Source organism: Pseudonaja textilis, chromosome 1 (genome assembly GCF_049901715.1).
Source record: "Pseudonaja textilis isolate UNSWEBS1 chromosome 1, rPseTex1.2, whole genome shotgun sequence".
Lineage (NCBI taxonomy): Eukaryota > Metazoa > Chordata > Lepidosauria > Squamata > Elapidae > Pseudonaja > Pseudonaja textilis.
Genome location: NC_141990.1, coordinates 55,197,054 through 55,341,232, shown reverse-complemented (window position 1 = coordinate 55,341,232; position 144,179 = coordinate 55,197,054). Strand labels below are relative to the sequence as shown.

The window sequence follows — 144,179 nt, the reverse complement described above, 5'->3', positions numbered from 1 at the left end:
AATACAGTGTATAATTATTAACCACACCAACTGACCCAAGCATTGCACAATAAACTCAGGCCTCCTTTCAGGAGTGCGTTTTTCTTGTACACTTTGAAACGCAAGGACAAAATAAAACCTGTTTTAAAATATACATCAAACACGTCTCATTGAAGTAGGTGTCCTTATGACCTTTATTAGACATTGTAATACTCACATACCCACCATATGATAGACAATATGGACGTTTATTCTACATCCATTGGTTTTATTACCATTATTCTTGCAGTCACTGTTATCATCCAGAGACTCTCGTCCTCCCCCTGCTTCAAAGAAGCTGCCATACCGTTCAGAATCTTTGCTTTGGATAGGGATGAAGAACTGCTAGAGTGCCTAATAGAAGGTTCAAGTCAGAATTTAAAAGCAGTTTTTTACTGCATGTACTTGCATTATTGTATATAGGCAGCTGGAAAAATTAACAATAACAAATAGTAGTGTAGAACCACAGTGCTTGTCTTTGTTCATAAATCAGAAGAAGGTTGGTTGGATGGTGGGTGGGTGGTTGGATAGATAGACAGATGGAAAGGTGGGTGGGTGGGCAGATTATCCCTAAATAATTTCAGGTGTGGGTGTTCGCAATTGGAGGTTGTTGAAAAAAAGGATGAAACATGCCTCATGCTGTCCAATCTCTTTAAGAAGAGATTTAAGACGTAACACTTTAAGAAGAGATTGGACAGAATTAAGATGTTTCATCTTTAAGAAGAGATTGGACATTGATATTCTGCTTGACAAAGTCCCTTCCAACTCTGTTGTTTTGATGTTGCAAAGTAAGCTTTGCCTTTTATGTACTTGTTTGCACTTGTATGTATTTGTATGAAACACAACTTGCAGTAGATTCAGATTTTTCATCATGATCCATGTTTAACCATTTCCCCCCTAGATGGGCCAGTAACCTAGGACAAATCACTGAGAATTGGGCACTATACCAAAAAAAAAAAATCTTCACACTACCAAGCACAATAGGAGATATCATTGCACTTATTATTTTTTTAGCCTTTAGAAATCTTCTCCAACTTTCTTACTGGTGGTATATAAAATATCTACTAGGAGCTTTAATACATTCTCTGTATTCTGTCTTTCAAAGTGCCTGACACTTTTATAATCTACAGTCTTTCTGGTACCAGCTTTTCTATTTGCCCTGGCACTGGAAGAGATATGTCAACACAACCTGCTGGATAATTTTAGTCTTTTACTGTCTTTTAATCTGCAGTTCTTATAAAGGATATTATTATTCATCTCTCTGGATTCCACCAAATGAACGGTTATTTAGAAACATTGTATACAGAATGTAGGTTTTCATGAACACAGTTTATAGATGGCATTACTTCCATGTTATTCAGCATGAGATAATCAAAGGGTGCTAATTTTATTAACCATAATGTTGGATCAAAGTAGAGATTGGTATGGTTCCTCACTCTATCTCTTTATCACAGTTGTATCTTCTACAATCTGTGATTTTTTTCCCAAATATGCAAGAAGTATTAAGCAAACTGTTCAAAAAGAAATGCAGAATTGAGTCCCAAATATGTTTTTTAAAAATCGACTGGACTTTCTTGTTTTTCCTTGAAGATGTTTCACTTCTCATCCAAGAAGCTTCTTTAGTCTGAACTGAAGTTTCTTGGATGAGAAGCGAAATGTCTTTAAGGGGAAAAAAAAAAGTATAGCTGCCTTTTGAAAAAGCACGTTTGAGAAAACCATGATCTGGATGACAGAATCTCCACAGACATACAGACCTGAGGTACTCAATACATCATCAGCCTTAAAAGTTTGAAGATACAGAAGTACATCAAAGCCATATCCAGATCAGCTTCCAGTAGTGTTGAATAGTATTCATGAGATCCTATATTTTTTAGAAATTAAGTAACTTGTTGCCCTGACGATTGAACACTTTATTGCAGGATTACTTATAGCAGTTACACAAGGTTCAAAGTTGCAAATGGGTTGCTTTTTAATAATCAAAATGGGAGTGAAGACAGAATGTTCATTAGTTTCTCAAACCTGATAAATTAAATAATTATAACCTAAGGTTAGAGTAATATATCACTGCAATGTTTTCTCCAAGCAGCATGAGAAATGAAGTTCACACATATATTTTGTATCATCTTGTATCACAATTTCATAGACATTTCTTACTCTGCTGCATGCACTTGGGGTCAGTCTCTTACTAGCAAAAAGAATGCTGTTCCTTGGCACTCTACTGATGGCTAGAGGGAATCCCAGCACTAAAATAGGGACTTGGCTCACCATTGTGATGAGGGGATCCATCCATAATGTGGCTGGTGCATTTTATCAACAGCCTCTCATTTCTGAAGCAGGCATTTCTTCTATTTGCCCGGAACTCTGATGCCATGACTAATGTTGAATGACCCATCTGCCCATTAATCCACTTTTGCATAGGGAATGGGAGGGAACACTCTCATCTTTTGCTCATAAAGCATCGAGTGGATCTTATAGAAGGCATAGTATGTATGTGCAGAGTAATTCAGTCATCTCACGGGGATGATTTAGTAGTGACTTCTACATTATGGCTAAACTGGCTGTCTTGCTGCCCCTGAGGAGTGTTGAGGTTCTTAAGTAATGGTGGCTAGTGTGGAGATTAACAGATTAACAGAGTTGGAAGGGACTTTGTAGGTCATCCAGTCCAGCCCCCCTCCCAAGCAGGAGACCTTACATCATTTCTGACAAATGGCAGTCCAGTCTCTTCTTGAACGCCTCCAGAGATGCTTTGGGAGTAATCAATATCTTGAAGTAAAGTAGTAATTTTTTCTGCATTGTTTGCTCAACATTTCTAGGTACACCTAAGATAGCTATCAGTATCATACTGGCTGCCTTGGCTATTAGTTAATAGTCTTCCTGAGAACTCCTTTGTCAAAACCTAAAGAACCCTCTTTTTACATCTCAAGTGGTAGTGACTGTTGGCAGGGGAAAATATTAATCTATAGGCATGGTCTCATTACCTTTGGGGTAATGAGAAGAATGGTGGTATATTGTTCTTCCTCCCCTGTTCAACTTTTAAGCAGCAGTGTCTGTCTCTTCCATGAACCCTGATTTGAGTGCAAGTGAACTTATTCACCCTCCTTAGAGCAGACTGCCAGTGACGTAAACAGAAGGCATTAGTCACTCCTTTGCATCACTTAGCTTTCCAGAAGTATGAGCAAGAAGGGTATCAGAACTCCACCAAGAAAGGGAAGTATCCAGAGGCATGGTTAGAGGTGTCTTTATTAAGGCTGTTTCTGTTGCAGCTATTGCAATCTGGTACTGTCTGCACATTCATACACAGGGAAGTTGTTTAATTCTCCTTAAACAATTGATTTGTGCCCAGGGGCAAGGAGTTGCTCCTGAGTTCTCAAGAAGGGAAGAAGAAGACTGGTGTACAAAAGGTTCACAGCTAAGGGTCAGTGTCCCATTTTGCAGGATATGAATATTTTAGATGAGCCTGTGATAAGTAAGAGGCAAGTCTCAACTCTCTCTTCCCTCCCCCCACACGTTGCATAGACACAAAACATCACTGTGTGTAGGCTTATTACTAACCTCTCTCTCACTCAGACCAAAGAACCAAATAAGATGTGGTATGAAAAATCTATGGGAAAATATGAAGCAGTTTTGGTGGGGAGGGAATAGAGGAATTTCTGATCCACAAACTGCAACTTCCTGTAGTCACCTTCAGTAAAAAAAAACCCAAGAAAATACTCTTGGAAAAACACACACTACAGCATCAAATCTTATCTGACCTTGGAAACAGGTCTTAGATAGTGTCTGCTTAGTGTGCATTGCTAAAGGTTGGCCTTGCCAAGCACTGATTATTTCTTTCACCAGCTGTGACAGATTGTACCAAGGCATTGATCTCAATCCTAATGAGATACCAGAGCGATACTAGGGATATGTGTATGAAGGGGAATGGGATAACTTCACAGTTGCTCTTCAGCAAATCTCACTGATCCCTATCAGTGGTAGAAATTCAATCATGTCCTTTTTGAAACTCAAAATATTCCCTGTTGCTCAGATAATTGTTGCTTAAGGTTGAGTAGAAATCTTCACGGAATCATAAGAATTGGAAAGGAACATTTAACTATTAATATCCTGCTCTGTGAAATAACCTAGACATACCTGATAGAGCACTATCTGACTTTTACTCAGACACAAATTATGATCTCTTACTTGGATAATTGATTCCACTTTCCAGTAGGAATCTATTGAAATTATTTTTCTAACATTCCATTAGAATTCATACTTTTATTCATTATTTTGAATCCCCACATTCTGAAATAGTTAAAAACACAACACCCTATCTTTATATCTTTAAATTTGTAACTTCCTTTCAGATATTTGAAGATTTCCAACCCCACCACACCATACCTGACCCTGGTCCTTTCTTTGATGATAAAATAATGTCAATTTCTTCAACTTTTCTTCAAAGGAGTACAGGTGAAACTCGAAAAATTAGAATATCATGCAAAAGTTCATTTATTTCAGTAATGCAACTTAAAAGGTGAAAGTAATATATGAGATAGATGCATTACATACAAAGTAAGATAGTTCAAGCTGTGATTCGTCATAATTGTGATGATTATGGCTTACAGCTCATGAAAACCCCAAATCCACAATCTTAGAAAATTAGAATATTACATGCAATCAATAAAACAAGGATTGTACATAAAACAATATCGGACCTCTGAAAAATATAAACATGCATATGTACTCAGTACTTGGTTTGGGCCCCTTTTGCAGCAATTACTGCCTCAATGCGGCGTGGCATGGAAGCTATCAGCCTGTGGCACTGCTGAGGTGTTATGGAAGACCAGGATGCTTCAATAGTGGCCTTCAGCTCTTCTGCATTGTTCAGTCTCATGTCTCTCATCTTTCTCTTGGCAATGCCCCATAGATTCTCTATGGGGTTCAGGTCAGGCGAGTTTGCTGGCCAATCAAGCACAGTAATCCCACGGTCAATGAACCAGGTTTTGGTGCTTTTGGCAGTATGGGCAGGTGCCAAGTCCTGCTGGAAAATGAAGTCAGCATCCCCATAAAGCTCGTCTGTGGAAGGAAGCATGAAGTTCTCCAAAATCTCCTGGTAGACGTCTGCGTTGACCCTGGACTTAATGAACACAGTGGACCAACCCTAGAGATGACATGGCTCCCCAAATCAACACAGACTATGGAAACTTCACACTGGACTTCAAGCATCTTGCAGTGTGTGCCTCTCCATCCTTCCTCCAGACTCTGGTCCTTGAGTTCCAAATGAGATGCAAAAGTTGCTCTCATCAGAAAAGAGGACTTTGGACCACTGAGCAACAGACCAGTTCTGTTTTTCTTTAGCCCAGGTAAGAAGCTTCTGACATTATTTGTTGTTCAGGAGAGGCTTGACAAGAGGAATATGACATTTGAAGCCCATGTCCAGGATCTGTCTGTGTGTGGTGGCTCTTGATGCACTGAATCCAGCCTCAGTCCACTCCTTGTGAAAGTCCCCAACACTTTTGAATGGCCTTTTCCTGACAATCCTCTCCAGACTGCGGTCATCCCTGTTGCTTGTACACCTTTTTCTTCCACACTTTTCCTTTCCACATAACTTTCTATTAATGTGCTTTGATACAGCACTTTGGGAACATGCAACTTTGTTTGCAATTACCTTTTGAGGCTTTCCCTCCTAATAGAGAGTGTCAATCTTTCTCATGATTGTGATTTCTACTGAACCAGACTGAGAGACCATTTAAAGGCTCAGGAACCCTTTGCAGATGTTATGGCTTAATTAGCTGATTAGAGTGGGACACTTTGAGCCTAGAGTATTGAACCTTTTCACAATATTCTAATTTTCTGAGATTGTGGATTTGGGGTTTTCATGAGCTGTAAACCATAATCATCTCAATTATGACAAATCACGGTTTGAACTATCTTGCTTTGCATGTAATGAGTCTATCTCATATATTAGTTTCACCTTTTAAGTTGCATTACTGAAATAAATGAACTTTTGCACGATATTCTAATTTTTCAAGTTTCACCTGTATTTGAAGTACTTTTTCACAAGTACTACTAGCAAATATCTTTGATTATGTGTCTGCCATTCTATACTTGTTTGTTTTGTTCTGTCTCCTAAATGAAGAACTTTACATTTGTCCATATAAAGTTTAAACTGATTGTTAAGTTTCATTATCTTATTTTCAACTTTGTTTTGTTTCTTTACAGTGTCAAGGTAGATGAAAATTAGATTCTGTCCTTTAGGAAATTAGCTATAAAGATCATTTTGAATTTTATTTTGAATACATTAATATGCTATCCCATCCAGTTTTGTGTCATCTGCAAATCCGATAACCATTGTCCCCAGTTCTTCACTCTGAGAATCAATAAATGTATTGAAATATTCAAATCTCACAATTGTGCTTTGTAGCACACTACCGTATTTGATTCTGATAACAGATCTCTAGTTTTTGGTATGGCATAAAAGTGCCCACAAAGCTTCTCATAAATTGTTTTAATGGTAAGAAGCCTGACTAAATAGAAGTCTGTTTTGTTTTCCAGGAAGAAAACGTTCTGCCATTCAATTCTATTTATTCAGTGAGACAACTGATGTGCTATGAGAGTGAACCTCTATCATTTCACTATGGATCCTTAGGAAAAGAGGTGTAAAGAATAATGCAACAGGGAGCCTGCCCAAAAATATGATTTTCAATTATCTTCTATATTCTATGAAATTGAGCTTAATGTTGTAAAAATGAAGAGAAATGAGTAAAGACATGTATGTTAAGAGGCCTCCAACTTCACTCTCTGCATAGAAATTGTATTCAGGGAGGCAATAGATCATTAACCAAAGAGATCAAAGGCAGTGATTTTATTGGAATTGTATATGTACTTGCTATCTTACCTCCTTTTTCTATATTTTGTTTTTTTTCAATTAACTCCTTAGTTCTAGAGATTTGGTTTAATAAGGAGATTCCTGATTAAACCTCCCCTACTGCAAACCATTCTCTCTCAGTCAAGCTACTTCACAGGGTGGGTGTGGAGAGAAATAGCTCTTGTACTGTCCTTGTATGTAAGTGCCAAACAAAACCAAATACCCTCTCCAGCCCTAAATACTAGATTCGTATCAGATTAGGACAACTAATCCTCCTGCTCCTTCCTCTAGTTTCTGAAGGAAAAAAAGCAGCAAAACAAGGCAGGAAGGACAGAATTTGTTTCTAAAAATGGGATAATTGGATTACCCCAATACAACTACTTCCTTCCTCTCTGAAAGATCTGCAGTTTGTTTTTGGAAATCACCATCCATATCTCCTTGATATGGATCAAGGAGAGGCAATAATAGGCAATAATACACATCATATAATAGGATTAATGTATCTACGTTCACCTTGAAATTTGCATTCCTATTACAGGAATGACTGTATTGCTATTGCAAGTATACTGTAGATACACAGTAATTATGAGTAAATATAATTTTTTGTTAGACCAAATGTGTGAGTATCTAAGCATTTCCCCCTGACTGTTGGAATAAATGCATATGTACTGCATATGAGTCCCTGTTTATGTCCAATTGATTTTAGTGGGTTTAATGCTGAAACACGTGCTGGAGGGCTTCACTGTGATGTGTACATATGCCTAATTGCTTTGCTGGATGGCAACCCTAGACAAATGTCAGACAAATTAAAATCTTCTCTTCTCCAGGGCATGGTGACTCTCCAGTTTTTAACATAGATGAAGTAAGAAACAAGAAAATATGCCACCCATCCCGTGCTTGAACATGACCTGCAGTTTTAATGTGAATAGACACACTTCTCACCCATCCAGTGATCTTTTGATTTCATGTGAAACCTAAACCATTCTCTGGAATGTAGTTCAAAAGGTATCTTCTGTGTCTACATTCCAACTTGTGTACCATGTGTGAGGTTACATCTGCTTGACCATCCATGATCTGACAGTTTAGTGTCAGGCTGTCATTTTGTGTCATATCATATTAGTAACAGGCTCTCAACAATTATGCAGCCATGTGGAGGATTCCTCTCCCGCCCCCACTACAGAGATGTGAAAGCTAGATTGAGACCAAAAGATGCTTTTAGCATCCCACACTAAGTGGAACTGGCACAGCACCTTGGGATATCATGAAAGAGAACGGCCAAAGTGCAAGAGAAGGGCATTCTACTTTACTGGACTCTCTTTGCTAATTTTTCCATATTGTTTCCATTTACTCTCCATGACTTAGCTTCACATAAAGTTGGAAAGATTATTTAAAAAGCAACATGTTGACGTTCCTTTTTCAGAGGGGAAGGCACGTTAGCCTTTCGCCATAAAGCAGTCCTCTAGCACTTTAGAAAACAAGTCATCCAACCAAAATTAATGCAGACTGTGTTTGTGCTTTTTTAGGTACCCCCCCACCCAAAAAGATCTTTGGAAATTCCCTTCAATTTTAATTCAAATATTCCTATATCTGCACAAAAGTAGCTCAGATGTAAAAGAAAGTGGGTACGAACAGACTTGAGATAATGTTTGTGGGCCATACCCACCAAGAAAACTTAAAGAAACTAGTAGGGACAAAGCTATCTGACCTCAACTTGATCTTCTAAGTTTTCCAACAGTACCCTCATTACCATTTTAACTGTGTCCATCCACCTTGCTGGTGGTTGTCCTCTTCCTCACTTTCTTTCTATCTTTCCCAGCATTACAACTTTCTCCAGAGAATTAAGGTCTTTGCATTATGTGTCCAAAGTAGGATAATTTGAGCCTGGTCATTTGAGTGAGAACTTGAGTGAGAACTCTGGCTTGTATGTAAAAATATAGTGATCATCTACAAGAGCAAAATGAGGAAATTGAATTAAAATAAGGAAACTCTTCTCAAAGCAGCTCAAGAAAGAAAAAAAATGTGATCAGTAACTACAGAATATGGATCAAGAAAACTAGGTTTAGCTGAATGCTCCATGGTGAGATACTTTGCTATGGGAATCAATGTATTTCACAGTTCCTTCCTTTGTAAAGAAGAAAAACAACAATTTGATCCACAAGGATCATTCAGAGACTAGGCCATGATTGGGGATAGCCATATCTAAATCATTAAATGCTTTTAGGTAAAGTAGTATTTACTGATTTTATAATTGGCTTTGGAGAATATTCATCAAATGTCATAGCTGGTTATTACTAAGGTATACCTTTCTATCTTGCTTGTATGCTGCCTTTTGAGGAGGAAATGATGAAGATGATGATGATATAGAAATAATTGCCTCAAGTTTTTGTTTCATGCAAATCAATGGTTTTGAGCATGGAGAAAGCTCCAGGGAGGTACCAGAAAACCACAAGGCCTAGTTTTGTCAAACTCATTCTGTATATTTGCAAAAATTATTACTGTATAACTTGATTCCCTTCAATGTCTAAACAGCCTGTTGTGGCGCACAAATCCAGGTTGTAGTCTCAGGTCATTTTATCAAAATCCTGGATTTTCTGGTAAATGAAGCATGCAGAGAAAAGAGAACAGCCTTCAAAGAAACAATATAATTATAGATTAGATTTTAGTAGGGAGCAGCAAGACTTCCCAATGGTTTACAGACTTGACAGAAAATGAACCAACCTGATTATTATTTTCCTTTCCTTTATTTCTGTGATGAAGAGATGTTAACCTTTTCCTTTCTGCCTGTCAACAATCGTGACATTTAAGTGTGCTTTCTAAAGATTCATCCACATGTAATTGGGCTCAGGGTGTTCCAGAGATGTACCGGAAGAGTGAACACAAAGGGAAAGACAAGAGTGACCTGCTGAACAGGTATCTTTGAGTGACTCAATAAACAGAGGGCAAATTAGAAGTAATTGTAGAAAAAAATGAATGGGAATTCATTCATAAAGTACAATCGCTTTTGTGAAGCGCATCCAATTTAACTTCAGAAAAAAATAATTACCAATGCCATTGGGTATGTCCAAGCAGCAAAGATTCTGCACTACCTTTGAAGAACCAGTCCAACTCTTTCAGTGTAGGCATGAGAGCCGGTTAGGTGTAGTTGGTAAGGTGCTAGCCTAGAAACCAGGATATTGTGAGTTCTAGTCCTCCCTTAGGTATGAAAGATGGCTGATTGACTTTCTCTCAACCCAACCCACCTCAAGGGACCATTGTGGGAAAAATAGGAGAAGGAATGAGTATTATGTATGTTCACCTCCTTCAGTTATTTATAAAGTAATAAAGGAGAGATAAAGAAAAATCTAAATAAATAACACATGAAAGACATTGAGTCCATGATCATGGTAAGAATCAAACCATGTCCCAAAGTCCAAATATATGAAGAGCTTTCCCATGCTTCACATTTTTGGTCCAAGAGGCACATTTGGAATCTGACAACATACTATGAACCACAAAATCACCCCTGAAATAAGCAAGCTGCTTACGGCCATCCCAAGGTTGCCTGTATCATTTTCCACATATGGTGAAGCCACGTCCAGGCAAAATCCAGGGCTGCAGCTGCCTAGCATTTTAATTTTTAAAGAATGCTTAGATACATTATTAGAAATAAAGGTGATTCTAGCCAGTGGAATTCTGTTCCTCAGCTCATTATGGTGGCTTCTCAGAATGGCTCAAATGCAGCTAAGTAGACTTTTGGCTCAAATTGCATTGGCTTTTGCTTCCACGTGTCACAGAAAAGGAAGCTTGCCAACTTTTCAGAAGGAGGGAAATACGTAACTTTAAAATTTATTGAACTTTAATGTGGGTATTTAATTTGCCAGTCTTGGCTCAGGATCTAGATAGAATACATTGTACTTCCCAGCCATGTTTAGAGATAACCAAGTGTTCTATTAATGATTTATGCATTTGCAATAGCAGAATTTTCTGCAGCTAACAGTAGATTATTTTGATAACTCTGGAGGCACAATTCCTCCTTGTTTTTTCATCTGAACCAGTTTTGATATAGCAGAATGGCAAGTTTTCTGACTGCAGGGCACCGCTGCAAGAGTACCTCAGAAAGAACTCTACTTGATTTAGCCTGTTCTGTCTGACAGGCTGTGTCAGATTCCTGGTACTTATTTTACAAGATTCAGTCATTTGTGTGATTAATTCTGGAAAGGGCATAACAGCACACCCTCAATCAATCTAATAAACTGATGAGAGCCTGAATAAATGGATTTAGACAGTGCCCCTTTCTCAGAAGCTCTCCTATGTAATCCCATTTATACAAGGCCTATTGATAAAAAAGTAAATTAGGTTTTTATCATTCTGTCAAGGTTTGTTAAGAAGATAGAATTAGGTACTTAATAATTTGTGATTTTCTGGCTAGACACGAGACATAGAAAAGATAGCAGGTTACTCAACTGGGAAAATTAACAGTTTACTAAAGAGGTTGACTTTCAATTATCTGTTGAACACAGTGCTTAAAAGAAAAAGAAAAAAAGATTCCTCATTATTTGGATAGGAAGATATAAAACATCTTCCTTTCTATTTTTCCATAAAATTGAGCTGAAAGGGATAAGGTTCCCCAAATGGACAAATGTGGGAGATTCAACTCAGTTGGGACAATCTGTAAGTCATTTTTACAAACCTTTGGAAGAAGGAATCTGCCAGTGAAGTTTTTAAATAAAGTCTCCCTCCCTCCCAGTTTATCATATGTAAGCATGAAGCAAATAACAGAAATCACTTACAGATTCATTTGTGTTTCCATAATGCATTTTCTACGAAGTCTCTAGAATTTTCCAAAGTTTAGCTACTGCAGTCAAGTAAGTTAACAAGAATAAGCTGCAGCTTAACCAGGATGAGGTCATAACATCAGAATGTCCATGGCTTGGTGAAAATTAATCACTTTTCTGTGCTTGTGGGTGGAATTTAAGAGCCCCTCCCTTCATCAAGAACTTGGGCTTACATCACAAAGTGGACTAGGACGTTCCCCACTTTTAGCTCCTTTCCAGCTTGTCACTGATCTGTTCTCCTGTAACTTCTACATCTCATTACAGTACTGGGATGTAGTTTTCATGGGGCTGCCTCAGAAATTGCCTAAGAACTTGAACTAAGTTGCATTAGCAGAGGGATACAATCAAGATCAAATGGGGTACTAATAACACTTACTGAAACCACACCTAGAATACTGCATCTAGTTTTGGTTACCACACTATAAAAAGAAGTTGAGACTGTAGAAAAAGTCAGAGAAGAGCAACCAGGATGATTAGGGGACTGGAGACTAAAACATATGAAGACCGGTTACAGGAACTGGGCTTGGGTAGTCTACTGAAGAGAAGGACCAGGGGAGACATGATAGCAGTCTTCCAATATTTGAGGGGCTGCCACAGAGAGGAGGAAGTCAAATTATTTTCCAAGGCACCCGAAGGCCAGACAAGGAATAATGGATGGAAACTGAACAAGGAAAGATTCAACCTGGAAATAAGGAAAAATTTTCTAATAGTGAGAACAATCAACCAATGGAGCAGCTTGCCTTCAGAAGTTATGGGAGCTTCATCACTGGAGGCTTTCAAGAAGAGATTGGACTACCATTTGTCAGAAATGGTGTCTCCTGTTTGGGCAGGAGGGTTGGATTAGATGATGATCTACAAGGTCCCTTCCAACTCTGTTAATCTGTTAAATCTGTTAATGCAGAGTGCTCCTGATACCCATCAGAAAATTAGATAAATATTTGCATCCTGCTCAGATTAAGGCCAGTTTTAAATACATGCACAATTTGAGAGATTTAATTTCTCTATGTCTCTCTTCCCCTTTCTACTAATCCACTTAGATAGTGACAGTCCCCAAAATGATTTACTCTGTTTGCCCTCCAACTGTGCTCTCCAACTTGAAGAGCTATGGAAATCTTTGCTAGAATTTAGGGGCAAGGAAAAAAATATTGCACGATGCTGAATTTCTGTTGTAAAACATGGTTAAAATGAGCTTTGGTTTTAATTTGCCTCCTAATATATACAGTTTTTATGTTTTAACTGTATGCCACTCGGGGTTATTCTGTGAGAGAGATAGGAGATGGTTTTTAAAATAAATAAATAAATAAATAAGTCAGCTTTCAATTCACAGAAATGTTTGTATCCAGACAAACAGCCTATTGGTAGAAGAGGGAAAGGAGGAAATTTCCTTTTTTCCCCCCCCGTTCCAGAAATTTTCTCACATTCATATCAATGCAGACCTACTTATAAATTACATCAGGAAAATTGTCCATTCTTCTGACAATTTTTAAAAAACTGGAATCAGAACCATCCAGCTCTAGTAAAGCCTCTAACTCATGAAGACACATGGAAGGAGAGCCCCTGTCCACTTTTCCAAAATTGTTCCCCTTCCCTGAAACCCTTTCTAAAAAGATATCTCATTCAGGAGGACTTTAGAACCTTACGGATAGATCTGCCTTCAATCCACTTTCAGATATGATATTGTCACACCATTTTGTGGTTCCCATCAGACTTCTAGAGTTTGCAAACACCGGTATAACAAACATATCTCAGATTGGAACCTTGATTTTAACCTTACAGCAATGTGCCCGCTCCCGTATACTACATACGGAACTCAAAAATCATCTAGACAATGGAGAGAAGGACCTGTACATTGATTACTGTGCAGACTGTATCAAAAGAAAGTCACACAACCCACAACTCAGCATCCGAACCTTCTTCAACCAATCCACCATCACCCAAAACTAGGCACGCACGCCCCCAACTACCACAATTCAAACTACAACTGGCCTTAAATGCAAGCTACTCAATGCAAGAAGCCTTGTAAATAAAATACCTGAATTTCTCCTCTTACTAAATATGGCTAAATTCGACATCATATTTGTCTGTGAAATATGGCTCAACACATCTCTCCCTGACTCCATTACCTCAGTGAAATCTGTAGAGGAGGTGGTGTTGCCATCTTCTATAAAAAGTCCTTACATCTAAAAAACATCCAAGTTACCCAAGAGCTTGCTCTTCCTAAGACCATTATCTGTGAACTGACCTTAAACATCACATTTCGGTTCTTACTATGTTACAGAGCCCCTGATTATGGCATTGAACATGTAAACAAGCTAAATACACTACTAACATGGGCAGCATCCTGCCCACACACTTTTATCTTTCTTGGTGACTTCAATCTACCTCATATTAACTAGACCCTAAATGAATGTACAACTGAATCCATACATGCAACCTTCTACAATGCTGTAACAAATCTGGGACTGGAACAACTAGTAACCAACAATACTAAACAACTGCCTTGATCTCATCTTCTGCAATAGTTTGAATTCAATTTACAGAATACAAATTAAGGAACCCTTTTCCACAACATGATTGAGACATGATTTTGTCTCAACATATGTCCACACAAAAATCATCACAACAACAAAATCCCCAATTATAACTTCAAAAAAAGGCAACTATGATCTTATAATCAACAATCTGGAATCAATTATTAACCAATCCATTATCCTCCACTTAGAGACAAACAACCTACTCTCTAATAAACAATTTGGTTTCAGAAAAAAAAAACTATTCTGTAATCTGCAACTCTTACACTGAAAAAAACATGGACTACACAACTCGATCAGGGCAAAGCAATAAACGCAATCTACATAAACTTCTGTAAAGCCTTTGATTCAGTGGTACAGAATAAACTACTACTAAAACTAAAATCTTATGGTATCTCTGGACACCTACATAACTGGATAGAAGCATTCCTGTCAAACAGACAACAAATGGTCAAAATTGGGAGCGTCCTATCAAATTCTGTACCTGTCAACAGTGGTGTTCCCCAAGGCAATGTTTTAAGACCAACTCTCTTCATACTCTACATAAATGATCTCTGTGATCATATTAAGAGCAACTGTGTTCTGATCTAAGTGCTAGAGCCCACTGTAACTACATAGCCAAAAAGGCATTAAGAGTTGTTAATCTAATCCTATGTAGCTTCTTCTCTGGTAATAACACACCACTAACTAGAGCATACAAAACCTTTGCTAGACCTATACTTGAATACAGCTCATCAGTCTGGAACCCATATCATGTATCTGATATTAACACAATTGAAAAAGTCCAGAAATATTTCACAACAAGAGTTCTCCGCTCCTCTACTCATTGCAGAATACCTTATGCCATCAGACTTGAAACTCTAGACCTAGAAAACCTAGAACTACGCCGCCTCCGGTCCGATCTAAATATAGTATATAAAATCATAACAATACAAGAGCACACAATAGATACAAACTCAAGCTTAACCACACCAAACTTGACTGCAGAAAATACGACTTCAGCAACAGAGTGGTCAATGTTTGGAATACTCTACCTGACTCTGTGGTTTCTTCCCCAAGCCCCAAAAACTTTAACCTTAGACTGTCTACTATTGACCTCACCCGCTTCCTAAGAGGCCTGTAGGGGGCGTGCATAAATGCACCAATGTGCCTACCATCCCTGTCCTATTGGTTTTTTTTATTTTTCTTATAAGCATCTATCTCATGTATTCAAAAATATGCTTATTCTTATACCTGTATCTTGTAAGCGATTGACAAATCAAATAAATACTAAAAAAAAATTACTAAATACTAAATACTAAACCAGAAGTTTGCATCCTGCTGCATGGAATGGTGGCCTGGCATTGACCATTTCTGTGCAACTGGGCAGTTGGACATAGAGCATGTAAATCTTGATGATAATGAGACAGTGAATAAATTACATTCCTTGTTAAAAAGGACATCCATTTTGTGGAATTGCGGCAGCTGCTTCAAAGTACATTCTTTTGGAGCAGAGCTTAGCTCTTGGAAACTTCAGGGAAAAATCCATGTTGCTGTCTTAGCCACAGCATGAAAGTGATTAGCCATTTGTATCCCTCTGAAATACTTTTGACTCTTCAGTCTATCCCATTGCCTTGAGTTTTCCTGGTGGTTTCCCATTCAAGTTCAAACCAGGTCACAAAAGAAAAGTTTGAAAACAAAATAATGCACCAGTGACCTCTAGTGGATACAAGTGGATTTGAATTTACAATGCAGGTGCTCCTCAGCTTACAATGGCAATTGGGACCAGAAAGGCTACAGCTAAACAATGGGATCATAAAGAATGATGTCACATGATCATATTGTGTAGCGACTACAATTCTGATGGTCCTGGTTGTTGTCATTAAGTAAGGAGTCTGTGAGGTGTTAAAGGGACCCTGACCTTCAATTTCCTGCTGGCTTTCCTGTTGTTTTTGCTTCCGGGAAGGCAGCAGGGAAACATTAAAAATCGTGATCATGAGATCACCGAGATTCTTGATGGCTGGGATTCAAAGTACCCGTAATAAGTACCATTCAGTGCTATCTTGACTTTAAATGAATGGTTGTTGTAACCTAAGGAAACCTTCCTGTACTTTCTGACATTTTAAATAAAATTTCCATTACCTATTAAAGATGTTATGATGATAAGAATAAAAAAAATGAAAATCAAGATATCACACAGGCTACTAGTAACCTCTTATTGAAAATACATTAAAATGCAATTAATCTTCTATTTCCCATGGAATGAGTTGAACTTTTACAATGTAATTATTTACCACTTTTGGGGGAGGGGGAGATGGGAGGGACTTGCTTGCCAAGTATGGTTCTCTTCATCTGGCCAAAGCATCTAAAGAGGTTTTGCTAAAGATCCCACCACCCCAAAAAATAAAGTGGACATTCCACAGTAGCTCCCATTTTCTGCATGCTGCATCTTAATGATACACCTGGTCATTCCTGAAGGCTCAGAAAAAATTGTTTCAAAGGCCCTTTGGCTTATAACAGGATTATGGGCAATCACCTAATTGTTATCATTATGAAGTTTGAACAGCCCCAATCCTGGTGACTTTTTGAAATGCCTTAAAAACCAAGACCTTCCCTCTGGATTTAGGATCAGAAGGTTGTTGCTTTTACTTGTGTTGCTTGTAGAATGTATTTCTATCTAGTTTCTTTTAATTGTTTCATCTATTATTTATATGTGGAGATTTCTATGTTTATGTGTGCTTATCACCCAGAATTATTTGATTAAGAAGGTTGGGCATATAAATTTGAATACAGTAATAAATAAATAACAAAATAGCAATAGTAATAGCACTTAGATTTATATACCTCTTCATAGTGCTTTCCAGCCCTTTCCAGCCCTCTCTAAGTGGTTTACAGAGTCAGCACATTGCCCCCAACAATCTGGGTCCTCATTTTATCAACTCGGAAGGGTGGAACACTGACTCAACCTTCAGCCTGGTGAGATCCAAACTGCCAAACTGCTGGCAGCCAGTGATTAGCAGAAATAGCCTGCAGTACTGCATTCTAACCACTGCGCCACCACAGCTCTAAAAGTTGTTTTCATGTGGATTTGTTTCCTGCATATGGCCTGGAAGCTATGTTATATTGACTGAGACAGTGTATAAGTACCATAATAGATAGATAGACAGACAGACAGACAGACAGACAGACAGACAGACAGACAGACAGATATTAGCAATTTCACAATACATGAACCAAAGTTCAAATATTCTTTGAAAATGAATTTAGCACTGTAATTCACCCGTGTAATTACAATAATATATATACCTTTTGAAACCACCAAGTGCCCCAAATGAGATCATTTGATCACCGGGGAAGGGGTTGGGTGGGAGGGAGCCATTGGAGCTTTGAAAATGGTTCATAAGTAGTCCTGGGGTAGTCTGTTGTAACTTCAACCAGTCACTATATGACTGGTTGCTAAGTGAGAACAACCTGCAATAGAATGAACTGAACATAATGAATGGAAAAAAGAATATAGAGTATAGAATGAACTGAACATAATGAATGGAAAAAAGAATAGAGTAGAGTAGAGTAGAGTAGAGTAGAGTAGAGTAGAGTAGAGTAGAGTAGAGCAGAAGAGAAGAGTAGAGTAGAGTAGAGTAGAGAAGAGAAGAGAAGAGAAGAGAAGAGAAGAGAATAACACAGTTGGAAGGGACCTTGGAACCACCTGCTCTGAAAGGAAATCCTATATCATTTCAGACAAATGATTGTCCAATCTCTTCTTAAACACTTCCAGTGTTGGACCACAACTTCTGGAGAAAAGTTGTTCCGCTAATTGTTCGAGAAGCTGATATTTGTAGGTTTGCCTCTTTCTGCTCTTAAGTAAAAAGATAACATATATTGGTAGACTTCAATTCTGAAGTGTGCTTGTTTTCTCTAGTACCCAGAGTGTCTAGAGTATTGCCTACATCAAAGTTCTATGGAAATGGATAGGGAAAATGTGTTGATTATAAGTCCAATGAAACCACTTATTTTCTGCTTCAGAAGTGGCAATGGGACATGGGGATGGGAATGGCAATGGTGAGAGTGAATCAAGATTATGGCTATGTGTGTTGCAAACAATTCCTATAAGAAGAAATGGGAGAAGTCTAAAGATGTCAGTGTGTATACTGTGAAATGCTGAAAAGAAAAATGATTTGTAGACAAGGAAGAGAATAGAGGACCATTCAATGTAGTCTCCAGATATTGTGAAAACTCTCTGAAAGGCTAAAATCTTAGTATAAGCCATATCTCAAAAGAAATTCCAGAAACATAGAAAATGGATTCTGTGGGTACATTAGAAGCCAAAGGAAGGGCAAAGAAGGTCCAGCGGATGGACAAAAGGATGAGGAAGCAGGACTGTTTTGCATCTGTATTGTCTCAGAGGGGAAGCAGGGCCCTAGCTGATCATCAAAGAGAAAACCACAATTTAGACTAGAGAAGATTAAAAAAAAAAAGATTTTAGCTGATTTAAACAAACTTAGGTCTCCAGGTCAGATGAACTACATGCTGGGTTTTGAAGAAACTAGAAATGATTGCCTAACTGTTCTTCGCAGTCTCAGATTCTTCCTGGAGGGCCAACAAGATTTCAAAGGACTAGAGAGTAAATGTTATCTCCCTTTCCAGAAAAGGGAAGTAAGACGATTATAAACCTGTCAATGTGATATGTATTCTAGGCAAAGCTTCAGATTATTAAATAGCATGTTTGAGAGCATTTAGGCAGGCTACAATTAACAGAAGCCAGCCTCAGTCTATCTATCATAACCAAATCATGCCATATCTCCTCATCCAGTAGAGTTCCTAGTTTAGTAGATTGTAGAAATGCTACAGGCATAGTATAGCTGGACCTCACCAAAGCTATTAGGGGAGTTTCTCATGGTAAAATAAGGGTTAAGTGATACTACTCCGAGATGGACTACACTTGGCTGAATGATCACATCCAAAGAGCGCTCATTAATGGCTCTAGTTCATCATAGAGGAAGCATCCAGTGGAGTGCCATGGGACTACGATTCGGGTCCTGGCCACTTTGAAATTTTACCAGTGACTTGGATGAAGATTATTTAATGAATTTGCAGTTAATACAAAGGAGGAACAGGCGCCGACACTTCAGAGAAAGTATTGCAAAAAATCTATCCAGGCTTGGGCAGTGGGATGAAATGAATACAGCCCTTGAGTCATGATCGTTCGTTCAGTTTCTGTTCAGAGTTTACAGTGGTGCTGAATGGATGGTACTTATGGTTGATCCCTGAAATTATGGCCATTGCAGTACCCCAGCAATTACAGAATCAAAACTTGGGTGCTGGGCAGCCTGCCTATACTTTAAGACTGCAGGGCTCTTCAACTCCCCTCACCTGCCTATTCTCCCCCCTGCATCTCTACCATTTTATCCCCCTGCACTCCAAGATTGCTGCTGCCCTGCCCAAAGACACCCTCCCCATCTTGACCTTTTCCATCTTCTTGCTCCCGATGCTGACCCCTGTCCAGGACAGCCACGCATCATCAGCAGTGGGAGCAAAATATACAGGGCAGCAGCAGGGTCCTTAAAGTGCAGAGCGACAAAAGAGGTTCCATGCTATGCTGCTATGTTGGGGTGGTCATGGACTCCTGTGAGCAGCTGGGTGGCTGGGTGGGAATAGCTTGGATCGGGTGAGTCCTCGGATAACAACCAATGGAATTCAGTTAACGATGGCAACATAGACTGGTGGTATTGCTGTCACTAAGCAATGCAGCCACATGATATCATGGTTTATGCAGGGGTGGCATTCATTTTTTTAAAAAAACCGGTTCTGTGGGCATGGCTTAGTTGGTGGGCATGGCTTGGTGGTCATGTTATTGGCTGGATGTGGCCAACTCAATGTCACTCACATTGAGGCATGCATCTCCTCGCCTGGCCTCTCATGACTGTGGGGATGCTGCAACAGTCATAAGTGTGAAAAATGGTCATAAGTCACTTTTTTCAGTGCCATTGTAACTTTGAATGGTCACTCCACACAAGCTAAGTACCAGTTGAAGGTCACCCTGCTGGCTTTGTGCCTAAACGGGATTAAAACACACAGTCTCAGTAGCCTGATGCCTTAACTACTGAACCACCCTGTCTCTCCTTTTAATAATCCAATTACTTTGCAAATCATTTTATTAATCACAGGCTTTTTTACAAGAGGAATTTAAATGGCAAAGGGCCAAAATATTCAGTTAAAACACCTGGTGTATTGGCAACTTGTTTCAGATGCATTTCCTGAATTATAATTACAATACTACTAGAATGTGTTGTAGTTATATTTAACCTTACATCATGTTTCAATAAAAACAACTAAAGTTTATTCATAAGGTAGAAATTCATTATTTTTAAGAACGATGGGACAAAGAACTAGAATATTCTATGCTAATGATTCAACGGAAAAGGTTTTGTTGTTGTTGTTATTAGTTGCTAAGTCATGTCTGACTCTTTGCGACCCCATGGACCATAGCATGCCAGCCTCCCCCCATCTTCCATTGTCTTCCCAAACTCATGCCCACTGCATCAATGACAATATCTAGACATCTCATTTTCTTCTGTCCCTTTCTCCTCTTGCCTTCAATAACAATGATTCGTAACATCTATTAAATATATCTCCTTTGATGATCGTACGATGAAACTAATTCAACACAAACTTCTTTTCTGTGTCTACCATATTCCACAGAAAATGTTCCAAAAAAGCTGGTTACCGACCCCTTTGTGTTGAAAATGCAATATGGATGAGGAACACATGTAGATATGACATGAGTTTGTTCAATTAATATCATTTTGGTTTGGTGTTTACAACGCTTAGAATATGATACTATAGAGATCATTGTTGCTTAAAGATGCAATTATGTTTTTGAATTATATATTAAAAATATAGAATGGATCACAATATGGAGAATTATGGATACATACTTACAGCTGGAAGGATAGTTAATGCGGAGTTACAAGTATATATTACTTCCTGTCTATGAATGAGTCAATGCAGTAGAAAGACTGATTAATATTTCATGTGTCACTGTTTAATGAGTTACTGGTGTTTTAATTTAGGCTGAATGATATCTTTAATGTACACTATAATATGGTTTGGTCCTTCCTTCCTTCCTCCCTCCCTCCCTCCCTCCCTCCCTCCCTCCCTCCCTCCCTCCCTCCCTCCCTTCCTTCCTTCCCTTCCTTCCTTCCTTCCTTCTTGGAATCCTTAAAGATGGAACAAGCTTTTGGAAACTTGCTTGAATTATAAAACTGTTCAGTGCTATCATATCAGAAATGTAGCCCAAGTCCCAAGCCCAAACCATCAAAGCAAAACCATGCCTGGAGGCAGCATCTTATTTTGACCAGGCCCCATGACATTACTTCCTCCCTACCTTATGAATTCAAATATTAGCTATATATTGGAGTTAAAGTATTATTTTCCCTCTTGTTATGGTTCAGAGCAACTTGCAATGACTGGGCACAGGGGCAACAGAAGCTGGAGAGAGATTGATAAATTGTACCCTGGTGTAGTTTTTTGGTTTGGTTTTGCTGACGCAAGGATGGGTGATGATCACTACGGCTCAGCAATGGGAGAAGACTATTTCTTGGGCAAAATGGCTTCACAAATAATTTGGATGCCTTACATGCATGTAAGCAAAGAGAAGAAGAGTGTGACTATCAGGAAGGTGGACAGGCTCACAGTAGCCAGGAGGCACCACTGATACAGCTGAAGGATCAGATTAGGGTCCGATCACCATGGAGGAAAAAAAATCTATCCATTTGGACTCCAAATGAACATTGACTTGATGGCACATAATATTCAATTAGGTTTGTGCATGCATTTGTGTGTGAAGGAGACATCAGCAGCATTCACTTATATTAGCCAGGATGCCACAGATCTTCCTAGAGCTCTTCAAGCAGAACGGGCCCAATCTAAGCTCTGCACTACGGTATCTCGTTTGGAACAGTGGGGTGGAGCAGTTTCCTGTTGACAAGCAATATCCATCTTCTTAAATATTCATACCCTATTCTTGTGATTTCCCCGTCTTGCCAGCCTCCTTTTGTTAGGTAGGAACAAGAGAAGGCATAAAAGCAAATGCTGCAAGAAAATAGCAAGTGGGGAGCAAACATCTGTGGCTGATTTTTCCATCTCCACGTTGACAACCTTGGTCAACTCTTCGACCTATTAATGCTGCTGTTTTTCTCTCAATCACCTGTTGCAGAGGACGCACAATGAAGCTGGTGGCAATATGGAAGTACTCTTAAAGTCCCCCCCACCCCCTTCAATTGTGGATGCTTTGCACTCTCATAATGAATGCATTTAACTTTTTGAGATTCTTGTAATTTTTATTATGTACTGCAGGGGGCAGCAGAGTACTTTAAATATTTTCTTTTGTTTGCACAAGGGATGATTTTTTTTGGGGGGGGGGAACAGTAGAAGACAAACCAAAACATAAATCTTTTTTAGAAATTCATGATGTGGCAATTTGGATAGATCACTCTAAAATACTCAAATACGATGCACTTGGGGCTCAATAAACCTTACAGTTAACATCCCGTGAGAAAGACTAAGTTGTGCTGTGTGTGTGTCAGGTTTAGACTTTACCTCCTGAGGCACCGTTTCAAGGTCATATGGCTGGCAATGAAAAGCAGCTGCATACCAGCCCACACTTGAACTGACTGTTCCAAAAACATCTTCTTTGAATACGATTGGATGATGGGGGACCAGAAATGGGAAGTACCTAAGAGAGAGGCAGTTTACACTTTGGGAATTTGGCGCATGAATTTCAGTTCTTTACTGTATGTCACCTGACCTTTAGTAAACTATACCTTTCTCAACAAATGGAGTCAAGGATCGTTCTTGGTTAAAGGTTCAAGCTGAGGCAGGTCTGACAGTATGTTTCTGATGGAATGTGGTGGGCTACATTCCCAGGAGGAAGGGGGTACATTCTGGAGGAGAAGAGACAACCCAGTTCAGATAGTTTGTGTGAGAGAAAAAGGGTGAAGACAGTTCCTCCCTTATAGTTAATAGAATAAAAGAGAACGCTTTATATTCATATTTTCAGGACTAGAAGATTGCCCTTTCTGTCCACAACAGTTTGTTTAGTGATCATTCAAAGTTACAATGGTGCTGAAAAAGTGAGTTATGACCCTTTTTCGTACTTACAACCATTGCAGCATCCCCATGTTCATGTGATCAAAATCCAGGCACTTGGCAACTAACTCATATTTATGACGCTTGCAGTGCCCCAGGGTCATGTGATTCGCTTTTGAGACCTTCTGATAAGCAAAGTCAATAGAGAAGCCATATTCATTTAACAACTGTGCTACTAATTGAACAGCTGCAATGATTCACTTAACAACTATATCAAGACAGGTTATAAATGAGGCAAAACTCACTTAACAAATGTCTTGCTTAGCAATAGAAATTTTGCACTTCATTGTGGTGGTAAGTCAAGGACTACCTGTAACACTAACTCCTCTTTAATAAATGGGACTTTCTTTTTTAAAAGGAATTAAGGGAATAAATACTGCAAAGGCTCACTCTCTTTGAGCGTGTTATATTTAAGCCCCTATGAGGTCTGATGCTATGTTCTAATGTTGTCGTTGAATCCTGTTAGACTTTAAGCCCCATGCTTTGAAATATTACCTTACTTGGATCTTTTCTATTTCTTAGGTTCTTTTCTCAGAACTGCTGTTTCTTGAAACCATGAAGTAGGAAATGTCCAAACTATTATTGTGCCATTTTTGTTGTGTTCCTCAGCTCCTGACATTTCCTCTGCCTGTTGTCAAATATACAGTGGTGAATTTCAGGTGAATGTTGAGAAGAAACTGTACTTAAGCATTTAACATTAAGTAGTAAACAAATGAATTTAGTGGGATATGTTGGCTGCTGTTTAAGCAAAGTTGAATGGAAATCCTCAGGAAAAGAAAATACTGAAAAATGATGAATTAAATTTGTTGACCTCTCATAATGTCCCAAAATAGCTGCCAGCAAGGATTTCTGTAAATTAATATGTGGGCGTGGCTTGTTGGGCATGGCAGGGGAAAGATACTGCAAAATACCCTCCCCTCCCTGTTGTATATAGACATTTACATACTCGTAATACTACGTTCCGATTGGACAACCAAGACCACCTAGCGATTGGTGGTTAACAACGCATTATGATTGACCGCCTAAACGGCAGGAGGTTTAAAATGATGCCATTGGTTGCAAGCCACAAGCAGCTGCTATAAAAGAGGCTGCCGCGGCTCGAGTTTAGTTGAAGTTACTGACAGTTAAATAAAGAGCTGAATTCAACTCCGGTCTCGAGTCTGCTTTGTTCTGGCGATAGAACACTCCCCACCCCACTAACCTGCTTTCCAGCTCCCTTCTTCTGTGCAGGGCAACCAAAACAGACTCAGCTGATCAGCTGGTACTCAGGAGGCAGAGAATAGATGGGGGTGGGGCCAGTCAGAGGTAGTATTTGCCGGTTCTCTGAACTACTCAAAATTTCCTCTACTGGTTCTCCAGAACTGGTCGGAACCTGCTGAATACAACCCCTGATGCTAGCCAGATGAATACTGATGGATGTTGGTAGGGAGAGACAGAATTTGTTTTTCCTTATTTTCCTCCCCAAAACCCCAACCACATAGTTTCGTAGCAAAGCACGGGTATCAAGCTAGTAATTCTATAAACAGTGCAAATTTTGCAAGGATTTAGCTGTAAATCTGTAAGTAAATCTATAGAAATCTGTATCTTGGTATCTACAGATATCATACAGGTTTTCATCTTCTTTTAAATTCTTAGGAGACATAGAAATGTAATTCCCAATTTTGTAATTACATGACATTATAAAGTAGAACATGTAATTATTGAAGAAGCAGGTCTGCTTTGATCTGATTTCCCATAATAAACTTATATAAAAATGGGAAATTGCCAAGTACTGGAGGTTGCTTGTTTAAAGAGCAATTGCTCCTTTTTATTCTTCCTTGAAGAAATGATTATGAAATACATAAGACTCTTCTTCTTACATTGAAATGTTAATATTTTAACCCCTCGCTTTTAAAAGTTGCATTTTCAAATGAGAAAAGGGAAATAAATTTTATGACAGCTGAATTATCTGCTCACCAAGTTATAAAAACTGGCAGAAGAGAAAGTGATTTCTTAACCACAGAATCATCATTTGGCAAAGCCAAGCCAACAACTTTCCAGACGCATTCATTCAAAGAGGAGTAAAGCATGAAGAAGCTGAAGCTGTCATTCTTCCTCTGGCTACCCTTTTTCTTAGGTAAGGCACTTTTCCTTTATAAACTTTCCAGACATGCCTCAAGCAGCAACTCATCTCAGAAACTCATCTGAAAGTCAAAGCTGATCAGAATTTAATTTATCTTCATTATTAGCAGAATGAAAAAGCAGACAAGTTTTCATCTGACTAAAATAAAGCACGCCCTTGTTGCTGGTTGAGTTCTAATACTACCAAATGCTACCTCTGCATTAAAACTGATGTGGTTTCTATGTGGTTTTTATGTCTATGTCTTATGTGTGTGTGTTTAATTAAGAATTAAATAATAAAACCTCGGAGGAAGACTAGATGAGAATAATTATAAACAAGCCAGAGGAAAATATAAAGTTGATGACTGGATAGCAGATAAATCAGAAAGGAAATATGATTGAATAATGATTAAAGAGAAACAATGTGGAATTTGGTAAAGGGAATTTACGTGTTTATATGGAAATGGGATAAATTATAAGTACGTGATATAAAGCAATATGTTACCTGCCTTGTAAGGATCTACAATGGAAAGAGGTTTTATGTTTTTAATGTTTAATGATGTTTTGTTTTGTCTGTTTGTTTGTAAAATCAATAAAACTTGTTTAAAAAAAAACTGATGTGGTTTCTCTTCAAAGTATTTTTTTTTTTAATTGACTGGGTAAATACTAAGACTGGAGGACACAAATCCTGGTAAAAGTAGTATATATTATTCCAGAAGTATTTTACCAGAAGAGTACTACATTCTTCTTTTCGCAACAGAATACTCCAGACTTGGCTTAGACAACCTTGAACTACGCTGGCTAAGATTGGACTTAAGCTTAGTATATAAAATCATATGTTACAATGTCTTATCAGAAAAGTTTCACAAATAATTTGGATGCCTTACATGCATGTAAGCAAAGAGAAGAAGAGTGTGACTATCAGGAAGGTGAACAGGCTCACAGTAGCCAGGAGGCACCATGGCTACAGCTGAAGGATCAGATTAGGGTCCGATCACCATGGAGGAAAAAAAAAATCTATCCATTTGGACTCCAAATGAACTTTGACTTGATGGCACATAATATTCAATTAGGTTTGTGCATGCATTTGTGTGTGAAGGAGACATCAGCAGCATTCACTTATATTAGCCAGGATGCCACGGATCTTCCTAGAGCTCTGCAAGCAGAATGGGTTCAATCTAAGCTCTGCACTACGGTATCTCATTTGGAACAGTGGGGTGGGGCAGTTTCCTGTTGACAAGCAATATCCATCTTCTCAAATATTCATACCCTATTCTTGTGATTTCCCCGTCTTGCCAGCCTCCTTTTGTTAGGTAGGAACAAGAGAAGGCATAAAAGCAAATGCTGAAAGAAAATAGCAAGTGGGGAGCAAATATCTGTGGCTGATTTTTCCATCTCAGAAGAGAAAGTAATTTCTTAACCACAGAATCATCATTTGGTAAAGCAAAGCCAACATCTTTCCAGAAGCATTCATTCAAAGAGGAGCAAAGCATGAAGAAGCTGAAGTTGTCATTCTTCCTCTGGCTACCCTTTTTCTTAGGTAAGGCACTTTTCCTTTATAAACTTTCCAGAGATACCTCAAGCAGCAACTCATCTCAGAAACTCATCTGAAAGCTGATAAGAATCTCTCTGATGGTTTACATGCTAAAGCAGAGAAAACATAACTGAAACTAATCTAGGGTAGTGAAAAGAGCGGCTTCAAACTGAAACATTATAATGCCAAGATAGGTGTGTGTTGTGTGTGGTGTTTTGTGCTGATGACAAATGTAGGAACATTGGAACCATATTTATGAACTGCAGCTTCCCGAGAGAGATGCTTTTCCCATCATGATTTTGGATCGTCAACACCGTTGGCATAAAATGCAGAAAATGCCAGGTCACATAGCATTGTTTAATTTATCTTCATTATTAGCAGAATGAAAAAGCAGACAAGTTTTCATCCGACTAAAATAAAGTGAGCCCTTGTCGCTGGTTGAGTTCTAATACTACCAAATGCTACATCTGCATTGAAACTGATGTGGTTTCTCTTCAAAGTATTTTTTTTAATTGACTGGGTAAATACTAAGACTGGCGGACACAAATCCTGGTAAAAATAGTATATAGTTATTCCAGAAGTATTTTACCAGAAGAGTACTACATTCCTCTGTTCGCAACAGAATACTCTACACCACCAGACGTGAGACTCTAGGCTTAGACAACCTTGAACTACGCCGGCTAAGATTGAACTTAAGCTTAGTACATACAATGATATGTTACAACGTCTTATCAGTTAATGAATATTTCATCTTTAACCACAACAACACAAGAGCACACAACAGATATAAACTTAAGGTGAACCACTCCAAACTTGATTGCAGGAAGTACGATTTCAGCAACTGAGTGGTCAATGTCTGGAACTCACTACCTGATTCTGTTGTCACCTGCTCAACCCCCCCACTCCTTCACCCTTAAACTAACCTCTATTGACTTCACCCCATTCCTAAGAGGTCTGTAAGGGGCGTGCATAAGTGCACAATCGTGCCTACCATCCCTGTCCTATTATCCCCAATTAGTTCCTATTTCTTACATTTAAACTAGGTTTATTCTTATTTCTATTGTATTGTAAGCTTTTGACAAAATAAATAAATAAATAAAAATATAGTTCTGTAAGTAAGAGTTTGAGAGAAGTTCATAATAAGTGAATTTCAATTTTTGTTGTTGTAAGCAACCTCTATTTTTACACATTCTATGCAGTTGTGCCCTCCCCTATGAGAAAGAGCAACAAGATCAAATGCCAGTTCCACTGATACTTTTCATGCAAGTGTTTGATATTTTAATTAGATGCTGTTATTGGGAGCATTTTTAAGAATCCATAATTCAATCATTAGCAAGTGTATCTGTTGAAATCTGTCCTGTTATTTGTGTAGAAACCAAACATTTACAACCCCAAAACAACCATATTACTCAATCACTATGAAAGTTGGTGGAACAAAGAAATGAATTAAACAAACACATTTTTTTCTTAAAGGGACAGCAGCTCATATTCTGACAACCAAGAGTAAAATGAAAGAAGAAATTGAACTGGATGTAAGTCATTGTTTCTGCACAATTGCAAGATGGAAAAGGATGTGTGACATCTTTCAAACCTGATCTCTCATTCAGATGTGGCTATTTTTGGCTGGGAGAGCTCATGCATAAACCTAGAAAAGAGTGTACTCAGCTATCTTTTCTAGCTTTAGCTTTCCAGTTATTGAACCTGACTGGCCTGGCAGACGAATTTAATTCCTATTTATTAGCCTCTACTAATTAAGCAGAGCAACCTAGTTTAGGCTTGTCAGGCAGGTATATATATCAAAGTTTCACTCAAAGCAGATGTATCATTATGTAGTGTTAATCAAAAAGTAATGGGAGGCAATGGGGAAGGATGTTGTTCATATTTGGTTCTGAATTTTCTGGTTGCCCTGCTTTGTTTAATTAAGTACACAGTCTGAGGCAACAATTAGTTTGCTACCTGTAGTTCAGTAACGATGGAAGATGGTAGCCAGCTCTCTGTGCTAAGGACAAATACAGTTGCTAGTCCAACTAGCTTAGTATATGAAAGTATCAGGATATATGATTGATGCAAAGAGCCATGATTGATGCAAAGAGCCACAGGGCTTAAAGTGCAATATTGCAGGCTAATTCTGCCCACTGCCAGAAACTCAATCCTGAGATTGACTCAACCTTCCATCCTTCCGAGGTGGGTAAAATGAGGACTCAGATTGTACATTTGTAAACTGGTTAGAGAGTGCTATAAAACACAATGAAGTGGTATAGAAGTCTTAAGTGCTATTGCTATATTTGATAAAGAATGTAGACAGCCATTGTACTGACATGTCCTTGCAGAAAGTCTTTTAATGTTTTAAGTACAAGGTCTATAAAAAATATTTCCTGGAAAAGTGGATGAGCTTTCTTATTTTAGTGTTGTGGGTCTGATTGTCCATTATAGCATACTGACTGCCCATTCGCTCATATTGTTTTTCCTACAGCCTCTAAGGAATTACAAGTTACAAAGTTCTCATCAAACTTCCTCTTCAGGTATTTGTCCCAAGGAGCATATTAAAAGTAAAAGATAAGAATTATCTTATTGAGCACAAGAATGCGGGAGTCAAGTTTACTTATGTCATCCAAGTCCTAGATAAATCGGGGGAATACAATTCAGATCAAATGAAAATGACTGAAATAATGGATTGTTATTATTTAATTACAATATATTTTGTTTTATTAGTTAGGATAAAATATTTCATCCTTATTATTTAGAATTATTTCAATCAACTGTTATCTGCTTTGCACATAGCATTTAAGTGTTTGTGTGTAGCAGTGCAAAAACACAACATATACATATATCCACTTTTGGAATAAAGCAATATGCATGTGTAAAAGTAATTGTAATATTTTGGATTTGCCTTTATTTTAATTTAAATAAATAGTGATAAGGAAAACTATTATCGTACTTGGTTAATTGATAGCCTATGTTTTATTTCTTCAGTTCACACCCTGCGACCATCAGACATTCAAGTAGCCGTTGCTATAGGAAGTTTGGGAAATGTGAGTATAGCAGTGAATTCTCTTGAAAAGGGATTGTGCAAGAAGTACAGTAGCCTTTAACCAGATAGAAAAACTATTAGTCCGTTGAATCAAAGCAAACTTGCCAACTTATGAATTGGCTCCTGCAGCCATGCTCTGACCAACTACTTGATCTGCAACATTCCTAACTTTTCTTTCCTTATCACTCTGATAATTTATCTTGGGTGAATTACTGAAATCTCAAGGGTCCGTACATCGAAATGGATTTATCAAACTTTCTCCCATGCTTTCCTTTCTTCATACATTCTCTTTGTCTACTTTTAAGATTGTCACATACTAACGTAGTAGAAAAACTTAATTTCACCATCTAGTAAGTATTCTGCTCTAATTCTCCTATTCAATTGACCAAAGTCTCTTTATTGGGCCTTTATTTTTATAGTAGGGACCAACCTTTATTCCTTCATCTCAGCAGGTCTTCTTATGCAAACTGGCATTCTCTTTGAACTTCTGCCTGCTTTTTGTTCTTCATTTCTTTTTCTTGGGGGTTACAGATCACAGTAGTGGATCAAGAACAAAATTCATTACCATCATAGAATTTCCCTTCCAGTTTCTTTCCTGGTAATAGTTCAAAAAAACAACAACAATTTGTTGTCATCTTCCTTTTTCTCTTTATTTCCAGATGGGAGCTTCTGGAAAGGAGCAAGCAGATCTCTTCCAAAGGTAGTATCTTTTATTAGGTTCTGAGGACATGTTATTTTCCATTTATGTGCTTTGCAGAATTCCAGATCTTTCCTTTAATAATAATAGAAGAAATCTACCTGAGGCAGGAATCAGTATAGAAGGAACACAATATTACAACAGGAGAGACCATCAATACTTTCTTCAAGCAAAGTAAATGGAGCAAATATATGAGCAATTCAGCTGGTGAGGTGTTCCAATAGGGGACAGCTAAATAGTCAAATATATACTATAATATTGGGGACGCAGTGGCTCAGTGGCTAAGATGCTGAGCTTGTTGATCAGAAAGATTGGCAGTTTGGTGGTTTGAAACCCTAGTGCTGCATAATGGAGTGAGCTCCTGTTACTTGTCCTAGCTTCTGCCAACCTAGCAATTCGAAAGCATGTAAAAATGCAAGTAGATAAATAGGAACCACTTCGACATTTAGTCATGCTGGCCACATGACCACAGAGATGTCTTTGGCTCTTCAGCTTTGTAACAGAGATGAGCACTGCCCCCTAGAGCCAGAAACAACTAGCATGTATATGTGAGGGGAATCTTAACCTTTACCTTTTGTACCATAATAGGATCATATTTCCTTCATTTCTATCCCGATATTGAACAGGGATACTAATGGATATATTAGATACATTAGATACATTTCTGACAATGTTTTTTAAAATGCAATTTTCCACCGCTCCCAAATGGATTAATAAGTAGGAAAAGAAGTGTCATGGTCCAGATTCAGGATTCAGATTCTGAGTTTGAACTGAACGTGTGGTATGTCAGCCTCAGATTGGAATCACACGAGGCTGATCAAACACAGGCAGCAGCTGAGCAGCTTGGAGAGTCATGTGAAGTGATATAAGACCTCCCAAACGATGTACCTGATGTTTTGAGAGGAGAGCAGTACACTGAAGGTCTATTAGGCCTCTTACCAAACAAAGAAGCAGACCTTTGTGATAGCTGGCTGCAGCTTATATAAGAATCTGCTCTGCCTCTCTTCTCTTTGGTGGAAGCAATGTCTGACTTCTGGCTTGTGTGTGAATCCTGTTCTTGAATTTCTGACCCTCAGACAGGCTGAAACCTTAACACAGAGCTTTGAAACTTGGACACAATTTTGGGTGATTCTTCTGAATGTTCCTGTTTTAAAACAAACTTTGCCTTGTTGATACTCTTTTACTCCTTTGATAATTATGCTCCCTGAAAGTAAAACTGATAATCTCCCAAGAGAGCATCTGTGCTGAAATCTGAAGCACAACAGTGAGAATTTCATTGTAAGTTACATTTTCTCATCCAGTGAGCACATTGGATGATCAAAAGATTAGGGTTATCGCGATTTCCGGTTTGTCAGCTTCGGTGACAGCAGGGATTCGCTTTTCTCCGCGATCCCTGCTGTGCTAGCCGCCTTGGTGCCTCCGATCCTGACGGATTTGGAGGCTAAGGCTGCCCTGTTGGGGCAGCTGAAGAAAGGGGGGATCCGGACAGGGATTGAGGGGTATCGCAAACCCCCTCCCCAGCTGGCAATAACCCCCTTCTCTCAAGACGGTGGAGCGGCGGTCTTAATGGCCACCATAAAGAAGCTGGCAACTGGATAAAGAATGTGCAGGAGGAAGAAGAAGGAGTTTTAAAACGAAAGTTTTTTCTTGGTCGAACTGGGACCTTAAGGACATATTCAACACCTGGGAAAGTATTGGCTTTTTTCTGGATGCTACAATGTTCCCGATTGATGTTTTCAGTGGCGAAGAAAAGTGATGAAAAGGGAAAGTTACTCTCCGTCCCTTATGGAATTAACAAATAGACAAGGGAAACCTGCCTTTTAATAGAAGGTAAAACCTAAACTCCTTTGTTGTAAGTGGGAAGGGAGAGGCTTGGAAAAATTTTTTTTTACTCTAAGACTTTGCTGGAGAAGATGCCTTGAAGATAAAGAGAATAGAAATTAATTCTAAAAAAGATTTAAAGCACAGACTGGACGTTTTTTCTTTCCCTAATTTGACTTCACCCCTAGAAGAGAAATTGTAAAAAGAAGTTTGTACTCTGCCTGGACTGTTTGATGATTGCGGGATTTTGGGACTTCTGGGATCTGTTTTAAGTTTGGAAATAACTGATTGGCTTAATAATAAGAGGATACAGAAAAAGAAGAAGAAACAGTTTAAAATGGCTCTATCTCTTGATGAACTAAAAAAACAATATTTAAAAATAAGGAAAGAAGGCAAAGATGTTATGGGAGAAGCCCTTTGTTTCCTAGATATGGCGCTTGTCATGTGTCAGCAAATTAAACAACAGCTGGAAGAAGCCGAGGAAGAAGAAGCCATTTTTAATGAACTAAATGGTGTGACTAAGAAAGAAAGGAGAAAGAGAGGAGCGAAAAGGAAGGACTTAAGAAATAAAAAAATATTTATGAAAGAGAAAAAGAAGATGCAAAAATAACAGAATGCTAGAAAGCAAAAGGAAAGAGGAATGCAACAGAAAGGGGAAACCAAGAAGGCAGAGGTTTGGAGAGGAGGGGGTAAAAAGTTTAGGCGGGCTAAGAAGGAAAGGGAAAAGGGGGAAAAAAGTTACAAAGGTATAAAACAAGATGAAGAAAAGAAAATTTTTTTTAGGGATAATGGGTAATGTATGGGTTTTATTTTCTCAAAAAAAAGGGGATTCTGCAAAGTACACATGAGTATTGTAATAGTGGTATTTGTATTATAAGTAGATAATCAGAACTTTTTAAGATCTAATAAAAGACTAAAATATTAAGGTATAACTTTAAAATGTTTAATAATGAATGATTTTAAGTTTTAATAAAATACTAAAGGGAATGTTTAAAATATTAGTTTAAATATAGAGTTTAATGGATTAATGTGTTGACTGTTATGGATTTATTATTGTAGTATTGGTTTCTGAAATAGTAGAATGTACTAAGCAGAATCTGATTGGGATTTAGGTGTTATTTTAAATTTTAATTTAGGGGAATGATAGAAAGGCATCATAGTCTGATTAGTGATTCCAGGGGAAATTATTCTTTTTTATATTAGAAATGAGACAGATGTAAATGGAGAAATGGACGAAAGATATAAAAATATTTTTCTTTAAAGCAAGATTAAATATATAAAACAGAATTAAGACAAGGCAAAAGTGGAGAGGAGTTATATAATAGATATAGAATGGTGAACAAGATAGGTAATGGTATATAAGAAGAGCATGAATTCAATTGAAGTCCATACAAAAAGAGGTAATCTAGGGCCAAGTTACTTTCTAAAAGAAAGTTTTATGTTTTTATGTTTATGTCTTATGTGTGTGTGTCCAATTAAGAATTAAATAATAAAATCTCAGAGGAAGAGTAGATGAGAACAATTATAAACAAGCCAGAGGAAAATATAAATGTGATGATTGAATAGCAGATAAATTTGAAAGGAAATATGATTGAATAATGATTAAAGAGAAACAATGTGGAATTTGGTAAAGGGAATTTACGTGTTTATATGGAAATGGGATAAATTATAAGTATGTGATATAAAGCAATGTGTTACCTGCCTTGTAAAGATTTACAATGGAAAGAGGTTTTATGTTTTTAATGTTTAATGATGTTTTGTTTTGTTTGTTTGTTTGTAAAATCAATAAAACTTGTTTAAAAAAAAAGTTTAGGGTTATCTGACATATTTAATGTAATGTTTAAATTTTCCTCCATTACTACATTGAATAATAGCAATTAAGATTTTAATAGTGAGAAGAAAAATAGATGATTGCCAGACTCAAAAACAACCCCTTTCAGGAAATATGATTTTTTCCTAAACATCCCACAATATAAATAATATAGATATTAAATGGAAGGGAAGGAAAAAGACAAGGCCTAATACAAAGCTAATATATTCTGGTATCTGTTATTCTGTATGAAGGAATAATTAATTGATATTGCTATTTTTAGCTCAGAACAAGACTTTACTCAGGGAAGCATGAGAATACTTACAGGTATGTCTTAAATTCTTGACAAAATTATTTTGCTACTCAATGATTAGAAAAGTTTAAGAAAGTAAATGGTTCTCATTGTTTAGCTTCAAAGAGGAAATGGTTTTCCCTCCTTGTTCAGCCTTGATCTTGTTTAGTCTCATGATGTTAGATAGTTAAAGCTGATGCCAGTCTTGTAGTTAATCTAACCCATTCCTTTATTGTGTGCAGAAACTAGATCAATAGTTCAACTATAATCTATGAGCATATTGAAGATGGTCTGTGGGAAGCAAAATAACAATGCAATAATTATATAAACCCCCTGCATTACTTTTACATCCTACTCAGAGTTAGATTAATTATGGGGTAGTTTGTTGTTTGATATAATATTCTGTGAATTTAAATAGAGGTAAATCTATTGCACATGTGTGGTTTTGCTGAAGTATACTTTCTTTGTTCAAGCCTGTTTCATCCAGTCCTGATATCAGGGGCCACAGAAAACAAGTCTTTGCTTATTTTTAAGTGACATTTGAAGAAATATAAGAAGCATGCCATCATGTCTGTAGGAGGAGTGGCAGAACCTAAGGCCAGAGTTAAAAGAGGGATCAGCCTAGAATCCTTTTGTAGCCACAAGCAAACTAAGTCCAACCTCCCTTGAATTCCATTGACCCTTATTTAAATCCAAGCAAGTGTGATCTGTTAGTTGAGAAGATTCTGGTGCATAAACATGATAAGCAATAAATCAGTTTAATTGAACCTTCAGGTATGACCAGATCTTTCACACCTGACATTATCCTCCATTAAATTTTATTTTTCTCCTGGCTGAATTTGTCTGTACCTTTTAATTTTCCCTCATAGCACTTGTTTTTATTTTATTATTATTTTGCTCACCTTTACCTTCTGTCAAATTCATTAACATTTTCATTTATATCCTTGGAAGTGCTGATGAACCACACACTATCACTCCATCCCACCCAGTTTTGTGTTGTCTGTCAATTCAATATGTATTCCACCATTTCTTGGTTGAACTTAAGAGTAGGGAAGCTTTGGCCCTTTAGCTATTGGTAAACTCAACTTCCAGCAACTCCTCCTACTGAAAAACTTTGCCCAAAATACAGCTAAATTTCATCCGCTTTACTTTAATATGATTAATCATTAATTAGCACTGTGAATATAAACCAATTATACTTATTTTGTCTATTTTTCTTTTAGGATCATTAATAAAATAAATCCCATTCTTAGCCAATCTCAAAAAGCTATGCTAAGTTAAAATTGGTTAGTACTAAAGTGAGAGGTGGTTTGAAAATTATAGGGACTAAGAAGAAAACAATGACAAACTATTTCCAGAATAGTTTCATGGAAAGTAACAAGGTAGGAGGCCATAAAGTCTTCAGGGTTTGAGTTCAACTCAAAGGAATGTTACTTCATATATTATAATTAATATTATCACTAGCCATGATGAAATTCCCATTCTAGTCTTCCTTCTGTATCCCTTTTAAAAAATCCCTAATTTGTTGCCTGGTTGGTTTCATTGTCATGTGTGCACAAGTAGTTCCAGAGCCTATGAATAAACTGAACTAAGTTTATTTCTTTCAGCTCTTATTAGGATGTATAACCCTTCTGTGCAATATTACTCTCCCTTGGGAAACAGTGGGATTTTATCAAGAAATGGAACTATGTAAGTTCATTTTTTATATACTGGGCTGCTTCTTGTTCACCTGGGTGTCATTGTTGAATTGATGAATGATGCTATACAGAGGTGATATTCAGCAGGTTCTGACCAGTTCTAGAGAACTGGCAGTGGAAATTTTGAGTAGTTCAGAGAACCAGCAAATACCACCTCTAACTTGGCCCCACCCCCCAAGTATTCTCTGCCTCCTGAGTCCCAGCAGATTGGCTGGGTCTTCTTTTGTTGCCCTGCACAGGGGAACAGAGCTGAAAATCAGGTTAGTGGGGTGGAGAGGGAATGGGATTTTGCAGTAACCTTCCTCCAGGAGTGGGGTGGGAATGGAGATTTTGCAGTACCCTTCTCCTGGAGTAGGGTGGGAATGGAAATTTTACAATATTCTTCCCCTGCCATGCCCACCAAGCCATGCCCACCAAGACATGCCCACAGAACCGGTAGTAAAATTTTTTGAATCCCACCACTGATGCTATAGATGAAAATTATGCAGGAAATAAAAAACATTGTCAACTCATAAAATATTTCTATGGTCTTTTTAGAATTGCCAACAGAAAGAGAGTGGGGAGCCGTGGGCAGCTTGCATTCCATAAATGTTTTCAAAGATAGTTTCTAAATGACTGAAGTTTTTCTGCCACGCAAAATTCTAACTGGAGATATGATTGATGACTCTTGGCTATGGATGTGTCCCATTGGAGAATATGAATTATGATACACCCAGGGTGTGGGAGAAAACCAGGGTCAAGGGTGACAATGAATGATGGGACTCAGAGTCAGGTAGCTGTCAGGGATCCAGCAGTTACTCCCATTTAAATCATGAGTCTCGAGTCGAACTTCCAAAACTTAAAGAAGATTTATTAGGAGTAAACATGCCAGCATTGCCTGGGTGTAGCCGACTCTGAGACACATCATTTATTGTCACCCTTGACCCTGGTTTTCCCTCATCCCCCTGGGTGTATCATAATTCATATTCTCCGATGGGACACATCCATAGCCAAGAGTCATCAATCATACCCTCCAGTTAGAATTTTACGCGGCAGAAAAACTTCCGTCATTTAGAAACTATCTTTGAAAACATTTATGGAATGCAAGCTGCCCAAGGCTCCCCACTCTGTTTCTGTTAGCAGCTTTAAAAAGACCATAGAAATATTTTATGAGTTGACAAACATATTTTTGAAATAGGAGTAATTACCTATTTATTTACATGACACATTTCTCTGTGATGCTTTTGCTTGCTTTTCTTTTGGAAAATCATCAGAAGCATTCTATATTAAAAGGGAAGCTAATTGAACAGGAAAAACAAAGAAGTGGTTACAATTATTAAGATGCTAAGAATAATTATTTATTAATTATTTTTCATAATTAGGACTGTTAATAAAAAAGGAAATTGTACAGATAGCTCTTGATTTACAAATAGTCACTTAGCAGCTGTTTGAAGTTACAACCACCAAGGAAAAGGTGCTTTAAAACCCTTCTGGCTGTCATCAAATATCATGCTGTTGGTCGCACCCATCCAATTACCGCTTTTCAGAAGCTTAGCAACTGGCTGGTTGCAGAGTCCCACAATCATGTGACCATAATTTGTGATTTGGCAAAAAAAAAAAAAAACCCAAGCAAACAAACACCCATTCAGGAGAATGGGTTCAAACTTATGGCTGTGTGATTTGCTTAATAGTTGTAAAATTAGGTCAGATAAGGTGGCTGCGTCAATTTATAACTGGCACAAGTTATAACCAAAATTCCAATCTCAATTGTGGTCATAAGCTGAGGACTGCCTGTATTGTTATGTAGGAATGACACTTGGGAATGTGGGAAGGGAAATTGCTGCCTAGGGAATAGTCCAATAAGAGAGGGCGTAGCCCACAGCTGCATAATACGTAAAGAAACAGACTCATAAAGTATCCCTCTTTAGTTCCTGTATGGGAATATTTGTACTTTTGTAGATCCTATTAAGGTTACAATAAAATGGAATCATCTCATCTGGTCATGTTTCCTATCTAACCTGGGAAGGCTGACATCAGTCTCACAAGTGTGAAAGTACAAATATCCCATCATCCCCTTTAGTAAAGCCCTTTAGACTTTCTAAATACTGCACATCCTACTCATAATCTCTTATCTTGGCTTCTGAAAACATCACTTAAGAAGGGGCCATTTTATACTTTGGAATAGCCTGGATTCTGTAGATTAAAATTCATCTTTCTAGCTGCAAAGAAAGAATATTTACCTGCTTAGCCATTTCTCTCTTTGATTTGTGACACAGTGATCTTTTGGATGAAGCAAAAGAACTTGTGGAGAGCATGAGAGAGATCCAGGTATGTATATTGCAACATGTTATAGTGCTTATATTTATAAACTCTTGAATATTCAATGTTGGCCAAAAGCATTTCCATCCTTGAATCATGTACATCTATTAGAGCATACATGTCTTTCTGGTGCATTCAGGCAATGGTTCTATCAACATTTGTTGATTTCTCATGTCACACTTGTGTGATAGGATCAACCCTAATTAATTGTAACTTGAAATTCTGCTTTGGATAGAAACACTAATATTTTAAGTTTGAGTTAGGATATCAAAACGCTAAAGACACAAAGACATGAAAGACCATCAAATAAGCTTATAACAATAACTTGTTGTCTTTTGCTTTCTCTTGCTTATAATATTATGATGGTCAAACCTTAAAAATTAATATATTTATATAACATAGTAGCATTTAATTCTTGGTCCTATGAAACTAGGGGACACATTCCTTGTAATTCTGAAAATTCTGATTTTTTTTAAAGGCCAGTTTTATTTTTCAATTAATAAGACTACCTAAAATGTATTAGGATAAAAAATGGATTTAAAAAAAAAATAGAATCAGATATATTAATATTTAGTTCTCAAATGATGGAGAATTCTGAAGACGCCTAGCTTGGTGGAAGCCATCCATATCTTAGAAGCATTTTTATGAGAAAACCCACTCTGGACACTTCCCTCTTATCTGGACATCATTCAACTTTTTTCATGACAGGAACTTTCAGATTAGAGTCCAAACAGTACTTTTTCAAGAGGCAACTGGACTTTCTGGTTTTTCTTTGAAGACGTTTCTCTTCTTATCTGAGAAGCTTCTTCAGCTTTGGGTAAGAAGTGAAACGTCTTCAAAGAAAAAACAGAAAGTCCAGTTGCCTCTTGAAAAAGCACTTTTGGGATAACCATGACCAGGATGACTGAGAATCTCTATAGACTTCCAGATTAGAATTTTTAACCCTAACATTTAAACAGGTGCAATTTGTACAAAGTTCATACTATGATGAATCTATTTTTTTCTGTCTTGGTTCTCCAAACAGATTTTGGTAAAATTGTGAAGAGGACACAGTACAGCTCCTCTTTGTTATTGTAACTTAAAACCTTTATCCTAGTTTAGTTCAGTTTTATCCTAGTTTAGTTCAGGTTTATCCTAGTTTAGTTCAGCTAGTAATGTGGCCCCACAAGATTGGAACAAATGTAATAAAATAAAGGAAGTTAGCTATGAGGCCCAAGGCAATTCCTTTTCATTCAATGTAGTCCAAGCAAGCCAAAAGCTTGCATATGCCTTGTTTAGTGGTTAAGGCATCAGGGTAGAATCCAGGAGACTGTGAGTTCTAGTAACGTCTTAAGCATGAAAGACAGCTAGGTGACTTGTGGCTAACTTAGCGCAACTCACTCACAGGGTGATTTTTGTGGAAAAAATAGGTGGAAAGTATAGTATTAGGTATATTCACCACATCCATTTATTTATAAAAATAATAATAGTGGGATTAAAAATATTTTTAAAAATCAAACAAACTGCTTAGGACAATTATTGTGATCTGGCCATTCAGAAATATTGAGGACAGGTGTATCCGCTGTTCTCTTTAACCACTTCCTTGTGATAGCTTGTGTTCTTTCCCCTTAGTTGTTTGACTATCAAAATGACTGGAAGCTAATCACAGTTTTTCACCTGTGTTCTTCGCAGAATTCTGACTCCCAGGTAAATTAGAGGCATGTGTCTTTACTTGTTGGTGTTGATGTTTCTTGGATGGTGCCAGCTTTCTTTAGAATATATAAGCCACCCTAGGCAGGGGCATCTGCAGGGGGCAAAAAATGTATGTTTAATACCCGTAAAAAAGGGCTGGAGTTTTGATTACATTATCATGGCTACTATATTGACTTTTTGACCGCTCCTACAAATGGCCTTTCATCTAGGCCAGGGGTGTCAAACTTGTGGCCTGCGGGCCAGATGCATCACATGCTGGTCCCGCCCCTGCCCAATTTAGCGAAGGGGGAAAAAAAGTTCCGATACGCCATGTGACACCACCATGACGACGTGAGTTTGACACCCCTGATCTAGGCAGCAGTATCTTCAGGATCTCGTTGTGTTTGTCTGAAAGATAAAAGCTGCACTGCTCATGCAAAATTGCAATGATTGTAAAAATGGGGTGTGGCTGTATTGCAATGCTGCGAGACTGATTTTCCTTCCCAAATAACATTTTATTTTTCCTTTAGTGGTATATTACACATAATAATTTGTATTATTAAAAATAACTCATTTTCGTAAGGGATAAGCTTTCTCTTCTTGAAGATTTAATCAAATATTTGTAAATCAAAATGTATTAAACATTCTTAAATGTGTGTACAGTAACAGTTACTCATCTCCCACATTTTAGAAAATGCTATGAATACCACAGTTAATTATTTAATATGGAAAAATCATTTTATTTATGCTGGCAGTCAAAGTAGCAGATAAATAGCACTGATAATACAGTACTGAAATTCAGCAACAAATCAATTTCAACAGTATATTTGGAGATTTTTGCATTTTTCATTTTAAAAAAATGAAAAAAATGAATGATTTGTAAATGATATGTAAAATATATTTAAACTTATGCCTACTTGGCCACTAAATTCTTTTACACTATTCATGTTGGTCCACTTCTCATTTCATTGTTGTCATGGCCTCTAAAGTACATTTTTAATTTTAAAAAAATTGTGCCAAGTTATGAATAGATTGCCCTTTTGCCTAATCTAACAAGTAAGACTTCACAGGACATTATGTAAACTCAATCACAAACCTTGGAAAAGGTATACATTTGTTGTCTTCACAAATACATATTAAAAATCTTTTCAAAATATAATAATTTTAGCAGAAGAAAAATCTAACAGAGTCCCTGTTAAAAAGTATATGCCCCAGTTAGAATTAGGGTTTAGTTCTAAAATTATTGAATATAGATTATTTAATGCAGGAAAGGAGATGGTTAATCCATAGCCATCTTTTCATTGATTAAATTAAGAAATAGAAAATTCCCAATCTTTTCAAGATATATTTACTTGAGATTCCTTTCCATGCTGGTGAAATGACAGATATGAGAGGTAGACATTATTCTGAACTGTTTGATGGAGTGAAAAAGTTCCACTGTTGACCATTTTCTCATATAAATTGCTTTATTTCAAACAGGATATTTCCCGCCTCAACAGCATAAAGAAACTTGAAAGAGTATTGGATTTTTTATACAGAGAAGTATGAACTTTTTCCCAGCTTCAATAATTTTGAAACATTGGAGTTATTGATATGGACTTATGTATAGCATATGCATATCCCTGTATCTCTGACAGCTGGTGTAATATAGTTAACATAGTTAAGGGAATAGGGAGACCCAGTTCTTATAGGCAGCTGGGTGGTTTTGGGCCAGTAATTCTCCTTCTTTAAATACTAGATTGGAAAGTTGAAAAATACTTATCTATTTTGGGCCAGCAAAATAGAATATAACCTTCAATCAAAGGACCTTCATCCTGTAATGGATTGATTCAGCCTGATATTATTATTACTTATTACGGTATTAGTAATATCATACACACAAATATATACAGACCTACAGATATTCTGCTCACTGTTATATTTGTCCCAAGATGGTTTATAATGTAACAATAAATATGAGCTCCACTCAAACTATTGAACATGAATTATTGCTATTTTTACAATAAAAATTGTAGTGTTTATAATAAATCCATTGCCCACATAAAACATTCTCTATGGGAAAATGTCTGGTTGCCTAATTTATTCACATTGAATTACAGAGGTAGTTCCAATGTTGGAACATGTAATTAGTGTGCAGGGAACATCCTTCCCCTTGGAAAGTTGGGGAAAGTTGTTTTAGAATTTAAGTAAAAGTAATAAGATCCAGCTCAATCTCACACACCCTTCTCATTATACTCATACATCACCTTTGTTGATGTATACATACAGCTATCGAAGTTTTGCCTACAGATAATAGCTGTTAATATTATTTTATAATCCAAAAAGCTTAGTTTCAGTTGTGTACAGTTATGTCCATACATAAATAGCATGCTTAACCTAGATACTCAGTTGATCCCCAATACACTAAACCAGGGGTCCCCACAGTTTGGAGATCTCTGCACTAAACTCAAACTAATCAAATAGGTGTGTGCAACCTGCTCAGAAGCCTAAGCAAGAATAATTCCAAACAACCTGTGAATTGTTGTGAATTTATTTGGTAGGTTTTCACCTGATTTAAATAAACTGGCTGTATGAATATTGCTCAAGCTCTTTCATAGGCTAAATCAGTATCCATTCTCTCAGTGAAACTTCTTTTACCATTCTCTTCCATCCTGAAATAGTGAGCAAGGATTGCAAAGGCACCAAGGTTTATAGTAAAGATTGGCGGTAGAAATCCTTTTCTACAATAGGAAACTATTAAAGTAATTCATTTGGCTATTCTTCTATCACTGCAGGTTCCTAAAGTCTTTGTAAATCTGGTGGATTTTACATTGCTCCCAATCTCAACTCTTTCACACACAGATCGGAATTATGTCAGGTAACCCAAAATTATAAATTGAGACACTTTTCCTCTTCCATTTTAGCTATGTATTGTTGTTTTCTTTATTTTTCCCCCAGAGGTTTGTCCCAAAAATGCTCTATATGATTTGGCAAATCACTAGTCATTTAGGCTTCACTCATAAAAGTTTTCACTTGGGGTCCTTTGGCCCATTTCTGTATTACCTTAACACGTACCAGATGTGCATGTTGATTAGCACCTGGAAACTGAATTTTCCCTATTGTGGTGCCTTTCTAGAATTCCCAGGCAGTTGAGGAATTTCCAGGTTAGGGATGTTTATTCTACTTTCTTAGACACTCCAACAGGTTGTGTGATTGTAGGCATCCACAATGACTTATTATGAATCATGATAAATGAGAACTTATGCAGTTTGCATGATAACAGATGATTTTTGTAAGCTACTGAAAGTCTGTTTGATTATAGCATGATGGAAACATATTTAATAAATGTCATTTCCCTCCTTCTGTCCCTCTGGACACTGCACTGTGGTATCAGATATCGGACTAGGATGGAGTAGATGCAGGTTCAAAGCTGCTCACAGCCATGGAAGCTTCTCCATCAAGTTAGAGCCAGTCACTTTCTCTGCAGAGAAGTATTCTTGTGCTGGGGGAAAATGGAAGGAGAGAGAATTATGTTTGCTACTTTAAGCTCCTGCTTAAAGCAGCATACATAAATGGAAAGGAATGGAATATAGCATTCCATAAATGGAACGTAAATGGAACAAACATGGCATTTGTGATAGATTATTTCACTTTAAACATTCTAAAATGACTGAAACAAAAGTAACAAAAAATAAACCCCATAACATATTTTCTTCTAAGCAAAAGTGACTCTCAGAACCTATAAATTGCATTTCTTATTTGTACTTAATATAGCACATTAGAACACTTGTATCAATTGTGAGTATCTTGGCATTTGGGAATCTCTGGACTTTATCTGTAAATAAATACATAGGAGACAATACTTAACAAATAAACTTTTATCAGGCAGTTATGTCAGAAAATAATGCCAATCTTTTAAAGAGGAAAAGTAGTGATATGCAAAATATTTTGAATCTGAAATGTTTTGAGCTTGAAGCTTCCTATTTCAAGTTAAAAACAGTTGTTCTGAACTTCCTGGACATGTGCCCATTCTGTTCCTGAACTCTGGAAGTATTCCAAATTGAACAGCTCTTTGAATAATTGATTGGAATATTGGAATATTTCCAAGAAGAACATACCATCCAATTCTGAGCTTGAGATAGTTTAAATTCAAAACATTTTGCACATTCCCAAGGAAAAGATAGATTAGCTGGTTATGCCAAAAAATTGTCTATTGAAGACACCCATTTTTCCTTTGCTAGATATCAAGAGATTTCATGTTTTAAATGGAGATTTTATGGCCTTCCATATTTTTACTCTGCTTTCCTATTGATGTATTCTAGGAATATAGTTCCTAATTCATGCATTTGTTTCAAAGACTGTTCCAAATTAAATGCGTCTGTACAGAAATGGGTGTATCAGGTGAGTAACACGGTTTAGTGAAAAGAGAATGTGCCTCCCATTGTATATTACAAATAGACAACCTGTTTTTAATGTTTCGTATCCCTTTTTCATGGTATCATCCACTTCTACAAAGGAGCCTATCATGACCAATTTGAGAATGCTTGGGACAAGATTGTTACAAGGTCACCATCATCACCATCAGTTGCTAAACTGATGAAATGGATGGAATCTGCTGCTAAATATGTCTGATTACTTAGAGAAAGCAAGAGCATCACTGGGATGTCCTCATTTCTGAAATGCCTCCAGGATATGGAAAGTCTACTGTGAAATCCAATGCTAGCCTTTCTAGGCTTATGCTTTTCTTAAGAAAATGGATTTATGTGAAACGTTTCATAGCCACTGGGGCATTTTTAATGGTTATTAAAAAATAGATTATTTTCCCTATTTTGTTTATATTTTGACTATGTACTTTTATTATTCAGATTTACTAGGCACCATAAATGGGCTTTATTTAAATCAAGGAGAAATGTGAATATTGCACTCAACTCTCTGTAGTTTTTTTTTAAAGTTCTTGTTATCCCTTTCTATAGGATGCTTTGGAAAAGTTACTGGCTTCTAAAAAGTATGCCCTAAGGAGAGATTTCACTGCAAGTCTCCAAATTTCATTTGAAGAAGAAACTATGCCGCTCGCAACAGTAAGAATTGTAAATTTCTTATATTTTCTAGGCCTTCTTCTTTTCTTTTTCTCCTCTTTTCTTTTCTTTTCCTTTCCTTCTTCCCTTCATTTTCTTTGTTTCTGTGTATGTGTGACTTTGACTGCAGGAACTGTAGGATTTCAGAAGTGGTTTGCCATTGCCTGGTCTGTTCAGGAGTCTATGCAGTGTTGGCTCAGAGAGTGAGTGGAACAAGTTAAGGAACAATAGGAGCTGGTGGGTGGAGCACAGGGAAGGAGTAGTGTGGAGAAGGTCTCTATCAAGCCTTTTCTAGCAATCAGTGCAGTTATACTGCTGCTACTGCTTGAAGTCACTATAGTCCTGGTCTCCTGCAAACCAACTGTGCTACTTATGAACATCCATTCTTATTTCAAGTCAGAAGGCTTAGGATTGGAAAGTTAAATTAACCATCAGGAGAGACATTGGAGTTTGTTAAGCTTGGATAACCAAATATTATTCTATGGAGTTCAAGTCCTCACCAGTAGGAATTGAGTTCTTAGACCTTTGCCCTTTAGACCAATAGCAATAGCTCTTAAATTTACAGTATATAGTGCTTTACAGTCCTCTAAGTGTCAGTATATTGCCCCTAACAATCTGGGTCTTCATTTTATTGAGCTCAGAAGGATGGAAGGGTGAGTCAACAGGATCTCACCCTTCCGGGATTGTTTATTGAGAACTATATTCTAGTTTTAGGAGCTATAGCTATAAGAAGATTTGGAAAGAAGATCATGAACTCTGGGTGCCAAGTTGTCAAAGCTTCACTGGGGGCAAATAGACATGAATATTGCAACCTTTTATGACTGCAAAAAACCCACTAAAAGGCTAAAAGGACATCCATTCTCCATACAATGGACTGAAAAGCTTCTCTTTTCTAGATAAACAATTATGCTGATAGTTCTATTGGAGGATTGTTTATAAATTAAACAGTCATTTTTCTATTGTTAAGGAAGATAATTTAAATATTAATAATTTAATTGTACAATGAAAAACACATATAAATAATAATAATATATGTAGTATACATAATGCATATGAGATGACAAGTTTGGGATTTTTAAAAAATGTGTATACATAAAGTAGTTGGGTTGGTTGGATTGCCTGCTTTAAACTAAATGTAAAAATATTATTCAATTTACCTCCATCCTTAATTATGTTGCAGGTTGATTGTGATGTTGATTATTCACTAAAGGAGGCAATAGTGAAAATCGCAGGAAGGAAAATTGCTGCTGTAGGAATAGGACTTTGGAACAATATGGTAAGAGGACATGAAAATGTATGGAAGACTTCACAGTGTTTTTCATTCTAAGAAAAAGCTGCAGTAGGAATGAGTGTAGCCTTTTTTTCATGAAGAGGCTTTGAGATAGTGACTAATCAGAGACATATCCTTGTAACTAAGCAAGAATTTGAATTCAGGTGACTATAAAGCAAATCTGTCATTCTGACTACCTCCTTAGGTATAACATCTTCAGCCTGGTTTCTTTTCAGTGTGTTGACTTTCAATTCAACAGCCGCATAAAACAGGTATCAGTGACTTCTGCCATAAATGATGAGTTCTAACTTTCTTTTGGATGTGGACGTCCTTCACTTTAATGATCTCCATTTATCTGATATGGAAGGACAAAAGTTAAATCCTTGAATCAAGATTGCAATCTTGGATGAAAAGAGCTGCACTTAGTTATCTTGATCAATCTCTCTTTTATCCATAAACACACATAATGATGTCAAAGTTCTTGTCTCAGCCCTCCATTTATTGCCAGTCAGATGCCTTGATAAGGGGACAAAGGGTGGTATCCTAGATTATTAAATTTGATTTGCTTTTAAAAAAAAAAAATCACAACACTTGAATTCTAATTCCAATTTAAAATCTGATATACATGTTTACTTGAGCTGGAAAACAGATTGTTGAATTTCCCGCTCTCTTTTTTTAAACCTAATTAAAAAGTTTGCAATCTACCCATTCCAGTATTTTAAAAGAAAAGCTTTATTGCTAAACTATAAACTCCACATTTCCCAAGTGGAAAATTTTTTCAATCTTCTGCCCATCACTCCCTTTTAAGCCACTTCTCATTCTTCTTTTCATAATTCTTCAAAGTTTCCCGATGAGCATCTCTCTGGGTGCTTCTGTATTAATGGCTTCAAAGAGTATTATTCAAAAGATACTGTACAGCTGTACCATCTGTTGTGAACACAATTATTGTGGTAGGAGAAAAGCCAGAGAATCAGTGTGGAAATAAAGAAAGCAGTTGTTTGATGAAGACATTGCCCACAACACACTATAAATGAGGCAAATTTTACAGATCGTGAGGCTGCCCTTTAACAATTTTGGAATGAGGCAGAACTCTACTTTAATATAGCCTAAGAACTGTTGTGCTTCACTATCCAGGTTCTCTTATTACCAGAAGAAATGACCATAGGTTTATTTCCCCCTTTTATGTACTGTAGTTTGCAAGGGTGTAATGCATAAAAGTAAAATGTCTGATAACTGCCAGAATTTAAAAAAAAACATCAAGGAGGCTTGATGTTCTAGAGAAAAAAGTCCATAAGAAATCAGAATAAGAATAACAAAATAACCGAATCCCTGTAGTTCCTTATACACAGCTTAATTTTCCTTAGTTATTTATTAAATTTCATTTACTTATTTATTACATTTTACACCACCAGCCCCAAGGAACAAATGTCTTGTTCTATGAATATGATACAGGAAAAAAAAGAAAATTATTTTATATCTCTCTGTATCAGTGGTTCTTAAACTGGGGTTAACATTCCTTCATGTTAGGACCAGTTTAGTCAAGTGCTTCAGCTAAGAAACACCTATTGCTTGTATCCATTGTACTCAGAAGCAAGGCTGTTGTCCTTGTAGTAGGCTTACAACTCAACCCTTCAAAGGAGTAACAGGAGGACTGATGAACTGAGCAAACCTCATTTATGGTTTTCTTTCTATTGTTTAATTTTAGTTGACTCCAACTGGTCAGAAGAAGCCCTATCACTTCACAGAAGTACCTGATCCAAAGTGTCCTTCTCAGGTAAGAGAACAATATTTTCTGCACACAACTTTAATATTATTTCTTTTTCCAGAGAAATACTTTCTCTCACTGGGGTGAGCAAAACATGTGTGGCTCTGTGGTTCTATGGTTGTTAGTGAACTACAATACCTTGTAACTCCAGCTAAGATGACTGATTGTAAAGACTATTGGATGTTTCTATTTCAGCAACACTTCCAAGATTGATTTCTACCCTTGCTTCAAGATTTATATATAGTACCTTCCAGATTGTGGCTAATATAAATTATTCTCCAAAACGTCTGCTGGCCACCAAGTTCAGGAAAGCTGGTTAAAGAAATTTAACATAGTCTTTAAAACTTGCATTATTTCTACGTATAACAGATAATGTTAGATTGCCCAGAGTTACCCTGTGGTAAGATGGGTGGCCAATATGTTTTACAAATAAATTTTAAAAAGTGTTAGAAGAAAAAAAATGTTATTCTGTAAATTTCTGTAGGAATGAGCACAATACATATAACTAAAGTGATATACAGATAAATTTTGCTTCTTCCCACATTTCATGGTACACTATCCATTAAAAAGAATCGCACTATGCCCATAAAACATGTAGCAAAATGTGTAATAAACGTATATTTAGAGGCATTTTTTAAAAAAAAGTAAATCTGAATATATTTGCATGTAGCTTTAGTGCATTTTTAAATAAAAATCTAACTTAAGGCAAAAACAGAAAAAAATGGACAAAACACAACCCCCCAAAAGAGGGATGCATCTCTAAATTATGAGTACCTATTCTGTAATATAATTTCCTTTTTGGAACAAATGAATTGGTACATTGTATCCTTTGACCAGCATGAGTTAATAACACTGCAGTATAGTCCAAAAGTTAATGAACAGTTATAATTAATCCTAAAGGTTAAAGGAAAGCAATAATTTTCAAGAAATATACCCCTTGCTGGGGAGAAATAACAGAAGAAAGGTGTTAAGTTTAAATTGTGATCTCATTTCTTTTCAAAAAGATCTGATTGGCCACTGTGGTGATACGATGCTCTCTTGCTCTGTGCAAAAACTCCATAACAACTGTTACAACCTGAGTGTAACAGTTCTGAGCCATTTTGGACTAGCTATCCTCTGCAGATAGTCCTCAATTTACGACCACAATTGAGGCAAAATTTCTGTTGTTAAGTGAAATAGTTGTCAAGTGAGTTTTGGTCCATTTTATGACCTTTCTTGACACAGTTCTTAAGTGAATCATGGCAGTTGTCAAGTTAGTAACACAGTTCTTAAGTAGCTTCCCCCTTGACTTTGTCAGAAGATCACAAACTGTGATCACATGACCCCATCTCACTTCAGTTGTCATAAATATTAATCAGTTGCCAAGGATCTGAATTTTGATCATGTGGCCATGGGTATGTTGCAACACTCATGAGTGTTAAAAGAGGTTATAAGTCACTTTTTTCAATACTGCTGATACTTCCAGTGGTGGATTAAGGCTCACTGGTGCCCTAAGCACTGACAAATCTTAGTGCGCCCCTCCTTTGTAACATACTGTACAAACAAAACCAAGCTGAGGCTCCATAAAAGTTTTTGTGGTCCCCCCCTTTGGGCCTGGTGCCCTAAGCATGTGCTTAGTCTGCTTAATGGTTAATACACCACTGGATACTTCAAACAGTCATTAAAGGAATGATTGTAAGGCGAAGACTACCAGAAGTGATGGAACAATGCCAGGTCCCCTCTGTCTTTGTGCTTTCTTGTGTTTTGTGTCAGGCTGATGTTTTGCACTACAGGGGGAAAAAAACAGTAAAGGTTGGTTAACCATGACCTGAAAGTGAGACAAGGACAGCATCACTGGTGCATGGAGTAAAACTGGGGCTATTTGATTATTCTGGTCATGCTGCAAATAGCTAATGAAACAGGATGGCAATCATCACCAAGTGTTGTGATGAACAAACTTTCCAGAAGAGGAGCAATACATTCCAAAGTCTAATTCAGGACTGAAGACAAAAAACTTTCCCACAAGCAGTTACGAAAAGAAGGAAATGCCGTTTAAACTAAAAATGGCTATAAATTATAAAGAGGAAAAATAACACAAACCATACTGAAGCAATTAAAGCAAGATGTCCACAGATACAGGAATACACACTGGAAGGATGCCAAACTCAGAGAGGAACAACAGACTAGAGATATTTCCATGCTTTGTTTCCAGCATTTACCCCTATGCATGTCCGTCCTTTTAACCAGTTCTCACATTGCAGCCCATGAAGAGGATCAAGGCCCTTTCCTCCCCCATAGGCCATGCCATTCAAGTCTCTCCCTTATCCTCTCCTCCCTGCGTGCCCTAGGATGGAGATGGGATGGGCCTGGGTCTTCCTCTGACTGCCCAGCCAGCCTCTGCCCTTCCCCAGCCTCCTCCACAACCTCCAGAGCCACACTTCCACTCCCTGTTGGCTGTTCCTCCTCTCCCTCAGAGTCAGTCTCTAACAGGGGCATAAAACAACGGAACTTTTGCCATGTCATTAAACACTACAAGAATCCAAATTTTGGCACCCAAGGTGGTAGCAGTTTCATTTAAAAAAACATTTTGTATGAGAACACAGGAAGTCAGGCAATTGCCTGCCTTGCCCACAGTAATCTACATTAACTGGCAGCATTCTCCAGAGTTTCAGGCAGGACTTTTCCAACCTCCAAAGAATCCTGAGTTCTTCCTGTGCAGAGCATATACAGTATGTTACAATTGAGCTTTGCTTCTCTCCAGCCATTATGGTCAGAATCACAGCAACTGAATAGACAGAAAAAAACATGTTCCAGGCTCATGTCAGTGGGCTTTCAAATGTGTCTCCAAGGACGTTTGTTCATCAACTGGCATTGCTTCTTCATGGTGTTAGTGTACCATTGGAAATGGAAGAAAGATCTTTTGAACTCAACTGTGCTTCCCAGTTAATGTATATTTTACATTTGCTATTTAATGCAAGGAAAAACAAAATTGTAGCCTGAAGGTGTCTGAAAATTAATTATAGTTGCTTGTTTTAGCAAATGTGTCTTCTACGGGTGGTGTTCTTCTTTAAAAATAGAATAATAATGTGATAAAATAGAAACAAACTTATGCAATTTTATTACCACAATAAAATTACAATTTTGAGATCCCACATGATAAAAATTAAATGCTGAGTCAAAGTAGTAAATATGAGGTTTCAAGCTCAGGCATGGAATAGAATAGTAGTTAAGCCACTAATGGTAGGTTAAATGGCAAAGATCTGAAATAATAAGCTTAGCTTATCAAAACACACCTTAAATTTCCTGGTGGGAAGGGTTCCGCAATCACAGGGCCATCAGCAAGAAGCATTTTCCCTCTGAATTTTGAAATGAAGGAGGGCACCTGAGAAATTACCTCCTTGCATAACTATTGTGCTTCAGCATGCACAAGAAGCACACATAGGTAGTTTTCAACTTACTACCACAACTGAATCCAACATTTCTGTTGCTAAGTGAGGCACTTGTTAAGCGAGTTTTGCCCCACTTTGCAACCTTTCTTGCCACAGTTATTAAATGGATCGCCGCAGTTGTTAAATTAGTAACATTTTTTTCAGTGTCTTTGTAACTTTGAATGGTCACTAAACAAATGGTTGTAAATCAAGGACTATCTGTACTGAAGTCTAACCCATAAATAACTTTAGAGATCCAAACTACCACTTAGCCAATTGTTGTGGTTAGCCGGCAGCAGATGCGGATGGCTGACGAGAGTGAGGACTTTGATGAGGGGCCAGGACCATTCGGGAGTGGACTGCTGCCCTCAGAGATTGTGGGGGCTGGCAGCAGCAATGAGGAGGTTCTCGAGGAGCCTGTGCCAAGTGCCCGTGTGTGCAGGGCTGCTCACAGAAAAGAGCAGTTGCAGCAGCATGGGCGATTCAGGAGTAAGGCTGCAAGGTAATGGCCTCTTCTTCAAGAAGTTAAGAGCCAGCTGTGAATCAGATGTTCTTTGTAAGAAGCAAAGATGTTTTGAAACTAGAGGCTTGTGGACATTGCAGTATCTTAAGTTGGTATTTGGAGACTCTTGTGTTGTAAAATATTTCTAGGTAACCTTATCTGTTATTCTTGGTAGCCTCACACAGTTTTGGTGTAGCTTGTGCTTTTCAAAGTTAATTAGCTTGTGGCAACCTTTTAACCGTGGAGTAAGAATCCTTAAAAGGTTTCTGTTCCCTTTGGTTCGTGTTTGTTTTATTGGAAAAGGTTTGGGTCAGAACAGCAATGCTTGGAAATAAACCAAGTGTCATTACAAGTCACAGAGGACTTGATATCAGTTAAATTCTTGTCATCAGATTCTGCATTCATAGGGTGTGTTAAATTTTTCAACTTTCAATTTCCAAACATTAGCGGTGCTCAAAAGTTGTGACATGCCTTGGGGACTGTAAATATATTTTGGTTACTTTAATATAATTTAGATGTGCTGAGTAAGTAACTACATAAATATCATAACTTTTTAACATTTTGTTTGTTGCATTAAGCCATAATTCCTACTTATTCAGAGAAAGAGATGGGCAATATGTAATTTGACAAACAAACTGACAAAATATTCCTACTATAGCCCTGTGTACAAAGGCTGTTGGCAAGTCAAAGATTTCAGCAGTTCCACTTTCCTAGTTTCTTTCTGAGAAATAATAATCCTGTAAGGTAACAAGCCTCTTTCATAGATTCAAAAACAAATTCCATCTCATTCAAGAAAGTTTAGTTGACAATACATCTTGCATACAAAGTTCACAAGGCTAATTTCAGTTACAATTGCATTTTGATTACAGTTTTGCCATTTTCCCTAATCCATATGAACTACTCTGTTTCACAAGTAAGGTGAAGAATTGTGGTTTGGGGAATTATATGTGTAAAAGAAGTATTCTCTGTGTTATATTATACCCATCTGAGTTACATATGGCATATTCTGTCCCTTAGTGCATCTCTTCTGTGTCTGGACTGCTCTTATTAACCAGTAGCCTTGACTTTCTCACAGATCTTGATCATCCATGGAGGAGTCATATTGCACATAATATACTACTAAGTATTTGGATCTCTCTGTGTGGATTGACCATAGAGATTTTCCATCAGTTGAAATGATTGCTCTGATGACTTCATCTCTGGAAGCAAATGATTACTTATTTTAACTGTTTTCACTGTCTTATCTTTTCAGGACTACCCGTACATCTTCACATACAGGAACAGTAATTACTCACCTTTTCCTGTGGTGCCATGGACTGAAGCACAGCCTCATGTATGGAAAACATTGGTTGCACAATATTTTATTATTATGGATTGGAGATGACAGGAGGTTTGGCACAACATGTTGCATACCTCATTCTTTCCTAAGGAGGAATTCTACTTCTCCTATCTGTTCAACATATTCACCTTTCCCAAGACCCAAATACTGGAGACTGTGTATAATTCATTGTTCTGTGTCTCTTTTCAGAAAATGAACTTTGGGACCATTATTCCATGTTCTGAACGTAGCCCCTCTAACACAGTTCCTGTCTCAGGTACATATTCTGTTTATGCAGTTATTTTAGTCTGCAAGGTCTGGAATCTCTCAATATTTATTAAGACAAAGATGGGAATCTTATTTATCTGTGAACTTGAGGAGCTCAAGGCAAATACATAGGGACTTTGCCATCCAAACATAGCGGAATTATAAGCAAAAATACAAGGCCTTTTGATAGATTTTATAAGATGGAATGTATTCTGTGTACAGAAGAATGAATATGAATAGTTTCTATAATAAAGAACAATTATACTGAGAATGGGAGATTTCCTTTTTATTCCCACTGCAACCAGTAGTACATATCTATTGGCCCTTTAAATGATCTGAAAATATATAATGGTGACTTGAGTTTCATTGAAAATGTCCATGTTGAATGTCCATCCATTCAACAACTGGATTCCCATTTTTCTGTATCAAATACTCATTGAGAAAATGTGACCTCCACCATAGGACACTCATCAAGAACTTGATATTTAATATGAGATCAAGGATATGAATATATATGCTTAAAATTTAATACTACATTCAGATAAAACTCTGCTCCTGATGGAACAAGGAGGATAGAAAATAGAGTGCATAATGTTGTTACAGACCACATTTAATATTGCAAGGTCTAAATAAGTTTACTGCGCATTGAGGCTGATATTTTGAAAGCATAATCATAGGTGGTTCTTGTAGAAAAGACATAGTGAGGATTATTGGCTTGAGTTTACATTGGTGTTTTTCAACCCAGGGCAACTTTAAGATGTGTGGACTCCAACTCCCAGAATTCTAGCCATGTTCTTCAGTTCTGGGAATTGAAATCCACACTTCTTAAAGTTGCCAAGATTGACAAATGCCTTCCATAAATTACAGATTACAGATAATCAGAGTTAGAAGGGACCTTGTGGGTCATCTAGTCCACCCCCCCACCCAAGTGGGAGACCCTACACCATTTCTGACAAATGGCAGTCCAATCTCTTCTTGAAAGTCTCAGGTGATGGCGCTCCCACAACTTCCGAGGGCAAGCTGTTCCATTGGTTGATTGTTCTCACTGTCAGAAAGTTTCTCCTTTTTTCCAGGTTAAATCTCTCCTTGTTCAGTTTCCATCCATTATTCCTTGTCTGGCCTATAGGAGCTTTAGAAAATAGCTTGACTCCCTCCTCCCTGTGGCAGCCCCTCAAATATTGGAAGACCACTATCATGTCTCCCCTGGTCCTTCTCTTTACTAGACTAGCCAAGCCCAGTTCCTGTAACCGTTCTTCGTATGCCTCAGTCTCCAGTCCCCTAATCATCCTGGTTGCTCTTCTCTGTACTATTTCTAGAGTCTCAACATCTTTTTTATAATGTGAACAAAACTGGATGCAATACTCTAGGTGTGGTCTTACTAAGGCTTTATACAGTGGTATTAGTACTTCCCTTGATCTTGACTGTATCCCTCTGTTACTAAATCTATTTGTAGGATAGATTAGTAGTTGTGGGAATCTAATACAAGTGTTTATTTCTAACATTATCACAGTAGACCATCAAATATGACGATAAATCCTTGACAGGTTGTGATGGCTGAAGATAATGGGAGCCCAGATACCACATTAGGGAAGGTTTCCTTATTAAAAAGAGAATGAGGAATTATGATACTTCAGTTCAGAACAGTATATGCTCGATATAAATGTTTTTCTACAATAGCATACTAAAAAAATAGTTCTGTGCTGAAGGAAGAAGGAATAGCTGAAAAAGCACTTCCACTTGGTGAAGTTTTTATCATTGATGCATTGATGCATTGATGCATTTCTATACGTCTTTGATACCACAACATTGTATCAGACAGAGTCACATGGTTGAATAGAGTGGCTGTGGAAATTGAATGAATAAATAAATAAATAAATTCAATAGAGTCAAGACAGAATCAATTATTATTTTTTGCTTATTTGTGGAACATCTGAAACCACAATAAAGCTAATTGTTAAGGTTCAATTTTTAAGGCAAGGAGTAGTGATTTCAGGCCTTTCAAAGTAGCTGGAAATCTAAGTGCTATTGCTATTTTAGGAATCTAAGCATTTGTAGGAATTTTCCCTTCCAGTTCACCTATTCTTTACTTGTTGAATTGCTAAGTATTCAAAGTTGTTCCTTGCTTCATGTTACATATTGATTTTCCAATTATTTTTATATAGAGAAAGAGAGCTGAAAGGGTAATTTGTGTAAAAATGTAGCTTTTAAAGGACAATCTGGCTTCCTGTGAAAAGCTTCTAAATAATTTAATAACAACCACTAGAAACCAAAACCATTTAATTTACTTGTTTTGTAAAAAAAAAAAAAGCCACATGCAAAGTGTTTCTTGAGAAATAGCTAGGAAATAATGTTGTATTAATTTCTTTGGAAGAAGAATTTGTGAGAATACGGTGTTCTGGTTAGAAGGATGAGTTTTTAGTAACATGACTTTTAAGTAACATTTCCAGTTCTTACAAATTCTCTAAAGAAGTATATTCTAAATCCTAAAGATTTTCTAAAACTTATATCATTCTCATTCTTCTTTTTTTATAGTTCATAATTTGAGGCCAGGAGATATAAAAGTTATAGGTGCCCTTGGGGATTCAATAACAGTAAGTGTGGATCACCAAATGTACAGTTGTCCATCAGACCGAGCAATATAAAAAGCATTTTTGAATTCTAATTTGAAAAAGGAGAAACAAATGATCTTCAAGGCCAATTGAATTTTTGATGTTTCCTTCTGCTATAGCCCCAGTGATACTGGGTTATTAATCACCTTCAGACTAGAAATGCCATCTCTCTTGGCATTGTTTCCTACTTCCACGTGGTAGCTAATATAGCATAATGGATACTGTGAACATTTTTCTAGCAATGAAAAATAAGCATCCTGACTGTGTAGTAAATAACCTATCTAGTATAATTTTATCATCAGTAAGTGGCAACTCTGCAAGCAATAAACAGACACATAGTCCTCAACTTGCAACCACAACTGAGCCCAAACTTTACATTGTTAAGTGAAACATTTTAAGACTTTCCTTGCCATAAGTTAAGTGAATCGCTGCAATTTTTAAATTAGTTACACCGTTGTTAAATGAATCTGGTTTCCTCGTTGACTTTGCTTGTCAGGTTGCAAAAGGTAGGTCACATGATCCCAGGACCCTGCAACCATCATAAATGTGAGTCAATTGTCAAGTATCCGAATGTAAATCATGTGACCATGAGGAATGCTACAATGGTCATAAGGGTGAAAACTGGTCATAAGTCACTTTTTTCAGTGCCGTTGTAACTTTGAATGGTTGCTAAACAAACTGTTGTAAGTCAAGGACTACCTGTATTTTGCTGAAAAGCCCTGTGAAGATCAGTTTAGATCTGCTGCTACTTTTATATGCAGTGCAGATCTTACCTGTGAAAGCTCTGTGTGCATGTCATAACACTAAAAAAGTCTGATATGAGCCAGGACAGATACTTATCTCCCACTGGTGTATAATCCAGACAGTAGCAATGCTAGTGTATGGGTGTTGAATACAACCCTTATTATTTCTTCTATTTCACCATCTCCTCTCAGGAGCTTAGAATAGTGTGTAGGATTACTCCCAATCTGGTGCCAGAGGTTACACTTAAAGAGATTTTGAATCCACAGTAAGGTGTTTAGCTTTATCACTGATGGGACAATGAACCTGGACATTATGTCAGTTTTGGTCTGATTTGAATCTTTGCAGCACTAGTTCAATATTTAAACTCACATTATGGGTTTATTCTTTAAATTCATTCATTTCACATTGCATCCATGAATTTTAGTCTAGTGAAAGCGTCCATTAGTTGGACCAAAATGGGTTACGATTTTGCATTTCTGTGCAATCAGTATTCTTGAGAGATATTATACTATTGTAATTTCTTGAAGGATTTATTTCTGATTTGTTTGATCCATAACCATCCCTTCACTTATTTTATTTTAACTAAGGATTCTTACATTGAACCAATTCATTTGTCATTCTGCTTCATCCCATTATGAAGCAGCACAATACTTTCAGATTTCTGAAAAGCAAAAATTGGGGACGTTTCCTTTGGATCATATGAGAGCAGGAGCCCCTCTAATGATTAATTGTATTTATTCTTTTGGTGATCAGGCAGCAAATGGGGCAGGAGCTTTGCCACACAGCATTATTGATGTGCTGACAGAATATCGAGGTCTTTCATGGAGGTGAGTGCTCTAACCTAAATACTTTTGATTATCCCAAATCTGCACTCTGTTTTGTTTCCACGGGCGTTAAAAGTCAGTTTGCTACCTGCTCATATAAACTATCAGAAGTATGTTTCTAATCTGTTTTGGAGAAATCTTCAAGTTGTTATGCTTACAATTTGGGTTAATCTCTTCAGTAACAATTTAGCAGTGTTCACAGTAATAGGTCAGCATAGGTCTACTGGCACTAACAGACAAATGCTTAAAAAGAGCTGTAAATTGGAAGTCAGAAGTCACTCCTGCTCCTACTGTATTTTTCCCCTGCCTGGGATCATTCAGTTCCCCTGTTTTGGTTAGGGAATATCTGAAACAAGGACCCGATGGATCATGGCTTATCAAGTTTGCCTTTGAAAACAAAAATGGTTTAGTGCATTTTATATCAGAGGAAATGTAATTTTTATATTGAATCAATATTTGGGGACAAGTGAAAAGAGGAGGAAAGTGGAAGAATTATTTTCCCCTTCTGCTTTCCTCTCCCTGCTTTCTCATGAGTACCAAAGTCTTGAGGCTGATATCAAAGACGGGAGTCAAAAGTGGCAAGCTATTGAGATGAAATAAAAGAAATATGGAAAAAAAAGCTAGCAAAATGCAGAATTATCCAAAGAAGGGTGTATAATATACTCAAAAAAATCAAAAGTAATTGAAAACAGTCCTGCTCTTCTGTACAGTCCCTATTCTTTTTTAGAATACTTCAAGCTTCTGATCTGGATGATCTTCAAAAGTGGTACCTTTCTTCATCTTGGCATGGTAGATACACAGATAAATAAAGCAATTACAGTGTTTTTTAGGGGAAATAGATATTACTGTAAAGATGCCAGATTTTTCATCATGTCCTATGTATAGCAGGTTGATATAGTTTATGAGTTCCAAACTCTGAGCAGCCTTCTACTGTAGCCTGACAGTCAACCTCCATTTTATTTGGATGGGCATTCTAAGTAAGGCAGCAGCAGAAAACTGAAAACTCTGGGTCTTCAGATCCTGGGAAAGCGGTGGCTGAAAGGATCTAATGCTGTAACTTTGCTGAAGCTGGATTAGTCTGGAGTCAAAAACCAAGAAGTGCTTTAGACAGATTGGTGGTGGGGAGTTGAGTCTCACTTCAAATAAAAAGAGATTGTTAAATGTTTAAAATATCACCAGACTGATTCCAAATAAATCCTTCCTGTTTGCTTTCTTTTCCTTGTTTTCCTTACCCCGTCCCAACTCTGCAGCATTGGTGGAAATGAAAACATAACAACAGTCACAACGTTAGCAAGTAAGTATCTCTTTCTTAGAGGTTGGTGTCTTTTTTTCAGAATGTAGGAAGCAGACTTGAGAGAAAATGTTTAGCAAATTGTCAGATGAAACCACTTTGCATTCCAGGATTCAGGACCAGTAGGAACTCCTGAACCAGGCTAAACCCAAACTGGCATGTATCCAGCTAGAGCAGGGGTGTCAAACTTGATTTTTTTTAAGGGTCACATCAGGGTTGTGTTTGATGTTGGAATGGGTGTGCCACAGGGTGGGCATGGCTACCTTGACATCACTTGTGTCAGGGAGCCTGTGGCAACTTGAGCGCTCTGCCAGCGAAAACAGGCTCCCGTTCTCCATTTTCAGCTGGGATGGCCTCCTGCAAGCCTCTGCCAGCAAAAACAGAGCTCACAAGGGCTGCATGCGGCCCTCCCAAGCTTCATTTTCATTGGTGGAAGCACTGCGGGCCGGTCCTTCATTGTTTCCAGGGCAGCCTTGCAGGCCAGATCTAAGCACACTGTGGGCTGGATGCAGCCCGCGGACCTTGAATTTGATACCCCTAAGCTAGAGTATATCACTAGACTAGCTTTGGGTTGTTTGTTGTTGTTGTTACATCCAAGTGAAAAAGTAATGTATACATTTGCCTTTCATTCTTTTCTAGACATTATTCGTGAGTTCAATCCTTCTCTAGTGGGCTTTTCCATTGGTGAAGGAAAGGAGGACAAACCTAACTCTTACTTGAACCAGGCTGTTGCAGGAGCTGACTCTGAGTAAGGGACCAGAAAGGTGTTGGGAGGATTGGTTTGTTTGTGTGTCTTGTGAGAGTAATTTATTATTTTTAATACCAAAAGTACTATTTTAATAGCAACTGAATAAACAGAGATATAACTTTGTTTTTTATTAGAACTTTGTTTTTTTATTACTTTATTAAATAAAGTTCCATTTTTTAAAAACAAGTTTTATTCAGTTTTCCATATTTTAACGTCTCTTTTTAGTGAACAGCATGATTACAGGTTTCACATACACATACAAATATGAACATGATTACATATTCAATTTTTGTATCCAATTCCTTATCTTAACAGTGCTTTTATACATTTTCTATTTTATTGTATTATTCCAAATATTTATCTAATTATTTAATTCACTTATGATAACTTCATAATCATTATAGTTTAGTACTTTTAACTGTCACATTTGTATATTTCATCTTAAATTCTAATTAAAAAAAAGACACTTCTTCTATAAATTGGTTTCCCCCCTGAAATCTCAATATAAGTGCGCCACCTCTAAGTTGTAATTCATTTATTTTTACCCCTTTTAAATCTCGTTAAAACATTTAACATTATTACCTAAAACATTGAACTTAACAATCCCTTTAAAAATACATAGCATATACAAATCAGATTCTGCATGATTTTTCTCCTTTTAAATTTCATTAAATTCGTCCCCCCCCCCAGGACATATTAATCTACTCGTTCAAACAGTAAAACAATCCTAAGCCCTAAAATTAATTCCATTTCAGCTCTCCTCCTATATCATTTCATTTATTTCCATATATTTAATACACATATTCCATTAATTATTCCATTCATATTTAAACCAAAAAAGCCAACATTCCAATCTTAAAATATTTCAATATATCTAATATACATATTCCATTATTTGTTACAATTATCTCTCTACATAAAGAGGAAGAGCATTAGATCCCATTATTGAAAAAATAACAATTCTGTTTTTTGATCTTGTCAGTCTATATGTCCCTATTTCATAACTATAAATTTATTTATATTACCCCTCAATGCCTTGCTGAATCCCCTTTCTATATAATAATCACCCATTATCTTTGTGTCCAATTAAGGATTTTCCCATTTTTTTTACAATTCCCATATTTCTTTGTTTCCAAATCCTGTTTCTTGTCCCTTCTTTCCCCGTCTTTTCTCCTTTGTTCTTTCACTCCAGTTTTTATCCCTCTCTCTGTTTATAGCTTTCTTTCGCCCTTTGAATTTCTGCTGACTCTTTTCCCCCTTTTTAATTTTTTTTGATATTCCCATTTTTATTTAATTTCTTAAATCTCCTGTATTTATTTCCAACTCTTTTCTTCTTTCTTTCAAGAGTTCTTGGTTCTGGATGATCACTAAAGATGGTCTCTTCTATGATTTGCTCCACCTCCTCTTCTGCCTTTTGTCTTTGTTGTTCATATTCTGCTGTCGCATTTGCAGTAAATTTCAAAGCAAAACCCAGCGATTCACCTCGTTCTTGTAGTGTTTCTTTCATTTTTCTGAGTTCCATTTTTAATCCCAGAAGAGAAATCAGAATTTTACAGCTTTCTAATTCTCAATTTAATCCAAATAGTATCTTTAAAGTTTATTTCCAACAGTCAACTTTTCTTCCTCTCAAGTTTTTAAGTCTCCGCTAATCCAGTGCCAAATTCATGCCAGAATCAGCAACTAATCCAAAGGCAGAATTTTCCTAATTCTTTCTTTGTTACAATCTTTCAATTTTTCAAAGTTCTTGCTTTATTGTATCAATTTCCATGCACTTTCAAGAAACAAGTTTTTTTTAAAAGAAAAACAAGTTGAGTTTAACTGAGATGGCACTCTTTATTATGCTTAGTCTTCACCCCCTCTTTTTTCTTCTTCTCTATTATTCAGAGCTTTTTAAACCACAATTTTCCAACAAGAAAAAGATCAAATCCAGTTGATATTAAATTTCCTCTCTAACAGTCTATAGTTCAGCTTTATTAGTGCCAATATAAAATCAAAGTATACTTATCCAAGTTGATTATATAGTTCCTTCTCCAGCTTCTACCTTTTGTGGTTTTGAAGCCCCAACGCTATCAAAAGCAATTCACACCTTTTTTTCCTCTCTCTTTCTCTTTGCCACTTAGATCCTTTCTTAAAGATTCTTTGAAATGTTAATCCTGGGGGTATCTTCCATTTGATTACTTCATCCTGTTCCTCCTGCTGTTCACTTCTTTCTCTCTCTCCTGCATAATCTTATTCCAGTCTAATCTTCCCCTTCAGGGTGGCCATTTTAGACCACCGCTTCAGGCGTCTTCGGGAGGGAGCAATTGCCAAGCTGGGGAGGGGATTTGCAACTCCCTCTACCCAGCTGATGGTCTCCCCTTCCTCCACCACCCCTACGAGGTAGCTTCTGCCCTGAATCCAAAGGATTGGGGCTCTCTGACACTGAAACACAAACCAAAGCCACGCACAATCGCCGTCAGCAGTCCATCTTTGGGGAAGCTCAAAACAGGAAGTCAATAAAGTTCCATTTTCGAAGAGTTGGAGCAGGTTAGTGAGTGTCAAGTTTACAACTCGGAAAAGGATAGTCTTAGCTACTTCAGTTTTTTTTTAATGCTGTGGGTGGCTCTAATTTATCACTGTAATTTTTCTGTCAGGGAAAATCATTTCTTTTGAAGAAGATTTTCATCAACCCTACCATTCTTTCCTAGGACTTGTGTTGCAAAGATATATATTTCCAGCACAGTTAGGGTTACAGTTACAGTTATGTTTGTTTCCTATTCATTCTTAAAAACACTGAGTGGACCACTTCCCTATCCTAGAATAACCTGATATGCCTTCTAATTTAATCCCCTGGTCTCTTGTATACAACCTGTCCAGTCACAGATAGTGAAGAAGAGTCTGTATGTCTTCCTACAACTGTTAATAATACATCATGTTTGAAACTAAGCAAAAACTCAAGAGTCAAGGGATTGATTTAGCATGGTGGCCGCATGTGCAAATACAATCAGATATGAGAAAGATACTAAAATGTATGGCTTTTATAAAGAATCAACAGAACTAGATCAGATGAAAAAATGAAGAGATCCCTACAGATGAAAATGTAATAAAAATATTGGAATGTGCAGAAATGGATAGATTAACACTCAAAATTAAGGAGAAGGAAGAAACTGAATACTTTTTAATATGGGATTTGTTTTATTAATGGCTAACTTGCAGAAACAGAAGTTAGAAATTTCAAAGCATAAGAGTGATTAATTACATAGAAGATTTACTAAAATGGATATGCAAATACTATTATTATGTGGTTATTATTGTTTTGAATATTATTATTATTGCTATTTCTCAAAATCAACTGTACCCAGACAACACACTGTTTGTGTAGACATTGAATTCTTATGTTTAATATTTAAAAAAACTTTAAAAAAGAACAAATCATCTTAAACAAGCTCTGTCCAGTTTTGAAATAATATACAATACTGGCATTACCAGTGGGTGTTTGTTTTTTTTAGCTGAATTTTATGTGACATTTGCACAGGTAAATAAGAGAAATCTAATTTACAGTATATGATCGTCATGTAGTTTGTAGAAAAGTTGGTCTCAAATAAACATAACTGTTTTAGCCAGTAGTAAAATATAACAAGTATTGTACTAAGGCAGATTTTCTTACACTTTGTAATATTATTTATTGACCAATCTGTTCATTCATTCATATCCTGCCCTTCCCATAGAGAACTAAGGCAACATACAAGTATTCATCCTCCAGCAATTTACCTTTGCAATAACTTTTGCTCAGAATGGGAGATATAGAATATGAATTATCCAAAACTAGGTATAGATAGTAAAAATCCAGATGGCTACTAGATGGTGCCAATAAGATTTTTTTTACCTCTTTGGTGCCATCTAGTGGAATGATAGATTTTTGAAGCTCATATCTGGTAGATAATCCTAAATGAGCTTTGTAGCAAAGTGAAGATATGAGTTCTATCTCCCCAATCATACATTATATTCTAATTTAGGAATGGAAAACATGTGGCCTTCCAGATGCCAACAAACTCGGCGGCTTTTCTTTGAAACTCAAGCCAGAAAATGTATCTCTAGTGGTTAAACACTATGCTACAGATTCAGTTGCTTCTTTTACCCTTCTAACAGGTTACTAGAAGGAGTTGGCACAGTGCTGATCAGATCCAAAGTTTATACAAAAGAAATACTGTAAATGTATAGAATAGAGTATGAACTGACTTTATTTGCAGCACTACCTGTGAGGTTCTGCATTTAAAAAAAATTGAAGTACTGGTATCTCTTAAGATAATTTATTTAAAGAGTAGATAGGGAGATAGCTGAAGACATAAATATATATAGATATAGTAATAGGAAGGAGTAGCTATAATATTGGCGAGAAACTGCCAAGAGATATATTAACCATGCTATATATGAGAGTCAATTTTTATGCCTGTCATAAGCAGTATTTGATCATATTTGTTTCATTTGTGCATCATGTTAATGAGAGAAAATTTATATTCTGAATTTTTTAAGGATATTGCCACTCTACAATTACTGTTTCTGCGTATAATAATGGGCAGGACAGCTTCCAGTGAGCATTATTATAATATCAGCTATCATAGCAAGGATTAACTATCTTTGAAAACAAAATAAATATCCCCGTTAAAAAAAAGTTTCATGAACATGTTTTAGCCAATATGTACAGTATCCTTGACAATGAATCTTGTCTGAAATACATCACATTGTGAACCATACATATTTACTCTGGCATTTGGATTCTTTTTCCTTTCTCCTTTCTCCTTTTTCTTCTATTTGTAGCACTACAAGCAAAACACAGGATGCAATACATCTACTTTATTTGGCAGAGATATTTTACAGAATCCTGTTGCAATCTCTCATGCAGAAACAAAGAGCAGACTAATTTCTCTGTATTCTGTATGTAGAAACACATAAGGACTATACACTAGTTTCTGTACACCAAGAGATCCAATCTGTAGTTGCATTGCATGCAAGGTGTCAATTACCATGTTGCTCAATTAAAAATCTGGTTTACATAAGTTTATGTTGAATGAAGTAATACTTTATAGGTCATTTATATTAGTCTCCTTGCCATTATTCATCCTTGTCTATACATTCAAATTGCTTCATTGTTTGCTTGCAAAATTCATCTGTTAAATAGACTCTATGTCACTTGAATTATTATTTTTGCTTTGTGTTTTCAGAATGATAGTCTGAACTGCTGTGTTGCTCCTAATATTTGTTTTCCTTCTTTATTTTCTGTTTTAGTACACTCATACCTCAGACCAGAAAGCTAATAAATTTGATGAAGAATGATTATGTGAGTTTCTGCTGATAGGAACATTTTTTTCAACAGGCAATTGTGACTTTTTATTGTTGACAGAGGAAAGATGGGGTTCTTTCCTTTTGTATCTAATCAGTGGTTGCTATCTTTAATTGTTTCACTGAGAAAAGAAATAGATTTGATTCTGTTTAACAATTTAAGGTCTTCTTGGTAGTAACATCTTACCAACTTTAGCTGATCTCAAAAAGCTAATTAGAGTTGGACTTGAATGGCAGACTATAGGAGATCCTAAGCTCATTAGAAAATTACAGAGTAAAAAAAAACTATTCTGGAAAAAGACAATGGAAGACGCCTGCCATAAACTATGTGATACGTCCATGAAGTCATCAGGAGCTGAGTTTGGTTTGAAAGAAAATTTATCTGAAATAGATTTTAATATGCTTCATGAATTTTTGGAATTTCCAGTTAATCAGACATTGTAAAATTATGTAAGGTAGCAAAACTACAGGAGGCAACTAGATGTACCCCACTTTTGCTCCTGTACAAAAGAAAATGTTCTTCCTAACACAGGGGTGTCAAACTCACATCGTCATGGCAGCGTCACATGACACATCCAGACCATGGGCCAGGAGTTTGACAGATTTGATCTAGCACATAGAAGCAAAGTATACTTTACCTTTTATTTTAATTTTTCAATTATCTATCCTCTCTCTCTCCCCCACCCTCTCTCTCATAATTATTCTATTAACTCTTTCTAAAATGTTAACTCAAGTATTTTTCTTTATGTCTATTCTCCTTTTCCTCCTAATACAGAACATAAATTTCCAAGAAGATTGGAAGCTCATAACCATTTTTATAGGAGGAAATGACCTTTGTGATTATTGTAATGATTCTGTAAGTTTCCATATATTTTACAGTTATTCCTAATATATTTTCCCATTTTCCCCTCCCCCATTTTTTAAAAAAATGTATGTGATCTAAGTGATTATCTCTAGATATGCAGGTAGGACTTTTCCAAGTGCTCAGTGATATATGTAAGAATATGATGTGTATAGTATCTGTCCTTCACATGACTTCATTTAATATTAGAAATGTTATATGTAATATCATGCCAACTGAATAACATTCGGGTTGATAATAGGAAATGGTAAGATATTCATTAATTTTTCAGAAAGTTATTACAAGCATGGCAAAAAAATCAGAAGGATGCTGGTAGTACCTTTTCCAATTTTTATTAAATGGCATGAGCTTTCATGAGCTACCATAGATTAACTCAGTTTGATTCCCACAATATCACAAACATGCAAACTCTCTGTCCTAATAAGAAATTGGGGCTTAAAGCTTGCAGTTCCACTCAAGAAAAATTACATTGGGGTTGACTCAAAACCTGCTACTGACCCTTTCTTAGCACCTTTGTAGCCAACTCACTGAAAACACTACCTTGAACAGCAGCCATTCTTCCCTGGCACCATGGGTATTTTAGAGAGGGTGATAATGTGTCATTGCTGAATCAGTATTTTAAAGAAAAACAAGCATAATGTCTTTATGCAGGGCCTTGAGGTCATTCAACCGGAAGGTGTTTTTCTTAATCTCCTGTAATTTCATATCTTTGAGAACTTCCACTGATTAGAATATCAGTACTACTTCATTTTAAAGATAATTTTCTGTTGATAAAGGCAGATTCTTGATAACAGAGCCTATAATAAACAGGCAAGGTTTGTACTTTTCTTACTTAATGACAGTTTGGATCCCTAGAAGATCTGCCATTTATGTAACTTGGATTAAAACACTGACATTATTTCCCCCTTTTTATAGTTAATCATGATAAGATGGTCGTAAAGTACTTATTTATGAATGCCTCCAAGTGATAAACTTTCTTTCTTTTGGCTCTTATCAACATACTAAAATTAAATATGTATTTCTGAGTTGGGTTTCACACAGGTTTACTTTTGGAATGGTTAGATAACATTTAAATGCTACTTCTAATTATTGTTTTTAGCATTTTTTGGAGCTCCTAGGTGAAAGAGATGTGATACTTATTTAGCCCTCCTTATTTCTCCAACCTTTCAGTGTCCCTTGGGTTACAGGTTTAATTCTATTTTGGCCATGATCTTAGGCATGTACAAACTGCAGGAAGATTAGTGGTACAGTACATATTTACATGAAAATTTTGCTCAGCTTCTAATTTTTGAGTATTTTTCTGCATTAGTTTCAGGATAAGTGAATTAAACAGAAAAGAATAAGTACTACACTTAATTTTAGCCAAAAGGCCAAGTAAAATGAAGTAAATAATTTTATTTTAATAATAACCCAATAATGATTATAGTCTAATAAAAATCATGCATATTATAGTAAATTGTATTTTGATCTGGTATCCTGGAAATTCAGTCCAAACTGTCCCATACCTGCTTTCCTTGCATGGTAAATTTTGAGTAGTTCTCATAAGATCATGCTTTGCAAACACTGCACATCTGGTATAAATGACATGGAAAGAGGTCTGTTTCTGAAGCTGGTTAGTGTACCTTCTCCCTCTCCTCTCCACCTGGGACTTGTGGTAGCTAGTGTAGATTTTTCCTTTTGCTGAAATGGCGCCAAGAGCTAGTCAGGCATGAATAGTCAGGTGAAGGTGAAGGGAGCAAAATCCTTTTCAGCTTTTTCCCTCACAGTTTGATTTTAGTCCTCTGTGAGCGATGGGGGACAGAGGAGAGGCAGGTGATACCGCTCAGGAAATATCACAGTAGATGTGGTGCAGTTGCCATGTCTGAGTTGCAAAAATGTGGGTGACCACTAGATGACAAAGAATATGGACAGATCAGTTTTCTTCCCTCTAATGGTCATCCATTTTTTATAATCCAGATATGGCAGCCATAGAATGGCTGGATGGAAGGACAACAAAAAACACAGAGAAGCCCAAGTGAGTGAGAGATATATGAGACTCACAGGTTAGCTTATAGCTGTACCAGTTTTCCTTTTCTCTCCCTTCTCTTTTCCATGCTCACTGCTGCCAGCCTGAGATATCAAAAAGAACAATGATGCCTTGGAGCCTTTTCTATCGTTTCTAGGCAGAAAAGCTCATAGAACATAAGAAACAAACTGGGCATGGAGTCTCTATTTACAAAATAATAATGTTTGACTTACTATTTAGAAAATTATGTTTGTCTCCAGACCATGTTGTTCTTCAGACCATTCTTTTCTGAGGGTGAAATTTAATGGTTTCCTGAGCTAAACCTTCTGAAATCAAAGTGATATGAGGTGTTCCAGGGATCCTCCAGTTGCAAAACAAGTTTCATTTGGAATGTTATGTTCAAAACACTTTGAACTGCTTCCACTCCCTGCTATGGTTCATACTCAGATTGAAACTCATTATTACTTTTGATCCAATTATTGTGTCTGGGTGTTTCAAAACAATTCGACTATGTCAAACGTATCATGGAAAGTTGGCCATTATGTCATTTGTGAAAGGTGCAAATTAGTATAAAAACTTTCAGTTGCCAAATGTGCTAATGTGATAAGGAAGAGCTACGAGCAGCTTATTTTGCCCAAAATTCATTGTTATCCTTTTCTTTCATAGATACATAATGCTGAGTACTACATAAGGAATATACAGTCAGTTCTGGATATACTCCATAAAGAGGTATCAAATGAGTCTCTGCTAAAAGGGAAAATGGTTGCATGAATTATTAGAGTTAATTGTTTCTTTAAAGCAATTGTTTCCAGTTATGAATTGCAAAGGTTGCCTGCAATAAACTTCAAGGGTGTATTGTAACTGTATTGTAACTGCAAACATAATTTTTTTAAAAATTAAAAAGGCCCAGATCTCATTAGGATTTTTTTTTCCTGTTTTTACTCTAAAATATTGTCCCCCCCAAATGTCCCCACTCAAAATCTGGTGAAATTTTGGTATTGTTATAAGCCCATAAAAGGGAAGGCAAGCCCCCAGTTGCAGAATTTCTGAGCCATGAGTCCTACAAGTCAGACTTTGGATTGGATCTGAGTTTTCTGATTTTGATATATAGTCCTCAATGCAGCCATGGGCTCTATGGCAGTCAAATGCTTTTCAGTCTGCCCTGCACTCATGGATAAGCATGATTTAGATTAGTACTCATGGGTATACATGACTGCCAACCAAAACCATTCATCTGGAGAACATCTCTTAGAAGTCTTAATCAAATCAACCAGGGACAGACAATTACATTTATATCTCGCTGTTTTCCAAGGGACCTTTTCCTTAAAACATTGTCAACTTAGCTTTGTCAACTGAAGCAGAAAATAGTGAGCCTCAGGACTCTTGTATTATGAAGATTGGGTTTAGAAGGGTTTTTTGATTTCCAAGGATTGGACAAACCATGGCAAAGCAAATCAATACAGAATGCTTAACGGTAGCAGACAATTCCCCCAACAAGAAGCTATTGCTTTGGGTAGACTTCATCCTTCTAGGACTTCCAAGTTGCTGTTGCTACATAAATGTATCTTTAACACTAACACTAACCTTTATACTTAGTCATGTAATACTCAGTTGAGACAAATGCCTCAAAATCTATAAAGTATCGTGTAACTTTTGCCTTTTTCCAAAAGTTCTTCTGAACATGAGGAGAAGTTACTGATAGTTAAAATCAGGGGCTGTTTCAGTGTGGTTGCTCCCCTTCTAGTTGTTGCCCAGCTCCTGGCAAAGCTTCAAGTGGGACTCCCACTAGGATATGCTATTTGTTGTAGCCTATGGTCCATGCAGTTGAATTAGAGTCCCCTTGCCTGCTTGTAAAAGCTGCCAATTTCCAGATATTGCCCAAGATCCAACTTAGAATTAAGAAGAAATTTCCTGACAGTGGGAACAATTAATGGAACATCTTTACCTCCAGAAATCCTCACTTCACCTTACCAGAATTTTTTAAAGAAAAGACTGGACAAGTCATTTGTCCAGAATGTTATAGAATCTCCTGTTGTGGACAGAGGTTTAGACTAGAGGACCTCTAAGGTCCCTTCAATCCTGTTATTCTATGTTCTCTGCTCCAACATTCTTCCTCACTCTGTCTTAGCATTTGCTTTTGTAAGCTAAGGGTCTCAGTGGAGAAAATTTCAGGGTGTGGCTCAGTTATCACAATCATCACATCAGTTTGGATGCTTGTAAGTAAAGTTGTGAATGAATGAATGAATGAATGAATGAATGAATGAATGAATGAGGAAAAGGTGGTGAGAACTGTTTCTGTCTGTCTTTAGTAACTTTTCCCAACTTCCCAATGACCTCACAGAGTCGTTTGGCAGTTCTTATGTATTACAATTGTAAAAGAATCACCAGGCTTGTAAACTGCTACTATCCATTCTGTTTTACATTTTTTACTCTTTGCAGGTCCCTCATGCATTTGTAAACCTCGTAACATTGCTTGATGTGATACCTATCAGGAAACTGTATCAGGAGAAGAGCATTTACTGCCCAAGATTGATTATGAGGTTTGAAAGAATTGATACTGTGCCGGAACTGGGAAAAATCTCCACTTTCTGTGCTGATTGTGGCTCCTCTTAAATTTAAGCAATTGCTTTTCACTAATTCTGATTCAGGGATGGGATACGACAGGTTAACTACCAGTTCAGGATTTATGAGCTTCCCTGCAGGCTGCGAGTCACGAGCCTGTAAATTGTCATCAGCAGCTGCCTGCAGAAATGCAGCCTTTGAAACAGCCCTCTTTTCTTGCTTTTCTAACTGCAGCTGTGCCTCGTTCGGCAGCTGAAGTTGAAAAATCAGGAAATAAAGATCAGGTAAGAGCCCAGGTGGGCGGGTGCGCAAAAACATCAGCAGACATAGAACCAGTTCTTTGTCTGCTGCTCCTCAGAGCTACCATTTCTATAGAGGTGGACAGAACCGGTAGAAACCCACCCCTGTTCTGATTGTTGTGATATGGAATTATAAATCAAGTACACACTATTTATTTAAATGTATAGAAATAGTCTTGGAAGAGTCATAGATTATTGGGGGAAGGGTTGTCATCAAATCTGCTCCATAGAAGATAGAAAGGTTTGCAGTGGAGGGATAGGTAAAACATGAATTTCCTAATTCTTTTTCTGATGGCAGGAATATTCTGAACAATCCAATGTGAGGCTTCTATTCATAGAAAAGAGTAATGACTCAAATCCAAGAAGTACAGCATATTACAGAAAAACTGTTCTTCATGAAATCATATGTGATATTTAAGCAATTCTACCGGAGGAGTCAATATTGCTTGATCCAAAGGTGCTTTTTCAAAAGGCAACTGGACTTTGTTTTTTCTTGAAGAAAATTCACTTCTTATCTGTAAGCAATATAAATTCTTCTATCCTCCCACATTTGGTCAGAACTGAAGAAGCTTCTTGGATGAAAAGTAAATCTTCAATGAAGAATGTCTTCAATGAAAAACAAAGTCCAGTTGCCTTTTGAAAAAGCATCTTTGGGACAACCATGACCTACCTGCATTATTGAGAATTTCTATAGAAATATTGTTAGAGCATTACATGCCTTTCACAGTATGTGTCACATGAAACATAGTTGTCATGCTCCTGGTGGAGACTGACTCTGAGGGAGAGGAGGAACAGCCGACAGGGAGTGGAAGTGTGGCTCCAGAGGTTGTGGAGTAGGCTGGGGAAGGGCAATGGCCAGCTGAGCAGTCAGAGGAGGACCCAGGCCCATCCCCTATCCATCCTAGGGCACTCAGGGAGGAGAGGATAAGGGAGAGGTGTGGTCTCCTCAGGAGGAGACAGTCTTGATCCTCTTCATGGGCTGCAGGTGTGACAACTGAATAAGAGTTTGGACCTGCGTAATGGCAAATGCTGGAAACAAAGCATGTAAATATCTCTAGTTTATATTTCCTCTCTGATTTTGGAGTCCTTCCCAGTGTGTGTTATCTGTGGACATCCTCCACCTCTTATCTTGCCTGGTTTGTGTTGCTTTTTTCCTTCTTCATGGAACTGTGTGGGAGTTTTTTTGTCTTCCGTCAAAGATATTCAGAGCTTGGAAGCAAAGTGAAGGAATAAAAGGGGCTTCACCTGTTTTCTGTGACTGTGTTGGTTTTGTATCCCGCTCTCATCACAATAGTTCTGGGACAGGAAAACAGTTTTTCATTTTTTAAAAATGTCTGAGATAAGAATGATATGGTCAACGTGTGCCATTTTAATCCTTAGGTTCATGTGTCCATGCATTTTCACACCTAATGATAATTCCTCTGAAATTGAGAAGTTGGAGTTTTTAAATCAAAGGTATCAGGTAAGGCAAATGCATTATAAATAACAAACAGCAGTGTTCTACACCTCATCCTTTTAAAAACCAAGCATGAACATATTAGGTATTTTTTGTCATTTTACTAATTCTGCTTCAGGATTTGTTTTTAACAATGAAAAGCAAGTTAGTTTAAAAACAAGAAGTAGTGACTTAAAATGTTAAAATTACATTTGGTCTTTTTCACGCCTTCATTGAAAAGCTTGTTTGCGGTCCTGGGCCAACTTTAAATAATAATCACATAACTTAATTTTTATCAGTGAAACACACACCTCAATCCTATGCACATTTACTTACAAGTTCAAAAAGATTTGAAATAAATGGAAACACATCATAATTCCAATAAATGCAAGTGGCTAAAAGCTATGGTTATACACTTAACTTGGTAATGCATCAAACTTGTTTAAAAATACTTTGTGTTATATAGTTGGCCAATAAAATACTGGCTCTCTTGAGAAATATAAGGCTGTGTTTTTCTGACTGAAATTAGTTTAACCTGATTAAATTCCTTTAAAACCTGTAAGTCCATTGCTTCATTTTGGGGGTACATTATATATTTAAACAAAGAATAATGCAACAATTCCTCCAATGTTAGATAGAACAAATATCTAATGTGTGTTTTAAATAGGCAGCATTGCTGCTGTATGCTCAATAAATATCAGATACCAGGTTAGAAGCAAAGCCCAGTGACCTGGGCTTTGAAATGTGACTTAATTTGACAGTCAGCAAAGAAAAGTTGACTGTGGTAGAGGCAAAACTGCAGTGGACTATTGTTTTGATGGTAGATTTTATTTTATTATTGGGAATCTGAAGAAAAGACTCTGCAGCAGAAATGAAATCACATCACTTATTACGTGATGATTTGTGACTGAACCTCCCTTTCAGATTTAAAAAAAAGAATAGGGATTCCAATTGTTTTGCTGAACGATAGATATGTGAAATTTTGTGGGCAATTTTAATCAGAAAACCAGAATTTTTTTTTTCTCCCTTTGAACTCTTTGAACAGGTTTCTAGTGGAACAAACTCTTGCTTCCTGCTTCCTCCTGGCTTTTAGTTTCAACCCTGCCGTTACTCTCCTTTCCTTCCATCTCAGAACTCCTTTCATTTAATCTCAATTAAAATTCCACCTTTGAGGTTTTAGTTTTTCATGGATGTTCAGAATTCATCTTAAACCAACAATGAAATGGCAGGTTAGGAATCCTCTGGAGGACTTCAAATGTACCCGTAGGTAGCTTCTCATTGTAGCAACTTTATGTGTGTCTATCCATGAGTGTGCAAGAGGAAGACAAATTGTAAATCACTAAATGTATATAGCACAAATGTACTGAAAACATGGATCAGATGAATTATGGGATGGAGAAGGATTAATTTTTACCCCATGAACTTTGGTAGTTCAAAGGATGGGAACACATGTGTTTTCTTACAGGTCAGCTGGAGCGGAAAATGCACTAATGGACTTATGCTATGTATTGTATAGTCCTGAATTTCAAGGTCCATAAGAATGTAGACAATTAGGGGTTAGATTCAGATGAGCTAAAAATTGGGTTTTCCCCACATAAGCCAAAGAAGTGGTTGAACATTATTCCTGTATTTAACATCTCTTTGACAGCCTGTCATTTCACTGTTTAGTAACTCTAAAAGGAACAATATATTTGGTTTTTGTTTTGCCAGGAAGAAACTCATCGCTTAGTCGAAAGTGGAAGGTATGACACAAGAGAAGATTTCACTGTGGTTGTGCAGCCACTGTTAGAAGAATCAGAAATGCCCTTGACTCCGGTAATTGCAAATCTATACATGTGCTACATTTTTGAGAACTGTAAATCATAGATGGAGCCTAGCTAACTTAAACACCATTGAGTTCAATGGTCTTGTTTACATTTGACTGTGTCTGACTCTGAACCCAACTCATAGTGTGGTAATTTGGAATTATTTGGGCAGGAGAAGGATAGTAAAGCCATGATGGTTGTAAGCAACTATAACTTAATGGTCAGCAGACTAAATTAACAAGCATAATTAGATGCCTGCAAGTAGAAAATCCAAAATCCAGTTACAATCATATGAAATTACTTATCTTGATTTTCCCTTTAACATGAGATAGTCCTGGGTCAAATTAAAAATAAGAGACTATATTTTGAGTGATGAATGAATGAACAGACTGAAAGTAATTCCAACAGATAGCACAGTTTCCAAATTATTAGCAACATCAAGGAAAGATTATTTGGCCAATGTAGCACTTCTGATATGAACTGTAAATTGAAACCTTGAAGAGGACAGTTTTCCTTATGTACAAATGGTAAGTACAAATTACAAGCATTCAGTCATCTCCTTTCAAACCAAGAGAAGCAATTTCTGACAAAACGAAAACTGCTGGCCAGCATCTTGACCTTCTGGTAGTCTGCAGGAGACTATCTGATGGTGGTTTGATATTCATGAGAAGGAACGTGGACAAAATATTATGTCCTGTTTAGGGACAGTTAAGGGTTGGAATAGAACCGGGAACCAACTGGAAAGAAAATACAGTACAGTACTTTCCACCTTTCCCACCAGGAACCCAATTCCCACTAGGATAAGTTTCCTCTCACCCTAGAAAACTCCACAAATTGGCTTGAGATAGTGCTCTTGCATTTGTCTATTTTGAACTGAATACTGGCATCTTGATCTCAGTCCTAGAGGACTACATAAATCCCATTGTCCACTTCTGTTTTAAAGCATGTAAAACAATCTAGGATTTCTTTTCTGAAATATTTTCACTTACTTGCCTGAGCATTACAATACTATACTGGATTTGTCCAGTAATCCTTGCTTTTATTCTTGGGCAAGAGTTGCTCAGGATTTTTACAGTAGAAACTTACAGCACCATCCATCTATTGTTATGTAACAAATCCCCCAAACACAGAGTGTTCACATCAACTCAGTTGTGGCTGTGAGGTATTACTGTTCTTTGGATGATATGTTTCTGTAATCAACACATAAGGAACATTGTCTTCTAGTTCATGGAAACTAATGTGAGACCACAAAGAGTCCTGGCTGAAGATAATAATGTTGTATCCATTGTCACTAGTTTTTCAGTAATATCTACTTAAGTTTTGAATTTGGTATGGAAATGTATCATCTGAATGGGCTACAATATTGTAAATTGCTCCTAAAGCAATTGAAAAAGGCATGGACAATACCTGTTTGGAAATTCCAGACTTTTAAGAGGTTGTTTAGTAGTGTTCAGATATAAATTATTCCTCACTTGAGTAAATTTGTTTCACCTGTTTTCATCCTAATCCAAACTTTATAAAAAAAATAGACTTTTCATTAAAATGCACAAGCTAGCCACTTAAAAAATGTAAAGATTTTCTTGCAAAAATATGGTGCTATATGTATTGCAGGATTCTGCCAGGTTTCTCTCAGTTCACTATTCTGCTTTCCATCTCTTCAGAATAAAATTAGACACATTAAACATATCTTTTTTTAAAAAAATGCACACATTTCTTGGAATGTATGGACTGGACTTCAATTTGCTATATAAATATATTTATTTTTATTGATTTATTGGTTTGTAAATTGCTTACAAGATAATAGGTATAAGTAAAAACATAGTTATGAATATATGGATACATATAAGAAAAATAAAAATAATAAAAGAAAAGAAAAGAAACAAAATAAATAAAAATAAAAAATAAAAGAAAATAAATAAAAGAGACAATAGGTTATAGTGGTTAAACTATAGAACTTGACCAAGGAAATTTTGATTCAAATTCATCTTCAATCATCAAAGATAATTAAGTGACTTTGGGTAAGTCACACTGTCAGTCCAATCTCTTTATCTCTAGTTGTAGAGATGAAAGTGAAAAAAGGGAGCACAATACAATATATTACCTTCAGCTTCAAGAAGGAAGATGGGATATCATAATCTAACAATGAAGAATTTCTTCGAAACTTGTTGTGCACAGCATATATTAAGGCTATATTCTGTATATATAGACTGAATATCTTGAATTTAGGGGGCGTGCATAAGCGCACCAACGTGCCTATCGTCCCTGTCCTATTGTTTCTTTTATTTTTCTTATATGTACCCATTTCATGTATTCATAACAATGTATATATTTATACTTATTATCTTGTAAACAATTGACAAATCAAATAAATAAATAAAATAAAATAAATTGGATAGACATTTGTTTCTATTTTACATTTTTTCTGTCCCTCAAGTGAAGTGGGCTCTAGTTCTTGAAATTATATTCAGCAACACATTTTTGCTTTGCCATAAAAAATCAACAGAGTTGCCCTTATATAAGGAAATAATGTCTGATTTCTACTTTAGGATGGGCTACCAGATGCTTCATATTTTGCCCCAGACTGTTTTCATTTCCACCAGAAGTCTCACACCCAGCTTGCTCGGGGGCTGTGGAACAACATGGTAAGAGATTGCTCTAGAGGATTTTCTCTTAGTTCCATTCATAAATCTGAGAATGTGGACATCTTGTACTAATAACATAGTCTAAGAATAATTTAAAAAGCAAAGAAAAAACTGAATGAAAACCTGATGTATATCTTTCACATCTACAGAATTGGCATTTGTTTTAAGCTATAGGCAGGAAAAGTGAGATTATATACTGAGAACTGAAGAAAATCTGCTAGTAACGGCACTGAAACTTTATAATGTTCACAATAGAAAAACTAACAGGAGATAGCCATCCTGAAAATCAATTGTTTTCTGGTTATGGAAAGATGTTAGTGAATCACATTCATTGCATATGTGGGGTCACAATGGATTTTTAACTGGATGTCCACTTGCAGATTATTAGGAACATAAGATTTAGGAAGCCTGTGTTAAGATACTTTTATTCTACTTTTCTCAGCCATTGTTATTGCCACCCAAACCTTCCTAATTGCATATAAAACACTCTTGTGAGAGTCCTCAACTGTGCTGCCAAGAATCCTCTTAAGTTAGGTGCTTCTTCCCTCCAGAATGTGACAACTCTCCACAGCCAATTCATCACAGCTGACTCACCACGGTCAACTACCCATGGCCAACTCGCCGCAGGACAACTCACCATGGGGCAACTCACTGTGGGACAATTCAACAACTCAATTTAATTATTTAAAATAATTAAAAAAATATTTTAATTTTTCATCATTCACATTTTATTTGGTCCTTCCTTTGGCATCCTTTCTTTAATGAATCTGTTGGATTATTTCTTTGATACTAGTGTAACTCTTGTCCCATAGCAAGTTGTCCGGCAGCGAGTTGGCCATGATGTGTTTTCCCGCAGTGAGTTAGCTGTGACAAATTAGCCATAGTGAATTGGCCATGGCGAGTTGACCATGGTGAGTTGGCTGCAGCACATTGGCTGGGACAACTTGTCATAGATCTTCTTCCCTCTTTCCCAGCTAGTAAATTGCAGAGTATAAAAATTAGCACTCCAACTAATGGTTCCAAGAAGTGAATGGGGTGGACTTTGCACAAATGGGTAACTGGTGTGCACTGCAGTTCCAGAGGAAACACAGAAAAATATTTGCAATATTTCTTCTGGAGTAATAGTTCAGCTAGTTAATTTGTACATTAATTGTCCCACTTTGTTAAGCTTTACCTAAGGGGTGTAGCATTTGTATCAACACAATCCTTTTGTCTGGAGATCTGAGCCAAACTTTCTGCTGCAGTATTCTTTCCCCTGTGCATCATATCTTTAATACACTAAAAATTGCAGGATTAGATAATTATAGTTCAAACATCAATTATGTATTGATTTATCTAATTCTCTGAAGGCTCTGTGGATTACACTTTGTAATGATTTATGGCATACATTCCTGCATCTTTTGTTTTTCATTTCCTGTTCTCTGCCTTATATCTTTTCTAATTATTTGTTACAGTTGGAACCCATTGCAGAAAAGACAACAGTGCACAGAATTGAACATGAGATAACACTCAAATGTCCAAACCAGGTAAATGCATTTTCTTAGGACTCTATAGTACAATGTAATTTCCAGTATTACTTTCTTTCCCATCCTTGCTGTGCAAGTGAGATTAATAATGCCACCCCCATCCTGTTTCTTTTCTATGAACTGTATAAATCCTACAAAATAGAAAGAAATATTCAATTGCAAAATTATCTCAGTTAGTCTTGACTGGATGTTGACACTAACATATGTAATAGAAGTGAGAATTGTCCTATAACTTCACTGAACTTAGTGAGGAACTTCTGTGCATAAAATGAGACATCAGAAAGGGTGTTGGTGCTTACCTGATACGCCCGTTCTCCTTGAGCTGCAAAGAGCACCCAGTAATGGGAGGTGCGTCAGTCTCTGCTCATCTAGGCTGGGCTGAATTTGTGGAACGCTCCTCCTCCTCCACGGGACTCTTCCCCAGCGTTCCCCAGTTTTGGCAAAGATGAGAGGAACAAACACTCTCGCCCTTAACACTGTAAAAATTTGTTGGCCGAAACGGGATCCCACCAGACGGAAGAGGGTGGGGCTGGATGCTCTTCACAGCTCAAGGAGAATGGGTGTTTCAGGTAAGCACCAATGCCCTTTCTCCCACGAGCTGCTCAGAGCATCCGGTAGTGGGACATACCAAAGCTTGGCCTGTCCTGCAGGAGGGACTCCGTCTGTCTTGGGATCCCCTCCTGGTCCCTGTGGACCCGTTGCAGCACCCTTCTGCCAAAGGAGGCCTCAGCTGATGCAAACACATCTATTTTATAATGCCTAATAAAAGGTGACGGAGAGGCCCAGGTTGCGGCACGACAGATGTCAGTGATTGGTGCCTGTGTGGCCCATGCTGCCGATGTTGCGGCACTCCTTGTTGAATGAGATATTATGCCCCTGGGCACCTGAAGTGCTTGAGTCTGATATGTTTTTGCTATTGTGTCCCGTAGCCAACAGCCTATTGTGGAGGATGAGACCTTGCATTCCTGGTTGTTGGGCTGAAAAGACACAAATAAAGCCTCCGTTTTTCTAAAAGAGGCTGTGCGGTGAATATATATTCATAACGCTCACCTCATGTCCAGCCAATGCCACTGTCATTCCAGCCCTTGGGATGGCTTGGGACAAAAATTAGGAAGTATCAGTTCTTGTGCCCTGTGAAAGGCTGAATCAACTTCGGGTATGAATGTAGAATCGGGACGAAGGACGACCCTGTTGGAATGGAAGATGCAAAGATCTTGCCTGATTGACAAGGCTGCCAGTTCCGAAATACGATGAGCAGAAGTGATTGCTACAAGAAAAACTACTTTATACGTCAGAAATTGGAGACTTGATGATTGAAAGGGCTCGAAAGGGCTCTTAGTGAGTGCAAGAAGGACCTTGTTAAGGTCCCAAGTGGGATAACGGTGAACCATTGGCGAGCGTAAGTTTGTGGCTCCTCGAAGGAAACACTGTATGCGTGGATGATGGGAAAGGGATAGGAGACCTTCATAAGTGATGACTGACGCCAAGGCCGCCACTTGTCTTTTCAACGTATTAGGTGATAATCCCTTGTCAAGCCCATCTTGTAAGAACTCTAGGATCTGCACCACAGATGGAGAAATGGGATCAATTTGAGACTTAGTACACCATTTGTAGAAACTGGACCGTGTGGCATTGTAGATGCGAGTTGTTGAGGGGTGTCTGGCAGCTTGGATAATGGCGATAACTCTGTTGGAAAACTTTTCACTCTTCAGACGACTCTGCTCAACCCCCAGATGGTCAGGTGCAACCACTGAGGGTCTGGATGTTGAAAGGGTCCTTGGGTTAACAAGACCTTGTCTGGCGGAATTCTCCATGGTGGTGATACAGATAGACTGCAGAGGTCTGAAAACCACGACCGTCTGCGCCAATAGGGAGCTACTAGAAGCAGTTCTGCCCTCTCGTCAAGCAGCTTCTAGATGACCTTGGGGATCAGTGGAAGGGGAGGGAATGCGTACAGAAACCTCAGGGGCCAATGGCAATGGAGCGCATTGAAATTCTCCGCTCTTGTGAGGGGTATCTGGAAAGAAATCTTGGGAGCTGAGTGTTGAGGGGGGAAGCGAACAGGTCTGCTACTGGCTGCCTGAATGTCCTGACCGCCTCTTGAAAGAGGGTTGGATGGAGGCTCCACTCCAATGGATCTATCGTGGCCCTGCTTAGCCAATCTGCCTGTGTATTCAACAGTCCTGAAATGTGTTCTGCTCTGATGGAAATCAGGTTGCTCTCTGCCCAACAACACAAACGCTCCACTTCTCACATGAGGTGTTTCGACTGAGTGCCCCCCTGTTTGTTTATGTGAGCTTTCGCCGTTACGTTGTCGGTCAATATTAATATGTGTTGGTTGTGTACCTGTGGAAGGAAGCTGCGGAGAGCCAGGTGTACTGCTCGAAGCTCCAGCCAGTTTCTGCTGCGCGATGGTTTTATGGAGGACCAGTGGCCTTGGGCTGTGAGCGATTGAAAGTGAGCTCCCCATCCAATCAGGCTGGCATCGGTGGTGATGGTAAGTCTATGGGGCTCTTTGAATAGGCAACCCTTGTTTATGGCTGGTCTGGTCCACCAGAGGAGATATATGAGGACCTGTGATGAACTTTGACCTTGTATTTGGAGTTGCTTCGGCCGGATTGCTGGTATGGGAGCAGGAACCACTGGAGGGATCTAGTGTGGAGCCGGGCCCAAGGAATAATAGATATACATGAGATCATCTTGCCTAACAATTTTGATAAATCAGCTGACACTCTCCTGCGAACCCTGACCTCCTTAGCTAATTGATGAATGCTGTTTTGTCTATCTGGTGACAGAAAAACTTTGCCCTCCACTGTATCTATGACTGCCCCCAGATGGATTAATCGAGTCGAAGGCGTTAAATGACTCTTTTCCCAATTGATTGAGAACCCATGTAGTTGTAGGGAGTGTAATGTGGTCTGAGTATCTATGACTGATTGATGAACAGAAGATGACAGAATTAAGATATCATCGATATCTTAATCATATGGGGACACCCCGGAGATGAACAGCAAGGGCTGCGAGAACCTTTGTGAAGGTCCTGGGGGCAGAGGCTAATCCGAAGGGAAGAGCCACATATTCAAAATGGAGATTATTATAACAGAATCTTAAAAATTTATAGTGGGATGGCCGAATTGGAATATGTAAGTACGCCTCCGTCAGATCTATAGATGTAAGGATGTCATCTTTTCTGATACCAACTAAGATAGATTGTAGAGTGTGCATTTTAAATTTGCGATATACTAAAAATTGATTAAGGCATTTCAAATCCAAGATTGCTTTCCACCACCCTGAACTTTTGGGAACAACGAAAAGTTGTGAATAGAAACCTCGCCCTCATTGGTTGGTAGCTACTGGTTGGATGGCTCGTATGTCCAGTAAGTGCTGAATAGCTGTTTCCATAAGATTTCATTTAACCGGATCTCTGGAAAGATGGCACGACATAAAGAAGTCTGGGGGAGCGGATTGAAACTCCAGCATGAGGCTGAATCTGATTGTGTCTCTGACCCAGGAATCAGACATTCAGGAGTCCCATTGGTCAACGAATAATTTAAGGCGGCCGCCAATGGGAGGCGGGTCCATGGGGTTATTTTGGATGCCGGAAAGATCTATTTGCCGCTCCTTGGAAGGATCTCTTGGATTGGCCACCCCTTCGGTTCCTATCCCCCAAGTCTGACCTCTCTGGCTGTTGCCCTGGTTGGAATGGTGGGGATCTCAGGTATCTGGTTGAGAACGGTCCCTGATAAAAGGGCCAAAAGGATCCCCTCCAAAAGGACTAAGGGATTCTAGGGTCTGACCTCTGAAAAAGGGAGGGTAAAATTTTCTTTTTATTTTGAGTCTCGATGAGTAGCGGATCGAGGAAAGGGCCAAACAGTCTGTCTCCCGCTAGAGGAGATGAAGCAAGTTTGCTTTTATGTTTAATGTCCACTTGCCAGTTCTTTAACCATAGCAAGCGTCGTGCTGTGACATGTGAAGTGATGGCTCTGGCTGAAAACTTAACTGCATGAAAGGTTGCATCAGCTGAGAATTCGGCGGCTGCTGTCAGCTTTGCAATGTCTTGGTATGCTCTAGTATTGGAATTGGGGACATGTTCCCATAATAGCCAGAGACATCTGAGGGAAGAACAGGTAAAGAAGGAAGCAGCCGTAGCTGCTCTGATGGTTCACGCATCAGACTGATGGGCCCTGCGTAGGGCTAGCTTGGCCCGTTTGTCCTCTGGCTTTAATGCCTCCTGTGCCTCACTGGGAATGGAGGATGAGGACACTAATCCCACAATGGGTTCATCTATCTCAGGAGTATTCAACAATTTTAAGAAATCTGGGGCCAAATTAAAGAATTTCCTGTTGTAACCAGTGGGGGCCGGGTATACTGCTGCAGAAGCCCGCTGTTTCTGTACTAGGTCTGCAAACATGTGGGGGACTGAAATCACATCTGCCTCAACAACAGGTTGGGTGAAAATGAGATCTTCTGGTCCCTCGTCTGATGGAGTTGGAGTGGTAAAAGGGGCCGGCTTGTCCAGTTGCGCAGTATTTTTGGATTTTTGGCCTTGAACAATAGAGATTTGAAAAGTTGTGGCCGGAACAAGCCTGTAAATACAGGTTGGTCGGGAGTGAGGCCCTCATCCTTAGACATCCCCCTTTCTAAGGGGTCTGTTTCCAACATGGCCAGGTCAGTATCATGCATTGATTCTGATTCACTCTGGTCCATGTGTTCAATGTGTTCCACCTCTTCCACCTCCTCCTCCTGCTCCTCCTCCTGCGGCTCCTGTAGGAGCATACCCCTTGGACATTGTACCTGGGTATAGCGTAGCTGCAACCTGGCCAATGACCAAACTGATTGCGAATCATATTCAGTGGGTGCGGGATGATCCCTGGTCAGAACTGCATGTTGCAGGCCTGCTGCGATTCCCTGATGGATAGACATCTCCAGCCAGGTCTTCATTCGCTCTGGCACATCCTCTGGAAGAGATTGTTTCTGTCGAAGACTGGCAACCATTGGTGTGAACGTCGCTTCAGGTATTCTTCGCATGGTTGGTGATTGAGCTGACTGGACCTGTTGACTCAGGGGAGCCATGCTGCACCTGGATGAGAGGGAGAGATCTAGGGGGGTAGGAGGGAGGAAAGGGGAGGACGGCTCTGGACTGTGTGGTGAAAAGGCTTGAGAGGTCCTGTGTGCCTCCCGTGTGCTAGCAGTTGGGGGGGAGAAATGCATGCGAAGCTTGCCTGCGCTTAGGAGCATTTCCTGGTAATGTAATCCCCAATGGCCAGATGGTAAGGGCGGCATCGGTAAGAAAAGAACAATTGACTATCTGTCAAACCTTAAAGAGAATTCTCCTGTTTCGGCCAAGGAGTAACGAAAAAGCACTGCCTATCTCACTCAAGGCTGAGCCAAAACTGGGGAACGCTGGGGAGAAGTCCCGTGGAGGAGGAGGAGAGTTCAGCAAATTAAGCCCAGCCTAGATGAGCAGAGACTGAAGCACCTCCCACTACTGGATGCTCTGAGCAGCTCGTGGGAGAAAAGGTATATGTATCTAGAAAATGAGAGATGACTTGAGGGGAAGTGTTGATGTGGATCCATCTGAATTCACTAGAATGTTTTACTCACTCCAAGGACTTAACACATCACTCGCATCCACCCTTGGGATGTCTGAAGTTCTGGAAGGCACATGTATTCTTATGTTGGTCTTTAGGTGTTGCACCTGCATTGACTGCCTAAAAATTGGTGGCTTTCTATTTTGGCACTTGGAGAATTTACTCGTCTAAGGAATCATGATAATTTCTAGATGGAAGCACCACCCAGAATTCTTGGATTAATAAAACAAGACATCAGGAGCTGCATGATTTGCTCTCTGTATTGTGTATGTGTATGTGTGTGTTTAACAGAAGCTTCTCTTATCAGACTAATCAAATCAGTTTGTGATACTGAAGAGCAGGTAAACTGGCATGCCTCCCAACTACAAATCCCAGACTTATAGCAGTTATTCATCCCACCAAATCTCTGTATATTTTCTTCTGAAGATCAACAGTAATTGAGATGGTAGGAGTTAATGTGTGAGAGATTTAGATATAAAGACCAATATGAAGGAAGTTGACTTCTTCTGCTTGAGAAGCAATAATGCCTGCTTTTATTGTGTTAAAATTGCTGAGATCTCATAATCTCCTATCTCATCTGCTTGATCATCTGTACCTAATCAAAGGTACAGATGACTACAGTATCTGGGTTATTTGTAAGACAGGCTTGCCTCTGCAGGGCATTTTGGGATCATCTTTTCACTTTGACTTGGCTATCCCTGTTCTGTAGGCCCAACCATATTTAATGACATACAAAAACAGCAACTATACTTACCACAAGGAAAATACTCCAGTTTATGGAAGCCAGATGCTATGCAAGGATAAAGAACCATCAACCGAATATCCTACTACAGGTAATCTTAGCTGTCTGACACCAAATCATCAAGAGAAGGACAAATTTAAAATGTTGTTTCCCCTGCCAAAAGATAATATAAAATATAAACTTTCCCAATTTCTGAACATATTTTGCTGTATTTTCAGCAGTCGTCCACATTTTTTGTTAGATAAAGTTGCAGATATGATCCATGGCAATGACCATTAACATGGCTAAGATACTACAGAGAGCCAATTTGGTCTAGTGGTGAAGCTGAAAAAGCCTCCTGCCGAAAAAGCGGGAGAGTGTGAATTCTTGTTTCCCCCCCTTAAGCACAAAGCCAATTGGGTGACTTTGGGCCACTCATTCTCTCTCACCCCGACTCACCTCACAGGGTTGTGAGGGGAAAATAGGAGGATAAAGGTGTTTCGGATATGTTCGCTGACTTGTGTTATGTATAGAAATAATAAAGGTGGGTTACAAACAAACAAAACAAATACTAATAATGTATTGTAGTCCCTGGGGAGGAAAATACTTTTTAAGGAAATCTGGATTGTTCTTTTATACAATATATAAAGGTGTGAAACTCATTCTTATACATAAATATCACTAAGTACCTCCAAAAGAGTTTGGTTGAACTTATTCTGAGGTGTGTATAAGATTATAATCTAATTTATTGTAAATGTATGAAACCATACTGATGTTGGCTGTGACTTATACACGTTTCTATTGTTCTACTTACTACATATTTAAAATTTCTCAGAAAGATTCCCCAGAAATTTCTCAGATTTTTTTTTCTGCAACATATCAGAACAGTTGCTTGCATTCTGGAATGAGTTTGCATATCTTGTTGAAACGTATTGATGCAACATATGTACAGCTAGTTCATTAGCGTGCTTGCTCTTTCAATTGAAAAAAGAAATCAGGTAATTTGGGGCTCAGTTGCTGTAAACAGTTATTTCTAACTTTGAAACTTTACTTGCATTATTATACTATTTTTTCTTAACATTATGAATACTTTACATACAGTTCTTAGCAACTGTCTTATTTAGTGATTGTTCAGTTATGATGGCAATGAAAACGTAACTTTACAACTAATCCTTACATTTACAACTGCTCGGGTCTATAAAGCAAAGGAAAGACCACAAGCATGGTTGTGTTTTCACTTACAACCACTTCAGTTTACAACCAAATTGTTGATCCCAATTGTGGCTGTTAAACAAGGATTATCTGTATTTATTCAGCATATTTAAAAACCACTAACTTTAGTGGCTTTCAAGGAGAGGATAGAACCAGTGGAAACCACAAATTTGTAAAGTAATGCACATAAGTACAGTCAAGAAGTTATGTTCATTAACAGGAATGTTTGGAAGAAGTTGTGAGAGATAGCTCTTTGGCTCAAGGCAAAACCTAAGTTGAAAGAAGAAGCGTTTTCCATGCCAAAAGAAGAATGGCCCTGGAATATGGTACTCAGGAACCTGGGGGAAGGGGAGCCATGCTTCTAGTAAGTTCAAAAGGCTAATACCATCTGGCAGTACTCAAAATCTGATGGAGTCATCACCAGCATTAATATAGAGGCATCATAGATTGATGGTCAGGAAGTACAGGGAATGCACATCTTCTGAACTGGAACCATTACATTCAATGGTATGCTCCTCTGTAGAGAACTGGAGGATGAAACAAAGGTGATATTGTGATGACAATGTCTTACACAAATTATGAGTAAAGCTTTTTTTATGCTGAAATTAGCCAGAATGGAATTCTGCTTCCTGCAAGAGGTTTAATTGTAATGTTTATTTGCTTTGTTCTTTTTCATTTTTGTGTCACAGTTCATAGCCTAAAACCAGCTGATGTGCAAGTAGTAGCTGCCTTGGGAGAATCCTTGACTGTAAGAAGCCTGGTTCTTTTGCCGTTCTTTTCCTAGGAAAGCTGCAGTTCCCTTTGTTTATTTAAATACAGAGTACAGGTTCCTGTGCTGGCTCCTGGGAGAGGCAAAGGCTGCTCCCACTGTGGAAATATGGACATAGGCTTATCGTAATTCTCAGCCCTAATGAGATCCCCTCCACTTAGTTTGAATCAGATCATTATGGCTCAAGTTTTCATGTAAATCCAGCCTGGCTTTTTCAACAAACTTGACAGCCTTAACAACTTCATTAAGTAATTTAATCAGGCATTGATAATAGCTGTTTTGAGTCCTAAAGGAAAACTTCATCATTCTGTTACTTTATTCCTGGCTGCCTGAATTTGAGCAGAGTTGGGCTATTGGTTATGAGTGGCAAAAGATTTCTAACTCAGTTATTTTCATATAAAGCATGACAGAGGCTGACAGTGAGGAAAAATCAAAATCAAGTTGTTGGTTTTGGGGAGGGCTTGGGTTTCTTTCTTTCTTTTGCAAAAGCACCAACTTTAAAAGTTGATTGATCACAGCAGGAGTTGAGATTTCAGATGAAGGATCGCAGCCCTTAGAATGTCAGGTGTTAAAAGCTTTATGAACAGGTGTAGCTCAGTTGTTTTGGGGGCATTCTAAGTGCTCATTTTGTGTAGGTGGGATGGGAGAGAGAATTAAGGCAGCCGGATTTCCTGATTGTTCCAGAATGGGAGGGAAACACAATGCAGACAATGTCTGGATGTGGCCTATATTGCTCCATTAATCTTGCCTCTTGCTCATAACAGTTCAAAACACCACTTTGTGCATCCATACATCTTGTTGATGGAACATGGGGCATATGCCTCCGCTATTTCAGACCTTTCAAAAAAGCCACGCAGAGGAAGCTTATAACAATGACAGGTGGATAAAAATGCCAAATCCACCTAAACATTTGGCCGACTGTGTGACCAATTATAATAATAAATTTTGGGCTGCACTTAGAAAATCTGTGCATTTGACAACATTTCCATCCCAGTTACAAAAGGCCACACTGCTTGGAGTCTCACATGTACTATGTGGATATATTCCAACAGTCTAGATTCTTGGGAAGAACTTGCACATGAAGCAGTTTAACAATAGTTAAAGAGCTGGCATTTCACATTTTTAGGTATATAATTATTATATAAACATGACTAAAAAGGGTCAGATGCCCATGTTGTAAGCTCCAAAGACTTAAGGGGATAAGATTTATTTGAACAATAAAAAAGGAAAAGAAAACACAAAATTAATGAAATTGTTCTTTCTGTTCTTTCTGAGATAGGCTGGTATTGGAATAGGGTCAGCACCAAATGATATGTGGGATATGCATACACAATATCGGGGTCTGGCTTGGAGGTAAGTCTGCTATTTTGGGGCTCAAGTCATTGCTGATTAAAGTGTTATTCATCCGTCCTTTAGTCAGCAGAAAAGTCTACTACAATATTCTGCTATAATTTTCTGCTACAATAAGCAAGCACAGCAGATGGCGCTTATTGCCAGTTTAGGAATGATGGAGTCCTTTGGGTTAATTTCACAGCTGGTGGGGAAAACAAGCACTTGTCCTTCTCTCTTTCTGGACTGAGGCCAGTTTAGATAAATGCTTAGAATAGCATGTTTATCCACCAGTCAAGTTACCCAGCTAACAGATGGTAGCACCTAAGACAGACCCTGACTATAATGGGAGAAGTTCTCCCAATGCTTCTTGTCACACTGCCTTCATCCTGTTTTTATAACTTTTATTATTATTGCAGTGGATTCATGGATGAGTGCTAAAACTACAGTGTGGCCTTGATCAGATCACTGCCTGGACACATCTGAGACCATTGCAACTGCCAGGCTGTGCATTACTTATGAACTAGACTCCATTTCCTTTTAACCATGGTTGGGAATGCAACTCACTCATCATGGATTTGCTTCTTCTCACCCCCCTGCTTTACCCCACGTACCCTTCTATGACTGTTACCTGTCAGCTGGGTTCACCTTCTTTCAGAAGAGCCTTGCACCCATGTTTAGAAATAGCCCATCAGGCAACAGATGCAGACCAAGAACTTTGCAAGAGCCCGGTGCCATTCCCCTCTGTGCTGCTTCTGTGTCCACGACTTATCAAAGGAATTGTTGCTGAACGTGGGTTGAGCCCCCTTTTGGAACACCAAAGTACACTCAACTAGGCAATTTCTGAACATTTTGAGGAAAAAAAGGATTAAACCATTCAGCAAGAAGGTCACTTTATTCATTTTGTACTTTTAAAGTACAACAAGTTTCACCATGTGCTCTATATCTATGGGGCAAAATAATACAGTTTTAAGGGGTTTAACTGAGATGACACCTCAAAAATCTACAAAGTTATTTGCTGATATGCTAAGAATACTATGGGCCCATATTCCTCTCCTTGTAGGCTTACAGTTTTCAAAATTTTCCAGAGGAGGTGTAACTCCTGTGTCTCTTTATAATTGCTATGCTGGATCTGCTATGCAGAGGAAAGTTTACAAGTTGCCCATTCCTTCAGAATAAAGTTTGCCTTTGTTTTATAGAAATCAGGGTATAGAATAAGAAGAATAAGAAACACTACCTATGTTATGTGATGGTTCCTATTGGTCATTAACAAGTTCTGCACAGATGATACAAGATTAATATCCCATAAAATATCATTTATTGTCAGAGAGATTGGACATGCCAGAAGGATGAGTTAAGTGGGGAATTAATCTGGAATCATTACATAGGCAAGGTCCAACCCCCCCCGGGGTGGGATTCAAATTTTTTAACAACCAGTTCTGTGGGCATGGCTTAGGTGGTGGGCATGGCTTGGTGGTCATGTGACTGAGTGGACGTGGCTTGGTGGTTATGTTATTGGCTGGGCATGGCCAACTCAGTATCACTCACATCAAGGCACGCATATCCTCGCCTGGCCTCTCATGACTGTGGGGATGCTGCAACAGTCGTAAGTGTGAAAAATGGTCATAAGTCACTTTTTTAGTGCCATTGTAACTTTGAATGGTCACTCCACACAAGCAAAGTACCAGCAAAGGAGCAACACCAGCATGTTTCCTTCCTGCCTTCCTTACAGGATTAGGCCAATAATTTCTTCTAACAACTGGTTCTCCAAACTGCTTAGAATGTTAACAACTGGTTCTAGCAAATAGGTGTGAACTGGTAGAATCCCCTCCTGCCCCCCGTCCAAATGCTGTTAAACTTTATCTAGTCTGGCCCAGGTGCAAACTGTCAGTCTGGGAGATTGCTGTGAAACAGGCATTGAGCAATAAAAAAACCTAATGTAAACACTTTACATGTGGGTCTGGTTGTTTGGGTCTGACATTAATATACCTTATCCTGTCCATCCTTTCCTTTCCCTGCTACTTATATCAGCATGTCTTGGTTCCAGTTATCGTTCTACTTAAATTGCATTTTTCCTGAAAAAGAAATTCTCTTTTATACTAACAGGGGCTTTCTTCTTTTTTTCTCATTGCAGCATTGGAGGGGATGCTTCATTAAAGAATATAACAACTTTACCAAGTAAGTCAAATCTGGTTCCTGCAATTGTGCTATGAGAAAGTAGCAGTCGCTCTCTCTCTCTGTTGTTATTAAGAATTAGTGATTCAGTAAGGATGGAATCCATGACACAATACAGCACAGAACTCAATGTTGCAGTTGATATCAGAGTTATTCTTAAAATTAGATTGCTTCCTGAGTCTGAATGTTTGATCAATCAAAATATCATCTTATCTGTAGATAGGAATAAGACAGTTTTGGTTTTTAAAAGGCTTTTATTATAGATCATCAATTTATTTAGAGGATTTGAATTTAATAATAAAGTATAATTAACAATGTATGATTCAATTGAAATCCTCCAATATTTGTCCTGCTTTGTTACCCTACAAAATATCTGAATTCCTGCTGAATACAATAATATATATTTCCAAAAGTAGTGAATAAGATGGGTAATATTAAAAAGCCTACAATAATTGCTCAAAACAGATCACGCCATCTAATAACTGTTGAGTAATTTTCCTCTAAAGGGATCCTTTGATTTTCTTCCTTCCTTCTGTTATTTGCCATTTTTTCTAGATATCCTTCGTGAATTCAATGCTAATCTCACAGGCTATTCAGTTGGTATTGGTGAATTTACTGAGGCAAATGCCTTTCTCAATCAGGCAGTTCCAGGAGCACAGGCTAGGTATGTTTTTTTAAAAAAAAATTGTACACACACAAAATTTGCAAAATGTTGCATTCCAGAATGTTTATAACTTCTTCAAGATCACTTGATTTAAGCATTTTGGCCCAGCAGTTTTCCAGCAGCAAATTTTTCCAGAACAGCTACTAGTTCATGATGTTCTTGGTACAATCGACACACATTGATGGCTGCTTCATTAGCCAGAAATTGGCAACTTTTGTGGCCCCAAGCGCTGAATTAAATTTTGAAACTGAATATGTTTTTATTTATCCATTATGTTGCATTGTTGACATACAAATGCATGTACTGCACATATACATTAAATCTGTTTTCTTCTCTCCCAGTGTTCCTGGAGATTTGCTGGGAATAAGGCACATTCTGTCCAATGCTTCTGTTTGCTAATTTATGGTTTTTATTCTAGCACTGTTTAGAAAGGCTGGTAGGTCCTGGAGAGCAGTCATACTCATTTTTGTTTCCAGTAATTCTGCCTAGAATTGCTTATTTCTTCATTGATTTCTCTGTTGATCAGAGAAGGACAGAATGTGCTGTTCCTGCTGCTAATGATAGAAAATCCATGATCTGTTTACCTTGATCAGCTTTCTAGTATGACGAATAAGTGAAACTCCTTGTGGCTCTCTGATGTGCTGACTGCTCACCTTTGCAGGATTATTTCACTTAAGCAAAGTAGCCAAAGTGACAGCAATGTCAGAAAAATATTTTTATTAAAATGTTTTCTATTGTCTTCTTAATGCTAGGGATTATGAGAGGTGTTTGCAGAAAATTCTGCTTCATACCCCTTCAGTTTTGGGTGCCATTCATCCACTTCAGGGAAATTGTCTTGGGACAGTACAAAAAGACATGAAAGGAATAGCACATCAATATTATCCAACACTTTAATCTTGGAATTATAATGTAAAGGTTTGTTCCTTTGACATCTCTTGGCTTCCCTTAAATGTATTCACTTGAGAAAGAAGTGGAGAAAAATAAAGATTCCCTCTTCCCCCTTTTTCCAAAAGCTGCCATTATGTTCACTGATATTATTACAGTGTCCATGAACTCCTAAATACTTTTGCTGGGAGTTATTTGCACTCTAGGTTATCTAGTAAGGATAAAACAGATGGATATATATCCTGGATTTTCACCCAATAGCCATATACATCAGGGAATGATCTTATCAAAGTTAATTATTTATCTCCGCTGATATGAAGCTGTTTCAGGAAATATTGGGACATCCTTATGTATGGGAAATCTATGAAACAGAACAAATGAAGGAACAGACCAACAACTCACTTCAGATTCTGAGACCAGGGATTACAGAGGTGATATTCAGCAGGTTCTGACCAGTTCTGGAGATCCGATAGTGGAAATTTTGAGTAGTTCAGAGAACTGGCAAATACCACTTCTGACTGGAGATTTTACAGTATCCGTCTCCTGCCATGCCCACCAACCCACACCCACTGAACCAGTAGTAAAAAAAATTGAATCCCACCACTGAAGGGTTAGCTCCTCTTCCATATTTCATCACTATTAAGATGCTTCTATATAATAGCTTCAGGCAATAACTAATAATTCAAGAATGAGGTAGCATGCTGCCTTCCTTCCTTCTGTTGGAAGAAATGTCCATCTGGGTTCAGTTCCAAGTGGGGAAAAAGACACTGGAAACATGAAGGCTATTTGGAAAGATGGTTTAATGGTGGACAGGACCACATGGTTTGAGGACCTGGGCAATGAAGCACATGGGTGTGTGTGAAAGAGAGATTTATACCCTCTCTTGGGCTTTGAATTTGTTTCCTGTTCCTGTGAAAGAAATGTATTTTGATTAGTTATCAGACTCCCATGGGGCCAGGCAGGGATAACTTAGTAGGTTGTCTTGAGTCCCAGGTTTGATTGAATATTGTTGGGTGATGATGTAATGAAGAAGGTTGTGTTTTGAAAGGGTGTTGGGCTAATCCTATCATGTTCTTTCATTTTGTAAATAAGCTGGCTCAGCCTTTTGTATTGTATATCCCTATGGTCTTTTAGAGCTATTAACAAAGGTGGGGGCTGCTTTCCAAGAGTATATTTCTCCTTTTCTCCAGGGAGTTATAATATTCTGCCTTTTTAATATTTCCTAGAATATTTCATTCTTCTAGGAGAAGGGTAGGTACTGACTTTCTACCCTTCCTTCCTTTCTCTTTCCCTCCCTCCCAAAAATACAGTAATTTCTAATACTATTAAATTTTATGCACAACTGAAAGCAAAATGCTACCATGTATAATTCTTCAGAGACAGATCTGATTCTGAAGCTCCTAGCTGTTAGACATGAGTCATCAACCACTTTTGCTGATGAATCACTCCCTTTTTCTGAGTATTATTTTACTTATTCCATTGTAAACAAAAGCAATATATGATGGTCCTATATTAAAGTGTTCCCGGGGGGACTTCCAGACAATTTAATTTAATTTAATTAATTTGTTAATTATGTATCTGATATTAACACAGTTGAGAAAGTCCAGAAATATTTCACAAGAAGAGTTCTCCACTCCTCTGCTTGTTGCAGAATACCTTATGCCACCAGACTTGAAAATCTAGACCTAGAAAACCTAGAATTACACCACCTTCGGTCCGATCTAAGTATAATATATAAAATCATACATTGCAATGTCCTACCTGTCAATGAATACTTCAGCTTCAACCATAACAATACAAGAGCAAACAATAGATACAAACTCAAGGTTAATCGCACTAAACTTGATTGCAGGAAATACGACTTCATCAACAGAGTGGTCCATGTCTGGAATTCTCTACCTGACTCTGTGGTTTCTTCCACAAACCCCCAAAACTTTAACTTTAGACTTTCTACTATTGACCTCACCCCTTTCCTAAGAGGTCTGTGGGGGCCGTGCATAAGCGCACCAACGTGTCTACCATCCCTGTCCTATTGTTTCTTTTTTTTTAAAAAAAATTCTTATATGAATCCATGTATTCATAACTATGTTTTTACTTATAACTATTATCTTATAAGCAATTGACAAACCAAATAAAATAAAAAAACAATACTTATATTGTGCAATTATCCTAGTCTTTTCACAATGCTTTATTGGGGGAGCCACAGTCGTATTTATATTTCTGATTTTACTATTGCTTTTTAACAGTATGTTTTTTAGGTATTTTTTTCAGGCATCAGTTCTCTATTAACCTGATTCAGCTTTTTTTCTTATTTTTTTTTTCCTCTAGGGATCTACCAGATCAAGTAAAGCGTCTTGTAAAAATAATGAAAAATCATTTGGTGGGTTGGCAACATTCAAGGAACTCATTTATTTGTCACTGTTGTGCAATGGCTAAGCCCATATAGTAGAAAGTAGAATATCAAATATTCCCATATACTTTCTGGCTTTTCACACCTGGTTCTACTTCCTATTTAAGTTTTTAGCTTGATAGACGCTGCTATTTCAATCTATCAGGGACTCCTTACCTGCCATTCACCTGGGGTGTATAGGCGAAAAGACTGTCACAATCTATGATGCCTTTCTGGAAATTAAAAGGTCAAAAGAAATAATTTCAATAAGGCTATCTAAAGAGACAACTACAAAGAAATAGTATTAGGATTCAAATCACACATATCAAAAGTACATGCCAAAGAGATAGTAACTATCTCTAATGAGACTATGGATTATATGCTTAGCGAGTAGCCCAAAATTCATAGAACAGTCAAAATCATAACAATTTTGTGATTTATTCAGAATTACAATAAATTGCATTTTAAAACTGTAGGATATCTTTATATTTGCATGGATAAACCAGAAATGATATACTGTATTATTTTATTCTTTTCATTCAGAAAGCCAAATTCGATACTGACTGGAAGGTCATAACAATATTCATTGGAATCCAAGATCTCTGTAACTATTGCAAAGATATTGTAAGTTTTTGGAATGTATAAAAGCCAACATTTTAGTTGTGTGGAACTATTAACATTGCAACTTTGTTTTAGAGAAGACAAAGTTCCATAACTGAACAGCCTATTGACAACTATAGGGCTCAATTAGAAGTTGTGGTGATATTTTCATATTAATACCAAAGAGATTAGTTATGTAATCTGAAGTAATTTTCTGCAGTGAGGATAAAGTTTCAGGTGTAAACTAAAAGGTGATCACTTTTTTTTCCTACCTACTTTATTTTGTCCATGGTTTGATTGTAATTTTTTATTAACTCATGGCAATTAACTGATAAACTCTCTCTTCACTCTATAATTCTCCTGGGCTAATTTGATGCTTCAAAAGTGCCAGATTTGCATAGGAAAAAAAATGAGGACAGCTGTCCCTAGTATGCTATCTCAAATTAGTTCCAGAAATACTAGAACAAGGAAAGAAAATTAGGGAATCTCATTGATTTTCAGAAGTTGCATAATATAGCTCCTGGTATCAAGGCAATGTTTCTGACACTGGTATTCATTTACCATTATGAAAAGAGAGTAACTGACATTTTCTTCTTTAAACTTTGGAAAATTTCAGCAATTACTTTATAGTATCTGTTTCCTTGCTAGGAAATATAGTAAGTGTATTTTTGCTTACAAATATACACACTGATCATTTTAAAAATGTAGACAGACAGCTAATCTCTAAAAGTATGCTAGTTGAATTCAGTTAAAAAATATTGCCCAGCCTTTGACTCATTTTTTCTCTTAATTAAGAACTGCCAAGTTGGTGTATCTGAGCTCTTTTTGTAAACCAAAGTTTCTGACCTTACAAAAACCAGCAACAATTCTAACTTTTGAAGATTGAACAGAAATCAGCTTAAGTGATTTATTCTTTCCATTCCCTGCCCTTGGCTGAAGATCTAAAACAACATTTAAACCCCTCTAAACTGAATGCAGTTACATTCCCCACTCCCCAGTATGAAAACCTATACAATCAGGGTTCCTCTCATGGAAAATATTCTGTTGAAAGTAGTTATAAATTTTCTTTCAAAAACTTTGGATGGGCGAATTTAGCATTTAAATGCTTGAGGGCCTACTTGTAGGCCTCGACATGACCACAATTGCGCTCAAAATTTCTGTTGCTAAGTGAGACATTCGTTAAATGAATTTTGCCCCATTGTAAGGCCTTGGTTGTTAAATGAATCATTGCAGTTAAGTTAGGAACACAGCTGTTACATGAATTTTGGGTTCCCCATTGGCTTTACTTGTCAGAAGGTTGCAGAAGATGATCACTTGACTCTGGGACACTGCAATCGGCATAAATGCAAGTCAGTTGCCAAGCATCTGAATTTTGATCACATAACCATAGGGATTCTGCAACAATCATGTGCGAAAAATGGTCAAACATCACTTTTTTCAGTGCCTTGTAGCTTTGAACAGTTATTAAATGAACTGTTGTAACTTGAGGACTTTATTTAGAATCATTGAAGTATTCAGATGACTAAGACTGTGCATTGTCTTTCTAGCACAGCTTTTAGTTATTAGTTAAATTATTGCCTATAACGTTGTCTGATTTAGTTTTATTTTATTGATTGATTTGTCAATCGCTTACAAGATAATAGGTATAAGTATAAACATGAGTAAGAATACAGTTATAGCATAGTACTATACATGAATCCCAAGTTATGTTTTCGAGCAGAGAGTCAACTTTCAAGAACAATCACATATTTGAAATCAGAAATTGCAACAATTCACTTAACCTTTCCTTTTCTATAATCAGTAACAGTCTCTTTCCATGTCTCTTCCCCATTAGAACTACTATTCAGCGGTAAACTTTTCAAATCATGTTCAAGAAGCGCTTGACTTGCTTCATACAGAGGTAGGAAGGTGGTTGTTGCTCAGAGAACATCTGTTCATTTTGCCTTGCACAATTGTCCATTTTTTGCCGATTCTCATTCAAAAGCCATATGTCACACACTTTCAATTGAGGTCACATCCCACTCCATCTGCAAGGGGACTGCATTTTCTCAACACTCAAGGGGCATTATTTTATTGCTGTAATAGAATAATGTAGTTCCTCCTTCTTGTATTGTCAACTGCAAAATGATACTATAAATACACTTATACATGTGTCACAGAATCTTTTCAGACCTGGTATACAAATCCCAATGTTTTATTTTTACAGTCACCTTTTCACTGGGTTACCCTATGGCATTTTTATTGGAGTATCCTGCAAATTGGAGAGGATTTGGAAATGTGGTTTTGTAGTTGCAATAATAAAAAGGATATCTTGCATAATACAAAGCTAAGGAATCATATGTTTCAGTGTTTAATGGAATGTAATTAAATGTAAATAGGGAGATAATTTTTTTAGTGAATCCTGTCATTGGCTAAAATCAATAGAAGTGAATTTAGCATATTCTCCTTGACCTGAATAATTACTTTCTGGTCCCACTCTTTCCCGACCAGATCCATTTAGATAAATTGGGCGGTAACTCCATTATCTGTGATATAATGGAGTAAAAAACATGTCAATGCAGGGATAGGAATGTGAAGGGAATGCAAAGGGAATCTGGTGAAACCTGATAGGAGGCAAATTAAATTTGACAGCAGCCTTGAAACTACTGTAGAACAGATGCAAGCTCTGCGTTACATGTAATGCAATTTGGATAATTAACTCCTTTCCTTTTCAGGTACCTAAAGCTCTGGTTAACCTGGTGGAGGTGATGGATCTTCTCTCTTTAAGACAACTATTTCTAGATAGTAGATTACCATGTGCTGTGCACTTAGCAGAGTAAGGCCCTCTTGCATCTAAGCTATTAATTTATATAAAGACCACTAAGTTCTGAAAGAGCTTTTTATATAAAGACTACTAGTTCTGAAAGAGTGACTAAAGTGAATTGCAACATACTAAGGCTTACACATAGACTTTATGACCAATATAACACAGAAAAATATCCCACATAAGATTACATTAAAATTCAACGGCATCTCATTTTGCTGATGTATTTTCTCTGGTAAATCATGATTCAGCATATTTCTTTAAAAATAAACCTGAGCTATTACAGTACTTAGTTTTCCCTGTGATTAAACTGGCTATTTTGGATCCCCAAAAATCTGGCCATTCACTCATTCAGATTTTTGATGCATAAGTGAGACCTGCATGCTAAATGTTGTTGTTTTCCATTTCATCACTTTATGTTCTCCCACTTCCCCATTTTTCTTCTGGCTTTACTTCTGTTTGGCATTCAATAACCCCTGAACACATCTGGTCCTCATTAAAGTGATTTGAGGTCCACTCCTTGTTAGATTGTTATTTCTCAACCTCAGCAATTTTAAGCTATGTGGACTTCAAGTCCAACAATTCCCCAGCCAGAGCTGGAGTCCACACAGCTTAAAGTGTTGCTGACATTAAGAAATACGGTTTTAAAGAATTGGGAGGCGGGGGAGTTATTTTGGATTGCCACAGACCTGCTGATGCCTCCTGTTGAGCTTTTGCTATGTAAGTTATAGAAATTGCAGCCTTATTCTAGAATAGAAGGAAGTTTCGTACTCTAGATTTAACAAGCAAAATGTTGATAATGACACTCAAGAGGCTGACCTACAGCAAAAAAAATAGATATTCAGGTATTTTGTTGAACAAAAGACCGTGATAACTTTCAGGGGAATTGTCTGTGTTTCCAGCATGACACTCCCTGGCTTTCCCCATATCTTGCCCCTAGAAAAAAAACTAGCACATAACAAGGTATTCAATGTGTGGGGGAAAAGAGAGAAGTGGATTGTGTACTTATTATGTGAGTACATTGCTTTCCTGGCAACTCTTGTTTCATAAAAGGATAAGCCCAGGAATAAAGATGGATAGAATCGAAACCTTCTGCATTTTTAATAACATTTTATCCACATTCATCGTTAAGGAGAGACCACCACTAAAAATCTCATTTCTTCTTTGAAGAAATGAAGTATATGGATATCTGCTTCCTTGCTAGAGGAACTGTTTACTTTATGGATGTATCAGTCTTTGTGTGTTTGTTTCATATATGCCTTTTCTTCCTATATTTTCATATGCAGAAACCATTGCAGTTGCCTTCTTTCCCTTAAAGAAGGCTCATCGGATCTCATGATGATGGAGGAAGCAATCAAAGCTTATCAGGTAGGAGTTCCATGAATCAATACTGCCATTTTGTGGATTGTCTATTATACACTCTCGTCATGTTGTTTCTAATATAACAATGTGCATTACATTTGAAAGTTATACTACATACCGTAAAGCTACCATGCCCCTCGATATGCTGTGCTATAATTCAAAAGTCACATTCCCATTCAAAAGCAAAATATTGATCTCCCCTTGCTTGACTAATGGGAATTAGGTAATGAATTGAAGGATGGATCTTTATATTTCTTATATTTATTTTACAGAGCAAAATACAGAAACTAATTGAAAGTCACAAGTATGATACTGAAGAAGATTTTACAGTTGTACTACAGCCATTTCTCCGAAATATTTCATTGTCTGTTTTAGAGGTATGTTCTAGATTCCCATTTACTTATTTTATTTTTACTTTTTTTTTTAGCTCTTCTGTACAAGAACAATTCTCCCAAGGTAGGGGAGAAAACAATAATACCAGCAACAACAGCAATAATAATATCTTCATGATATTATTCAAGTGTTGTACATAATGTTCCCATTTCGCCATTTTCCTTCAATGACTATCCACAGAATCAAAGTAAATTGAATGTGGATGCATATATTTATGAGATCCTGAAAATGCAAATGTAACATTATTTTGATATGTTTTGACTGAGTTACAGACTTCTTTATGAAATTGTTCAACCATAAATAGAACATGGTCTGTAGAAACAAATCTGATCTATAGAAGCATTGCCTAAATTTCAGCCATTGCTACAGTACAAACTTATAGAACATTCATTATATAATCCAAGCAGAACCACATAGCTGTTTTCTAAAATATTGAATAGCCGGTGTACTTTGGATCAATTTCCTGTTTTCACTGTATTATATTTAATTATATTACATATATTAATTATATATTATATTACTTATTCATGGACTGAAAATCACAGCATAGATTCCTAGAATCACTTATACTAGGCTGGATTCTGTGTTTCTTACATAGAATTGAGATTAGATATAAAAACACTGAACAAAGAAGAGTGATGGCATATCAATAGGAATAAAAATATATCCTGTTATGAGTTTGATTGACAGGCATATTCTTACAAGTATTACTTTCATATTTCAAAAAACTACAACTATTTTTTTCATATTATGTAAAAAAATTCTTGTTTGCATTATGTGCTTTAACAATTTATGCTATGATGTCATTCATGTATTTTTAAAAGACTTTAAGTGATTGCTTTTTCAACATTTAGTTTTCATGAAATAAAAGAAAAAGAAATTCTATTCTGCCAAAGTTAAATTTTAAACCTGCTAGAAAGAGTTCACATTAAAAACTCATTTCATAATGTAGATTAGGCAATGTTATCAATCCTGGCTATAAAAACCAAGGAATTGCAAGATTTATATTAGGTTTAAGGGAATATTCATTAAGAACAAACTGAGCTTTGTGATTAAAGTCTTTTCAGCTTTCAAATCTGTAATGGATCAGATCAATGACTTATCCATAGTGGTCATTCCAGCACCTACTGAAAACCCACAAGCAGAACATGATTGTAACTTTACCCATAAAAACACCTGCACTCAGAGCATAGTGTCTAACATTTCCTCAGATTAGCCAGAATTAAAATTGTTTGAGTTGGGGGGGTCCACCACTATACCTTTTGATGAGGAATTTCATAGTTCGATTCTGTAAACTGTAAAATTTGTCAATCTGTCTGAATCTCTCCTTGTCCACTTCATTGAGTGACTCTGATTTATGACACAGATAGGCTAAAATATTTGTTAAAATTCTAGTTCTCTTGGAAAAAAATAAATATGGGTTCTATTTGGCTTTGTTATTTTTGCATCTTTAAAAGCATAATAATAACAATACTTTCCTCATTTTTAGGATGGGCGCCTAGATACCTCCTTCTTTGCACCAGACTGTTTTCACTTTAGTCAAAAATCACATTCCCAACTTTCTAGAGCTCTCTGGAACAATATGGTGAGGCACTGACTCAGGGAATAATTTAGTTTTGAAATGGCTATATTGTTTTATTTGGACAACATATACATTCCTACCAAAACCCCTACTTTTATTTCTGATAGTAAGCTGATAACTTACTATCAAGACTGGTGAATCTGATTGAATGTCAATGCTAAGGACTATAATTTTCTCTCCATCTCCATTAAGTCTAGACTTTTTTCTACTCCAGTCTTAGCTGGATCTTGAATTGAGTAATTGTTGTATTTTGTTCTCATTATAGGACAGATATTATAAGACAGTGTTGGGAAACCTTTTCAGCACCAAGTGCCGAAATGGGAGTGTGCGCGCATGGAGGGGAGCACCGGAAACCAGAAGAGCAGTTCCCCAGCGCGTGCGTGTGCCAGGAAGCTGAGCTTCTGGTTTCCAGCATGCGCATGCATGCTGGCCACCTGGTCTTCCAGCTTCTGGAATGCATGTGCATGCAAAGACCAACTGGCTGGCTCACATGCACGCACCAGAAACCAGAAGCTCAGCTTCCCAACACGTGCATGTGTGCCGGGGAGCTGCTCTTCTGATTTCTGGTGCTCCCACATGCACAAAGACTTGCTGGCTGGTGCGCATGCATGTGCCAGAACCTGGAAGAGCAACAGGCTATAGCTGGTGTACCTGGAAAGATGGCTCTGCATGCCATTTCCGTCACACATGCCATAGTTCACCATCACAGTTATAGGATATCCTGCAATAAGATATTCTGTTTATAACCTTTATATTTGCCCATTGCTTCTTATACCTCTTTTTCTTATTACACAAAATATGTGAAAGCAGTAAACCAGATAGTTGCATGAGACCTTAAACAAAACAGTCACATAATCATATCTTTCTTTTATTCTCTAGCTTCAACCTGTTGGAAAGAAAGATGTTTCCTTCAATTTTATGGATAACATAACATTGAGCTGCCCAACTCTGGTAAACATAATACTGTCTTCTAGTGAAAGGGTTTTGTGGGAATGAACAATTTGGGTATCAAAGGAACAGCCAGCAGCTTATCAGTTCATGCTTAATTAGGGAACAGATGTTCTTTGATGGTCTTGATCTTTGAGGACCAAGCAAATTTTCAAGTAACTTTTGTGTTGAGGGTGAAAACTCTTGGTCCTATCCCTCAAGTATTAGACTGAAATTCTAGACAATTTTACCACAAAATGTAATGCAGCTTACTTCTGATTCTTCTGAGCAGTATATGATTACACTGTTAACCTATAAATAAATTTATATCCTGTAGATCTCATATCCATGTACTAGATAAAATAGAAATATTTCCAAAATAAGCTTTCAGATTTCATATGGGTCTGCCAATTCTTATGTCTTTCACATCTTCTGATAGGAATTAGTGGTCTTAGCTCTGGAAAATTCTTACCTCATTCACATGCTTTAGTGGCATAATCATACAGATTAACATCACAATCCTATGCAAGTTTTTTTTTTTAAAAAAAGATCCACCGTAACTTATTCATAGTAAAAAGGCATAACTGCAGCATAATACAGATGTTTACATTTAAAATTAGAGTTTTTATTTTATTTGATCTTACCAGATAATTCATGGAAAGTGCCCATCTTCTTTCATGATCAGAACTGAAATTTTACATGTAACATTATGAAGATTTGCTGAGGGCCTTTGTAGGATAAGGCAGCACTGCTTAATGTCATGGAGAAATATCCTTGGATTTTCTAGCTCAAACTATATTGCAAGATGGTCAAACACATTATGGATGAACAATGTAAAAGGTTAAATATCACAGTGTCCCTGAACATTGGCAATTTTAAGATAAATGGACTTATACTCCCAAAATCTCCAAAACAGATGAAGAAATTTATCTTAAAGTTACCAAGATTGAGAAACATTGGACTAGAACTATAGAGAATTAGCTTCATTCTGAGTCATGAAAGAGGAGTGGATGCCTTTGAGCCTCATACTACCTCTCAGCCCACACTACCTTTCAAGGTGTTGCTGTCAGGAAATAAAAAATAGAGGGCAAAGTACTATTCATGATGTGTTGTGCTCTTGGAGATATAACAAAGCCAAGAAATAATAAATAGCCTCCTACACAACATGAGGCAAATGGCCCAAGCAATATTTTTTCTACCTGTCTGCATGTTAGGAGCAAATGCAATTATTGCTATAACTGTTAAAATTTGTGATGTGTTTTTTTTCCTGCGAGACATACTGTACAATTTAAAACACAACACAGTAAAATCATGAAGATAAACTGGTTTGTACTGTATTTCTTTCTTTCTTTTTTTTAAGAAAGCACTCTTTTGGGGTTACAACATTTGGTAGAGTACGATAATCTGAAAAGTGTCTCTGAAGTCTTTACAAGGCAAGAGTATTTGAGTGCAATTTACAGATTTATTTGCATCTGTGCAGTGTCGACATTTGAACATTGAAAGGAGCCCTGGAAGGCATCTTTTAAAACACTTCATGCACAAAGCAGCAAAACATTCTGAGCAAATGCTCATATCTGACCTTTGATAAATGTTTAGGGAAATGGGATTCTCCATACTGGTAGCAGCAGAAAGTGAACATAACTTGGGACACAGATTTTTCTGTTTGGAAATTAATGGGAAATTTAAAGCCTGCTATAGCCATGTAAGAAGTTCTAACATAGACTGCAAAATATTATTAGAATTTAGATTATTAAACTGCCTGTAATTCTAATTTTCCTAGTCTCTGCCCTATTCTCTGTCAAATAAGCCAGCTATGACTCTTTTGCATTATTTGTGCATTATCTCATGAGATGGTAGCTCTTTCTGTCACCTTACAACCAACTTGCAGCATTATGTAATTGTTGGATTGGCTGACAAGCAATATGATGAAAAGATACACACTTTTTTTCCATACAAAGATTCCAGACAATTGCACTTTGTATCTTAATACTTATTTGAAGTAGTCCCATTATAGAAGCTTATCTCAGTTCAAATTCTCCAATTTTGCCTCCATTATTCAAATAGACTGGTACCAAAATAACCCCCTTTTTTGTGAGACAACCATTATTTGCAGCATTTCCATTACTAGACTTGTAGGCTTAACTGCAGTCAAGTGGCTGATCTAGTGGCTTGAATCTATGCTTCTGTTTTTCTCTATTGAAATTTTGAAGCTTGGCATTCATGTTCTTTCTCTATTAGCTACAACCTTTCCTGCGTACCTTCAACAACAGCAATGCCATAAATCCATCAGAAAACCCTACTAAGTTGCCAGACCAGGTAATGCCTTTATTATTTACTGTGTATTATTTCTCTTAGTTAGAATGTCCACAGTTTTCTGGTATCCACAGGATGCTTTCACATCCATACGGTTTTGTAACAACATTTTTGGAAGTGTCTATGGAGATTCTCAGTCATCCAGGTCATGGCTATCCCAAAGGTATTTTTTTTCAAGAGGCAACTGGACTTTCTGGAAATTTCTGAAAATGTTTTGCTTCTCACCCAAGAAGCTTCTTTTTGGGTGATTTTTTGTAAGTGGTAGTCCAGTATCTCAAAGTAATTCAGCTGGCTTCATGCCTAACAGAGAGCTAGAGTTCAGGTTGCCAAGCTCTTATTTCAGCATCTTTAACCAATACACTAAACTGTTTTTCAATTGTGGGCAATTGTAATGAACAATGCTGGATATAATTCTGTTCCTGATACCCCAAGGATGAATTAATAATTTCAAGTTGCTTTCTTGAAGCATAGAAATAGGATGTAGAGGTCCCTTTGAAACACAAGTTGCTTCTAGATTTCTTGTAGTTGTAGTTTCTTGTTACAACATATATGAACAATTTCCAGTGATATGTTGACTGCATTTTGTTTTTAAGAACTGGGGTATTAATCTGCCATGTTCTGTACAGACTGAATCCAGAGAAGTCCCCACATCAGGTGAGAAATAACTGCTTATGTAATAATAATAACAATAACAACAACAACAAAAATAATAACAATAATAATATCTGCCAATACATCATGTAGTCCTAAACACTTGGGAAGTGTTCGACTAGTGATTTGTGATACGAAACCCAGCATGGTTATCTCGTCTGGTGTGTATACTGTCATTTTTGTGTACAACAACAACAACAACAATAATAATATGTATTTTCCCCCTTTCTCAGTGCAGATTTATGTAAAATGCTGGAGCTTGGAGAGAAAGTGACAACAAATAATAGAAAACATTAGTTTTCTATTTTCCTTTTCTATTTTTATAATCTTAAGCAATCTAGTGACTGTATTTTTCAGCTCATATTTTGCTATCAATGAATGTTTAAAACTTATTTTATCTTAGCTATACAGTAATACTGTATGTTTACGGTTGGTACAGATGAAAGTAGAACATACAATGAGATTCCTTAAATGCTATTGACTTAGTGGAATTTCAGCTGCCTAATAATATGCAGGATGGTCCTCAAAGAGAAAATTAATTGCCAAGTTGGGCAACAAAAATAATGAATTAATTAAAAAAAAAAGAAGAATCTGGAGAACATAAGGCATATTAGGTTGTAGTTTAGCAAACTAGGCCAGTGCTTAGTATTGATGAACTGCCTGTTATAGTCTTCTCTTTTTTTACAACTCAGTCCTATGCAAGATTAAATGGAAATGGGCCCAAATTCTGTCTAGTAAGACTTATGCCCCAGTAAGGATATGGAGCTCATAAGCTTTAGAAATGCTTAATTTACCTTTTAAGTTATACCTATCACTACAACATGTTTATCTATCAGAATACCTATCAGGACAGTGATGGGATTCAAAAAATTTTACTACTGGTTCTGTGGGCATGTGGTGGGCGGCAGGGGAAGGATACTGTAATACCTCCAGTCACAGGTGGTATTTGCCAGTTCTCTGAACTACTCAAAATTTCTGCTACTAGTTCTCCAGAACTGGTCAGAACCTGCTGAATACCACTTCTGTATCAGGATATCGAACTGGGTATGTCTAGTCTAATGAAGAGAAGAACTAAGGGTGACAGAATAGCAGTCTTCTAATATTTGAGAGACTCTCACAAAGAAGGGATCAACCTATTCCCCAAAGCACATGAAGGCAGGACAAGAAGCAATGGCTGGAAACTCATAAAAAAGAGATCCAATCTAATCAAAATTTCCTGACAATCAGTCAAATGCAGAGATAGTGTTCAGAAGATTCTGACCAGTTCTGGAGAACCAGTAGTGGAAATTTTGAGTAGTTCGGAGAACTGGCAAATCCCACCTCTGACTGGAGATTTTACAGTATGCTTCCCCTGTCACCAAGCCACGCCCACAGAACCGGTAGTAAAAAAATTTGAATCCTACCACTGGTCAAATGGAAGTTGTGGGTCCTCCATCACTGGAGATTTTTAAGAAGAGATTGGAAAGTCATTTGTTTGAAATAGTATTTTCAAAGTCCTGGCCAAGTCTGGTAGATATGTAGATGAAAAAATGCAGTCAAGCAAACTCAGTTTATGTATTCATAGAAACAATCTCCAGCAAGAATCCACAACTAAGAACAGGGCAATTCTTAAAATGCCGAGTAAGCCCTCGTGAAGGTAGCGCTGAAAACATCCGCTTCTCAGCACTACCTAAATACCCTCAGCCCAACCACCTTCCACCCACACAAACCCCGACTCGCCTACATCAGTTACAACCCTTAATTACAGTAATGTCCATTAACAAAACAATTGCTGGTCACCAGTTTCCCCTTCCCTTCAGTTCCGTGGTGTCTCCTGGTGACTTCATCACTCCTTGGTCGCTTTGAGTAGACGTCATCCCACAGCAACAGAGACAGCGGGGACATCGGGAAATTGCAGCGGAGATCAAGCTCTCAGCGATGTGGATGGTTACTGCAATTTGTGGCGAGCGGGTTGAGGCTCGACAAGTACAGGGTCTCCTGCTTGAGCAGGGGGTTGGACTACAAGATTTTCAGTCGCTTCCAACTCTGTTATTTTGCATTCTGTATATGATATTCTCCCTCAATTTTATTTTTATTTTTTTTAGTGCACAGGCTGCAGCCGGCTGACATTCGAGTGATAGCAGCACTTGGTGATTCAATGATGGTAAGTACCTTATTTTTCAGACTTTGAGATGCTCCAACGTATAAGACACACCTAGCTTTTGGGGAGGAAAACAAGAAAAAAAAAATCTGCCTCTGCCTCCCAGCAATTTGCCTCCTTGCAGCAAACAGCAAACAGCCTGGTCAACTTCATCACAGCCTGATTTAATACAAGCAGCTGATTGTTGGTTTGATCAGCCTCTCAACAATCTGCTGTTTCCGGCAGGGATCGCTATCGCGTATTGTCACCTCCATGCAACCCATAAGACATGCAGACATTTCCACCCACTTTTTTGGGTGAGAGAAGTGTGTCTAACACACCAAAAAATATGGTATATCCACATTTTCAGTAATGCAGTTATTCCTAAGAATCTTAGAATGTTAGCTTAATAAAATGACATCAAGCAGAATATTAATCCTGAATGTTTATTAAATGAAATTTCATAATTGGCCATTATAGCTGGAGCTATGATATGTGGTGTCAAATTCAGAAATCAGATTCTTTCTGTATCCGGGTCAAATGGTGAATATCTTCCTGCTTTCTTTAGTAAATAGAGGTTTTTTAGAATATTCGTCCATGTTGCTTTTGGTAGATTGAAAGTATGACCTCATCAGAAACCATTACCCAGATATTAACTATTTGATTCTGTAAGAAATAATACATTCTTGTTGATTGCATTTTATTTTTTTCTATTTTTAATAGATTGCTGAAGGCGCTAAAGCAATTGGTTTGAATGATATCAAAACAGCTTGGAGAGGACTTTCCTGGAGGTAATTGTTTTTTCCCCCAAATTTCATTCACATTCTACTAAAAGTCTTCTCCAACATTGCACCCCTTAGGTGTGTTAGCACATCAAGGCCTAGAATTCCCAACTGATAGTCCTTGATATCTGGAGGGTATCAAGTTAGATAAAACAGAAGTAGAATATAGAACTAAAGGTTCATGTTTGAAAAGTTCAGGTAATTATAGATACAGAAGAAATGAAAACAGGCTGCATTATGGGAAAGTTCACCCTACATCATATTTCCATGCCCAAACATGCAGTTTGATTTTTCTCAACCACTTATTAAAAGATCTTTTAACAATGTGCTGCCATCTGGCAATCTTTAGTGTGGCTTACATTTCTATCACAAACTGAATAAATAGCTTCTGATCAAGATTTGAGATAATTCCTAAGTCATTAAGCCTCTACTAGGAGTGGCACAAAGCAATGATAGGAAGCTTGCCTAATGCTTATGTGTATTAATATAACAATGCTTACATTATGAATATTATTACCAATTCTCCTCTACAGATTTTCTTTCTTGCACATCTTTGTGGAATGCTGATCATTTTGTCAAACAAACTCAGTTCTTAAGAGAACAATTGTTATTATGCTGGCATTTGGAATAAAAATACAATGAAATAATGCCCGTTGTTAAATAGGTACCATGATATGTCTTGGTACACCAAATGCACAAAAATAAACAGGGCTATATTTTCTGTTTAGGCTACCTATGTATGTTTTCAAATTGTTTTTTCAGAAATTATGGCAAATATTTTTATTTAAAATAATCTGAAAATTTTAAAAACATAATTCACACATGCCTAATAGTTCATTTTGGAAGAGATTTGTTTTTCAAAATCTATCCTCTCCTTTCCACAGTTATTCTCTCTGACACATGGTATGTGCTGGAGGTGGTATTAACACTACTAACCAATTTTTATTATTCTTTTTCAAGCACTGGAAGTGATGGAAGCTTGGAGACTCACACAACATTACCTAGTGAGTAGCTTGAAATACATCAAAATACAAAATAGAAACAGGCATAATTAAATCTGAAATGCATTTGAATTATTACTTTCCACATTTTCTTTCCCTTTTTAGTCAGTCATCCTCCTCTCCTTTAGTCAAACCACTGTTCAACATGCCGTTCAAAGACATTATTATTAGACTGATCTCTCTTTGTATGATTTGACAATGGTTTGAAAAGCAAGATTTATAATATAGTTGGCCAACAGTTGTGATTTAGCTCCAAAAATAAAGAAGACTTAAATTTCATCACATGAAGAGGTATGTCAGCTATATTCCCATTGCACACTGAACTGGATAGTGAGTGGAATTAATCCGTTGCAAAGTTAGGGAAGAATAGATTTAACCTAAAGCAGACTAGTGACTGTTTGGAAATAAAATGCCTTCTCTGGTCAGCCATCAGGGGAAGAACAAATTCCAATCAGTAGAACAGCTGCCCTGCCTTGCCTACTCAGTCTTCCAAAATATAAATCTGGATCTATTGTGTGGATAGAACAGATCAGGTCTCTGCTTGGTAGAAAGTATTGCAGTCATTTGCTCCCTTGGTTACAAAGGGAACTAATCCCCATATACAAATTAGGTTAGTGTTGTCAAAAAGGTTCTTTTTGCAAACATGTACACTCAGCAGTGAGTCCAAATGAGGAAGGGGGGAAACCCAGTTTGTGCCAAAACATTAACATACTTTCCTACACTTCCAAATGTAAATAAACTCCATGCAATGCTATCTGGTAGCCAGTTTATATAGCAGATATGTATGATGGGGTTTGATGTTTGCTGCCCTGTTTCTAAAGGCTTCCTGGTTGTGTCCTGATTTCCAGGATATGCTCTGAGTTACTTCCTAATGTTACTCCTCATTCTCCACCTGCCAAGTTGTCTTATGCCATCTCATGGGCTTTTTACTAGTATTTGTCTTTCCCCCTCCCTCACTTAGGTTGTCACAGGCCCTGTAAGGCTCTGTCCCTTGATGTCATTTTTCTTCCTCATAGAAAGCTTTATTTTCCATGCAGAGTATAAGTATGTTTTTGTCTTCATGGGTAATTTGGGTGGGAAAGATTGTCAGGACCTGGGTAACTTGTTCTGTGGTTGCATTGCATTTGTGTGAATTGTTGCTGCCCACTTCCCTTGTTCTCCCTTCCATATAATTACACTCTGTAGGAATTCTGAGAACTGTAAATTTCAGGGCAAAGATGGAGGATTTGATACCATCCAGTAAAACTGTGAAGAAACTATCTCACAAGCATCCTTTAGCATTTTATTTTTTGGACTTTCCAAACTAATAGACTCAAAGAGGTCTTCAATAAAAGATTGGACATCTATTTGTTCAGGATGGAATAAGATCTCCTGCCTTGGGCAAGGGACTACAATAGAAGACCTCTTTCAGCCTTATTATTCTAGGGAATTTGGTGGAGATACATGGCTATTTCCCACATTCTAATAATTCCAATCCTATTTTCCCTATCTGTGAGGATGTTTATGAATTCTCACCCATTTCTACCAGTCAAATTTAATAGACACCATTATTTGTAACATGAAGAGACCATGTTCTATTTGGTTACCATATAGCCATTCAAATGAATTGCCCATCTGAAACAGGGGTGACCCTTCTCATTTAGTAGTGTAGTGATGGATAAAGACATAGAGATTCAAAAATAGAATTTTACAAATTAAGTACTCATAGCTAACTAATATCAACTAGCAGTCAGAAAACATGATGAAAGTCCTTAATTTCACAATACATGGGCAAATTTCAGCATAGTTTCTGTATGGAAACTGTGAACCTCCTAGACCAAGTCAAGTCCAAAAACGCTAGCAAATTCTAGAAGACTGGTCTTTGGACAAATCAGTCCATCAACAGGCACATAGAGATGAACAAGTTCTATACACCATTCTAAAGAGACAATGAAAAAGCAAAAAAGAAAACTAAAAGATCAAAACACCACCTTACTAGTAATCAATAGCCAACGAAATAGAGATTAACACCAAGATTAACATTAGAGCAACAGTCAAGAAGCAAATAATACCCCAATCAAGAAACCACCAACTCAGACAAACAGTAAACAGTAACCTGACAAGGAACTACCAAGAACAGTACCACTGACATTGACAGGCAATCCGCTAGTATATAAATAGATACCAAAGCCCACTCCATTCCAGCATTGATAATGATACCTAATTCAGTAATGAAAAACCTGAAAGAAAACAACCAAGCTCAGAAAGCACTAAGAACCCCATAGCTATATTTTTTTCTAATAATTGTCCAGAATAATTAGGAAAACTTTTGCCAAATATGAACTAACTTTCAATGATTTGTAAGGATTCAGAACCCTTAAAAGCCTTAAAAACCAGTACCGGGAATTAGATGCTGATTCTTATTTACTGCAGAAACACTGATGTTGAATTTCTCTTCTCTGTCAGACATTTTGAAGAAATTTAATCCAGGCCTCACTGGTTTCTCCACTGGCACCCAAAAGGAAACTGCTGGGTTCAATGTAGCTGTGGGAGAAGCCACAACTTGGTAAGTTCCTGTGGGAGATATTTGACCAAGGAAGTTCATGACTAAAATAGTACTGGAATATTTAGCCTCACTAAACCAAAGCATATTCCAAAACTGAGAGCTTTTCTTAAAATTAATCATCCCACTAGTTGTGGGTTATAATCAACTCTCCAGAATTCAGCATGCAAAAATATCACCTCAATAAGACTTGGATGAACATGCTGGGGAATTAGAAGATTGCAAAAATACAGAAATCCAGGAAGCCAGTTACCCACAGCATGAACTCATTTAACAAACTGATGAAATAATGCCTGAATATATTATATAACAAAGCAATTTAAAGTTCATCTCTGTTCTTCATCAGAGTTCTGTACCTACCTCTGACACAATTATTTAATAAACCATTTTGAAGAATGAAGAATAAAAGTCTTAATACATTTTAAAAACTCTTATATAACATACTTGGAAGATATGTTATCAGATTGTGCAACCCAGTTGTTCGAAAGTTTAGCCATAAGGAACACAAGAGTAGTTGCTGTCTTCTTGTTTCTATTTTTTTAAGAGATCTGATGATACCAAAATTACTATGCAGAAGGCAACATCATCATACAAATATCACGATTATTGTCCTGATATATAAAACAAATACATATGTCAAACATGTTTGATCATTTGCTTTCCTGTCTTCCCTATTGCCAGTGTCTATGATCTCATGCTATGGGCCAACAGCTACTCAGATTTTTCTGATCTTATGAGGCAGCTCTCTATTGTCCCAAATGCATTTCTTTTCTGTCTGTTGATTTCTTAACTACCCCATTTTGTAAAAACTGAATCCTGGCCAAATTCATCTGATTTCTATAATTCTGCCTTGGAAACATTTGAGCCAGGAGATGCCAGTTCAGATCTTCTAAGTGGTCATACATTGCTGGGCTGACAGCCAACAAAGTGGAATTAATTCTTGGCAGACTCATGAACCTATATTCTGTTAGTATAACACTGCAGTTTTAAGATGTGAGTCTCACCTCATTGTCCATAACTGCACGTGTTTTTCATAGACAATTTAACTAAATTATTCCCCCATACCTTTTCTGCATTTTATCTCAAACCTCCTATGATACTGTTTCCCTGGAAATATGACCTATCCTGAAAGTAAGTCCTAACTTGATTTTTACACGTGTGCCCAATATAAGCCCTACCCCCCAAAATAAGCCCTAATTAAGACCCGTCCACTCCAGGGCGCACGGGTAAAAATTAAACTAGGGTGGGGATGGGGGTGTGGAGCTGCCCTACGACTTCCCTTCAAACAGTTGCAGCCAGGCCTTGCGCACCCCGACACCTGCCTTGCCGGCCCATTTCTTCTGCAGCCGGGAAGGCTTTCCTAAAGGCCTCTGCATCCAATTAGAGAGCTCCGGATCGATCCGGAGCTCTGTTATTGGCTGCAGAGGCTTCAGGAAAGCCTTGCCGACTTTGCTGGCTGCAGAAGAAGTTCCTGAAGGCCTCTGACAGCAAAAAGGAGGCTGAGGGCGATGTGTACAAGTGAGGTGAGTCAGTGGAAGACACACACACCCCTCTGAAAATAAGACTTGGTGCCTTTTTTGGTGGCAAAATATATATATATAAGACGGGATTTTATTTTTGGGGAAACACCGGTATTAATCTGATGTAAAGATCTAATCATAATCTCATACCGTTCAATCTTTTACAGTATTATACCTGTTTGCATGCATTTGGCAACCCTAGACAATGGGATCCCCATTTGTTCACTTTTTGCCAAAGACTAAATTTACTGCAGAGGGAATTGGAGGTTAGACAGCATGACTGTGAAAAAAAGTCACTGCTTCCAAATACAGCCTTGAGAATGTAAAGCTTTAGATTTCTGTGCAGGCTGTCAGAGCCAGTCCTTCCACAAAATAATTGATCAAAGCTTGTCTGCTCTTTGACAAGAAGGGAGGCTGGTTGGCAGGTGGACGTTGTATTGCAATATGAATGTTACTATGGCATCCACTGTTTCAGGGAATCTATATTGCTTGCTGGTTTTGTTCATGAAGAGATTATTTCCCTATATACACAGAGAAATATTGCTCTTGGCATGAAAGTTCATAAAATAAAGGGAAGAAGTAAAACCACCAAAAGTTAAATGACCTTTCGGGAACTTGATTTTTGCAAATTCCTAATATACAAAACAATCTATTAATTAATTCATTACATTTTTCTCCTGGCTTTCCTTCAGAAAATTAAGGTGATATATCGCCCTGCTCTTTTTCTCTCAACAACATTTCTATAAGCCAGATTGGGCTGAAAAAGTGATTAGTCCAAAGTTTCCCAAAGCCCTTCTGTAGCACTCAAAAGGGAATTATCTTTTAACCTCTCTTGATGTTGTAGTACACTTTTTCAACAGTTTAAGTAAATCCATATCATGTTTAAAGTAAAATATATCTTTAATGTATCATGTAATATCGTTACTTAAAAGAATGGGGGCACTCATTGCTTTTCCTATTATCAGTTCTTAGTGGTGGTTTCCACACAGCCAATTAAAGCAGTGTAACAGACATTGTAGTCACTCTGGACCATGCCTACCTATATCCTTACCCTGGTTCACAGATAATGCTAAACATTAACGTATTTTATTTGCGTCTAGCTTAGCACAAAAGTAAAGCATCTGTTAAACATCCTGAAAATATATTTCAGGGTTTGGAATCTGAAGCAGAGCTAGATTCAGTTTTCAACCAGAGCTGTGGTAGACCTCAGGGCCAGTTCTAATCAGTGATGGAAAATTACAAAAATCTGATCATTCAAATGCATAAGTAATGTATGTTAAAACAGAGAAGTCATGCAAAAGTAAAGCACCTATTTTGTTAAGCGAAAAACAGCTTCCTGCCATTTTTCCTTTCATGCAAGAGGACTCACAACTTTCATGAATTACACACTCCCCAGATACATTGCTTATTTCAGTATGTTGGTTGTACAAGAAGGTGATTCATTTTCATCTTTGTTGTTTTAATGATTGTTGACAGCTGGAAAATGATTAGAAGTAACTCTACAAGTTACACTATGAACTTCCACTGGGAAATAAATCCCTGTTCATTCCCACGATACAGCTCACTCGCAGTTTATTGGTTTCGTTGAGGCTGCAATTTCAAGGCATGTGTTAGACATTTTTTCTTCTTTGTTTCTCTAGGAATATCTCATCCCAAGCACATGAATTGGTAGAGCTCATGAAAAGGAGCCCAGTAAGTCTGAATTTTGGAAGCCTGAAGAAAAATCTAGAATCTTCTATGTTAAGTAGTCTTCCACATCATTGCACAGTTCAAGATAACAGTTATGGTCAAGATTCTGAAATCATTATAAAAAGGTTCTAATACCCTTTTCATGTAATATAAATTAATTATTGCATGATCAACATCAGCAGATTATTCTATATTATGATACTAAGATTGTATTTGCTTCTGAAAATATCCACAGAGCAAATAGTCCCAGAAGATGGTAACAAATGAGCAATATTATCTTAGTTATTTTAACAGATATAACAGATAATCAGAGTTGGAAGGGACCTTGTAGGTCATCTAGTCTAACCCTCCACCCAAGCAGGAGACCCTACACCATTTCTGACAAATGGCAGTCCAATCTCTTCTTGAAAGTCTCAAGTGATGGCGCTCCCACAGCTTCCGAGGGCAAGCTGTTCCATTGGTTGATTGTTCTCACTGTCAGAAAGTTTCTTCTTCTTTCCAGGTTAAATCTCTCCTTGTTCAGTTTCCATCCATTATTCCTTGTCTGGCCTATAGGAGCTTTAGAAAGTAGCTTGACCCCTTCCTCTTTGTGGCAGCCCCTCAAATATTGGAAGACTGCTATCGTGTCTCCCCTGGTCCTTCTCTTCACTAGACTAGCAATGCCCAGTTCCTGTAACCATTCTTCATATGTTTTAGTCTCCAGTCCCCTAATCATCCTGGTTGCTCCTCTCTGTACTTTTTCTAGAGTCTCAACATCTTTTTTATAATGTGGTGACCAAAACTGGATGCAGTATTCTAGGTGTGGTCTTACTAAGGCTTTATAGAGTGGTATTAGTATCTCACTTGATCTCGATTGTATCCCTCTCTTAGTGCAACCTAGATTGCATTAGCTTTTTGGGCTGCTGCTGAACAATGCTGGCTCATATTTAGCTGGTTGTCCACTAAGACTCTACGATCCCTCTCACAGTTATTGCTATTGAGCCTGGTTTCACCCAGTCGATATGTGTACTTTTGGTTTTTCTTGCCTAAGTGTAGGCAATGTTTATTTAATGTTATCCAACTTTTTATTATTTTTATAAATAACTCAAGAGGAAAACATACCTAATACTCTTTCTTCCTCCTGTTTTCCTCACAACAACCCTGTGTGGTGAGTTGGGCTGAGAGAGAGTGACTGGACCAAAGTCACTCAGCTGGCTTTCATGGCTAAGGCAGGACACAAAATGTCCTGTTTCTAGGCCAGCACTTATCAAACTGACTGTCCCAAGTAAATATATTTGCTATTATTTATTTTTATTATACAGTACTGTACCTGAATCCTAACTTTCACCTTAAGCAAAATCTGATTACATTTAAGGAGTCTTTTTTTAACGTTTTTTTACACAATAAATACACAATAGGTGTTTAAAAATTCATATGACATAATAATACAGTTTCTAGTCTGGTGCCTTAACCACTAGACCAAACTGGATTTACGGGAAGACTCCTGTCTCCTAATGTAGGATGGAAAGAGACAAGAATGCCTTCCTTAACCCAGATATTAGAATACATTTCTGAATGAAAATAAAGCATATCACGTATGTCAATTAACACATCGCAAAAGAGCAAAAGATATTTATTCCTTGAGTGGTATGGTGGGATCTCTAGATGTATTTGGCTGTGGAAAGCGGCCAGGATACCAATGGATCAATGAAATCTGTGAGCACCAAAATTTTACTTTTGCTGTTTGGATCCAAACCTGTATCTCTAATTATGAGAATTTTTAATGCCAATATGTAAAGGGCCAAAGAAAACAAACAAACAAACAACAACAACAACAAAAACAGGAGGTAGGGGAGAAGAGAGCAAATTTTGGCCCATCCTTCTAGCTTTAGTTCTTACCGCATGACATGGTAGGATCCTTGTTAATCATCATAAAGCACTACCTTTCTACTTATGTGACTGCAGTTTTATGGAAAAGTAATAATCCAGCTGCAGGCATGTCAGAAACTGAAGTAATAATATTGTTTTATGTAAACCAGGTACAAACATGGAGTTTGCTTCCTGTAAAACATGCCCCCTCTGTACAGTCTTCAGCAGGGGCAGATAGCAGTTTATCTTGCTTTTCATGTTGTTGCTTATTTTCTGTGCTTTTTTGAAATCTTACTTTCTTCAGTAACTCTTCCTACTGCTGCCAACATATTAGTCTTCTAAATTGTGTACATTTCACATATCCATCACACTTAGAGGCCTTAGAACCTGGTCAAAAATTTGAGCAAGTGTGAGTCTTTAAATTTAGATTAGGCCTGGCTTCCTTTCTAGCTAATATCAGGCATTTAGGAAATGTTGCAAAAAATGGGGGAAGCTACAGAACTGCTGGAAGTTTTGCTATAATTCTGACGGTTGGGGAAGGTGCGGTTGATTGATTTTTATTTTCTGCTTGTAATTTGAATTCTATCTTAATTTGTCCTTGTGAAGATTAATCCTATCTGAACAGAACGCACATATGTTAAGTAGTATCTGCAGATAAAGAGTGCTACAAAACTATTCTTAGTATAGATATAATAACAAATGGGGACAAAAAAGTGGCACTTTAAAATGTCTGCCATTTTGCTGGAATCTGTGAGGGAGCTTTGTAAAGTTGGCTCCTTCAAGATTTACAAAGCGGCAACACGACTTTCAACTCTATCTGGATAAGTAGTTTCAGTACTTATCAATGAGATAGCTGAGATACCGGGCATAGGGCACCACAAGCATGGTAACGCAATGTTTTAGTGCAAAAAAACAAACAAATAAACCAACAAACCATAACTAATTCATCTTGAGCATGGAATTACCTCAGCCTTGATTTCTCAAATTTAGAAATTTCTTCATTCCATTAGGCAAGCATTAAATGAGAACACGAAGCACAGATAAAAAAAACATGTTCTTACTGGTTGTCCAACATTCATACAACTTGTTTCCCCTGAATCTGGATGTCTTTCAGAGGCATTGCCAGATTTTTTTTTTTTAATACAAACTATTTAGGGCTGATTGGAGAAAGAGTTGAGAAACATCCTGCCCCTCATCCTTCTACTTTGAGAAAGGAACCTGGGAAGACTTCCAGGAGGGGACAATATCAGAGAATGCCATTTTGATGCCCCCCAAAAAAAAAAAAGGGTGGTTGTGATGGTGATGCTAAGACAGTGAACTGGGACTGAGTGGTGAGCCTGGATTAGCAGCGCTTTTCTGGACAAGGAGAAGCTGGAGAAAATGCCCAGGGGTCCTCTGGAAGGTAATTTGTCCTAAGGAAATCTCCCAGTACCTCATGAATAGAGTACCAGGAAGAAAGGAAGAAAGGAAGAAAGATCAAGCTGACAAACTTAAGCAGAGCCCACAAAGGACACTGGTCCACCCAAACACCACTTCTGAGAAAGGCATCTGGGCTTGGGGCCTAATGGCATCACTCTAGTGGCACATCGTTTTGTGCAGCTCTGAAATAAAAAGAGCATTTCAAAACTCAAGACTTGGTTAACCGATATTGAGAGTTTTCTACATAGTTGTATATTTAGTTATCTATGGCAGCATCTATCCCACTTGGGCTGAGATCAAAAAGCTAAGCAGGGTCAATTTGGGATAGCACCTAGGTGGAAAATATTAGGCAAGAATGGGATGATGAAAAAAAAAATCCCAGAGGAACGCAATAACAAATCATTTCCATATTGTTATCTGCCTTCCTCCCAAAAAGTACATGCAAGTGTCCATGTTGTCAGAAGGAGTTCAGCTGATTGGAAGGAGGCTTTATCATGAAAAGAAAAAGGGAATTAATTTTCCTTTTTTCGTTTTCATGCCTCCTTTCATCTCTCTCTTTCTCCCTCACTCCACCTCCCTTTCTTCCCCTGTGTGTCTGATTATTCCTGGGAGCAGCTGAGTGGAAACATTGACATTTGAACAAAAGTCAGAATAACTGCTGGGTTCCCAGAGATCATGATCCCTGATTACAAAACAGAAAGAAGTGATGTCAAACACTGCAGGCATTCTTTGAAGTAAATGCGAAACAAAGTAACAGGCCAAGGAAAGAAATTAAATTAATGAGACAAGAAATCCGCAACATTAGTGATTCCCAGGCCAGGCCAGATTTTTGTGATATAAACTTGTTGCTCCAAAAATAGCTCTGTCCATTCCTTTTTGTCTTGCATATTACAAAATGTTTTCCACAGAATTACAGCCTCAGCGGTTCCAATAGTTGGCTGGTCCATGACGTAGGCTAAGTCCCAATCTCAGGAATACAAATGTACCCTCCACCAAAGCATTCCCCTTCATTCTTTCTTGTATTCCTAACAAGAATTCTCAGTTTTCATTACAGAAGAAATGTTTCTGCCTCTCCTTCTTTTACTTGTAGGTTGACATGAAAGTGTTACAGCCTTTACAAACTCAACCTCTCATATCCATTGTGAATTGAAGCCTCTAGTATAGAGGAACCCAGAGAAGCCATCTGTTTTTTTTCTTTTTCTTTCAAATGCATTGCCATTTGTCAAATATAAGGAAAACAAATCTGGCATTATTTCTTCTTTGGTGACTTTTGGCTGCTGTCTCCAATGTTCAAACAGACCACCACCCCTCCAGACAAAAGAACAGATTTCAGCCTGTTTATTTCTATAAGATCCAACCAAAGCATATTAATTTCATGGGTTTTACAATAGTCAGTGACAGACATGGTGTTGGGTTTGTCGCCAGAACTCATGATTTTCCCCCTCCTCCCATGCTTATAATTCATATTTCATATATTTTGCTAATCTATATCAACTTACATAAGTTTAGGGAAATGATGCAGGTTCCTTCAATCCATCCTGTTCCACATGCATTGCCTCTATTTCATATGGAGGGTTTCCCAGAAAGAGAAATGTGGTCAGCCAATGGGGAACAATTGAAGGATTCATTTGACTAAATGAAAACATTTGAGGTTGGATTAGAAGACCTCCAAGGTCCCTTCCAACTCTGTTATTCTGTTCTGTTAATGGATGTTTGAGAGAGTCTAAGGCTTGAAAGCAATTTGTGTTACTGATAAATAACATTGTTAAATTGAAACAGATAAGCTTTGGAATCCCCCTGAAATAATTCCTATTTCCATGGAACAGACCTGAGGTCACAAGTTCTAAACATTACCAAAAACAATCTCTATAGTTCCAAGGAAAGGATTTGGGGGCACCAGGGCAAAAGCACTTGAGGACATCTCTTATTATCCCCAAAGCAACTCTAACATTTATAATATTGGATCCCATTTCTTTTATTCTTCATTAGAACCTTAACTTTAAAGAGGACTGGAAGTTAGTCACCATCTTCATCGGAGTCAATGACCTCTGTCAACACTGTTTAGATAAGGTATGCCAACAGGATATTTGTAGGCAAACCTATTAAAACTAAGCCTTATTAAACCTACAATAGCATCATTCTTCAAATTCTAGCTATTCGATAAAATGGTTGTTAAAATTCACTTTGAGAGAGAACTGATAATTTATTATTTTATTTATTAGGTTTTTTTATCTTGCTTTTATTACTTTTTAAGTCACTCAAGGCAGCAACCATACATAAATTCCCTCCTATTCTCTCTGCAACAACTACCCTGGACTGAGGGAGAGTGACTGGCCCGAAGTCAACCAGCTGGCTTTTCATGCCTATGGTGGGACTAGAACTTATAGTCCCCTGGTTTCTAGGCCAGCACCCTAAATCACTACACCAAACTGATTCAGCTGTTTTCAGACATTCACAAGAATCCTCTATTTATTTGCAAAGTAAAATTTGAAAAGAGAAAGAATTGAGAAATCAAAACAAATGGAATACTTTAAAAAAAAAATCTGAAAAAATTTCAGAGAAGTAGCAGTTCTATAGCAAAACAGAAGAATCTTTTTCAATGTTGAAAACCAATTTGGATTAACCATTTTTGTATATGTGCCATGGGATATTGAGATTCTATAGAATAAAAGTACACATTTACAGATTTATTTTAACAAAGATCATTTTAACAAAAATCATTTGTTTTAACAAAGATCTTATCGGAAAAGACCAGCAGAGATTCAGATAACAATACTTAAATTTTCTGTTTGTGAACTTTATTTTAAATTTGTAAAATATATTTTTGCCCTTTTTTGAATAATAATTGTGAAACCACATTTCAGATTTTGAATATTATTGCAAATTATACTTTCTTTCTTGACTTAAACAAAGCTCATTTTATTTTCATATAAAGATTTTAAATTGGCTTACAATCCTTTTAGTTGGTTGAGGCAACTAAACTGCTTTCTAGCAACTTTATAAAGCATTAAAATACTCTTCCCATCTCTGTTCCCTCCAGATGTGTTGAGCTGGTTGGCTCAGGCTGCATGAAACCAATTAAACAAACTTTATAACCAATATTGAAGAAAAGAACAAGAGCAAAAATTAAAAGTGAATGGAGCAGCAAAACTACACTGTCAATATTCCTATTGAGCAGTACTGAAATTCAAATTAAATAATATTTTTCACTCTGCCAAGAAAGGATAGGGCTACAATACAGCGTACCCTGTATTAGAACACATTGCTTTAGAAAGGAGTTTTAAAAGGAAGGATTATTGTGAAAGGAATGCCTTATTTTGAATTGACAGTACTTTAACATTTTTAAGGAGATAGGTAAAAACCAGAATCTCAGATTGTTATGATTTGTGATAATTATAATAATGCATCATAAATACATGGCATTTTTATGAGTATAAAATATACCCTATATAGAGTACTTGGGCAAATCAAGCTGTTTCATGGACATTCCATATGGGTGAGCAATCTGGTATTCTATCTTTTTCAGGAGGCATATTCAGTGGAAAAATATATAAAGCACCTCCAGGAAGCTCTTGATATTCTTTACAAGGAGGTAAGAGTTTGAGACACTCTAGACGGCTGAATTCTTGCCACCTCTATTAAATGTTGCTTACTCCCTTGGCATTTTTCATTCCCACCATTCTATCCAAGTAGCTGGCATCAGTACAAACATCACTGAAGGATCATCCGGTGAATATGAAAACTAATGGTCAGGAACATGGATGGAATTGTAATATGAGGAAAATGACACCATGTTGCTATATTTTCATCACCTCAGATAACATGGAACTGGTTCCCTAAAGTGTACTATAAAAATAAAGACCTTCTGCTTGAGACAGCAGATGACACATTGTCATGCTGGTTTTGTCAATTTTCAGTATCCCAGGTTCTTTACTGGTACTGAGTTATGGATATTGGTGAAATAATTCAGGAAAGGATGAAGTAGAGTTTGTTCAGTTATCTTGAGGTTATGATCAGTCTAAAATTCCCCAATTTCATCTGTTGTTATCTTTTAATTCCATTTAAAATTGTGAGCAAAACAAACGTCAAAGCATACAGGTCGAGTTTGAACTGAGCTGCTTTCCCAGTAGTTCTGTTTTCCCCTTTGCCTAGGGCCATAGCCAAAGTAGGTGGCATAAATGTGTGGTCTGTTATGTTTATTAAAAAAAGCTTTGAGTTGCCAAAATTATCCAGTCATCATTAATGCCTGTAGAAAAAGCATTCCATCTTAGCAGAACTTACGTTCTGGTTGATTCGGTTTTAAGCTACAATGTAAATATCACGCATAATAGTGATGTGCAATAGCTCACTGCTGTTCATTTTTTTCTACTTCCTGGTCTGTGGGTTACACAAAGGCCAGGTATACTCAGAATTAATCCATGTATAACCTTTCTGTGTTGTTTGTTGAACAGCTTGTGCTTTGGGGGGATCAATAAAGCTAGTTATTTTCATTCCTGCAGCTCCCTCGGGCCTTTGTCAACATGGTGGAAATAATGGAGCTCACTGGACTGCGCCAGATAGAAAGGGAAGAATCCAAATGCATCCTTCCAGGGGTGTAAGTAAGCAGACCATGCATAGCAGTCTGAGAATTCTATTTTTAAGGCTAATCTGTATCTTCTTCATTCATAAAGCAGCCACAAAGAACTTTAAAATCTGTGCTCTGTCAGATACTATTGGTTTTGGGAGCTGTGAAGCAGCAGATGCTCCAAATATAACGCTAGGTTTTTCTGTAACTCACATGGGAGCAGCTCCTATTGATTTCTTTTAGAGATGCAGTTACTTAAGAGAGATAACTTTGAGTTCCAGGTTTTTCTGTTCAGATAAAAACAAAACTGAACACAATCCACAAAACCAGAACATAGACTTTAAAAGTATCTTGATTACAATATCTTCTACTTCTTATCTCAGTAACCACATCACAATAAACTCATTATTTTTGCTTGGTGCAGTGAAGTGTTTTGTTCACATTGCTAGTTTCATTCTCCAAGGTAAAAACAATGTAGAGCTTCAATATTTTTCTTGGAAACTTGCCTGGGATTTGGACCTTCTAAAGGAGGGATCAATGGTTTTCCATGTATTGATGACTAGCTCTAAGTAGCATTAACCAATCTAGCCAGCAATGGAGAATTCTGGGAACTGTAGTTCAGCAACAGTTAAAGGGCCATATGCTGGTTAGAGTCAAACTCCAATTCAATAAGCCACACAAAATTGATATCAGACAACAACAGATTTATGTGCTAAATTTGCTACATGTAAACTGGCATCTTTAGTTATAGTAACAATGTACTATCTTTAGACTAGAATAGAAGCATATTCTTCTGAGCAGTATATTATTAAGCCAAAGATCAAGAACTCCCATTATCATCCCAAACACAGAAAATGATACTGAAACTGACATGGAAAACTGACACAGATCTGCATATATTCATATTTTTTTCTAAACTCTTTAAATTTAAATTTGTTTATACTCATCTTTACTTTCAATGTTGCTCACTTTTAGGAGCCTTTGTCCATGCTTTCTAAATTCCTGGAATAACTCCGCTGCTCTGCAAGAAATGGAGATAATTAACAAAGATTTTCAGGTAAAAAAGTTCTTATTTATTTGATTCTAAGACCTCCACCATGCATTCTTTTAAGCAAACATCACAGGAATGAAACAAAATCTGTTATGAACTTCTTAAAACGTGATAGTGTAATCTATCAAAATAAAACTGGTCAGAGTCAGATTTAAATAAGATTCACAGAGAATGAGATTATTAAACCATTTATCAGATTAATAATGCACTACAAATAGGGCATAACTGAAAATATTACATGGTGGGGGAGTGAATTTGAAAAAGTTGACTTTAAAGACAATTGTGCAGGGGTGGACTGCTACCGGTTCTCCCCAGTTCGAGCAAACCGGTTGTTAATTTTATGGCTGGTTCAGTGAACTGGCAAATCCCACCCCTGTCTGGCCCCGCCCACCCTGCCCCGCCCCTCCCAGGAGTCCCCACGTGGCCCATTTTGGATCCCAGCTAAGCGCAGGGCTCACGAAGAGGCTCGGGGAGGCCAAAAAACAGGCTTCCTGGAAGCTCTGAAAGACCAGAAACGGGCCCATTTCCACCTTCCAGAGAGCCTCCGTAGCCCGGGGAGGGTGAAAATGCCCCGTTCCCATGGTGCAGGAGGCCAACTAGGCCATGCCCACCCTGGACACGCCCACCCAGCAGCTGGGCAGAGAACCGTTTGTTAAATTTTTTGAAGCCCACCCCTGCAATTGTGTGTGTGTGTTGGCTTTATTTGCAGTCTAAGAAAATATAGAACATTTGATAGAACAAAGTAGTCTTTGAAAGTGGTACTCATATGGAATGGGTTTAGATTGAGGGTGAAGGTTCATTCTCCGCGTTTGTGGGTTGGTTTCTGAACATTTTGTTACCAGGCTAGGTAACATCTTCAGTGGAGTTTAGGGGATGTCAGTGTTCTGTTTATAAGAGCTTAAGGTGTGAGGGTGTGAAGTGAGGATCTTGGGATGAGTCAGCAGTAAGTCATCATGTATGATGGGTCTTGTGATAAGGAGATTACATCAGGTCAGGGTCATTGGGAGGTGAATTGCTGGTGTATGTGTGTGTGTGGATTGCGTGGGTTGGTTGAGGATCGTTGCTGCCTCTGGTTGGCTGTGCAGTTGATTTCGATTTTGAGGGGTTTGTAAGCTGGTTGTAGGTTAATGTGTCTGTTGATGGAATTGCTTGTGGAGTCTCAGGCTTTGATGAACTCACGAGCGTGGTAGGTGGTAGCATGGCTGATGATTTTTGTGTTGCTCCAATCGAACTGGTGCTGTTTCGTGTTGGTGTGGGTAGGGTTTAGATTGTCTGGAGCTCCCTAATACTATATGGTTTATTTATTTTCTAAGTGTGGATACTAGAAAGCAAAAAGGCACCATTCATACATAAATGGCTCCGGAAAAATCTTAAGTTCATCAAAGCAAACAAACACATATGGTTTTTAATAGAAGCACTTTGCAATGCGTGCGTTGTTTCAGGTTCCGTCTGTAGCTTGAAGTTGGAAATTTTCAAGAATGATGATCAGCCAAGGTTTCTTGTTTCAGCAGTTGCATTCTTCTTCCACATACATTCGCTTGTGACTCATATCAAATCCCGTCTCTTTTTCCCGTTACCTTTATTTTGTGTACCAATTTCTATGTTTTTAATTTTTTCTAAACACTTAACTTGCAGTATAATTTATGCCGGAAATTTAATGTGACATGACATCTGATAACACAGTTATGGAAAGTCTTACTTTAAGAACATCAAAAGCAGTGTCTTTCCATTTGTCAGAGAATTATAATGAAAGAAGATCTTTGACATTCAGGATTATAACTGAAAAGACAGCAACTGAAAAAAGATGAAAATACAGTAATTAGGCAAAGTATGTTTTTTTAAAAAAAAATAGAAACCAAGTTGGACGGTTTTCTTATGATACTACCCTGTTTATATCACCATTTTTTTTTCTTTTCTAAGAAGCAGCAAAACAGGGGACCAAGTAAGTAGAACCATCATTTTCCACCGATGTCTCAGAAAGAGTACAATTTATTTCTGTTGATCAGAGTTGACACCCTAGAGAATCTGTATGAATTGAGTTTAAGTGTATAGTTTCTAGAAGGCAGATCATGTTTGAGTTAGCATTGGTAAACTGGAGAAAAAAAAAACGTGAAATTTACTCCTGTTCATTTCCAAACAGATTAAAAGTGCAATGCTATTCAACGGTGACCGTTATGATCAACGGGAAGATTTTGCCATTGTTGTGCAACCATTTTTCCGAAACACCTTCCTACCACTAGACAGTGTAAGTTGCTGTGTGTTGCTGAAGCCTTCATTATTACACTCGGATTTGTTTTACTGTGTACAAGACAGATACAAAGGGTGAGGATTACATCTTCTTTATAACATTATCTGCCTTGACTTCCAGGGAAACTGCAAAACAGAGGAGCAAGTAAGCAAAACCATCATTTCCCACCATTGTCCCGGAAACAGTACAATTTAATTCCGTTGATCAGGCTTGAGGCCACAAAGAATCTGTATCAATTAAGTTTATAGAAGGCAGGAATTAACTGATTCTGGATTTTAGACACAAGGAACTATCTCTTAAGATAATATGTTACACTATGCATGGGCACAAACACATACAGAAACTTCCATGTTTAATTATAAGAATTAACTAGGTAGCCTGCAATATAAGGAGCTGAATTAAAAGGAATATTTTAAGAAGTAGTTAAAAATATTTTTTAAAAATACTGACCTAATATGCAAGGACTTATGTATGAAGAATTAGGGCAATGCATATTACAATATTTTAGCAGGCCCATGAAAATGATAAGTGGGTTTAAAACATATTTTTTTATTCAAGTACATACAATTAATTATCTAAAATAACTCTTTCCAGTTCTAGCATCACATCAATTTAGCCCTACTTTGTGTATCTCTTCACTATTATTCCATCATTTCTCAGTTGATGAATTGGAACTGGAAAGCTGAATTGCTGAAATAGGTTGCAAGAAAATGCCAGGTGACAGGAAACCTTGGTAATTAACCCGTGATAATAAGCTTCTATGCTACTATTCACTACATTTGCAGTAATTGGAAGGAATTCTCAAAATTCACAATTTATTAGGTCTCAGAAATTATCCAGTAAAATAATTGAGCCTTGTCATCTTATATATTTAATATCTTCATTATGATATTTTTTTTTGTGGATTTAAAAGCTGTGATGGCACAGTGGTTAGAATGCAGCGCTACAGGCTACTTTTGCTAACTGTTAGCTGACTGCAGTTCGGCAGTTTGATTCTCAGCAGCTCAACTCAGCCTTCCATTCAGTGGTGGGATTCAATTTTTTTTCCTACTGGTTCTGTGGGTGTGGCTTGGTGGGCGTGGCAAGGAAAGGATACTGTAAAATCTGCCACCCCACTCTTGGGGGAAGGTTACTGCAAAATCACATTCCCTCCCCACCCCACTAACCTGCTTTCCAGCTTCGTTCTCCTGTGTAGGGTAACAACAGAAGACTCAGCCGATCAGCTGGTACTCAGGCAGTGGAGAATAGATGTGGGTGGGGCCAGTCAGAGGTAGTAATTGCTGGTTCTCCAAAATACTCAAAATTTCCACTGCCGGTTCTCCAGAACTGGTCAGAACCTGCTGAATACCACCTCTGCTTCCATCCTTCCGAGGTCTGTACAATGAGGACCCAGATTGTTGGGGTCAATATGCTGACTCTGTAAACCACTTAGAGGACTATAAAGCATGGTGAAGCAGTATATAAATCTAAGTGCTATTGCTAAGTCCATCGGATTTAAAGCAAGAATTTATTAGCTTCAAAAATAGTATTTCACACAATTGTAAGTTTTCTCTCATCTTTTCATTTTTGAACAGTAACTTATTTGCTTTCTATCCTTAGGTACTGAGAGCCTCTGATTGCCAAAGTGGCCTAGTGGATTAAAATAGTGCAAACATTTTAATTAAAACCAAAAATATTGAAAACAATTTAAAACAACAGTTAAAAGTTTATATTAAAAGCTTTTTAGAAGTGGACAAAGCAGTTAGACCTATCTATTCAGCAAGTAGTGCATTCCAAAGAGTTTGACCTCCTTCACCTGAAAAGCTTACTGTAACAGGGAGGATAATTCTTCAACGTACCTCTAATGACTGTGTGTGTGTTTGTGTTTACTGGGAGTGGGAATCATACAAAATGAGGCAATCTTTCAAAAGCCTACAACTAAATCGTAGTCAGCTTTCAAGTCAGCTATACCAGTGCTTTATCCTATTCATAAAGTACCTATGTAATTTGTGAGAATTGATGCTGACTTGGCAGCACATAATCAATCAAATGTCAGTGCTAAATTTTCACTCAGAAGTAAGATAAATACAGGGGACTGGATATGGATTTTAATCCTGTGTTAGGCGCTGGAGGGAAAATACCTTCCATCTTAATATAGTCATCCCTCTTTTTTTTCAAAGTAAGAAAAAGCACTGTGGTAGTCCTCTCTATTAAAAGGTAAATATTTATCAAAATTATCAATTGGAAAAAATGGTCCCCTGGACTTGAAGCATTATGGCTCTACAAATTTCAGAAGGGGTGTGTGTGTGTGTGTGTGTGTGTGTGTGTGTGTGTGTGTGTATGTGTGTAAAATGAGAAAAGCCAATTGATAACTGGTGGTTGCTGGAACAGCTATATTTATAATCTGTAACTTGTCTTGGTAGGTAAGATTTGACTAGCAAATCTTGGCTCAGAAACAGAAGACAAGGAGCCAAAATGTACATGAGAAATGCCAGGGATTTTCTAACAAGGAATAAATGATTATCTGAAATAATGATTTGTATTAAACCATAGGATGGGAAACCAGACCTGAGTTTCTTTGCAGTGGATTGCTTTCATTTCTCTGAGAGAGCTCATGCTGAGATGGCTGTGGCACTCTGGAATAATATGGTAAGTGAATCATAGAATCCCTGGATTCAAAGGGACCTCAGAACTCACCTAAGGCTTAGTCTCACATCCATCTTAATGTGTTTTCCTCCTGTCCTTAACATGGAAGAGACTGTATTGCTTCCTAACAGCCTACATATTATTGCACCTCAAAGTGAGCCTGCTCAGTGTTGCTGCTCTTACACAATTCAGTGGGAGTTGTTTCAGGGATTGGTGGATTCCCTATCATTATTTTCCCTTCCACGCAGCATCTGGCCAATCTTTAATTTTACCAAAAAACATTCTGAATGGATGGGGCCCACATTTCATCTAGGGAACAGGTGATCTGCCTTTCCACATGTCTTCTCTTTTCCAAGTCTGGGCTGGAAAAAACAGCTCCATATCTGGAGAATTTCCCAACCATTTCCACTGGCCAATCATAAAAAGGGATGGGTTTTGTGTAATAATTGCTTCCATTCTTTGGTGGGGTCACATCATGATGGCTTAAAAGTTCAAGTCCTAAGAATATTGATCTGATTGAACTTCTGGGTAGAATTTTTGAAAAATCACAATATATTCCAGAGGAATTTTCATAAATTTCAGTGATAGTACTGAGATAAGTAAAGTGAGAACATCAATATGACTATGAAAAAAAAGGAGTATGAAAATTGGAATATCAATATGACTGATGATCACTGAGTATTGTATCTTATGATTTATGATTGTATTTTATGATTATGATCATGATCTATCACCTGTTGCTTGTGTCAACTCATAAAACATATCTATGTCTGTTTTAGAGTTGCCATGAACTGTATACTGAGAGCTTATGCACCAGAGGCAAACTCCTTGTGTCTAATCATACTTGGCCAATAAAGAAATCCTATCCTATCCTTAAATACCATTGCTTTTTTTTCTTTGCAAGACTTGCCAATACTGAAAAGATTATCTTCCTTGCAACCTCTTCTGAAATTGCTGGAAATTGTGACAGCATAGTTTCCCACCATTCTGAGACAGGAAATACATGAAAGTATTTTTGTAAAAAAAAAAAAAAGAGAGAGAGAAAGAATGAGAAATACTTCTGCTCATTGATGTTGCATCATTCATTTGTTTTGGCCTTCAGCCTCACAAGTATCTTAGCTGTAGCCCTTGGCCAGCACAAAAGAGTGCCTTCTCCAGCTGCAAAAAAAAAAAATCAAAGTACACCTTTGGAGAATAATTAAGAATATCAATAATTTTTAGAAGGCTTTAAGCCTTATCAAAAAAATAATAATATGATTATCTAATTACTGTATATTATATAATATGTTTATATTATAAGATACCATGACCAATTTACAGAAATGGCCCACGGTGCTTTTCTTTGCCTTTTATGGATGTTATGATGCAAGAAACTGTTATTTTCTGAGCTAATCTAAGGACAATCTTGTTTCTGCCTTGTCCTCAGTCAACAAATAACAGAATAACAAAGTTGGAAGGGACTTTGGAGGACTTGTAATTCAACCCCCTGCTCAAATAGAAAACCCTATAACATTTCAGACAAATCCAATCTCTTCTTAAAAACCTCCTGTGTTGGGGCACCTACAACTCCTGGAGACAAGTTGTTCCACTGATATGTTGGAGACCAGTCATCCTTAAGAGCAAAATTTCCCTCTCATTCTGATACCATCCAATGACAACTTCAAAGTGTGTAATATCTGTTAGACTTTGACACCCATTACTCTGGAGAGAAATTAGCCTTCTCCGGTAACTGGAAAGAGACAGAGGATATGAATCAGTGATGAAGACAGCAAAAAATGTAAATAAGAAATGTCAGTATAGCTTTCTACCAACTCAAATCATTCATGAGTGACCCGGAATGATACTTTGTAGGATTAAAAATGCTTTGTGGTTCAGAAATTTATGAGCTGTTGTTCTTTGATTAGAAAATCCCTATTTAAAGTTGTTACATTTTCTTGAATTACTAGAGTGTTATGCATTTCTTTGGCTAGTGATTTTCCTAACTTTGTGCAAGAAGTTCTTTTAAAAATAATTATTCTGTCTCGAGGTTTTTCTGGGTCAGGCAATGTTAGAATATCTGGTGGAATTCTCTCTGAAGTCCTTCCAGTAAAGACTGCAGAGGGAGTATGCCAAATCAGCACATTCTCAGCTGTTTTTGCCAGCCACTTTTCTAAGCTTCCCATGATTTTTATTTTAGGCTGCTCTGTGTCAGTGAATGGTGCCGTCTTCCCAGGAAAGCACGTTCCCTGAAGCAAAAACACAGGGATAATATTTGCATAGTAATTTTATTAAATGCTACAATACAAAGATAAAAACTAATATTTTTTTTAAAAAAAATACAAAAATACAAAATGCAAATAATATAAAAGAAAAGGAAAATAAAAAGTAAGACAAAGAAATATATGATTTCCCCTTTCTTCACAATTATAGTAACTTAACATTCTCTTAAAATACAGCAAATAATATCTTCTTCCCATATTTCATCTCCCATCTATAAACAATCCTTCAGATAGCCTCCTTGTTCAATTCCAATCAGCAAAAATGAATTACAAATTACAGAGATAATATTATCTATTTTAACCTAGATCAGATAAACCATGTTTATATTCCTTCAGTTTATGTTGATTAGTAGAGCTGGGAAATACTTTGAATTTCATTATGGAAAGGTCTTTTGTAGCGTTTGGGAGCACAAATGCATCGTCTATCTATGAGTCACTAAAGAAGCAGCATTTAATGAGCAGCATTCACTACTGTTTCCCATGCAGTCTAAAGCATTGCACAATTCTTTTGTTTGTTAACTTCTACAATAATGATGAGAATCAGCAGGACCCAATAGAGAGATGATATAACATAGATCAGTATGTCTTATGTTATTGCATCTAATTAGATACTACCTACGTTGACATCTAATATTTTGGAAGCCTCTTGCTAGGAATGGAATTAGGGAGTGTTGGGGGGGGGGCGGGGTTAATGAAAAGGGTACATTCTATTACTGAGTTATGGTGCTTAGGATGAAAGCCTTAAGGAATAACTAAGTAGTTTAGGGCTAGTGGCTATACTTCTGTCTATCTCCTATAAATATGAATTATAGCCCAAACTGAATGGGAGAGGGAAAAAAGTTAAGGAAAGAAAAAGTTATGAATAACCTGTTTTTCAGTCTTTATAGCCAACCAATGACAAACGTGGATTAAGAAAATTAGAGTAAAACATCATAGCAATATCTCAAAAGTGCTTTTTCAAAAGGCAACTGAAGCTTCTTCAGTTCTGACTGACTTTGGCGGGAACTGAAGAAGTCTTGGATGAGAAGCGAAATGTCTTCAAGGAAAAACAAAGTCCAGTTGCCTTTTGAAAAAAGCCCTTTTGAGACAACCATAAACTGGATGGCTGAGAATCTCCATAGACATCATAGCAATATGACCACATTAAGAAACTATTTTGCCCGAACAGAGGTGAGGATATATGCCTGGTTACAGTGGAGCATGTTCCCTGATTTTAAGTTCATTGTGACCATGAGAACCAAGAAATGGATTGACTCTGCATCACACAAGCAGTTCAGGAAGTAGAACCAGAGCAAAATTTCCATGATTGCATAGCTTCATTTGATGCTGGAGCCCATCCAACAGGGCTATTGATAAATGTGTGCTACAATTGTTCTCTCTTCAAGAGGATGAAGCAATTAAGCTCTCTCCAGATCAGTAAGGAGATGGAAATGAGACTGGCTTGCAGACTATCTGAAGGCCTTATCATCTTTCTTGCTCTCATCCCTGTCAGGGATTCTAATCAGGTAGCTGGGATTCCATCTAAATAAAACTGAAGCAACAATCATAAAGTAATATTTATTGCCTGTTGGCATTGCCAGTTTCATTCCTTCTTTATGTTGCACTGTTTTTGAAGATGGCTGCTGAATCATCTTTTGGCTAGCAGCCAGCTAATTCCTGCAGTTCTGGCTATCTTTGGGAAGTTGGGATACTACCTTGGCAACTTATGCCTACTTATCCTCAAGTGAATCCATTAAAATAAGGGTCAGGTTTCACAGGTTTGACTTCTTTCGATTCATCTCTAGCCAAAGAGGCTCAACTATAGATACTTGTCACAGAGAAGTGGACAGTGTTATAGGGGACATATATTCTAGCCCTCCCACATTCATTTATTATTTCACCTTGTTAATTTGCTACTTAGCATGAGCTTCACAGTTGCTTGCAACAAGCTATTTTTATTCCTTTGATGTAAGTTTCTCTTCTGCAGGCTTTTAGTGCCCTGCTTTCAGGGGGTTTGTACAATTACTCAAGTATAAAATTCGTTGCCTTTATCCATAACAGGAAGCCTTGCTAACATTTTTATCTCATAATTATGTAAGTACAGTTATATATTACGAATTCCAGAAAGGCCAAAACAAGAATAACAGAATGCTACAATATAAAGGAGCAATATATTATTTTTTTAATGTGATTTACAGTGTTAGTGTGTGCCCATATAAAGATTATAGGATTCAGTTTCTGTTGGAAACTCTTTGTCTCTCTTTCAGCTGGAGCCGGTTGGCTATAAGCAGCCATATAAACATTTCACAAAGGAAAGGCTGAAGCTCAAGTGTCCAACCTCAGTAAGTAGCAAGTTAGCTCCTTTAAAACTCTAAGTCTGTAACATGAACATAAAAGCACAAGAAAGGTCCTTCTGAATCTGGGTGAAATCTAAAAACCATCTGGTTCAATATCCAGGCAAAGCAGACGCTTCTTGGAAGCTGATAAGCAGCACCTAAGCCTCTTTCCCACATGGAGCCATTAATTCCAAAGGTAGTACATATTTACCATATCCTGGTAACTGTTAGACTCAGTAACTATGTTTTCACCTCGCAGTTTGAATCCGTCCAACAAGCCCCCGCGTTGAAAACTTTTTAAATGATAAACTAGATCTGATGTTTCTGGTATGGGAGCACTGCTGTGCAGGATTTATTTAAAAAATAAATAAATCCAAACAGCCAAATTAGACTGTTTTCTTCTTTTTCCTTCTCCTCCTCCTGCTCCTCCCCCTTTTCTTCAAAATGCCAGGGATATTTGCTGATAGTTCATCCAGACCAAATCTCCCATTTTTTTAAAAAAAAATTCAATTAGCTTTTCATTGTTTTTAATAAACAAAAGAAAAAGGAGAAAAACAAAATGATGATAGAAATACATACATTGTCAAAGAAAAGAAGAAAGCATGCATAAAATGTGCTTTTAGCAAAAAAGTGAAAGAAATATGACAAAGGAAAAAATGATGTATGTCATTATAACGAACAGTTGCAATTCTATATATACTTATCTAATGCTTATCTACATATAGTACTATATGTAGATATTTTAATAGTTTTATGTAACTTCTTTTTGACCTATTGTATACTGTATAAAAGACTCCCAGATTTCATTATACTTGTCCATATAAAATCTCCATCCGTTCATAGGCAATTCGTTCATTAGTGGCAAAGCCAATCATGTCTTAATCCACTGTTTTGTTTTTTCATTTTTAACAGCCTCCAGCAATTATTAAATTGGGACAAATTATTAACACTTTCCAGTCATATTTTTCCCAATTAATATTATCATGCCTGGTTTTTAGAATGGTTCTATCCCATATAGAAGAAGTACATACTATGAAATTTCCCTAAAGTTGTAAATATTTCTGAATGAGAGAGGAAGAGACAGACTGAGTTCACAGACTACAGCAAATAGTCTAAAAACAGATGTCAGAAACAGTTTTATGGAAGTGGGTAATAATGTACAATACAATGGAAAAAGAAGCCTGTGCAAAAAGTGAAGCTTTTTAGCATGAGTAAAGCATCACAGAGAAAATAATGATAATAAGAAGAGTTAAGACAGTAATGAAAAGAATGGACCATCTCCAGGCATCAGTAGTAAAAAATTCTCCTTACCTGTATTTCATTTGTGTTAAAGTAAAATTTAAATTTATTAAAAAGTGCCAATCCACCATGAGATTTATGCAGTATATGAACAATCTGCCTGCCTAAAAATTTAGGTAGTATCAAGACTAGTATAACCTCTTCAAGTCATATTTGTCCCACTTCTAATGGAGGCACGGCTAGATCTTCTTTTCAGGAAAAAAAAAAAAAAAAACATCAGGAAAGGATGCCACAGAGCTGAGAAGGATTAATTTTTTTAAAAAAGGCCTGGGATTTGCTTGTAAGCAGGATACTAGTAGGGCCTGGTAGAGAAAGGGAAATCTGCTACAATAACGAATGAAAGATGACAGCAAATGAAGAATAGATACGTTAAGAACGGAAAGGATTTAAGCAATTATGTATACCATTATGCTGATATAAGTACAGGGATTGAGGATAATTACATTAACCACATTTTTGCCGTAAAATCCTTCTTAATATATTTAATGATGTTTATTTAAATTTGCAATGATGTTTACTTAAATTTGCATAAGTCTCACCTGGATAGGAGAAGTTCCATCCCCATTTTATTGCTTTGCTATTGAGAAGAAATGTTTACTCTCTCATACCCTCAGAATAGAGCAATCTGTCATAAATAGACCAATCTCTAAAGGTTTTGTAAATGTTTTCTTTCTGCTGTAGGAATACCCATATCTTTTCACAACAAGAAACAGCCAGATGCACAATTCAGTACTGGAAACAAAGTCCAATGGAGACAGCATACCTTACTGGGCTGTGATTATAGCGGCCACAGCTGGAATTTTGGCAGGATCCCTGATTGTTTGGGGTCTGATGACTCATAAAATCAACAAACACTCAAGGGCAAGAGATGCGGCAGCTGAAGAGAAGACAACGTTTTAAATGTGCATCTGAGCCAAAGAGGTTTAACATATGCTACCTCTAGTGACATGAAAAAAGCAACATGGAAGCTTTGCACTTGCTATTTTTAACTACAGTTTTCCATCTAAAAGTGGAATAAATGATCTCATCCCATCTTGAATAGCTAGACCTAGTGAAAGCTAATGCTTAGCAGTTATTAAACGTGGGAAATATAAAGAGATCTTACATGGCAAATAAAAAAATAATATATGTAATCTCCTTTTCCATTAAATACAGTATCACTTTTTCATAACGTTGTAATTATCCAGTTTTGTGCCTCTTACGAGATTTTATCATGTGTCTAGATCACATTGTCTCCCCTTTGTGATTCCCTTGCCATCTCTCTAGTTGTAATCCTCTCCGTCTTTTCTCTTAGCTCAGAAGGTAAACCTGAAATAACTGCACAATGAATTTGGAATGGTAGTTCACAGGTGCTCTCCACATGGAAGCATCTATATTTTTTGTTGGTGTAACGAAGATGCCAAGTTTCCAGTGTTACTAATTTGTCCCCTGTAACAGGGTATTCCACTGGATTCATAAGATTCAATAAATACTATCATACAACCCTTCTGGATTCTCCCCCCCACCCCCACCCCCGGTCACTTATTACAGATATAGCTAGCAGCACTCTTTCATTTTGTTTTCTCCAGCCTAGTTCTATTAGCAAAATTCCCATTTGGATAATGATAATGCTCACTTTCTTCACCTGTTGATAATGCTGCTTCTTGCCTTTCTAAATTGCCTTCAAGAGAAGACATTTTCCCTTCTTCTCTTGAATATTATAGTCTAAGGCAGGGGTGTCAAATGTGCGGCTCACGGGCCAGATGCTGGCCACATGCTGGCCACGCCCACCTCCGGTTTAGTGAAGGGGAAAAAAGTGTTGAATTGTCCTGTGGCAAGTTATCCTGTGGCAAATTGGCTGTAGTGAGTTGGCTGTGACGAGTTGTTCTTGCAAATAGAGAAATGGATTGCCCACAAACTTCACTGAACTGCAATTCTGCACAGAAAATAGTTTCATTGCAATCTGGAATATATTGCAGTTGATGCAAATAAATCTTAGCACCATTAATATGGTAAGATCACAAAGAGTTGGTGATGTTTTTAATCTGGGATAGACTGAAAAATAACAGTTTGAATGCTTTATTTGTGTATGTAACACTCAATTACACAACTGGGCTATAAGTGTAGCTAATTGTTTTTAGCAATTCATTCCCGGATTAATTTGCTGATGACACAACAGTGAGTGTCTCATTTGAGACGACGAATCCGCATACAGACAGGAGGTCATAAACTTGCCTTGTGGTGTAACTGGAACAATCTGGAACTGAACACACTCAAAACTGTAGAAATGGTGGTAGACTTTAGAAGAAACCCTCCCATACTATCACCTCTTACAATACTAGACAACACAGTATCAACAGTAGAGACCTTCAAATTTCTAGGTTCTGCTATATCAAGTGACCTAAAATGGACACCTAACATCAAAAACATCATCAAAAAAGCACAACAAAGAACGTTCTTTCTGCGCCAACTCAGAAAGCTCAAACTGCTCGAGAAGCTGTTGATACAGTCCTACAGAGGAATTATTGAGTCTATCATCTGCACCTTTATAACTGTCTGGTTTGGTTCTGCAACCCAATAGGACAGACCCAGACTTCAGAGGATAATTAGGACTGCAGAAAAAACAATTACTACCAACCTGCCTTCAGTCAAGGACCTGAATACTGCACGAGTCAAAAAGAGGGCTGTGAAAATATTTACAGACCCCTCACATCCCAGACATAAACTGTTTCAACTCTTTCCCTCAAAACGATGCTATAGAGCACTGCACACAAGAACAACTAGACACAAGAACAGTTTTTCCCCCAAAAGCCATCACTCTGCAAAACAAATAATTCCCTCAACACTGTTCAACTATTACATTACTGATAATCTTCTCATTGCTCCTTATCACCCATCCCCTCCCACTTGTGACAGCATGACTGTAACTTTGTCACTTCTATACTTACGATTTATATTCATAGTTTCCTAGTATGATTTGATTGCTTATTGTACCCTATGATTATCGTTAAGTGTCGTACCTTATGATTCTCAACTCTTAACAAATATATCTTTTCTTTTATGTATACTGAGAGTATTTACACCAAGACAAATTCCTCGTGTATCCAATCACACTTGGCCAATAAAGTGTTCTATTCTATTCTATTCTATTCTATTCTATTCTATTCTATTCTATTCTATTCTATTCTATTCTATAGAAATTCAACAGTAGAGATGTACTGTGCTGATTGGAGATTAGCATTCAATTATAGGTTATAGCTAGCCAGGAGACAGCATCTATTCAATTTTGGCTGATCTAGAAAAGTTATGCATAGTGAACCTAGGATCGGGAGCTACCAGAAATCTCAAGTTGTAGGTTGGACTGAGAAATTGAAAAAAGGCTATGACAAATCTTTTCCGCATTTTTTGCTGAGAAAATGACAGTCTTCGGACATTGAACTTAACTTGGACTGTTTATTTACCAACAATTTAAAAGATAGAATGAACATTTTCAGGATGAAAAATAAGTTACATGTGCTAAAATAATTAGGGGATAGGAAGACCCAAAATTTTGTAATAAATATTTGGGAAAAAACTATTTTTGAAACTTAGCCTCTATCTTAACTATGGACTAGTTAAAGCATTTTCTTTTAACCACCCTGCAACTCTGATTACTCAATGCTGGATAATCTCAGATTCTAATCTTAGGATGCAGGAGGCAGAACACAGGATTAAGTTATATATTCTAAGACTGTAGTCAAATTTGCACCTGCCTTTTCTCTTATCACTCAAGCAAGATTTCACTGCAGCAGTGCTTAGATTCACAATCCAACATACCAACCATCTTCATGCATCAATTACAGAGCAACAAATATCTAGACAGCATCATGAATTTGGGAAGAGGTTTTAATCTGTTCCGGATTACTGAGCTAGAGAATCTATTCCTCCAAAATAGCCTGGCTCCATATACCACACAGATATGCCTCCTGCAGTACATACCAAATGCCAGTACATAGTTGTCCATGAGCAGATATAAAATCTAAACAAAAAATCCTACTAATCTTGAATGTATTTTTGTCTTGTCCTAGCACACACAAACACACAGACAGACAGACACATAGAGAGATCCTGCCTTGGCTTTGAAGTCTCTCACTCTGGCAATACTGCTAGGAGGCAATATCAAGTGGACTTCTATTGATCTCAAAAAAACAAAACAGGGTTAAACTGGATGAGAGATCATCAGGAAATTTTAGAGTTATAGCAGAGACTGGGACATTAAAAAGCATCCAGAAAGAAGGCAGAAACAGTTGACTTCTGTACTACAGGAAAAGGAGATAGATGTGCCCTTGCAGTCAACAGGAGCCAAGCACAATCCCAAGGAGAGCTTGCATTATCTCTATTATTATTATCTTCATTAACAACTTAGATGAGGGAATAGAAGGGGAACTTACCAAATTTGCAGATGATACTTAGCTGGCAGGAATAGCTAACATCCAAGAAGATAGGCTCAAGATCCAGATGGATCTTGAGAGACTAGAACACTGGGCCATATCTAACAAAATGAAATTCAATGTAGAGAAAAGCAAAGTCCTACACTTAGGCAAGAAAAACCAAAAGTACACATATAGACTGGGTGAAACCAGGCTCAATAGCAAAAACTGTGAGAGGGATCTTGGAGTCAGTGGACAACCAGCTAAATATGAGCAAGCAGTGTGCAAAAAGCTAATGCAATCCTAAATTGTATTAACAGAGGGATACAATCAAGATCAAGGGAAGTACTAATACCACTCTATAAAGCCTTAGGAAGACCACACCTAGAGTACTGCACCCAGTTTTGTTCACCACATTATAAAAAAGATTTTGAGACTCTAGAAAAAGTACAGAGAAGAGCAACCAGGGTGATTAGGGACTGGAGACTAAGGCATACGAAGAACAGTTACAGCAACTGGGCTTGGCTGGTTTAGTAAAGAGAAGGATCAGGGGAGACATGTTAGAGGTCTTCCAATATTTGAGGGGCTGCCACAGAGAGGAAGGGGTCAAGCTATTTTCTAAAGCGCCTGTAGGCCAGACAAGGAATAATGGATGGAAACTGAACAAGGAGAGATTTAACCTGGAAAGAAGGAGAAACTTTCTGACAGTGAGAACAATCAACCAATGGAACAGCTTGCCCTCGGAAGTTGTGGGAGCGCCACCACTTGAGACTTTCAAGAAGAGATTGGACTGCCATTTGTCAGAAATGGTATAGGGTCTCCTGCTTGGGCAGGGAGTGGACTAGATGACCTACAAGGTCCCTTCCAACTCTGATTATATGTTATCTGTTATTATATCATCATCATCATCATCATCATCATCATCATCACATTAATCATCATCATCTTTATTCTGGCAGTTGATCAAGTCCCTTTCCATCCGGCCCACAGAATTTTACAAGCAGCACAGAAGCCTGGTTATTTAATAAATACTTGTATCTCACCCCAAATGGCATGTTAAAAAATGACGCAATAAATAGAATGCACCCTTCAGTTGATGGAAAAGTGACAACTCCCCTCCAAAATAGATTCAACTTTTCCACCAGGCCGCCCACCAGCTGGGGCCCTTGAGTCTGATGCCTTCCCTCTGCAGTCATCGTTAAGGAAAAATGTCATGAGGCTGCCAATTAAGACTGTGTAGCCGAGCCACATTTCACGGGCTGTCTTTGTTTACAGTCAACAATTAACAATATAATTGCTTTTGGCTTTTCTATCCAGTCTTTGTCAGTTGGTCTCCAAAACACTTTTGCAAATGTTTGTTGACCTTTCTGCTGGGGCTTCTCACCATTTTGCCTTCTTTCTGGCATACAAAGTAAGAAAGAATGTCAACGTTAAATCAGCAGAAACAGCCCTTACTCTTTGCAAGTATGCCCTGCTCCCTATTGCAATGTTCCTGCAAGCTTGCTTTAGGAGGGATTTGCTTTACCTACTCACCTTGGGGGCCTGGGGGAGGCAAGATTCTTTGAAAGGGGAAGGAACTGCCTCCTTTCCTTGCAGTTGCTGTTTATGTAGTAGTATGCATACTCCACTTCCCACCTTCAATGAATGAATGAATTCAGCATGGCTCCTGGTAGTTTACAAATAAGAGTAAAAAGAGACCTAAGTTTGCAAAGTAATAATAAGGCCAACCCACCCACTCACCCACCTGCACCCAGTGGTGAGGAATGGTGTATTGAACAATATGGTTTTTAAAGGCATAATTACTAATAATAAATAATGGAAGCAAACAGGTTGCCAGCCAGACTTCTGGAGAGGCTATTTCAAGTGCCAAGGAAGAGAATCTGAGAAATTCTGCCTCTGGACCTCCCTATCAATGTCTTTCATGGTAGGACTTTCGGCATCACTTGCTGGAAGAAGTTTAAATTACAGAGTGGTTCTACTTGAAGGAGGTAGTCCAAAAATATCAAACAGCCAAGCTATATATGTTAAAACCAGGGGTGGTTTCTACCGGTTCTGTCCACCTCTGTAGAACCAGTAGCTCTGAAGAGCAGCAGACATAGAACCGGTTCTATGTCTGCTGATGTTTTTGCCCACCTGCCCACCTGGGCTCTTACCTGATCTTTATTTCCTGATTTTTCAACTTCAGCTGCCGAATGAGGCACAGCTGTAGTTAAAAAAGCAGGAAAAGAGGGCTGTTTCAAAGGCTGCTTCTCAGCACGCACCGTGCTAATGATGATTAACAGGTGCACGCGGCTCACAGCCCGCAAGGAAGCTCATAAATCCCGAACCGGTAGTTAACCCTGTCGTATCCCACCCCTGGTTAAAACCAGTACTTTTGAATATTACCTGGGACTTATCAAAAGCCCATGCAGTGACCGGAACTACGGTTTTAGAGCTAAAATGTTTCTGATTAATGTTTCCTTTATTAAAATAATCCCTATTGAAACTGGAGTGAGAGTGGAGGCTTTACATTTATTCAGCCCCTTCATATAAATATATTTTCATAAGTACATCCAATAGAACTGGGAAAGCACTTAAAGCTGCCCTAATTTTGACTCTTCCCCCCACCTCTTCCTTGGGTTGACTGTATGTTAAACATACCCAGCAGGGGTTCCATTTAGAAAAAGCAGTTGGGAGGAGTCACTGCTCCAGCTGGTTGTCCATGTTTAGTTGCCTGTAATGTTGCCTTTATAGTGCTTCTGTATCCAGTCAACTCCCAGCTTAAGCTGATTAAAAGAATTACAATAAATTAGCAAAGTAGAAAAGGGATGCGGCAGAAATCCTTTTGCTTGCACCAAAAGCTGGCTATATGAAGTAGATATATAGACCTAGAAAACCTAGAACTACGCTGCCTTCGATCCGATCTAAGTATAGTACTGTATATATAATCATACATTGCAATGTCCTACCTGTCAATGAATACTTCAGCTTCAACCATAACAACACAAGAGCACACAATAGATACAAACTCAAGGTTAACCGCACCAAAACTGATTGCAGGAAATACGACTTCAGCAACAGAGTGGTCAATGTCTGGAATACTCTACCTGACTCTGTGGTTTCTTCCCCAAACCCCAAAAACTTTAACCTTAGACTGTCTACTATTGACCTCACTCCTTTCCTAAAAGGTCTGTAGGGGATATGCATAAGCGCACCAACGTGCCTACCGTCCCTGTCCTATTGTTTCTTTTTATTTTTCTTATATGTATCCATTTCATGTATTCATAACTATGTTTATTCTTATACCTATTATCTTGTAAGCGATTGACAAATCAAATAAATAAATAAATAAATAAAAGAAAAGTATAAATATTAACCTGAAAAAGACTTCTAAAACTCTGGGGAGTATCTGCTTAAGGAGGAAGACAACCGAGTGCAATACAATGTCATTTAAGTCAATATGTCTAGGATTGTTTATTACAGACCTCCACATGTTTAAATATTTTATCCCATTCCAAATTCCAATGCCTGGGCTCATTCAGAGATATTTTAAGTGTCACTAATAGCACTCAGCAGTTGGCTATCATTACTCATCCAGTAGCTGGCAAAACATGATTCTTGCTCATCTTGGCAATCATTTGGATTAGGCCTAATTAGTTGTTATGATCCAGGTAGTCAAGGCAGGCCTCCAGAGAGTTCTTTATTTCTCTCAATAAGGCCACCCCCCTCCCCAAAAATAACGGATAAGGCTTCACACTCACGCTACCCTGAAGGCAACCACCCTCAATCTACCCAAAACAGTCCCCTTGGTACGAAGAAAGCCAACAGAGTAGGAGCATGCTCACAGGGCAAGGTCCAAGGTTCAAGTCCAGTCCACAAGAAATGGCAGTCTTTCAGGACAAAGAACAGGCCCCAGGTCCATGCACTCTTCCAAAGGCACTGTGAAGTAAAGACCAAATACAGGCCACAAGAGAAGGGCTGACTCCAAAACACAATGCGAAGAGCAATCTTCCAAGTGAGGCAAGGCAAACAGTACAGGCACTAGTCAAAGCAGGGGGAATGTAAGCCAATTGTTGGCAAAGACTAATTCCCCATGGCTTCTTCTTAAGTTACTCCCCTCCAGGTGTTCCTTGTGAGGTGGGGTGGGGTGACCTCCTCCCCAGTAGCCTTGCAATCCTTCCCTGGGCTTGCTTACTCTCCACTCTCTCTTGTCCTTGAATGAGTGAATTAGACAACTGTTCCTCATTATAGGGGATTTTCTGCCTATCCTCTTCTGTGTCTGTGTAGGCAGGCAGTTCTCTGTCTGGTCAACTACCTCCCCCAATGCTTGAGGGTCCCAGAACAGCATTTTCCTCACCCCCTGGCCTCTCCAAACATCCAAAGATGCCTTCCCTATCAGATGATCCCAGTTCCTCCTCCTCCAAACTGGACTCTGATGGGTCCATGACATTAGTAATAGAGACCATCAAGATGCCCTAGGGCTATAGGCAGGAGGGGCAATTTTAAAAAAAAATGCTTTGGAAGCAAGTGACAGTGATCCACCTTCGTTTAATTGCTAACATAACTCTACAGAAGTGTCCATGTAGTCATCAGGAGAGACACTTCATCTTAGGTACATTAATTCAGTTTATTTGTTTGTTAAATTTATTTGCCACCAATCTCAGCTTGGGACTACCCTGGGTGGTTTACAACAATCAAAAAGGAAAAAGATTTTTAAAAAGATAAAAATCAAACAATAAAGAAACAAACAATAAAAAGCAATGGAAACCCAATGATATGAAATTAAAAAGAGGAGTGGAGAGGGAGCAGGAAGTACAGGGGGAAGGTTGAGATCAACCAATTAGTCCAGCAGCCACCTCCAGGGATGTACTTCCCTATTGGGTCCCCAGGCCAATCTACAGAATCCGGTCTTCAGGCCCTTGTGAAAGGATGGAGGTGGGAAAGCCTCACCTCAGAGGGCAGTTAATTTATTAAGTCAAGTTTAGCTCCATGTGACTGTATGGTCTTGACCTATCCTTAGTAATAACTTATAACTTTTCCAAGGATGTATCAGTAATTTCTTAGATGTATTAGTAATTTCTTCCCTGTCTTCTATTTCCCTCAGCCTTGTCAAGCATAAGTACTTTTTTCTAATCTGTCTGATGATGTTACCTAGTATGGTAATGAAATGTCTGCAGGAAAGCCACCAAGCTCAGAAAGCACCAAGGACCCCACATTCCCATCCATCATCTGTTTACCACATGCTTTAAATGGTTATCTACTTGCTGATTATTACCTTGAAGTTTCAGATTAATTGGATTCATTCTTATAGTCCACAGAACTCTCAGTAACTGTTCCCAAACCAACTATTTGGAGGTATCTGTTACTTCTCAATTGTAAAATTCCATTTGAAGGATTTGCTTTAACTGTTCTGATCCTTGTTGTGGATGAAATGTTTATTTATTAAATGTATATGCCCCCATCTCACTCTACAAAGCAATTCTTTATAAAATGTTCTTATTCTTCATGCTCTTGTCTAAGTTTAGCAGTGTTTTCCTTTTATTTCCTTCTTATGTCTCCAGCCCACTGACCCTCTACATTTATTCTTGAATCCAAGAAAATAAAATCATTCTCTTCCATTTTTTACTT

At 37.6% G+C, this 144,179-nt stretch overlaps 1 protein-coding gene and 1 long non-coding RNA gene across 3 annotated transcripts; one reads left to right on the top strand and one right to left on the bottom strand.

The window, feature by feature from the left end:
* The first annotated feature begins 28,458 nt into the window (after positions 1 to 28,458).
* Positions 28,459 to 136,041, top strand: PLB1 (phospholipase B1). The gene is made up of 56 exons (XM_026695620.2): positions 28,459 to 28,499; positions 29,441 to 29,489; positions 29,941 to 29,999; positions 30,658 to 30,698; positions 34,610 to 34,653; positions 36,226 to 36,307; positions 38,571 to 38,622; positions 40,225 to 40,299; positions 41,764 to 41,826; positions 43,059 to 43,141; positions 44,586 to 44,664; positions 45,237 to 45,341; positions 46,519 to 46,614; positions 48,314 to 48,382; positions 53,535 to 53,615; positions 53,811 to 53,877; positions 56,400 to 56,458; positions 57,974 to 58,047; positions 59,295 to 59,338; positions 59,975 to 60,083; positions 65,349 to 65,400; positions 66,178 to 66,258; positions 68,936 to 68,998; positions 70,709 to 70,809; positions 72,511 to 72,592; positions 74,276 to 74,380; positions 76,917 to 77,012; positions 78,467 to 78,538; positions 84,839 to 84,962; positions 86,752 to 86,810; positions 88,111 to 88,184; positions 90,295 to 90,338; positions 90,891 to 90,999; positions 94,213 to 94,264; positions 94,817 to 94,897; positions 96,708 to 96,773; positions 97,588 to 97,688; positions 98,963 to 99,044; positions 99,311 to 99,415; positions 100,921 to 101,016; positions 101,893 to 101,964; positions 104,179 to 104,256; positions 104,847 to 104,907; positions 106,989 to 107,047; positions 107,747 to 107,814; positions 108,766 to 108,809; positions 111,252 to 111,351; positions 114,509 to 114,560; positions 119,814 to 119,894; positions 121,351 to 121,416; positions 122,324 to 122,418; positions 123,364 to 123,445; positions 125,580 to 125,684; positions 128,220 to 128,315; positions 132,817 to 132,891; positions 134,866 to 136,041. Exons 1-56 carry the CDS (start codon positions 28,476 to 28,478, stop codon positions 135,082 to 135,084), a joined length of 4,353 nt encoding a protein of 1,450 aa, XP_026551405.2. The 5' UTR covers positions 28,459 to 28,475; the 3' UTR covers positions 135,085 to 136,041.
* LOC113433196 (uncharacterized) lies at positions 123,075 to 142,771 on the bottom strand. 2 transcript variants are annotated; one of them, XR_015743886.1, is made up of 4 exons: positions 142,397 to 142,771; positions 140,106 to 140,238; positions 125,139 to 125,233; positions 123,075 to 123,409 (listed from the first exon to the last, which is right to left on the bottom strand). It is a non-coding gene; the product is annotated as an uncharacterized LOC113433196 (long non-coding RNA). The 2 variants fall into 2 exon arrangements; XR_015743884.1 differs by lacking the exons at positions 123,075 to 123,409; positions 125,139 to 125,233 and adding an exon at positions 127,491 to 129,470 and having other exon boundaries at positions 140,102 to 140,238.
* Positions 142,772 to 144,179: the final 1,408 nt, after the last annotated feature.

Excerpts from the sequence above, each read along its gene's own strand:
- PLB1 (XM_026695620.2), top strand. The coding sequence starts at position 28,476 with ATGAAAGAAGAAATTGAACTGGAT. Across the intron at positions 66,259-68,935 it reads GTGATTATTGTAATGATTCT|ATACATAATGCTGAGTACTA; the intron begins GTAAGTTTCCAT and ends TTTCTTTCATAG. Across the intron at positions 125,685-128,219 it reads CCTTCCTACCACTAGACAGT|GATGGGAAACCAGACCTGAG; the intron begins GTAAGTTGCTGT and ends ATTAAACCATAG.